Source organism: Saccoglossus kowalevskii, chromosome 21 (assembly GCF_978046115.1).
Source record: "Saccoglossus kowalevskii chromosome 21, keSacKowa6.1, whole genome shotgun sequence".
Taxonomy (NCBI): Eukaryota; Metazoa; Hemichordata; class Enteropneusta; family Harrimaniidae; genus Saccoglossus; species Saccoglossus kowalevskii.
The window spans coordinates 12,701,372-12,845,550 of NC_140661.1; the positions used below are offsets into that span (position 1 = coordinate 12,701,372).

General features: G+C 35.4%; 3 protein-coding genes and 1 long non-coding RNA gene across 4 annotated transcripts; all 4 read right to left on the bottom strand.

The window, feature by feature from the left end:
• Positions 1-4,192: 4,192 nt before the first annotated feature.
• Positions 4,193-54,916, bottom strand: LOC100369529 (uncharacterized). The gene is made up of 31 exons (XM_085495033.1): positions 54,660-54,916; positions 53,001-53,848; positions 52,160-52,738; positions 51,595-51,966; positions 49,123-50,835; positions 47,784-48,278; positions 36,183-40,493; positions 35,802-36,067; positions 35,009-35,132; positions 34,366-34,875; positions 32,427-32,663; positions 31,127-31,619; positions 29,651-29,856; positions 28,493-28,672; positions 26,956-27,182; positions 24,647-24,845; positions 23,685-24,041; positions 22,991-23,167; positions 20,072-20,106; positions 19,066-19,231; positions 16,757-16,870; positions 15,815-15,919; positions 15,179-15,286; positions 14,358-14,398; positions 14,090-14,150; positions 12,768-12,820; positions 11,907-12,047; positions 11,316-11,402; positions 11,075-11,215; positions 7,188-7,227; positions 4,193-6,726 (listed from the first exon to the last, which is right to left on the bottom strand). The coding sequence occupies exons 1-31, from the start codon at positions 54,914-54,916 to the stop codon at positions 6,425-6,427; spliced, it is 12,945 nt and encodes a 4,314-aa protein (XP_085351159.1). The 3' UTR covers positions 4,193-6,424.
• A 4,504-nt stretch (positions 54,917-59,420) lies between these two features.
• On the bottom strand, positions 59,421-76,856 carry LOC146729637 (mucin-2-like). The gene is made up of 10 exons (XM_085495034.1): positions 76,848-76,856; positions 76,527-76,649; positions 75,964-76,150; positions 73,106-73,276; positions 72,023-72,260; positions 71,450-71,640; positions 71,067-71,160; positions 69,501-69,933; positions 64,787-65,177; positions 59,421-60,205 (listed from the first exon to the last, which is right to left on the bottom strand). The coding sequence occupies exons 1-10, from the start codon at positions 76,854-76,856 to the stop codon at positions 60,177-60,179; spliced, it is 1,866 nt and encodes a 621-aa protein (XP_085351160.1). The 3' UTR covers positions 59,421-60,176.
• Positions 76,857-81,017: 4,161 nt separating this feature from the next.
• Positions 81,018-110,382, bottom strand: LOC100313629 (hemolectin). The gene is made up of 15 exons (XM_085495035.1): positions 110,324-110,382; positions 106,967-107,088; positions 102,554-102,852; positions 102,035-102,176; positions 101,226-101,345; positions 98,886-99,062; positions 98,399-98,470; positions 86,713-87,237; positions 86,182-86,294; positions 84,755-84,914; positions 83,836-84,073; positions 83,076-83,122; positions 82,670-82,853; positions 81,381-81,528; positions 81,018-81,086 (listed from the first exon to the last, which is right to left on the bottom strand). Exons 1-15 carry the CDS (start codon positions 110,380-110,382, stop codon positions 81,018-81,020), a joined length of 2,475 nt encoding a protein of 824 aa, XP_085351161.1.
• Positions 91,173-94,732, bottom strand: LOC146729638 (uncharacterized). The gene is made up of 2 exons (XR_014928001.1): positions 94,407-94,732; positions 91,173-91,412 (listed from the first exon to the last, which is right to left on the bottom strand). It is a non-coding gene; the product is annotated as an uncharacterized LOC146729638 (long non-coding RNA).
• Positions 110,383-144,179: the final 33,797 nt, after the last annotated feature.

The window sequence follows — 144,179 nt, forward strand, 5'->3', positions numbered from 1 at the left end:
TCTCACACATCACTGTATCAGTATCTTTCTCAACATCACTGTCTCAGTATCTTTCTCTACATCACTGTTTCAGTATCTATCTCAACATCACTGTCTCAGTATCTTTCTCAACATCACTGTTTCAGCAGCTTTCTCAACATCACTGTCTCAGTATCTATCTCAACATCACTATCAGTATCTTTCTCTACATCACTGTCACAGTATCTTTCTCACACATAACTGTTTCAGTATCTTTCTCAACATCACAATTCAGTATTTTTCTCTACAATACTGTCTCAGTATCTTTCTCAACATCACTGCTTCAGCATCTTTTTCTACATCACTGTTTCAGCGTCGTTCTCAACATCACTGTTTCAGCATCTTTCTCAACATCACTGTTTCAGTATCTATCTCAACATCACTGTCTTAGTATCTTTCTCAACATCACTGTTTCAGTATCTTTCTCAACATCACAATTTCAGTATCTTTCTCTACAATACTGTTTCAGTATCTTTCTCACACATCATTTTCAGTATCTTTCTCAACATCACTGTTTCAGTATCTATCTCAACATCACTGTCTCAGTATCTTTTACAACATCACTGTATCAGTATCTTTCTCAACATCACTGTCTCAGTATCTTTCTCAACATCACTGTTTCAGTATCTTTCTCAACATCACTGTCTCAGTATCTTTTACAACATCACTGTATCAGTATCTTTCTCAACATCACTGTCTCAGTATCTTTCTCAACATCACTGTCTCAGTATCTTTCTCAACATCACTGTTTCAGTATCTTTCTCAACATCACTGTTTCAGTATCTTTCTCAACATCACTGTTTCAGTATCTATCTCAACATCACTGTCTCAGTATCTTTTACAACATCACTGTATAGTATCTTTCTCAACATCACTGTCTCAGTATCTTTCTCAACATCACTGTTTCAGTATCTTTCTCAACATCACTGTTTCAGTATCTTTCTCAACATCACTGTTTCAGTATCTTTCTCTACAATACTGTCTCAGTATCTTTCTCAGCATCACTGTTTCAGTATCTTTCTCAACATCACAATTCAGTATCTTTCTCTACAATACTGTCTCAGTATCTTTCTCAACATCACTGTTTCAGCATCTTTCTCTACATCACTGTTTCAGCGTCGTTCTCAACATCACTGTTTCAGCATCTTTCTCAACATCACTGTTTCAGTATCTATCTCAACATCACTGTCTCAGTATCTTTCTCAACATCACTGTTTCAGTATCTTTCTCAACATCACAATTTCAGTATCTTTCTCTACAATACTGTTTCAGTATCTTTCTCACACATCATTTTCAGTATCTTTCTGAACATCACTGTTTCAGTATCTATCTCAACATCACTGTCTCAGTATCTTTTACAACATCACTGTATCAGTATCTTTCTCAACATCACTGTCTCAGTATCTTTCTCAACATCACTGTTTCAGTATCTTTCTCAACATCACTGTTTCAGTATCTTTCTCAACATCACTGTGTCAGTATCTTTCTCTACAATACTGTCTCAGTATCTATCTCAATATCACTGTCTCAGTATCTTTCGCAACATCACTGTTTCAGTATCTTTCTCAACATCACTGTTTCAGTATCTTTCTCAACATCACAATTTCAGTATCTTTCTCTACAATACTGTCTCAGTATCTTTCTCAACATCACTGTTTCAGCATCTTTCTCTACATCACTGTTTCAGCATCGTTCTCAACATCACTGTTTCAGCATCTTTCTCAACATCACTGTTTCAGTATCTATCTCAACATCACTGTTTCAGTATCTTTCTCTACATCACTGTCTCAGTATCTTTCTCAACATCACTGTTTCAGTATCTTTCTCTACATCACTGTTTCAGTATCTTTCTCAACATCACTGTTTCAGTATCTTTCTCTACAATACTGTCTCAGTATCTTTCTCAACATCACTGTTTCAGTATCTTTCTCTACATCGCTGTCTCAGTATCTTTCTCAACATCACTGTTTCAGTATCTATCTCAACATCACTGTCTCAGTATCTTTCTCAACATCACTGTTTCAGCATCTTTCTCAACATCACTGTTTCAGTATCTTTCTCTACAATACTGTCTCAGTATCTTTCTCAAACATCACTTTCAGTATTTTTCTCTCACATCTTTCTCAAACATCACTTTCAGTATTTTTCTCTCACATCTTTCTCACACATCACTGTCTCAGTATCTTTCTCAACATCAGTCTCAGTATCTTTCTCACACATCACTGTATCAGTATCTTTCTCAACATCACTGTCTCAGTATCTTTCTCTACATCACTGTTTCAGTATCTATCTCAACATCACTGTCTCAGTATCTTTCTCAACATCACTGTTTCAGCAGCTTTCTCAACATCACTGTCTCAGTATCTATCTCAACATCACTATCAGTATCTTTCTCTACATCACTGTCTCAGTATCTTTCTCACACATAACTGTTTCAGTATCTTTCTCAACATCACAATTCAGTATTTTTCTCTACAATACTGTCTCAGTATCTTTCTCAACATCACTGTTTCAGCATCTTTCTCTACATCACTGTTTCAGCGTCGTTCTCAACATCACTGTTTCAGCATCTTTCTCAACATCACTGTTTCAGTATCTATCTCAACATCACTGTCTCAGTATCTTTCTCAACATCACTGTTTCAGTATCTTTCTCAACATCACAATTTCAGTATCTTTCTCTACAATACTGTTTCAGTATCTTTCTCACACATCATTTTCAGTATCTTTCTCAACATCACTGTTTCAGTATCTATCTCAACATCACTGTCTCAGTATCTTTTACAACATCACTGTATCAGTATCTTTCTCAACATCACTGTCTCAGTATCTTTCTCAACATCACTGTTTCAGTATCTTTCTCAACATCACTGTCTCAGTATCTTTTACAACATCACTGTATCAGTATCTTTCTCAACATCACTGTCTCAGTATCTTTCTCAACATCACTGTTTCAGTATCTTTCTCAACATCACTGTCTCAGTATCTTTCTCAACATCACCGTCTCAGTATCTATCTCAACATCACTGTATCAGCAGCTTTCTCAACATCACTGTCTCAGTATCTTTCTCAACATCACTGTTTCAGTATCTTTCTCAACATCACTGTCTCAGTATCTTTCTCACACATCACTGTATCAGTATCTTTCTCACACATCACTGTTTCAGTATCTTTCTCACACATCACTGTTTCAGTATCATTCTCAACATCACTGTCTCAGTATCTTTCTCACACATCACTGTATCAGTATCTTTCTCACACATCACTGTTTCAGTATCTTTCTCAACATCACTGTCTCAGTATCTTTCTCACACATCACTGTTTCAGTATCATTCTCAACATCACTGTATCAGTATCTTTCTCTACATCACTGTCTCAGTATCTTTCTCACACATCACTGTCTCAGTATCTTTCTCACACATCACTGTCTCAGTATCTTTCTCAACATCACCGTCTCAGTATCTATCTCAACATCACTGTCTCAGTATCTTTCTCTACATCACTGTTTCAGTATCTTTCTCACACATCAGTTTCAGTATTTTTCTCTCACATCACTGTTTCAGTATCATTCTCAACATCACTGTCTCAGTATCTTTCTCACACATCACTGTATCAGTATCTTTCTCACACATCACTGTTTCAGTATCTTTCTCAACATCACTGTCTCAGTATCTTTCTCACACATCACTGTTTCAGTATCATTCTCAACATCACTGTATCAGTATCTTTCTCTACATCACTGTCTCAGTATCTTTCTCACACATCACTGTCTCAGTATCTTTCTCACACATCACTGTCTCAGTATCTTTCTCAACATCACCGTCTCAGTATCTATCTCAACATCACTGTCTCAGTATCTTTCTCTACATCACTGTTTCAGTATCTTTCTCACACATCAGTTTCAGTATCTTTCTCAAACATCACTTTCAGTATTTTTCTCTCACATCACTGTTTCAGTATCTTTCTCAAACATCAGTTTCAGTATCTTTCTCTCACAACACTGTTTCAGTATCTTTCTTAACCACCACTGTGTCAGTTTCTTTTGCACACATCGCTGTTTCAGTATCTTCCTCATACATCAATGTTTCACAGTCTGTTTGCATATTAATTAGCACTTTAAGAAACATACACATATAGGTGAAGATGTTCAGTTAACAATGAAAGACAAAAACTACTGGCAGTTGGTCGCTTGTGTTTTATTCACCAACTTCTTGGATACCATATTGTTACATAACAGAGCACAAAATATGTGAAAACATAGCTACATGATTCACATTAATTATAAATGCCACCGACCCTTTCTTACGATAACCTAATCTAAATCCGCAACATTTAATAATTGTATTTAATAGTGCATCTTGTTTAATAAAAGGCAACAGTACAGTAATATAACAGGTACCTGGTCGCTAAGATAATAAAAATGTTATTCCACATGTGTAGAGAAAAATCCAGATAGCATGCACATTTGCATTTTCCATTATTTTATTAAATGGATACTACTGTTTGTTAGAATTTCACGATAAATCAATCTATATTGAATATATTACTGTCAAGATACTCTATCAAATACAATTATTTTATGATATGCGAAAAGATCCATGCATGTGTTGCCTATTTAAAGGGTGCACTTGTCTTAGACCACTAATAATGAGTCATCGCTTTGAAACTTTGTGGTCCTCAGGAATACAAAATAAAACAACACATACTATCAAGCAATTAATCATAAACATAATATTAGTAAAAAAACCAAAAAAAACACATGGAATTGGCTGCAAAACATAGCAAGCTCCAAGTGTTCTACCATAACTTAGATCTGGACAATTTGAAAGTATTCAATTTCAACTTGCCTTTTTTAAATAATTATTTTAGAAAATGACAAGTTAAATCAGAACATATTTCAGATGACCTTCGTCGGGGAGAATAGACCTCAAACAATACAAATGACCATCCAGAACTCAATCAGAGCGGTATAACCATTTGTCATCTTGATGCCTCTTCTCTCAGTTCCAGCAGAGTATAATAATGGAAGAGAATGAAACACTAGTTGACAAACAAGCCATGTGGTTCTCTCACTCTCAACAAGGTATCGTTGGCCATTTCTGTTCAAGGTCTATAGGATATATAATGTAACCTTTCTGGTAAAATTGATTAATGGGATACAGATGAGAAATTTAACTTGGCACATTATAGTTTTTATGACAATATAATGTAGTGCCCAGGGTGTTTGGTTCAGGTAAATAACGGTACATGTAATTTTTTTACAAGAATGTTACTCAGATGAACATACTGTATTAAAAATTATTCACTGGGTTTTAATTTCGCTGACAGGAAAATGTGCTAAATTAAAACCCAGCGAATATGTAAAATTTAGCATAGAGCACATTATCTAAATGATAAATGAATTTAAAACGCACTGAATATGCCTGAAATGGTAAATCAGCGAAATTTAAACCCAGTGAAAATTAGTCATTTTACAGTATAAAAAGTATAAACATTTTACAAATAAACATGACATTGAATATTCTATGCAGCTTATAGGAGCAATATGTGTTACCTTAAGGTTGATCAATACAGTTCAATTTTTGCTTTTTGTATTGTAAAATCTGTATCAGAAGTTGCAACTTCTACTAAAGTGGTACAATGCAACAGAGGGGATGCGGCTTCTATTACAACATGTACACATCTGATATATGTCTAATTTTTGGTTCCCCATTGGGGAATGGGTGCAGCTTCTATTAGGAATATAGATGTGGCTCCTAATACAGATTCACCATACAGTGTGCGCATTTTCCGAATACAATATTTTATAAATTCAAAATGGCAGTTTGTAAATTGATATTGATGAGTTCGTTCATATGGTTATATAACTACATATCCAGCAGACACTACATCATAGTCTTACATGATTGAAGACGTGCTGTGAAGTCAAACACAATTATGTTTTTGAATTTGAATGAAAATGCATTTATGAACTAAGGCACAGGTGTTCACTGTATAAACACCAAAATTTCAAATCTATTTGATGAGGAATATTCGATCATTTCCAAAATTGACTTTGAAATGAAAAGTGTTCTCAACAATTTGTGTGATGAACAACGTTGGGTTCAAGTACGCGTAGTAGTTGTCACACAAGAATACGTCATACGACACATTTATCATATGGACAGCTGCAAAAAAAGTAAATGACCCATTTCTATTTTTTTTTAAATCACGAAACGATGTTTCATTATATTATATATACTCCTCATATCGTGCCCCCTCCCCCAATGATGAAACTGTTTTAATCAACCTTAAATTATTCTGTTCTTCTGGTTTAAGTTGCCAGTTGCATGTTATGTTTAATAGGTAGACCAATGCTTAATGAGTGTCTATGAACATAGTATGTAAATAAGCTAGTTTTTATTGACTCATCCTAAAACAACTCCTTCGAGCGGGTCACATGGCACACAGTCGCATCCTTCAATGTGCTCATACTCGTATTCGACTTGGGTTCCGTTTTGGCACAGTAGGTCAACAACACGCTTATTGGATCGAACGACCTGACAGCATTTACAGTCAAGAATTATTTGGTGGAGAGTGAAAGAGTATTCTACTCGACTGTTGCAGCGACCTTCACAATACCCAACTGGCGTGGGAGAGTTACTTGTACAGCCATCTACAGTGATATTTACATCTTGTGTGTAATTTCGACAATTTGTCTTTTGTAACGCTGTAAAAAGAAAGTACATGACCACAGAAATAAAATTTTGTATCCCAAAATGGACAAATAAAGTTAAGTTACAAATTATGTAACAAATTAACTAATAAATGGAACAACTGGTTCAAATTTATTGATGCAGCTTGTGATATGTATTGGTAAGCAATAATAACCCATCACGGTCTTGCTGCGAGTAAGGAAATCATCAGAGGTTGTTGTCAAATTTTGTTGGAATGACTCAAGGTCAGTAGTTTATAAGTCATCCTCGAAACAACAACGCTTTCTACTCATTTCAAAATAGTATAAATGAAAAATTATTTTTCTTTGATTAAACACAATTAGGTAACCAAGGTAACCAAGGCATTGAAAGAAATATGAACTACTCAACCTGGTTTGTTTCTTGTTTACAGGTGACCTTAACACTAGAATTGAGCCACAAAAAATGAATTTAAAAAAAAACAAAAAAAACTCACCACAATATGGACAGCATTCACCTTCTAGCTGCTTGTAATACTGGAAGAGAAATAACAGAATATATGAATAAAATAAATGTTATCAGAGGTACATTACTTGGGGTTTGTAACTACGGTGACATGATACCAAGATCCTGTCACAATCTCGCTCTCGCATAAGCGTTCCAACTCAGAAAAACGCGAATGCGCATGCCCGAGGTAACTAGGATACTGGGATGTCCAGGTGGATCAAAATAGCTGCCCGCGATATGACAGATTACGAGAACTATATTTTCTGTACATTTTCGATGTATTACATTTTTCACTACGATAGTGGCAAGAAAAGTTTTATTTTTTCATTACAAACCTTGAACATTGATATATGTCATGTCAGAAGGTCGTAGCCTCAGTCTCGCTATCTACGAGAAGAGACTTGAATGGGATCTTGACATGATGTCACCATACAGTACTATGCGAGTTGCAAACCCCAAGTAATGTACCTCGGATGTTATCAAGGTGAACAGTTAGGGTAGGTTACGTAACGTAGGTGTGGTGAACCAACTAACACCAACACAAACTAAAACAAGTCATTGTCAATGACATACAGTAAAATACTTTATTTTCGCTGGAATTAATTTTCGCTGAAAAGGCTTTTTGGGTGTTTTATATGGAATTTATTTTCACTGATTTTTGATGAGTTTAATGTGAAATATAGGAAAAAAAGTATATTCGCTGGATTTTATTTTCACAGAATCATCCCTTCAGCGAAAATAGCAAAAATAAATTTCAAGCGAAAATAAAGTATTCTACAGTAGTGCCCGTCCAGTTTTTAGTTACTGAGTCAATTAAAAACATTAACAGATGTAGATTATAATCAGGGTTTTTTTCTGGAAAAAAAATGCAACAGGGAGCACTGCAATTCAGCAGCGCCACCAAGTGGGGAAGATTGGGTTCTCCCTACCAGGGTGTGAAGTTTTTGATAATTCTAAGTTAAAATGTAGCATTTTGTGGCTTCCTTGAGGCCAAAATTACTATCAGACAGGTCACAGTTGAAGACTGTGGCCACATGTGATCCCTGGTCAATCAGAATTTTAAGGTTGCCAGAGGATCTTCTCCCCAGGGTAAGGGGGCGCATGGCCATGGCATAAGGGCACTGCACCCCTGATCCCTTGTTTAAAAAAATCCGTGTATGTAAACCAAACATGCGTAATTGTAAATGGCTAAGTGGTGATAAAATTAATAAAGAGTTGTATGCTGTGCTGCTGAAACCTGTTTTAAGCGATGAAATTCCAAGACATATCCAGCACTACTGGCATGATATCCTGGATGTTATAATACCATGGGGAGCTGTATGTACACTTCCGTATAAAATCACAACCAATACAAAGCTTAGAAATTTCCAGTACAAGCTTACTATGAAATTTTTGCCTTCTAATCAACTTCTGTATGCATGGAATCTCAAAGATTCTCCACTATGCTCTTTTTGTGAAGAGGTTAGTGAAGATTACTATCACTTATTTTGGGATTGTAGATTTATATATATTTTTTGGAATTCAGTTAGAAAATGGTTATCCTCGTTCACAGAACTCATTTTAACATTAAATGCTCTAAAATGTATTCTGGGAAATATTGATGAGCATGCTAATCCAATGCTTAACTATATCCTACTTATAGGTCGTTATTATATATTTAAGTGCAAGTTACAACACATTATGCCAAACATTGTAGGTTTCAAATCCTGTGTAAAACAAACCATTGATCTGGAAAGTATCATTGCGAAAGCTCAGAACAGAAGAACAAAGTTTCTAAAGAAGTGGGGGCCTTTTATTGAATATTATGATCTGTAAATGTTTTTCTGTTTTCTTTTATTGTTGCTTTGTCTGTAATTTGGAATTTTTGCATTAAAAAAAAAAAAAAAAAAAATCCCTGTAAATGCAAAACCTTACTTTGGAATTCAGGGGGCGCCCATTTAATAAAGGATAAAGTTTATAAAAAGGCTCTAGGATATAAAAACAGTTCATCAGATTTGCCTTTGAATCCATGTCCTATTATGTAGTCTTACAGCTTAGCATGTTCAAGGGACACATGAAAATCAAGTAAAGCTTAGAAAGAACTCCTGTGTACTGAGATATCAACGTAAAGATATCAACGGTAAAGCAGGAAGAAAATTAATTAATTATGCAAATTAGGTAATTAATATGCATGGATATTAACCCAAAACTTATCAGTTCTGTGCATTGCCCTATGACATCCATGTACCAAGCTTCTTTGTAATGTGATAATTAGTACTCGAAATATCAGTGGAGCAGCCGAAAATTGACTACTGGTAATCATTATGCAAATTCGATAAGAAGCAAATGATTGCGGTAGCACAATCTGGCCATGCTGCGTTTCACAATTGTTGAATATAACCTACATTTGTAGTGGCGATTATAATAAAAATAAAAAATAAATTGTTATGAAATGCAAATAAATTTCAACTCAGTTTCATTGTAAGCGAATGATTCCGATTGCATTACATTACGCTTGATACTGTAGAAATTAATATCCGCCATGTTTTGACCTGGGACGGTGTTCTTTAACCTGACAGGTCAAATCTCTAATTAACCAATCAAAATGATTGATGATGCCAACATGTTCAAATTACCATAGCTCATTTAAATCTGTTAATGTTATTAGACACAGTATGGCAAAGATTTGTTGATGTTGTTGCACGATGTTTTGACCGGAATTTTGATGGGAAAGCGGCATGATTTGTTTTTACAGCAAGTCTCAGAAATATTGGGGCAGCCAATTTGCAAACTCACTAGCGAATTGGCTAACTGCTAGATTTTTGACTAAACAGTTGGCTTTCGAATCTCGCTGACGCCGACTCGTGGTCGCGTCCACTCTGGGCGAGCCTATATTGCATTAGGAGACATAGAATGCTTTTATGTATGTAGCCAGGTACATGTTTGGATTCCCCTGAATGATTGCTTTGCAAGGCGTAATAATGTATAAGTAGTTTTCCTGGTAAGTCTGAGAATAGCCACAGTCAGCTGACGTACAGGTAATAATATGATAAGCGATTAATCCACCGATATTTACTATATATATGGGGGTAGCCATCTTGAACACTGATTGAAACTAAAGAAAGAGATTCCTACAAATCAGGGAGAAAACAAACTTTCACATCCAAACGATTCGTTGGGGTAACATTAAGCAAACTGCTAATAAAATTCGACATCACTTTATTACACGAAGAGCACAGAAAACTTTCTCTGGTATATTTGAAAGCAAAATCGCCATCCAACTGTAAGGCCGTCGCTGACTAGCTTCTTAAGTATGACGACCATCCCTACCGGGGTCCCTACTGTTATATAGATTCACCCAAAGTGGGCGTGACCACAAGACGGCGCCAGCGAGATTCGAAAGCCAACCGTTCAGTCAAAACCAAAGCAGTTAGCCAATTCGCTAGCGAGTTTGCAAGTTGGCTGCCCCAATATTTCTGAGACTAGTTGTTTTCAAAAGAAAAACTGAGAGTTTAACATTGTTTACATTGTCAAAACAAAGCTGACCCAATCACGCTAGTTGCAATAAACATCATACTCTTGAATAGGCGTCAATCAATGGCTACGGTGAAACTTGTAGGCATCAGGAAAGATTGAAATAACACCTTAAAAAAACTGCTGAAAAATCACCCGGTACAATGTATGGGATTGTAATTGTCACCAACTGCTGGTATTTAAATATTACCACTTCTTTTAGAGTGGGTTTCCTTTAATATTTCTGAAAATGAATTATAATTTTGAAGCCAACAGACAACATTTAAGTCAATTTTCAATTTTTAATAAAGTAAATTTGGCTATTGGAAAATATATGACCAATCTGGTAATGAGGTGTGGAATTATGCTGCGCTATGAACTTACCGGTGCAGGACAGTCTTCTGGAGTTATAGGTGGACAGGAGACATAATATGAGTCGAGTTTTGGTGTACCATCATCATCCTCTAGACACTGTTTATAATCGCATGGATTATTTGGTTCGAGATCTGTCCAGGTATCATTAATCTGCAATATTTATATAAAGTCATAAAAATACCACAAATTTTAAATAAAGATTCATATTTCAAAGACAAACAAAAAACATTTGGTTCTCGTATATGCTTACCTCATGTCTACCAGTGTCATCAACACACCATCTGACCTTACATGTGCCACAGCAAACTCCTTCTTCAGGTGCAATGTATTCAGAGTCCTGTAAAAGTATATGCCCATAATAATAATATTATGATAACAAATATTATGTGGTATATTGAGGTGGTCAGTGGCGGATCCAGAAGGGGGCCAAACGCATGATGATTCATATCATCTGGATTACGCATAACTTCTCTGCGATTTTCGCTCCGTAATGTTAAGCGAAGCTTGCCCCCCAAATACATTTTGCTGGATTCGCCACTGGAGGTGGTGTCCTGTGCTTGTTCATTTAGCTATTGGTTGCCATGCAACAATGTTTCAACTTTGCTTTATCTAAACAACATAATACTGTAAAATGACTAATTTTCACTGGGTTTAAATTTCACTGATTTACCATTTCATGCACATTCAGTTGGTTTTAAATTCACGGTTTTATCATTTAGATAATGTGTTCTATGCTAAATTTCACATGGGTTTTAATTTAGCACATTTTTCAGTCGGTGAAATAAGCAAAATTAAAACACAGTGAATAATTAACCCCTGTTCAGTATACAAAAAAACTTACCATATTACAGTCAAGGTCACTCATAATTGAGCACTGGATTATTTCACAGTCCAATTTATAGAAATCACTTCCGGGTTCCATACTTTCTAAGCAGTCACATGTTCGACATGGATCTATCCCAACCAAGTCCCTCGTACCAGGCTGGAAAGCAATTATGTTTTATTATAATATGAGGTTATTACGAGAATACCTCAAAGTATGCATGAAGAGAGTACACCAGAAGTAACGACCGATGCAAAGGCGAACTGTCTGAGTGCATACTTTGACGTATCCTCATAATAACCTTATTATTATACATTTTTTCTTTCCAAGGATACATCATGGGAATGCCAAAATCCAAAAAGTTTAGAGCAGAATCAGCGAACTTCTTTGTGTGGAGTCCGGTCAAACCCTGGTGGCAGCCATGTTAGTTTTTATTATTAGAGGACACTTACGCGCATAATCATTCTATATATGGAATTCGCATTTTCTAATATGGTAGAATGAAAATACCCCGTAAAATACAGCAAAATTACGGCACGCTGTAACTTATGGCATTACAATGACATATGTATAATAATATATATTACACACTGCCAACAACAATTAATGAGCAACATATAAAGTACCAGTGTGTGAATAGACTATAGAAATAACCACATTTCAAAAAACAAAATTAAGAATTAATGAACAATATGTAAACATTGGTAAAGTTAGTGTGAGAAAGATATAAAAAATTGGGATGTAGAATTTGAGTAGTCCTCTGAGGAAATGATAAGATATTAATATCATAAATTATATAATATCGCCCATCAGCTCAAGTTACAGTACTACATGTATCTGCCAAATAAAAACTTAAATATCAGGGTAATAACAACCTACCTGGACTTCAAGTACCTCCACAGTATTATTCCATAGACATACCTCCTTTGCAACTGAAAGCACAATTAGTGATAATGCAGTAAGAATAACCATATCCGATTTAGTACCAAAGAATTATGTACCAGGTGTGTATAAATAACATAAATTTTATAAAGTAGAAAATATTTGCAAATGTAACCCGGGCTTAATTTAGGCATTTTTAAAACCATAAATATATAGCATTGTTGCCTACTGTTCGACTTAAATCGCTTAAATATGCACGTATGCAGTTTTGTGATATGGTGCCCTCTTGTGGTATGCTGATGCTACATTGACATGGTTTCCGATAGTTAGTATTTTGTGTGATTTATCGTTCATTTGCATATATTTTGACTTTGTAATTCAATAGTTTTGTAATTCTTTGCGTACTATGTATCATACATGTCAAATTATTTATTCTGGAACATTCTGGAAGCATAGCACTGGAGGAGAGAAACAACAACGGGTCGGATCTCTCTCTTTTTTTTGAGTTCGAGCTGTCAACGTTGCACTGTGCTGTCGAGGGAAGACTGTGTGGCCGCTGAACGAAAAGTGGAAGTGAATCCTGGGATGAGAGAGACGTCGCCGAAGAAAAGCACTTTTGTTGGTGTGCGTCGATGAACTTCTAGTTCAACCCGTGTGAAGATCATTGGGGCCCCAGACAGATTGCAATCGAACATTGAATAATTATCATGTGAACTTTTATTGCATCAAAACTTAATGATTTACATCATTTGTATCTTTTTGGGGGAGCGAGATAATCTTTTCAGTCGTGTATAGCTTTTTTATATGTGGCTGCCAAGATTGCTTCATTTCCACGTAGCACGCTCGGTGAATTTTCCTGTGCGTTCCGTGGGCCACTCTGACCACCATTGGTGGTTGCTATTAAAGGTAATCTTTTACCGTTTGCATATTTAGTGAGAGGCCCATGCCCTGCATTGTTTTGGCTGTTTTTTTTTGGTCAAATTCGTTTTGGTCACTCGTTTGAGAAACCACGATGAATTTTCTCATTTGGTGACGTGTTTGGGTAGTGACGCACTCTCCTTGATAGATTAGTTACGAATGGCCACAGAGTTCTCATTGTGAGCTGGCTTTACAATATTTATTTTCAACCCTCCAATTTGTTTCCAGTCTCTCTCACATTAAGTCCATTAGTGATCAAATGTCAATTGCCATAGATAAACATACATTTCTTTACTTCAGTCTGTATTTTTAGTCAAAATGCTCCCCACATCTGGCAGATAAATTAATAAAGATTCTTCATTGTTTTAAAATTTAAAATAATAAAAATAAGAAATACTTACGACATTTATAATCATCACAGTCACATCTGACATCAACTTCAGCTAGTTGATTTTCATAACCCTACAGTAAATCAACACACATAAAGATGTTATAGAATTGATGCAACATTTGACATGGGCAGGACAAGCAAAACATTCTCCTGCGTACATTTATAAATTTTTTTTTTTCATAATAGCTTTTAATTATTGATAAATTTCATCATAGAATGGCAAACTTTCAATAACAGTGTGTTAATAATATGATATCGAACAAGGGGAGTTTACTTACAAGAGAACAGTTGAGCATCTTAGGTGTTGGACAACTGCACACTATTGTGGAGAAAAACAACATGGTGAGTGTCTATGAAACTGGACTTTGGAACAAATCAATTATTATTAGTCTGGTTTTATATTGTTGTGCAGCACGACAGTTATTGGTATTGAGTTTCACAGTTCTCTTGTTTGACGTTTGTTATGCATAAACTGTAAAAGCTAAATAATGCTGCTGGTGTATACATGAGGCCACAGAAACTGTATTCTGTGTTTGGGACTACATGACACAACTGTATGTCCATCTTTCTATAATGAAAACATACATGTAATGCAATATCTCAGTGTCACAGAGACCCAATCGTACCAAATCTAAATTAACGGGCGTAGTCGCCACGCAGCGCATGAGATATGGGTCGCATATAAACAAACATGGTGATGTTGACTGTAGCGCACACCGACTAGTGCAAACTGAGAGGTTACCAAGCTTAATAAGTATTTTTTTAGAGTTTGGAAGATATCGAAGGAGTCGCCGATGGTAATTAGTGTGAATGGCGCCTAGGACAGAACTCATACTCGTTATTTCATTAGAAAAGTGCATTGGATTGTGGGAAAAGGCAATGTTTATCAACACAAATGTCGTACATGCGAGACGCGACGACTATCGCCCTTTAAGCTTGCCTCAAAGTAACATTCATTAATGTATGAATTATAACCAGTGGCTTTGGCCACTTCACTCATTAAGTATGCGGCACCCTCACCCAGAATGTGAGTCAGTGCCACACCCTTTAATAACTCTTGTTAAATAAATTATGGGACAAGTTGACAAAACCTACTGACCACACTCGTATTCAGCACAGCATGCACCTAGTGATTCTGGAGTTTGTTGTTTTCTATGATATGGAAGACACTCCAATTCATCTGCCGGACAATTGGCTCGGTTGCACACTGTGTATTAAAACAAAGATCCATCAATCATGCACAACTAATCCTTTTCGTGGATGAAAATTTGACATGTAGCAAAAAGATACTTGTGTAGACATAAAAACTAATAGCTGGAGTTCATGGCATACAGAAGATATGTAAAATATTTCCTGGAGATAGAGTACTTCATTGCTGTCCAACGGAGCAGGCTGACTTCTCATAATAAGAAATGGGAAATTGTTTTGAAAAATGTTTCCCAGTTCGCTTCATATGCAGATCAAATGCAATTTGTAATGTACAAACCAGGTAAGTAAGATGTTAATTTCAGTGCAAACTCCAAAAAAAATTTATAAATACAAAAAACCAAAGATCCATCAATCAGTGTTTATCTTGTCATAGTTCATCAAAAGAATACAGGGTTATGTGTTTTAAGTTTATGTTAACTCAGAATTTGCTGTGTGTATCGACATCAAATGTTCAACAAAAACCTCATTTTGTCGGATGTTTGGTTATGGCTCTTTTATACATATGAGCATACATGTATGCACTTACCACAACGAAAACTTTCACAACAATCATCAGCGTTTTCTTTGTATTGTTCTACCATCTCATATGGCTCACATTGTGGTATTATAGGCGTTGGGCATGGTTTGCAGGCTTGAAACAAAAATAAAAGAAAACACTGTCATATTAGGATAATTTAGTTTAAATGCAATTTATTCTCTGAGTGAAAAAGTAAACAAAATAGTTTGCAGTCTGCTTTTTTCACACAGAAAATGGTGATGGAAATTTCCACTTTTCTTGATCAAAAAAATGTCAAATTTTGGTCCAAAATCAGAATTGAATTCAATGGATATTACAGAAATGTGAAGAAATTTTCGCCATTTTGTTCGCGGGAAAATTATTAAACTCAGTCATCTAATTTTATTTTGGCTTTTATGCTTTATTTCTGGATCATGTTTATTTATATCTACCGGTAAATCCATAAATGAAAACAGAATAAAGCAGAACAGCAGCCTCCCGACTGAGATAGCTCTGCTGCTAGCAATGCACTTTTCAATTAGAGAATTGAAGATATCATAATGAAATGAACAGTCTGAGAGAGGCCCACCTGAGCACATTTAGCTGGCGCACGCCAGATAATAAATGAAAGTAATATTTATTCTATAGGGGCCGCTATCTTGAATTCGGCATAAAACTAAAGACACAAGTTGTAAAACACTTTTTCAGATTCCTACAATTAAATCAGGACAAAAATACCGGATGTTTCACAGAAATACGATTCGTTGGGGTAATATTAAGCCAACCGATAACAAAATTCGGTCGAATTTGTGTGGAAAAATTCCTTAAATACAAACACCTAATTACATGAAGAACATAGAACACTTTCCTGGGGTATTTGAAACCTTGTTTGTCTCCCATGACATAGGTTGATTAACCACAAAAAAACTGGTTAAAACAGCATGCATCTATTGAACAAAATAGATGACCTACCACATTCCTCCTTGCTGCAACACTCATTAATAGTTACTGTTTTAATTTCTTGGTCTGTTTTACAGATAGGTGATACAGCATGGGATTCGGCTGGACAAAGAGATTGCTCGCACACTGTAAGAAATTATACAGTTTATCAACATTAGTTATTATCTAATTACCACCTTTTAATTAATCTAAATCATTGTATGATCTACGTCAGATACTTTATCACATTTGTATTTAGCTATTGTGTCGATTAAATTGGCAGTTATGTATACAATTGTATGTAACCCACTCGACCTGGCGGTAATTGGGTATTACGTGCAACAGACCTTGGATGCAACTGGCCATCATGATATCACTGAGAGCAAGCAAGTGACAATATTTGTGTTTGCCTTCATCATCTTGTCAATTCTAACCCTGACACATAACATTTGAAATAGTTGATAAGTGGTAACGAATATAAAAAACATAGTTGAACTCTGGTGACCTTGCCCTTTGTTATATAATATAATTCCCTTTATCATAGTTTGTTTCATTATAAATATGCATTGTCATAATTAATTTTGAATACAAACAAGTTTTGGGGTTGAACCAACAGTGGGGAATCAGTCTACCGAATGTCCTTAAAAGATGTAAATATCTTACAAAGACATTGGTGCCTTATTTGTTTAATTATTTTAAGGAACATAATTTCCAGCTTTATTGAAAGTAATTGAGATATTTTAGAATAAAAACAAATGTCTCATTGCAAAAAAAAAGTGCTGCATTTAGATGTGAATAGATTCATAAAACATGCAAGATAACAGAAAAATTTAGCTGGCTTTAGTTCAAGTATTTTGTACAGGTGTCTGTCAAAAATGAATGATTCACTGAGACAAATATGAACTGCCTCATTGTGTGACTACTGTATTATATGAAAAGTAAAAAAAACACCCTTTATGAATAGCTATCATGTTGCAAGCTCTGCTTTGTATGCAAATCAACTTAAGTAGTTGGTGTCCAGTGGAGGGAGAAGTCAACAGTACTGTTGCTTCCTGAGAAACTACATCTTCAAACACTGCAATCTCTGAAGTGCGTTTTTAAACTAGTATTATAAAAACTCTATCATTCTGTTCTAATAGCTGAAACATATTCCTGTGAGTTTTCATTTGTCGAATGAACTGTTTGTCAAATACAGAATACATAAATTTTAGACTAATTTTCTTTTTAAAATGTGGATGAAATGTTTTGCTTTTAATGTATTTTTTATGTATTGTTTTTGATTTGATAACTTTTGACTAAACAGATTTTCTATTAGCTTCAGATCTTGATCAAAGTTTGGCACCCAGTTCATAGCAGTGCTTATATTGATTTTCTGACATCTTGTTTTCTGTAAAGATTTTATTGGTAGGTTTGCAAATGTGTATCAGACTGTGCAATCTTTCCATGAGTTGGTTTTGAAACCCAGTATGGGATTCTGAGATACTTTACCAAGGATATTATTACAAGATAAATCATTTGCTTCATTGAACACATACAACAATGCATATTTCCACTGAGATCAGTGACCTTTGATGTGTATCACCAGTGATCAGTCAAGTAGAAACAGTCAAAATATTTTATCAGATTTTCTCAATTTTTGCATGATATTTTCATACAGGACATCTGTTGTTCAAACTCAGGGAAGACTTTATACTGATGAACAAGGTGACCAAGTTTGATAAAGTTTGGAATAGAATTAGTAAAGTTATTATGCACACAATAACAATTATTAACAACGACAACAACAACAACAACGACGACGACGACGACGACAACGCCGGACAAAATTTTTCCCTTAATATACCTTTCCCTTCCATCTTTGATGGTACGGGCAAGGTAAAAAGTCTTGTGACTTGCTCGTTTTACAACAAGATTTCGACAGATATTATAATGAAATAACAAAATGTTGTAGATGAATTATTGACACTCTTCTAGCCATTCCACGTGTACAGCCTATATGAGAAAACTGCTAGGACACACATGCAAAGGTGACAGCCCTAATAGTCTCATAACAGCTCAACATCTAGTTAATGGCCGGTGTACCTCAAACATTAACAAATTGGATAGTGTCTTGTTACGTCATGCCATATGTGCATGGTGAATTAATCACACCTAATAGTGTTACAAAAATTAAAATATCGAACATGTACAATTCGAAATACACATAACAAAATGTGAAATAGACTCAAAATAATTACAGGCAAACACAGCATACCCACTTACTGCTGTTGGCGGGTAACTACTGAACCATAACTCACTGACCGCAATTTCTTGTGTTCGATATTATAATACCCAACACTTACCACACTCGTACGTAGAGCAGCATACGCCGGCGTGTCTCGTGAAATTCAGATTCTTATAATCAGCGCAGATTGGTGGCGCTGGACATTCCATTCTTATACATTGAATCAACCCACCATCTGTGCATTTACAGGTTTCGCAATCACTTGGCGACCATGTCTCATTTATCTTGAAATGGAAATTAAAATATTCAATTCACACACCCTTAACGACATGACACATCTATGGCGTAAATAGGTAAACTGAATGCCTTTCACAATTTTGATATTTTTTGGTTTGTGGTCGTCTATCAATGAAAAAAAATTTATTTGTATTCTAATAGTGTAAGAAAAATGACATCCCTAACATTCCCATCATTCGTACATTCATTTTCATCCCACTTATATAAAGCAGTTCAACCCCCTATAGGGCACATTTACAGGACTTTGGTTTCGCCATCACACAATGAAGGTACCTCCCATACAAAGACATTTTAATCATTTATGAGTCTGTATCTCCAAATTTTGACTGAATGACCACACTTTTAATATTGAAGTTTGGTACCACAAAAAGAATCCTTCTGAATGACAGAATGTATCAGGTGTAATCAAAACCAGGTGGAAGATGAAACCCACCTTAGAAAATATCTATTCAGCATTTCACATCCACAATTTCAATAGTAAATCACCAGATTGAGACACAGTTCACTGAATTAATTTCTAGTAAGAACATACTTGTTAACATCATTGTAGCAAAATTTACCAAAACTGGATTAGAAATCAAACAAGTTCAATCCTAGGTGGCTTTGTTCCTAGTTTTGTCTGTGTGAGTGATTGTTTTGGTATTGTGGTTTTTATTTTTTTATTCATTTTGCGTTTTCTATAGTTGTAAGCTTTTCCATCCCCCTAGCAGTTGTGAGAGTGGTATTAAATAAATCACATTTACAAAATGTCAATCAGATGATCACAGTTCATAAAAGTTATGATTTAGGTAATACAAAGCACTAAACAAGTTATATCCAATTCTTACCACACGTCTGGTTCCATCTTCTTCGATGCATCGTTCTGTTGGGGGAAATAAAACATTGTTAGTGAGTCAATACATTTTTGGGAATGTCGAAATCCAAAAAGTTTAGAACAGAAACAGCTAAGTTCTTTGTGTGGAATCCGGTCAAACCCTGATGGCAGCTAGGCAGTTTTTATTATTAGAGGACGCTTACACGCGTAATCATTCCATATTTGGAATTCGCATTTCCTTATATGGTAGGATGAAAATACCCTGTAAAATACCACAAAATTAGGGCACACTGTAACTTATGGCGTTATGGTGACAGATGTATAATAATAATGTATATTCTTAGAATGTTTCCATCTGTACAGCCATTCCAACCAAATCCCTCAAAGGGTAAGGGTTATAGGTACTGACTGCCAATATGAAATTCAAGGTGTAAACCTACATATGTAGCTTGGCATTTCAAATAGGTGAGAAAGAACTCACTCATTCACCTCTGAAATTCTAAAACTTGACATCTAGTCAATTTCTAAGTTCAGAAATGTATGACACTAACAAGTGAGCAAATTACCAATCTACATGTTTTGGATATTCCTAATATACATATAAAACAAACTGTGAAAACAACTGGAGGGATTACTAAATTAATTAGCATATGCAGGGTCAATAGCACCAAGAGCCAAATGATTTCCAAGACTTTTCCAGATCTTTTCCGAACCTTTGTTGAATTTTTCCAAGACAGTTTGACCCTTAATTCAGGCCAACAAATTACCAAAGCTCATCAGTTCTGAGAATTTGGTAGTTCCCTGGAGAAAACAGGCCTTTCTAAAATGAATTAATAGCTATGAAAAATTTTCAAAGATTTTCTATTTTCCATTTAAAGACAACTCAAAGACTTTCCAGACCTCAAAAAATCTAAAAGACTTTCAAAGGATGTTCCCAACGCTATGGACCATGATATGACAAAACCTGTAGCGGATTTCAGATCCACATATAGACAAAAAACCAAATGTAGAGTTTAATACAGAAATAAACACACTGCCAATATTATCTGCCACATGGCCAAGAGTGGTACGAGAGCATGAAAACATCTTTGTGTTGGGCAATCAAAATATAGTACAACATTCAATTTATTTGTTTATATATTGTGCACCATTTACCAGCAGTTGTATACACAAGAAATGGTTTAACAGAATCATTTTGTTCAAATATCGGAGTAAAACAAAGATGCAACCTTAGCCCAAGTCTGTTTAATTTATTTATTAATGACCTGCCTGATATTTTTGATAATGATCATTGTGACCCCACACTGCTACACAACACACCCATTAATTGCCTTCTCTATGCAGATGATATTGTGATTCTTTCAAAATCCAAAAAGGGATTACAAAACTGTTTGGATAAATTATCAGCCTACACATCAAAATGGCAGTTGTCTGTCAACACAGATAAAACAAAAATAATGATATTCAATAAGTGTAACAGACTCCTTAACAAGGAAATATTCTTTTATGAGGGAAAAGAAATCAGTATAGTTAAAGATTTCAATTATCTTGGCTTAACTATGAGTCCAAATGGTAAATTTAAAGTTGCCATGAAAAACCTGAAAAGAAAAGGAATAAAAGCTTTATTCTCATTAAAGACCAAAATTGGATCTGGTAATCTGGACATGTCCATACTACTGTCACTATTTGATAAACTTATCAGACCAGTTATTGTGTATGGGAGTGACATTTGGGGAGAAGAAAGTTCTACAAAATCAATTGTAGAGGATGTCCAGCTTACATACTATCGGTACATTCTTGGTATCTCAAAAAATACACCAATCATGGCAATATATAGTGAATTGGGAAAATTACCTCTTGACTCTTTTATTAAGAAACAAATGATAAAATATGCCAACCGTATTGCAAATTCCACAAATACTCTACTTCAAGAAGCATACTATGTCAATAAAATTATTAAAAGTAAATGGTTTAAAAGACTTGATTTGATATTAAAAAATATAAACCATTCTTATCTTTTAAATGAAACAAATATTATCTCATTATCAAAACTAAAAACAATTGATGAGAAATTAAAAGAAGAGTTTACAACTGAGTGGAAAAATGAAATAAATAATGACAATAGGAAAAAATCAAATTCTAAAAATAAACTAAGAACCTACAAACTTTATAAAACCAAAATTGAACAAGAAAATTACTTAACAATTATGAAAAACAATGAACTTCGCAAATCCTTAACAAAATTTAGACTTGGCAACCACTGTCTGAAAATTGAAACAGGCCGGCAGATAGGTTTGGATTTTAAAGACAGAGTCTGCAATATGTGCGACAATGACCATGTTGAAGATGAACAACATTTTGTCATAAATTGTCCTCATTACAATGAAATAAGATCAAAACTTTACATTGTAGCTAATAAATGTATACCAAATTTTGACAAATTTAGTAATGAAAATAAATTCATATCATTACTAAGTAACGAGAAAATGTCAATTCCTTTAGCGCAATATTTAAAAAACTGTTTTAATACAAGACAGCAGCACCTACATAAACTAAGCCAGTAACACATTCCTCGTATACAAATTTATCTTTCTTTTTTTTTAATGCTTTTTTGTTCCCTTACTTTTTATGTAGTTATTTTTCTTTTACTAATATTTGATTTGTAACCCTTAAATAAAACACATTTCAGACAATTCAATAAAATAATTATTTCATATTGTCGCAGTATGGCATACTGTTGGTAACTATGGAAACTGATAGGACGTACTGCTTGCAGGTGTAACTTTGTACACTCATCACAACACTGGCTGTTATATTGTCAACCTACATGTATATATACCATAAGATTTGGCGTGTTGGTATAGATCAGTTGTGCTGGTATTTTCACATACAACTTAACAAATGTCTATAGTCAGAATGTCATGATACTCACCACATGTTGGTACACAGTTACCAAATTCATCTTCTATAGTGCCATTAGGACAGAAACAACCTTCTAAGCGTTGACCAACACAGTTCGTCTCTTCGTTAAATACGTTCATATTGGCACATGTCATACGACATGGCAAATGACATGCGTAGTAAATCTGATCTCCGGGGCACGTGACAGCTGAAATCAGACCAGGTAACGGTTAAAATGAGAATACAAATTGCATGAACGTTAATTGTATCACCGAACATTATTCAGTTTGCGAAAACTTATTTTCATGAATGTGCACATAAAGATCAATGTTAACTTGAAAAAATGGTGAAATGAGTTTTTGATTAATTAGTTTCAACCAGGTAATTGCTTCTCCAAATGTTGTCTTTGCTAAACATAAGCATTACACATTATACAATGCAATAATGACATCATTGTGAAGATGTGCCCAAACCAGAAATTCTATATATGTCTTTTCTGATCAGGATACATTTTTTTATTACTGTAAAATCTGTATTAGAAACCGTGGCTTTTATTGAAATGGTACAATGCAATTGAGGAGATGCCGCTTCTATTAGAGCATCTACACATATGAGAAATGATGAATTTTTGGATCTCAATTATTCAAAAAGATTTGGTGCGACTTCTATTAGGGATGCGGCTTCTAATACAGATTTTACGGTATGTCCCAATTAAATGCACTTACGACAATTGTGCTCGTCCCTCCAATCGAGACACATGCCTTCTTTCGAACATTCGCTGGCATACGCAAAGAGGGTGTCGCATTGTCCTGTTTTACAAGTCCTATCCATTAAACACGCTCTGTAGTACTTAGCTGGATCAACCAGCACGTTGCATGCGCTGAAAACACCTTCATAAATGGCCTTCTTGCACTCGTCATCGACTTCTGGAGTGATAGGGTATCTTGGCGGTACACTTGAGACATCGCATGTGGTATCGTTGCCAACATTGTATAACCAACTAGCGGCAAACTCATACTCGTCTTCAGTCAAGGTTCCATCTGGCATGGTAAAGTCATCTTCCGGGAATTGATTGCATGGACCTATGATTATATTGTAAGTATGTTAGACAAAGATAAACAATTTCTTTTTGTAAATTTGATTTTTTGACTGAACATACATCTGATACAAGTGATGAGAGATTACGTAACTTTTGGAAATTTCCTCAAAACCTCCATTTTTTGTTCAAAACTTCTTACATTAATCTTGGGAGATTCAGATGATGGGGAAAATGCATGTGGCAACAAATATTCTAAGTTCATAAACAAGAATAAAAAACGATTTCCAAATAACTGCGGAACTTGAAGAGACTTTAAAATGTTTTTTGTTTATTTTTATGTTTTGCAGTGGTGAAAGTGGGATGAAAGTGAGAGTGCTGCCAATGTTTGTTATGTGGTATCACAAATACATACATAGTTACCACTGATCACCATAATTTTGTACATAAGACCAATATTTTCCATGTGTTTCACAAATTTACCCTGTTTGACATTTTGATTAATCTAAATACTGGCAAAACTGTACATTCCATCTATATTACAACCAACAATTCTTGCTTTGACTGTTATGGTCAATCAGATATTGTACTTTATAGTATTGTCCTGATCCCAACTTAAGACAAGCATATTTAAATATTACAACAACTCACCACAGAGACCTTCTGTGTCATTGTACTTTGTACCAGGAAGCATAATGCTGAAGCCATCGTTGTAGTCATAGAAACTGACCTCTACTTTTATTTCTGGAATATTAAGATAGAGAATCCAAGCGCCTCCAGGACGTGATACCTGAATGCCGTCCACTTCCATATAAGAAGGTATTTCAATCTCTTGTCCATCTAAAATAACCTTGAAGTAAAATTTAAATTATTGGTAGCAGTATAATATGAGGTTATTACGAGGATACCGTACAGTATGCACGAAGACAGTACAGTGAGTATCAGGATGCAACAGCCTACTGTTTGAGCACCTACTTTGCAGTATCCTCGTAATAACCTTATTATTATACATCTTTTCCTTCCAAGGATACATCGGGGGAATGTCGAAAACAAAAAGTTTAGAACAGAATCAGCAAACTTCTTTGTGTGGAGTCCGGTCAAACCCTGGTGGCGGTCATGTTTGTTTTTATTATTAGAAGATGCTGCCATATTTGGAATTTGCATTTCCTAATATGGTAGGATGAAAATACCTAGTAAAATACCGCAAAATGGCGGCACGCTGTAACTCATGGCATTACGGTGACAGATATGTGCTCGTCATATTAAAGCGGAGGGGTTGTCGCGAGCGTGTCCTTGAAACTTGAGTTCCAAGTGGCGTATACAACAGATTGTTTATTTACATCAAAACACATGTTCCGTGTAGTAGTAATATGGCCAAAAATAAAAACAGTCGTTATTCGGCCATCTTTGATCTGGTTATGAAACACACTGATATGTATGATGGATGTGCCGAATACGAATGAAAATGGTACATAAATTGTGGAAATATAGTAGTAAAGCCAAAAAGTCAGTTGACTGTCAATCGGCCATCATTGACCAGATTTTGAAACAAATTGTCATGGACATGCATCCTAACATGTATAAAGTATATGTACATGTATGTGCCAAATTTGAATGAAAACTGACAGAGCACGTCCAAGATACCGCATAAAAAAAAAACAAGTTGCCTGCCAGTCGGCCAACTTTGATCCAAATGTGAAATAAATCGTCATGGACATGTATTCTAACATGTATAATCTATGTACCAAGTTTGAATGCAAACTAACAAAGCATGTCCAAAATACAACATTTTCAAAAAACAAGATGGCTGCCAGTCGGCCATTTTGAATGGAATCGCTAAACCACTGCATGTGCATATGTCCCACATAAAGTACTAGACAAAGAATGAACGGAATCGGTCCAAGGGATTCTGAGATATGACTCTGGAAGGACGCACATACGCACGGACGCACAGATGGAGACCGAATTATAAGTCCCCGTTTTCAGACTTCGTTCAAACGGAGACTAATAATTGTAATCAATAAATACTCATAATTGTTCTGCTACACATTGTATGTGCTTGGGAAGTGAGGTTGGCTGTTTTGATTTATGTTAAAAAGTTGTTATAAAACTAAATTTGTTTCATGTTGTACAGGCTTGTGCAGTAAGATCAGTTCTAATTATTGTTACAATGTAATACTGTAGAATACTTTATTTCCGCTTGGAATTTATTTTTGCTATTTTTCCTGAAGGGATGATTCAGTGAGAATAAAATCCAGCGAATGTACTTTTTTTACTATATTTCACTATATTTCACATTCAACTCATCAAAAATCAGTGAAAATAAATTCCATACAAAAACCCCCAAAAGCCTTTTCAGCGAAAATTTATCCCAGCGAAAATAAGTATTTTACAGTACTTATTGTACGAGCTTGTGCAGTGAGGTTGGCTGTTCTAATTAATGTCTGACTAAAGCATGTATTTGCTGACTTCAGTGTAAATAAATAACTGTCGACATTTGTTATTATTATTATTAATATTATTATTATTATTATTATTAACAAAAACATTACTTTGAATTGTTCCAACAACTACATGCACTTAAAAATTTCAAAGGTAAATTAAACGTAAATTAAAGTTATAATAATAAAACTAAATACCCAAATGGTCAATTACATATTGTGAGATCGCTGTTCTAATTAATGTTACAAAGTTGTTATAAAACTAAATAAAATACTCAATTTTTCTGTTACACATTGTACGAGCTTGTGTCGGCTATAATTGTAATTAATGTCTGACTAAACCATGTATTTGCTGACTTCAGTGTAAATATTAAAATAACTGTCGACATTTGTTATTATTATTATTATTATTAATATTATTATTATTATGTATTAACAAAAACAGTAGTTTGAATTGTTCCAACAACTACATGCTTTTAAAAATTTAAAACGTAGATTAAAAATGAAATCGGTTCATACCTGTGGACCCTGCGAAAGAATGACCTCGTGGTTCTTATAGATAACAGTCACATTCATGAAACACATGTTTTGAGGTCTTCGTGAGCATTGAGCATTTCCAAGCAGGATTTCAAACTCTGAATCTGGCTCCTTATTACGTGACAACACATACGTGCAATTTCCTTCGAACGGGAAGTAAGTTCCATCAAAGCTATAATAATGAATACCACCATACCCCATACAATAACCTGCAAGGAAATATCGATTGTCATACATCTAGAAAGTTGTAATAACCTTTCCAAACTTGTATCCTCTTGGAACCAAAAAATTGTGGTAACAGCGATAATTTTATTTGGCTTTATAGTTCCTTCCACTAGGGAACTATTTTTTTACTATTAAAAAAAAAATTTTTTCCCTTTTTTATTTATTTTTTCCCCAGAATTTTGACTAAAACCTGTAACCAATAGAAAATTATGTCCATTTTGTCCAAAATGATCAAAAAAATTACAGAAAATACTTAAAAATAGGCAAAATGTTGCTGGAATATTGGTGAAAAAAAAATTATGGCCTTCAAAAATAAATAACAAGATGTACAATATGTCTTGGCGTATGTTTCAAAGTTTTCTGGCACTGTATGAAATGATCTGAGTCAAGGCAAAGGTTTATATCCACTTTTGGTACAATCTGAGTCAAGGCCAAGGTTTATTTCCACTTTTGGTACGATCTGAGTCAAGGCCAAGGTTCATATTCACTTTTGGTACGATCTGAGTCAAGGCCAAGGTTCATATTCACTTTTGGTACGATCTGAGTCAAGGCCAAGGTTCATATTCACTTTTGGTACAATCCGAGTCAAGGCCAAGGTTCATTTCCACTTTTGGTATGATCTGAATCAAGGCCAAGGTTCATATTCACTTTTGGTACGATCTGAGTCAAGGCCAAGGTTCATATTCACTTTTGGTACAATCCGAGTCAAGGCCAAGGTTCATTTCCACTTTTGGTATGATCTGAATCAAGGCCAATTTTCATATTCACTTTTGGTACGATCTGAGTCAAGGCCAAGGTTCATATTCACTTTTGGTACGATCTGAGTCAAGGCCAAGGTTCATATCCACTTTTGGTACGATCTGAGTCAAGGCCAAGGTTCATATCCACTTTTGGTACAATCTGAGTCAAGGCCAAGGTTCATATCCACTTTTGGTACGATCTGAGTCAAGGCCAAGGTTCATATTCACTTTTGGTACGATCTGAGTCAAGGCCAAGGTTCATATCCACTTTTGGTACGATCTGAGTCAAGGCCAAAGTTCATATCCACTTTTGGTATGATCTGAGTCAAGGCCAAGGTTCATATTCACTTTTGGCACGATCTGAGTCAAGGCCAAGGTTCATATCCACTTTTGGTACGATCTGAGTCAAGGCCAAGTTTCATATTCACCTTGGTACGATCTGAGTCAAGGCCAAGGTTCATATCCACATTTGGCAAAGGTTCATATTATCTTTTGGTAACGTACATGTATCACTGCATGAATGGTAGCAAAGAAAAAAAAAGACAAATACTCACATTCTTTACATTCATCAAACCGGACACATGTGTCACCCTTTCTGACTAGTCCTGGTGGGCATCCACAACCAGGTGTACAGCCTGTATCACATAATTGATAAGGCTTGCCAATACTACTACATGTCCATTCACATGTACTCATACATTCGTACCATTGCATTGGGTGATGGCATACCACAGCTGTAATCAAAAAAAAGGGCATTACCCACATGTGTAATGGCACTAGTCGCATCTCTCAACGCTGTGCATATAGTTCCTCATTTAACCTTTTCACCACCAGTTCCCTCTTTTCATCACAATTTCACAAAATAGTCCTGTTTATAGTCTGCACTTTTTTTCCGACGATTGTGACAAAAAAGCAAAATTTTTTGAGTAAAAACTGAAAATTGATCCAAATTTTGTCTGTTGGCACCAAAATTAGGGTTCATTTTAAGAAATATTGAAGAATATGAGAAAAAAGTGGTGTATCCATGCTGTATTTTCACTCACTTTGCATAGATACACTGCATCACTGAAAATGAATTTAAAACGTTTTTTTATTGAATTTAAATCCAGATTTATGATGCTTTAAATTAAGCTACACAATTTGTTTTTAATTTCCAGATCAATACAAAAATGAATTTGATTTGTTGCTCAATTTCCAAAGAAAAAAAACAGGACAGATTACATCTTTAACAGTGGAACATAACTTTGGCTTTGTCATTGTTTTTAGTTTGAGTTGTACTGTACTGAAAAGTGGCTTATGTGCATAATATACTGTGAAAGTACCAACATTATTAGTACATGGGCATGTGACCAATTTGCATACTTTCATGGCTCTTAATAATCTTGTTTATGCAAAAAATAATTTTGAAGTTTTATCATTCAAATATGCATAAATATAACATTAAATGAAGTGTCAAAATGCACATAGGCAATTCAAACAGGGCATAGACTACCGAGAAAACTCAACTTCAGAAGGGATTATTTTATCCTATTTTCACATTTTTGCATCAATACCAATATTATTGAGCAAGGTTGTATAAACTATGAATACCTCACTACATAGATAATAAGAAAATAGAATGCATACACGCCTTGTATTACTCATACAAACCATTACTACTACAAATTACTATTATCTGTTTCTGAGTTGACATAACATTAAAAATAACTTACGACATAATTCGGGTGTCCTCCAGTCCAGTATGATATGGGCTTCACTGTTAGCACAGTCAGTGGCATACATAGTTAATGCCTTGCATAAGCAGGTATCGACTTCTGTGTCTGTATTGTTCCACAAGGATTTGCAGATACGACTCTCACATAGCTGGATATATTCTGTGACATTCACATGTTCGTGACAAGGGGCAAAACTACTGGAGCTGAGAAGAAAAACATTACATTAATACAAATTATTTTATTCAAAGCAGCTTCTTTTCCCTAAATTTGATTCAAAATGGCTGACTGGTGGCCATTTGGTTTTTAACAAATACTGTTGTTGGAACTGTATTATTCACATAGCTGTTGTAATTCATATGACAGGGTAGTGAGGGGAGGGTGACAATGGTATATATAATTTGAATATTAAAATCATGATTTTTTGAAAGCATAATCAACTAGTTAATAAGGACATGTAAATATATAATTGTAATCAGACATTTAATGCACATTTCTGTTTTTTTAAACAATCAATATATTTTACACTTATATTGGACATGACAACCACTGCCCTGTAATTACAGGGAATTGTTTCAAGCTTAAATGGAAAATTGGAAAAAAAAATGACATGTTTGAAATGACAAAATGACAAAACCATCCAGTAAAATTAGAGAACTGAATGTATTATCACGAAATGAACAAATCAAAGGTCCACTTAAGGTACATGTACATATACATGTATACATATATACCAAGTATCAGAGAATGGGAACTAGCAATTTTCAAGAAAAAGTTGAAAATGTAAGTTAGTGACAACGGTGACTACGACAGTCAATCAGTAATAACAACTCCACTCTGTTGATCTTGTAGGTATACACCCGTATGTATGTATGTATTGAAAATATTTCTAGTACATTGTAATATTTTATTTATCCAGCTATTGCATGTGAAATACATTGTTATAATATGAGGTTATTACAAGAATGCCTCAAAGTATGCACAAAGACAGTACAACAGGAGTATCGACAGATGCGCAGTGGAGATCGATTTGCGGCGTACTGTCTGAGTGCATATTTTGAGGTAATAACCTTATTATTATACATATTTTCCTTCCAAGGATACACCATGGGATTGCCATGCAAAATCTAAAATGTTTAGAACAGAATCAGCAAACTTCTTTGTGTGGAGTCCGGTCAAACCCTGATAGCAGCCATGTTTAATTATTAGAGGATGCTTATGTGCATAATCATTCCATATTTCGAATTCGCATTTCCTAATATTGTAGATTGAAAATACCCTGTAAAATACTGCAAAATTATAGCACGCTGTAACTTATGACATTACCATGACAGATGTACAATAATTCATTTTATTACTGTTAGGGGAGTTTGAAGGCTTTGAGCTGTATGAAATCTTTTTCAGCATGAGAGTTAAAGTGAACCACATGATCATTCAAAACATGCGCAGAACCAAATAAACAATTAGCGTACTAACCTCAAGATTGAACATTTTTCCCTTGCCGTGGCTACAACATGGGGAGGGGCTAAATTCATGCATTCTTCAGGTGGTGGACATGTGTCCTGTGATCCCCAGCTTTCGGCAAATTCAAATACATCATCAGATACTTGACCATCTCGATTAGTGTAATCATCTAATGGGTCGTTATTAGGAACACCACAAAGACCAGCTACTGCATCAAAAAATTGTTCATCAATCGAGATCACGGTCTTGTACGATGACGAACTCCATCGAATAGTTAAGCCGAATGTAGTTCTAATGATGGATTCTTCCCCGACTCTTATAAGCGTGATACCTATTCCAGATTCAAGAAGCTTGCTGGCTGCTGACAGCTGAGCAATCGTCACTTCATTTCCATTTATAATAAAAACTTCACCACTCAGTACAATTGTCGTTTCTTGTATAAGAAAAACTAAATCTTGCGTACAAACACTGCCAGTGTGACCATCATCTTGACAACTACTGCTAACTGAAACAAAAATCATATAATATGTATAGTTAATTAAATCGACCACATAACTTATTGTCATAAAAATATTGCATACTGAAACTTATTGGAATCTAATGATTATTAGTCAGGTGTCAATTTCAGAACACCGATGAAATAATCAATAGATCTTATAGAAGCAAATGACCATTGAGATTTTGTTGGAAGTGAGAGAACCACAAGACTTGATTTTACTCTAAATTGTATACCGTTCTCTTGTGTCATTAACTCCACTGTTCAATAAGTCAGCAGAACAGTGATGATGAAAGAAAAGGAACCCTATTTGAAGGGGCATGAACACGCCGTGTAGTTCTCTTGCTCTCAGGGAGATATCAGTGTCCATTCACATCTAGATCTATATGTAAAAGCCATTAAAATGCACCAAATATTAGTGATATATTTTGTTTTGTACTGGGAAATTTCAGGAAGTGTCATGATGTCTTTTATAATAACGGTTTATTATTAGACAATTGGTCGTCATGCATCATGCATGTTTTAACATGAAATAACAGACTATAAAGCATATTAAATTCAGGAGACAGAGTTAGAAGTTACTGTAAAAGGGTTAATTATTCATTGGGTTTTAATTTTGCTAATTTTGCTGACTGGAAAATGCGCTAAATTAAAACCTGGTGAATATGTAAAATTTAGCATAGAACACATTATCTAAATGATAAAACCGTGAATTTAAAACCCACTGAATATGCCTGAAATGGTAAATCAGCGAAATTTAAACTCAGTGAAAATTAATCATTTTACAGTAAGTGAGAAGATGAAATACATTCGCACCTTTGAGGCTAAAGTCAGGTACATCACTGTTTGTGTTGGTCACTAACACGTGTTCACATATGGGATACTCATATTTTTTGTCATCAAATGTGTTGATTTGGTTTTCAATGACTGTACACGTTTTTTCACATCCTGATGCATCACAATAAATAGCGTTGTCGTTTATACATTCACATTTTTTACAACCATCATAGAACGATTCACCAACTGCATAGAAGTGTCCATCGGGTCTGCATCCTGTAAAAAAAATATCATATATTAAATGGCACTGTTTGAAGACAGGACGATTGAGTGACAGCCGCATGTATCATTCGATCTTCAGTAGAAACACCATTTGTGAGTCATTTATGATGACGTTGGTAAACCAGAGGCATCTGGCATCTAAATTTTTTTGAGGAATCAAGTAATTAGAATTGATATGCAAGTACACACATGAATGCAACGCAATTCTGTGTCAATATATTAGATGGTCAGAAATGGAAATAGCAGCCAACAATAAACAAAAGTGTTGATTTTAATAAAACAGGTAACGAGTGTGATTGTCAAATGATAAGAGTCCTGACTGGGCCAAAGTATAGTAAAGTACATACAATGGCCATTAGTGGGTTCATATTTAAACATATACCGTAAACATTGTCTATAATTTGTATTGTATCTGAGCAACATATGTTAGAGGCTGAGGGGCACTTGGTCTGTGTGGGATTGCCGTGAGGAGATTCTGCCTGAGAAAGCGTGAAAGTAAAACTGAATCTATTTTGTGTGTGTAGTCATTAAGAGAAAAGAAAATCCTGACTAACAATCTGCCATGACAAGTTAATTTTTATATAGAAGTATGAAATATATTCAGAATTATATTATTATTACACCAGCTTATCAATTTCTTAAATATGTCACTGGACCTCTGAAAATGTTACGTCAAAATACATATTGGTGATGAAATACATGCACTATTGGTTTGTAAGAACCAAAGGTTAATAACTAGTCGTACACAATTTATTTATACTTTGTCATTGTATAATGATAGTCTACTAACATTATCAGAACAAAACATGTTCAAACAAATTTTAAGTTCAAATCATGGTTTAATAACCAACAGCCTGGGAAAATTCATCAATGATATTTTAACAGAAAACAAAAATTAAACTTTCAATATTTAACATTTTTTCTAACATTTATTTTATATTTTTACAGTGTTTGTTTATTTGTTTATAAAGTAATGTATATTGGCCATAGATGATGTATTTTCTATGCATTATTTTGTGTCAAATAAAATATACTATAATGAGGTATGTACGACCTAGAAATAGTGCCGTATGCGAGTACCAAGTTGCGAGTCGCAAGTAGCAAAATATGCTATATGCTAGTGGTAAAAACGGCATATGCGAGTGGTAAAATGTATCGTTTGCTAGTAGTAAAAAAGCCCTATATGAGGGGTAATACAAAGGCTTGTAACGTTTGCTTATAATATAACAACGTACGTTCAATTGTGTTTTATCACAATAAAATCAAATATTTAGCATGGTTATGAAATGATGTGTACATGGTTGGTTAAGATTGGCATGATGCTGTATCAAAAAGTTCGTTCAGTCATTTGCATAGAATCAATGTTTGCTCTTCACAAAATTGCACAGGAAACGTGAAAGCACAATAATTTAATAAACGGCCATGACCAGCCAGCACACTCCGCATTAGCCCTGCGTACAGTGCTGTGTGTATGGGGACGCGTTCAGTTGATAGATGTCCCCACCACGTCAACCGAACGCGTCCCCGTACACACAGCACACATATACATATTTAGACACGTTTTGATAAGACCTTTTTTTTCTTTGTTGAAAACATAATATCTGTAAGCGTTGGAAATTTCAACACAACAATGACAACACTTTAATTGAAAAATGCTAATTTGCTAATGCATGATGGGTAGTTTTACACTACTCACCAATTGGTGGCGCTGTAGTTTCTATTGTTGGTAAAGTTGTTGGTATAACACAGGACTCTTCGTCTTCCCCACCAGGACAATCAAGATTACCATCACACTTCTGCGATTCCAAGATACACTGATCTTGGCAGGTTGGTGAAGTACTAGATGTACAATGAAAGAAGCCAGTATCGCATTGACATGGTTGACATCGGCAACACTCTCCATCTGGATGGATCCTCTCTTGTCCAGCCTCACATGGGTCAATATCACAGTATGGTGAGCAACTTATGACATTGCCATCAAAACAGTTACAATGTTCACATCTCTCATTGACGAAAAGTCCAGTGTTGTATATGCGACCTTCGTAGACGCATGGACAATCTACCGAATCCACACAGGACCTACCATCACATAATTGACCAGTAGGGCAGTTATCGGGACAAAGTGTAACATTCGTGACTGCCGAACATGCCGCTACTTCCGGTTGAATTGTAAATAATGTCACATTGAGAGTGGGTTGTGCTGAAACTGAAATCACAAAACATTCTATATATGTATCCCACTGAATATGCATATTTATGAACAATCAATTAGAACAAAATATTGGAAATACTGAGCAGACATACACACAGAAAAATACTAGACAGATGGTGACACTTACCTGTAATAGGTGTCATGGCAGTGGATGTTATCAAACACTCTTCTGTTGTTTTTGTGGTACAGTATATTAACCCATTTGCACAAGTACAAATCTCACAAGCTTCCTTTTCCCATTTTGAGAACGGCTATTAGAGGAAGAAAATGCACTTCATTTACTCTATTTATTATTTCTAAATACACAGAGATGATTATTACATGCATTATATCACAGAATAAATGATAATAGCAAATATGATTTTTGATTTTGTAAATGCATGTAAATATGTAGAGACATTTGTAATAATAAATTCAGCAGGCCATTAACACAACTCCTAAAGGTCACACATCCTGGGGTTTTACAGCCATTTCTGGTAGTATATAATTTTAGCTGTGTTTTAAATTTTTTGAACTACAATGACAACCATTTGTATTGAAGGAGGGGAGACGGGGGAGGGGGGGTGATATCAGGCCTATTAATTTCTGGGTACAGTGGGAATATACATATTTGATATATGTTCTACTTTTTTTTTAATTATTCTTCAATATTTCTGGAAATGAACCCTAATTTTTGAGCCAACAGACAACATTTGAGACAATTTCCAGTTTTTGGCTATTTTTGTCCAAATGTTCTGAAGGAAAGTACAGAATATAAACAGGGCTATTTTGTGAATTTGTGATGAAAAGAGGGAACTGGTGGTGATAACTTTCTAAATATTGGTGTTTACCCCCCCCCCCCCCCCCGAAGGGATCAAACATTCTCCCTGCATAGGTGTGCTATTATAATATGAATCATGAAGGAATCTAATAACACTTACAGCGACCAACTCTTGTGTGTCATCCCTCAAACACAAACACTCACTTTCTGGTATGCATGTAATTTCATTTGTAGACATGACCATTATTAGCTTTCCAATATCACTACAGAAATCTTCTCCAGATCTTAGCTTATCTTCAGGTAAGCATGCGCTGAAACTAACATTGCGATCATATGCACATTGTGGGTTTGATTTCACCAACGCTGGGCATAATCTATCACATGTGTATGCGTTGAGTCGGTAACGCGTACCTGTAGGACATACAACTGTTGCGGAAAAAACAGAAAAAATCAAATCTCAGACAGTTCATTATGAGTAAAATTTCATTCAATTTAATTGATTATCAGCTAAAATATGTGTTTAAACATGATTACAACCTACCTGTTGTTGGTGCAGATACACCTGGTGTACTTGGGGGTGAAGTGATTGTGACATTAATAAGCGATGGCGTTTCCGTGGACACAATTGTTCTGTATTTCTCTGTAACTCGAAGTGTTGTTTCTAATACCGATGTCAAGTATTCAGGCGTTGCTGTCATCGCTGTTGTTTCAATGTATTTTGTCAATTCTTCAGTAGTTGCGATTTCACTTGTCAGTGTGACAATTTCAGTTAAAATCTCTGTTGGTGCAGTTTTAATGGCTTCAGTGACTGTTTTTGAAATAACTTCAGGTGGGGCAGTTGTAATTGCTGTTTCAACCACTTCTGTCACAGTTAATGGTGAGGATGCAGCCAATGATGTCTCAATAATTCTTGTGACCAGCTCACTAGTTCCGGGTTGCGTCGTAGCAATTGATACTAATTCAGGAGTTAGTGATTTGGCAGTGGCTGTTAAAATTGATGTTAGTACCTCCGGGCTGGCTGTCATTGTAGAGGTTTCAACAATCTCAGTTATAACATAAGGTGTCATTGTCTGTGCTATAGTTGTCATAATTTGTGTGGGTGTTACAGAAGTGACAGGTGAAATGGTGATACCTGTTACAACGGCTGCAGTCGTTTCTGTTGGGAAATACTTAGTAATGGCAGTCATAATTTCAGTCAACTCAGCTGGAGATGTGAAATTTGTTATAACTTCTGATATAGTAGTCATTATCTCCGGTGTTGTAGTTGCAGCAGCAGTAACTATTTCTGTCAACATTTCAGTAGTAACATACTCTCTGGTGATGTCTGAGATTGCGGTAACAAGCTCTGGACTAACAGTTGCAGCTGTAGATGTAATTTCTATAATTTTTGTTGTTACAGAAGGTGGGACAGCAGTCGTGATTGCAGACACAGCTGTTGGTAATATTTCAGGACTTATTGCTTCTGAAGTTATTTTGATTAATTCTGTTGTTACCTCTGGTGTGGCTGCTGCGGTGGTCAACTCCACCACCTGCGTAACAAGTTCTGTAGTCATAATAGTAGGCATAATAACACTCGTCAAGATTTCAGGAGTTACAGTAGCTGTTGTTACTTCAACTAGTTTGCTAGTTATCTCTGGTGTAGCACTTGATATTAGTGTTTCAAGAACTCTGCTAATAGCTGTTGGGCTTACTGTCCTTAACGTAGTTTTAATGGCCTCTGTAACAGTTGCAGGTGTTGCTGCTGTAACGGTTTTCTCCACAAGTGTTGTCATGAGCGAAGGTGTTGCAGCAGTAGTTACAAGAGAAATAATTTCAGACACTTTTTCAGGTGTACCAGTCACCAATGGTGTTGTAAACCCAACAATCTCTGTTAATTCTTCTGTTGTCATAACTTCTGTGCTGGCAGTTAATATTTTTGTCACTTCTTCTGTTGTCATTGTTCTAAGTGTACTTCTTACGGTTTCTGTTAGAATTTCGGTAGGCACAGTTGTTGTCAGTGCTTCTGTTATAGTTGCAGGTGTTGGTGATTCAGTGGTAACATGTGTAGCCAACGTTGTTAAAATTTCTGGTGTCACCCTGGCTGCTGATGTCAATATTTCTGTTAGAACAGTTGGTACTGCAGTACTGGTTGCTGTCACGTATGTTGTCAACCTCTCTGGCGTTATTGTCCGCACTGCTGTTTTGATTATTTCTGTTACTGTTTTGGGTGATGATATTGCTGCTGTGGTAATGAGCTCTGTTAAAATTGTTGGTGACGTCTTTGCCAATTCTGTCACCAGCTTTGTAGCCAATTCAGGGGTACTTTTTGTAAGCTCTGAAACAATTGTACTCACAATCTCTGGTTTGACTGACGTGGCTGTTTCTATAACTTGTGTTACAATTTCAATTGTAGGAACTGATGTTGCAGTCACTATCTCAGTAAAAACTGTTGGTGCTTTAGCAGTAGTAGAGATTATTTCCTTGGTTACAGTTGGCATGGTGACAGCTGCGGTACTGATGATTTCTGAAATGATTTTTGGTTTAGTTGTAGCAATGATGGATATAAGGGTTGGTAGAGTCTGGGGACTTATTTTGGTCACTTCAGTTATAATAGTTGACAGCAATTCTGGTTCTATCTCTGTTGTTGCAGATGTTATTTCTGTTAACAGCTTTGGTGTGGCTGCTGTGGTTCTAGTGATGATTTCTGTCAGTAGTGAAGGCGTCTGAGATATCTCTGTGATAATTTTTGATACCACTGAAGGAGTAATCGCAGAAGTAGCTGTAAATAGTTCAGTAAATACTTGAGATGTTGGAGTAACCTGTGGTGTTGCTGCTTTTGAGATTGCTTCAGTGATTGTTGGCATAATAGCAGATGTAATCTCAGGACTCATGGTTGCGGCAGTCGTTATAAGTTCAGCAACTTTTGTCGTAATTAGCATAGGAGTAGCAGTCGTTATCTCAGCTACTGTAGACAGTGTTTCAGGGGTTAATGCTTCACTTGTTTGTTTGATGATTTCTGTTGTCACTTCAGGTGTTGCAACAACAGTTGTGGCTTCTATGATCTGTGTTATAAGTTCTGAAGTTATTTCTGTTGGTACAATCACCTTAGTCAGGATTTCAGGAGTCACAGTAGCTGTTGTTACTTCAACTAGTTTGCTAGTTATCTCTGGTGTAGCACTTGATATTAGTGTTTCAAGCACTCTGCTAATAGCGGTTGGGCTTACTGTCCTTAACGTAGTTTTAATGGCCTCTGTAACAGTTGCAGGTGTTGTTGCTGTAATGGTTTTCTCCACAAGTGTTGTCATGAGCGAAGGTGTTGCAGCAGTAGTTACAACGGAAATAATTTCAGACACTTTTTCAGGTGTACCAGTCACCAATGGTGTTGTAAACCCAACAATCTCTGTTAGTTCTTCTGTTGTCATAAATTCTGTGGTGGCAGTTAATATTTTTGTCACTTCTTCTGTTGTCATTGTTCTAAGTGTACTTCTTACGGTTTCTGTTAGAATTTCGGTAGGCACAGTTGTTGTCAGTGCTTCTGTTATTGTTGCAGGTGTTGGTGATTCAGTGGTAACATGTGTAGCCAACGTTGTTAAAATTTCTGGTGTCACCCTGGCCGCTGATGTCAATATTTCTGTTAGAACAGTTGGTACTGCAGTACTGGTTGCTGTCACGTATGTTGTTAACCTCTCTGGTGTTATTGTCCGCACTGCTGTTTCAACTATTTTACTCACGATTTCAGGGGATGTTACTGTCGCTGTTGACACAATCTCTGTTAATAGTTCAGGGGTAGTTTTTACAGTTTCAGTAAGAAGTGTTTGAACGAATTCTGGGGTTGTTCGACTAACCTCAGTGACTATAGTTGTCATAAGTTCTGGTGAGGATGTTGCGATAACTTCTGTTACAATTTCAAATGTTGTTGCTGGTGCTTCAGTAACAATTGCAGTGATAATTTCTGGGGTTTTTGTAGTAGCTGCAATGATTGCTGTTGTACCTGTGGAAGTAGCTCGGGCTGTGATATTAATTAATGTAGTAAGAAGTTCTGGTGTGACAGATACAACTGTTGATAATATCGACGGCAGCGTAGTTGGAGCTATTTTCGTAACTTCTGATACAATCTCTCTGAAGGTCGTTGGTGACACCTTAGATGTTGCTGTTACAATTTCAGTCAGGACTGTTGGTGTAATCTCAGTAGCCTTTGTAATGATTTCTGTTAGTATTTCTGGTGTTGTACTTATAATTTCAGTCGTTATTTCTGTTAATTTTTCAGGACTTGTTGCTTCTGAAATCAGCTGGGTAAATATTGTTGGAGCTGGGGTTGCAGTAGCAGCTTTACTGGTTGCAGTCGTCATGAGTTCAGTAAAAATAGATGGTGTTGATTTAGATATTTCAGTTACTATTTCTGTTAGTATTTCTGGTGTTTTAGTCGCTGCTTCTGTTAGTATTTTAGTTAATAATTCAGGTGTGGTCACTACTGATGCCGTGATAATCTCTGTTATTCTAGATGGTTCAGTTTTTAGTGTAGTGGAGATGAGTTCGCTAACAAGTGTTGGTGTAGTTTTTGATATTTCTGTCAAGACCTCTGTTACAGTCTGTGGCGTTGCAGTTTTAACTATCGTTGGTGTTTTTGCCGTTGATCCTGTTATTAATCCTGTTATGACCCGTGGTGAGGCGCTAGAGATGAGTGAAGTCAGGATCTCGGTAGTGGCTGCAGTTGTGATGAATTCGGTCGTAGCTTCAGGAGAAGCCATTGTAGTGGTTGACAAGACAATTTCTGTTACAATTTCTGGTGTTGATGCTGTTGCAAGGATTACAGAAGTAGTAGCTTCAGCTGTAGTGGGTGATGTTGGCAACAAACGGGTACTTGACACTCGTTCTGTTGGAAATATAACAAGAATATTCAAATAAATATTTGCTTTCATACACATGTTAGTACACATTTTATTTAGAAATACGGCTTTCATACACATGTTAGTACACATTTTAATTAGAAATATGGCTTCCATTGGTCACTGGTAGCATAGTGGTTGTCGCATCAGACTCACGATCGGTAGACCCAAGTTCAAATCCTACCTTAGGCTGAACATCAAAAGGGTCGACCCCCTACTCTAGGTGAGTGTGCCACATACTCAATGGGAAGGCCAATTCCACTGGCCGAGATTGGTTCACTAAAGAATGCGACTTGGGGGAACCTTCGTTAAGGTCCGCAGGTGCGCATTAAATTGCCATTTGATAGAGAGATGGCCGCAAAAAAAAATATGGCTTTCAAACACATGTTTAATAGTACACATTTTATTTAGAAATACGGCTTTCATACACATGTTAGTACACATTTTATTTAGAAATACGGCTTTCATACACATGTTAGTACACATTTTATTTAGAAATACAGCTTTTATACACATGTTAGTACACATTTTATTTAGAAATACGGCTTTCATACACATGTTAGTACACATTTTATTTAGAAATACGGCTTTCATACACATGTTAGTACACATTTTATTTAGAAATACGGCTTTCATACACATGTTAGTACACATTTTATTTAGAAATACGGCTTTTATACACATGTTAGTACACATTTTATTTAGAAATACGGCTTTCATACGCATGTTAGTACACATTTTATTTAGAAATACGGCTTTCATACGCATGTTAGTACACATTTTATTTAGAAATACAGCTTTCATACACATGTTAGCACACATTTTATTTAGAAATACAGCTTTTATACACATGTTAGTACACATTTTATTTAGAAATACGGCTTTCATACGCATGTTAGTACACATTTTATTTAGAAATACGGCTTTCATACGCATGTTAGTACACATTTTATTTAGAAATACAGCTTTCATACACATGTTAGCACACATTTTATTTAGAAATACGGCTTTCATACACATGTTAGTACACATTTTATTTAGAAATACGGCTTTCATACACATGTTAGTACACATTTTATTTAGAAATACGGCTTTCATACACATGTTAGTACACATTTTATTTAGGAATACGGCTTTCATACACATGTTAGTACACATTTTATTTAGAAATACAGCTTTTATACACATGTTACCGGTAGTACACATTTTATTTAGAAATACGGCTTTCATACGCATGTTAGTACACATTTTATTTAGAAATACGTCTTTCATACACATGTTAGTACACAATGTTATTTTGAAATACAGCTTTCATACACATGTTAGTACACATTTTATTTAGAAAAATGGCTTTCATACACATTTTATTTAGAAATTCAAGTAAGCAATATTCAATTTTGTAATTTTCATGTAATTGTTGATCAAAAGCGACAGGCAGTCATGTGTAATTATAATAATAATAATAACTTTATTGTCTCCTTGTAAATAATTTTAAAAAAAGGTTATAGCAAAAAGTGATATTTTATGAAATATGATAGAATTTATGTAAATAAATGAATAATATTAGTTTAAGAACCTCTTTGTTGTACCGGTATATATTCTACTTGAAATTAAATATTATGTGAATAGATTTTTGACTCCCATGTGCGAAGCACAAAATGGGAGTCTTTGCAGTTAGTGTGTCTGTATGTATGTGTGTGTGTATGTGTGTATGTGTGTATGTGTGTATGTGTGTATGTGTGTATGTGTGTGTATGTGTGTCCGACTGTTCCACTGCTATCTCAAGAACCATACATCGGTTTTTGATGAAACTTGGTGCATAGATGCTCTGGGCCAATGCGCAGATTTGATTAGGTTTTGGTAAAAATCCATGCTCGTTAATTACCTAATTTGCATGATAATTAGCTAATTTTTAGCTGTTCTATGACTGTTCCACTGATATCTAAAGAACCACTCATTGGATTTTGATGAAACTTGGTACATAGATGCTCTGAACATATGCGCAGATTTGATTAATTTTTGGTAAAAATCCGTGCATATTAATTACCTAATTTGCATGATAATTAGCTATTTTTTAGTGGTTCCATGACTGTTCCACTGATATCTAAACAACCACTCATTGGATTTTGATGAAACTTGGTACATAGATGCTCTGAACTAATGCTAGGTTTTGATTAGTTTTTGGTAATAATTTGTGGACACTAATTACCTAATTTGCATAATGATTAGTCAATTTTCGGTTTTTCCACTGATATCTCAAGTACTAATCATCACATTTCAATGAAACTTGGTACATAGATGTCATACGACACTGCACAGACCTGATAGTTTTTATGGTAATATCAGTACATATTAATTACCTAATTTGCATAATTAATTAATTTTCAGCATTTGATATAAGTAGTTAGCATTACATTTCAATGAAACTTGGTACTTACATACTCAAGGACTATGCAGAGATTGATTGTTTTCGATAAATATTTGTGCATATTAATCACCTAATTTGCATAATTAGTTAATTTTCAGCTTTTCCACGGGTATCTCAAGTACTAATCATCGCATTTCAATGAAACTTGGTACATAGATCCTTTAGGACTATGCAGAGACCTGATTAGTTTTAGGGTAAATAATTGTGCATATTAATTACCTAATTTGCATAATTAATTTTCAGCTTTTCTACTGATATCTAAAGTACTAATCATCACATTTCAATGAATCTAGAATTATGAAGACCCAATTAGTTTCCGGTAAATATTTGTGCATATTAATCACCTAATTTGCATAATTAACCAACTTTCACACTGATATCTCAGGTACTATACATCACATATCAATGAATGTACATGGATGCTGTAGGACAATAGACAGACCTGAATAATTGTGGGTTAAAATCTGTACATATTAATTACCTAATTTGCATAATTAACCAATTTTACGCTTTCACACTGATATCTAAAGTACCGTAAAAACTCCAAAATTTCGACCGGTTTTAAATAATTGTGTTAGATATGTGACGTGTTTTTAGAGTCAAAATTAAGGTGCATTTTCGGACGGTCGAATTTTTCAGAATAGAAATCAGCAAATGAAAAAATGGGGATGATAGACAGTGTACTTCATTAGTTTTTAAATAATGCAATGTCCGTCAATTGACGTAAACTTCCTCATGTTTCACGGTAAAAGCAAAGGTCGTGGCCGAGTTGTAACTCGAAATCTAAACAAAGTCATCAATCAGTGAGTATTATGACAAGCAAAACAAAACATCAAGACGCGGAGAAGAGGTCAGCACAAAACTAATAGGTCAAAAGACAAAGCTGTCTCGCACTACCTAGAAAAACTTGCGAATGTTCGAAGTACAGGTACCCATTGGACAAAAGATGCATGGAAGTTTAGCAAACTATCTCCCCGACCCAGTGCAATGTATCCGGTTAGAATCAAAGCTCACGTGTCCCTTATTTGAGGGACCAAATTCTGCCGTAAATTCGCCCTTGGATTAAAAAATAAAATGGGATTTAAGAAAATAAAATGGGACTTTTAAGGTGTATTTTGGCGTCATTTTTCGGACATTTCAATCAATCCTGCCGGCTAAAATAGAGTCTAAGTTTTACCGTAGTCATTGACGTTTGTCTATTCAAGAGTACACGTGTATGATTTTTATCGTGACTAGCGTGAGCGGGTAAGCTTCCTTTCGAGAATGAGCTGTTATCACTGTGAACAATGTTAAATTATTCTTCAGATGACCAGTTTATTTTTTAAAAACAACTAATTTTTTTATTTAAAAAAAATCATGCCGTTTTCGCATCAAAATCCAAGCCAAAACATCGTACTACAACACCAATCTCTTCCGCATTGCGTTCAATAACATTAACATATTTAAATAAGCTATGGTAATTTGAACACGTTGGCATCATCCAGCTTTTTGATTGGTTAATTAGCGATTTGACCTATTTGACCTAAGAGAACATGGCGGATATCCTACAGCATCAAACGTTTATACGAGACCGGAATCATTCGCTTACGATGAAACTAAGTTGACTTTTATTTGTATTTCATAACCATTCAACAAATTTATTTTGTGTACATTATTATAATCACTACTGAGTACAGTAATAATCAACAATTCAGAAACGCAGCATGCCGAGATTTTTGTGTTCGTTTTTATTTCAAACTTCGTTTATTTAGAATATATTTTCGTAGCCCTGAGTACAGTCCTGTAGGTTGGCCTCCTTCCGTTGATCATTCGGCACAATGTGGGGGCCGAATGATCAACGGAAGGAGGCCAACCTACAGGACTGTACTCAGGGCTAATATTTTCGTTACCAATAAAATAAAAATCTCTCAGTCAATCAGAAACCCGGATTCATGCCTTCGAGGAAGGTCCCGTTTGAACGCTCACATCGTGTTTTTTTTCGTTTGTGGGAAAACTAAAACTGGTCGCAATTTTCGAATAAGAATGAGTCGGCAATTTTTAGTGTAATCGAAAATTTGGAGGTAAATAAAACACCGAAACCCGGCAAATAAATAGGCGAACGAATTTTTAGAGGGGTCGAAATTTTGGAGTTTTCACGGTACTAATTATTCCATTTCAATGAAACTTAGTATAAAGATGCTCTAGGACAATGTACAAACCTAATTAGTTTGGGGTAAAAATCTGTTCATATTAATTCCCTAATAAGCATAATAATTCATAATTTTTTGGTTCTAATCACATTTCAATTAAACTTGGAGTCATAGATTTTCTGTTACATTGCGCAGACCTCATTAGTTTTACACTCAAATCTGGTCATATTAATTTTCTGATTTGCATAATTAGTTTTCAGCTAAGTAATTTCGAATTATATTTAATGTGTCTCCAATACTCTCAGCACATGGGAGTTCTTTCTAAGCTTTCTTTGATTACTGTCTTTTACCGGTATCTTTTTTGATTTTATTAAAGAATTATTTTTTGTTCAGTATCATATTTCTGACAAGTCAATAAAAAGTGTTCTTCATCTTCGATTAAATTGTCATTACATCTTTGACATAGTCTTTTACTAGAGTTTTTGGATGTGTGTATCTACCCTTTTCTATTTCGAGATTGCGGTTGCTACTTCTACCCGGTAAATTCTGAATATGGTATATGTATATTCTATAAATAACAGTATCAAGTAAGCCATAGTAAAAAGTATCTCTAGTGTGTACACCAACTACTATTATAATAATAGAAATCTTTATCAGTCCGTAAACGGGAACTTATATTTTGACCTCCGTGCTTCCATTCGTGCGTCGGTGCTTCCGTCCATGCTTCCATCCGTGCGTGCATCCGGACCTGTATCTTAGAAATGCCTGGACCAATCACGATAAAACTTCACACATACATCGTACATGATATTACACATATGCACGTCAATTTGTTTCACGATCTGATTCAAGATGGCCGAATGGCGGCCATTTTTGTTCTAAAAATCATCAAAATCAAGCATTGCTCGGCTGTTTACAGATGGATTTTGTTCAAATTTGGTATATACGTTGGACATTATAGGACCTTGATGCACATCATTTTGTTTTCAGATAAGATTCAAAATGGCCGATTGGTGGCCATTTTGTTTTAATAAATGTGGTTTTAGTGCCATATCTCTGACTTGCTGTGACTGATTATGTTCAAATTTTAAATATTCATTATACATCATGTCAACCTATTGAAAATGGCCGAATGGTGGCCATTTTTGTGCTAAAAAATCATCAAATATCAAGCATTTAATACATGATCGGCAAAATTTAAAGCGGAGGAGTCGTCACCTGCGCATGCGTCAGATGGCTATAGCGTGTCATTGTTTACAAATAAGCATCTACCCCTGAGACTTTGCGTTTTTAGCGTGTGTTGTTATCGTCGCTTGGGACTCAAATCCCGCGCGTGCGCAGGTGACGACCTTCCCGCTTTAAAGAAACGCTCTTGCACATTTCCAAAGATTGGTTGATAATTTAGATTATAATGTAATAAATGTATTGTTTTGATTTACATTGAGATGATAAAAGAATGGTTTGCTATTCCGTTACCTACTGATTAAGTATTTTATTGTATATTTCAACAATTTCTATGAACGATTTCAAAACCATGGTATTGCGCAATACATGTACGTTGCTACTCATTCCCCAATTCACAGCCAGGATCTGTATTCAACAAAAAAAGTTATTAAAAGTCTAAAATCGTCAATTATGTGTATTAAAAAACGGGTAACTATTGACAACAGGGCGAATATACTGATCTGGTCAAATCATTCAAAATATGATATACTTGTTCAAGGTGAAATCAATTGAAAATAACCTATCCGTTGGCAACGAAGCCCCCCCCCCCCCCCCAGACACACGTTCGCTGGGGATTAGGCCGATTGACACCTCTGAACAATAGCGTTGCCAATCTGTTTATTAGTTGTCTGAGGTGAAAATAAAGTATTTTACAGTAAACAAACCATGACATATCATTAAGTCCATGTGAACATTTCCAGAACAGAGTTGTTGATATCCTCTAAGTTATAAAATTTAACATAATGTAAAACCCTTTATTTTCACTGATATTTAACTTCACTATCTTGATGATTTGAGCATATTCACTGTGATTTAATTTCACAAATTTGACAATGTTCAATTGTTATTTTACTTTATTTAATTTAGTAAACTTCACTTATTCGTGAAAATAACGAAATTAAAACGCAATTCTGGTTGCCATGCCATTGAGAACATGGAATATACAAAAGAAGAGTGACTAGTTTATTTTTTATAAGTTTAATGAACTTACTTGGATGTTAATTGAGTTATTGGCTGTCGCACTGCGATGTTATTTGTTTACATTTTCTTAACCATGCAAGCGAATCTATCTGATAACAAATGCCACTTACAAAAATATATGTTGCTCGTAACTCGTAGTTCTGTTAACTGTTGATTAAACATTGTGTGAATGGAAATAGCACGGGCGAGGCGTGCACGAGATGGAAGGTCGCGTGCCTATGAATAGGGGCACACGTTGATGTCATGTGCAGGGGGATTACGACTGGCGTGTGTTGCGTAAGTCATGTGTTAGGGATTAAAACTGAGGCGTTGTTGCCGAGCATTAACGCAGACTATGCTGACGCATAATCATACTATTTTGCAAAAGTGGGCGTGGTTTCTAAAATATAGTCATTTTTGTAACTCAATATTTTTGGAAATTGATAACTGTTCATAACTCGATGTTCATAACTCTCATGTTCATAACTCAAACAATTCTCTCTTTTTATATAAAAATGCAGAGAAATTGGACTTACCACAGTCACAGAAAAATCTCACTTCATAGTCCAGACACTGCTGCTGGTAAGTGTTAAGACATATGAGACCACTTGTGGTACTACATTCCACTAACTGCCCATGATCCTCTGGTGCCTCCTGGCTAATCACATCCCTGCATTCTACATTAGTTATATAATAATCTGGACAGAATTGCACATATTTTCGTAGATTTGGTATGTTGTCATAGTCGCCATTCATCAAACCAGTATATGGATTGTCTACATTGAACCATTTGGTCCATCCGGTTTCTTCACATGCTGGGGCTACGGGTTCTTTTGTCGCTGTCGAGGATTCAGGAGGTGATGCAAATTCAATTCCAGTTGTATAATTTAGTGGTCGGATAAGTCTCTCTGTTGTTGTTGGTACAACTGTAGCAGCTGTAGTAGAAACATGGGTAGTTGGAACTGATGATATTTCAGGGGACACAGCGGTAGTAACTTTTGCGCGTGTTGACATCTCAGGCGTTGTAAATACTATAGAAAAATAAAGAGAAATTAAATACAATTCAGAAAGTAGGTCTATTTGAAAAATCTATAAAATAATTTTGTACATAAATGAGGATAATAATATAATTGTTAAGCACAGTGTTCCACAAAATTTGGACAGACATAGCCATGTGATTCAGATAATTGAAGAACCTACAAGACAATTATGCAAATGAACTCATTACATATTCATATCTGTATCTGTTCAAGATGTCAGTAAATATTTAAATCGAATTTTAGAAATGTCCACTAAATAATAAGCTACACACTCAGTAATATCGACATTACAAAAATTCCAACAGTCTTTACTTATCCTATGTTTTGTTAACTGTTTTGTGGGAATTTGGGATTTGAAAAAATGTTGCAAAATGCAAAATTATATAAATAATATATCTTGCAATGATTCATAGTGTGTACACATTTTACTTATTAATAAGTTTTTAACAATTTTTGGATGTATTATCATGATGCACCCTACAGAAATCATATCAAACAAATTCTAAGGCTTAACATTATTGTGAAGTGTGTTGTAGTTAACCCTTTCACAACAAGATTTTCATGCCCACATTTTTCTGCACTTTTTTCTTATATTCAATATCTCTGGAAATAAAACCTAATTTTGGAGCCATCAGACGAAATTTGGGGCAATTTTCAGTTTTCACAAGAAACATTTGGCTATTTTTGTCCCACTCTTCTGAAGGAAAGTGCAGACTGTAATCAGTACTATTTTGTGAATTTGTGATGAAAAGAGAGAACTGGTGGTGAAAAGGTTAATAGATCCAAGCAGTATAGAAACAGACAGTTATGAACATAACAAAAAACAATGACTCACCACATTCACAGTAGAATCTAATCTCATAATCCAAGCAGGTTGTACCCCTTGGTACTTGTCTGTTATTATCACACATTAAGCCTCTAGGAGTGCAACGAACATTCTGACCAAGTGATGATTGTGGAGGTTGGTGAGTTACACTGTCTCTACACTGTACATCAGTTATCATATCAACTGAACAGAATTGGTACTTTGTTCTGAGAGTTCGAATTATTTCAAAATCTCCGCGTGGATTTGTATCGGGACTGTCTGCATTAAACCAATCTGTCCAACCAGTTTCATTGCATACAATACGCTCCGAAATAGGTTTCAATGTAATCAATTTTCTAGTTGGTTTAATAGATACTTCAGTTGTAATTTCTGGGCGTGTTCCAATTTCAACTTCAGTTGTATAATTGAGTGGTTTGATGGGTTCCTCATATGTTGTTGGGACAATAGATACAGTTTCAAGAACAGTAGCAGTTTCAGACGTGATAGGTACTGACGTAGTTTTTGGTGATACAGTGGTAGTAACTTCTTCAGGTGTTGTTACTTCAGTTGTAATTTCTGGGCGTGTTCCAATTTCAACTTCAGTTGTATAATTGAGTGGTTTGATGGGTTCCTCATATGTTGTTGGGACAATGGATACAGTTTCAAGAACAGTAGCAGTTTCAACAGATGTAACAGACGTGATAGGTACTGACGTAGTTTTTGGTGAGACAGTGGTAGTAACTTCTTCAGGTGTTGTTACTTCAGTTGTAATTTCTGGACGTGTTCCAATTTCAACTTCAGTTGTATAATTGAGTGGTTTGATGGGTTCCTCATATGTTGTTGGGACAATGGATACAGTTTCAAGAACAGTAGCAGTTTCAGACGTGATAGGTACTGACGTAGTTTTTGGTGAGACAGTGGTAGTAACTTCTTCAGGTGTTGTTACTTCAGTTGTAATTTCTGGACGTGTTCCAATTTCAACTTCAGTTGTATAATTGAGTGGTTTGATGGGTTCCTCATATGTTGTTGGGACAATGGATACAGTTTCAAGAACAGTAGCAGTTTCAACAGGTGTAACAGACGTGATAGGTACTGACGTTGTTTTTGGTGAGACAGTGGTAGTAACTTCTTCAGGTGTTGTTACTTCAGTTGTAATTTCTGGACGTGTTCCAATTTCAACTTCAGTTGTATAATTGAGTGGTTTGATGGGTTCCTCATATGTTGTTGGGACAATGGATACAGTTTCAAGAACAGTAGCAGTTTCAGACGTGATAGGTACTGACGTAGTTTTTGGTGAGACAGTGGTAGTAACTTCTTCAGGTGTTGTTACTTCAGTTGTAATTTCTGGACGTGTTCCAATTTCAACTTCAGTTGTATAATTGAGTGGTTTGATGGGTTCCTCATATGTTGTTGGGACAATGGATACAGTTTCAAGAACAGTAGCAGTTTCAACAGGTGTAACAGACGTGATAGGTACTGACGTAGTTTTTGGTGAGACAGTGGTAGTAACTTCTTCAGGTGTTGTTACTTCAGTTGTAATTTCTGGACGTGTTCCAATTTCAACTTCAGTTGTATAATTGAGTGGTTTGATGGGTTCCTCATATGTTGTTGGGACAATGGATACAGTTTCAAGAACAGTAGCAGTTTCAACAGGTGTAACAGACGTGATAGGTACTGACGTAGTTTTTGGTGAGACAGTGGTAGTAACTTCTTCAGGTGTTGTTATTTTGGGCGTTGTTACTTCTATAAAAACAAGCACAAAACATTGTGAAAATTCTATATACAGTTTTGTATAATGTACACACTGTTATTAGTTGTAGTTGTGTCGTGTTTCAGGGATTTGCTTTGGAATTTTTAATGATTTAGATGGTAATTGCTTTCAAGAATGAATTTGTAAAACCTCTAGCACTGTCGTAAAATTTCTACCTTATTTTATAGTTGGATATTTATGCTGATGGGTAGTGTCAAGTAAAAGGTGTCTACCAATGAGAAGGCAGCTTCTGATCTAACTACAACTCAGCGTGACCCTGACGTCTCTGTTCAATAACATTACTGCATATCGTGAAAAATTAATAGCAATGAATATAACTTGTGTTGAATCAAGATTTAAAAGAAAACAAGTCAAATATCAATATTTTTTCCAGAAAATTAAATCAAGAAAGTATTAAATTATTCACAGACTAATATTGGGCAATATCTGTACCACTGAGAACCAAGATGGTGGTCATCTTGTTTTTCAACAATAATACTGTAAAATACTTTATTTTCATTTGGAATTAATTTTCGTTATTTTCGCTGATGGAATGATTCAGTGAAAATAAAATCGAGCAAATATACCTTTTTCCTTATATTTTACATTCAACTCGTCAAAAATTAGCGAAAATAAATTCCATAAGAAACACTCCAAAAGTCTATTCAGCGAAAATTATTCCTGCAAAAATAAAGTATTTTACAGTATATTATATCAACAAGAATACTTCTATATGAATTAAAAATACCTACCACAGATACAGTAAAAACGGATTTCATAGTCAAGGCATAACTGTCCTGATGTCTGAAACTTGTTCATACACATGAATCCACGCTTTGTACAGTGGCCCTCCTGGCCGAGGGATTCAAATGAGGCTTTACTTTCTGTGGATCTACACTCAACACTGGATATCATGGATTCCTCACAGAACTTATATTGTGTTCTTAACCTTGGCATCACTTCAAAGTCACCATCCATTTTTCCAGTACCTGGTTCATCAATATTGAACCAGTCAGTCCAACCTGTCTCAGTACATACAGCAGGCTGTACGACAAATGGTTCAGGGGTGGGCCATGTGGGTTTTTCAGTGCTTGCAAGTGTTCCTGGTTGAACGGTAGTTTTAGCTGTCAAGAAAAGACAAAAAAGAGGTGATTGACTTGACTTTACATGCTCAGATCTGTTTAATTTTCATTGGTGCTACAAATTCACTTAAATATGTCTCAGTAAGATTAAACTCAGATGATTAAATTAAGCATTTATAACTCACATGTCAAGTGGGAGATTAAGGGACAGTTATATGAATAGCTGTTCACTTACCGCAGTCACAATAAAAGCGAATTTCATAATCTAGACATGTATCATTGTTATATTGGTCTTCATTTGAGCATACAAGTCCCACGTTTTGGCTGCAATGAACCACTTGTCCCAGCTCGGTATGCGGTATATGGCTAACAGTGCCACGACACTCAGCATCGTCAAGCTTTGAAAGTTCACAAAATTGATAATGTTTACGAAGCCTTGGAATGACATCAAAATCACCAGCTGAATTGGTGTATGGATTGTCCACATTGAACCAATCAGTCCATCCAGTTTCGCACTTTGGCGGGGCAATGGTAACTACTGTCGAAGGTGATACTGTGGTCGATGAAGGCACTGTCACTGTTTCAAGCTCTGTCGTTTCTGGAGTAGCTGTCGGCGGTGTTGTTCCTTCTGATGTCAGTGTTGTAACTGAAGTAACAGATGACACCTCTGTTTCCACTTCAGTAGTGACTTGGGGGAGAGGAGTACCAGTCGTATAATTCACAGGTGGCATAACCGTACTCTTTAATTTAATTTCTTCAGGTGTTCCCTTTGTCACAGTTGCTTCTGTTATTGTAGTAGGCTGTACTGTTGTTGCTGTTGAACCCAAAATATTATTAAAAATTTGTGAGCATAACTTCAGATATTATGGAATTAATTTTTGCTATTTTCGCTGAAGGAATGATTCAGTGAAAAAGAATCCAGTAAATATACCCTTTTTCCTATATTTTACATTCAACTCAACAAAAATCAGTGAAAATAAATTCCATACAAAACGCCCCAAAAGCCTTTTCAGCGAAAATTAATTCCAGCTAAAATAAAGTATTTTACAGTATAACAAAAGATGAGAAGTACTTACGACAGCCACAGTAGAAGCGTACTTCATAATTGTCACATGTTGCACCACTTTGTTCAAAATTGCTACATATTAGACCCCTGCCTAGGCTACAAGTGACAACCTGTCCAGTAAGCTGAGATGGTACATGTGTCGCTGCGTTTCGGCACTCAATATCAGTAGGGGTTTCGCAAAACGCATGGTAGTGTCTTAGCCTATTTATAGGTTCGAAGTCACCTGGCATTGTACTGTTCCATGGGTGGTCTGTATCGAACCAATCTGTCCAGCCTGTGTCAACACAGGCTGGTGTAACCGATGAAACCTCTGGTGGTGTTGTAATCTCAGACGTGAATGAGGTAATTATTTCAGTGAGCACTTCAGTGGACGGAGAGGACACTTCGATGGACGGAGAGGGCACTTCAGTGGACGGAGAGGGCACTTCAGTGGATGGAGAGGGCACTTTAGTGGATGGAGAGGGTACTTCAGTGGACGGAGAGGGCACTTCAGTCGATGGAGAGGGTACTTCAGTGGATGGAGAGGGCACTTCAGTGGATGGAGAGGACACTTCAGTGAATGGAGAGGGCACTTCAGTGGACGGAGTAAGCACTTCAAGTGTGGTTGTGGGTGGAGGGGTTCCCAATTCCACCTTTGTCGTATAATTCAATGGGCCTAATATTGGGGTTTCTGAGCTAGTTGCTGGGGTTACTGTACCAGTTGTCGCAGTTATGATTGTGGCCATGGTTGTTGCTATGATTCCTTCACTAGTGATTACAGCAGGAGATGACATAAAGGCAGTAGTTGTAGTTAGGAGAGTCGTCATTGCAGTTGTACATGGTTGGCCAAACCAGTGGAGGGTATGATTGAAACAATAACTGCAAAATAAAAAAACGAAAAAACAGCATAAACAAATACGTCATGACTGACTACAAGAACAATTAAAATACATGATTTAAACAAGAAGTTCAATTAATTGGTTTCCTTGGTTACATATATAAATCTTGAGTACTGTATGGTAATATAAGTAATTTTAAATCCGTTTCCAACTTTACAGTATTTAGGTCACGGATATAATTCATGAGATTACGGAGTACACACAAGACTAGCACAGCAATATAATGTCGATCAACTACCATGACTAAGTGTTTGTGTGATCGTTTCTTGATGTGCTTATTTTATGTCTGTCAAATGCTATATTAGTTGTTACTACTGTCAATGTGAACAATGGAATACATTCATTGACAAACTCATGTAAAAGGAGTGAATTAATTTAAGATTTTGTTTACATAAGCAAAAAGAGATAATATGCAAATTAGATACTTAATATGCATGGACATGACCCAGAAACTAATCATGTCTGCACATTCCCCTAGGGTACTTAAGATCAAAATCCTCTAAGAAGTTTTTGAAATTTTGTTTTCACAGGCTGAAATGAGATAATTAAAATGCAAATAAGCTACTTAATATGCAAGGAAAAGACCCAATCACTAATCATGTCTGCACATGGTACCAAATTTGATGAAAATCTGCTCAGACGTTTTTGAGATTGACAGACACACCAGACTTATTATCTCCCTTGTGTGTTTCACATACACAAAGGCTAAAAATTGAAAAAAAAACTAGTAGTGTTGAACAGCACAATATTACCAGAATTTTCAAAAATTAGTGGGTTAACACATAACTTACCATGTTCGACAAGGATCAGAACATTCTGGAATAGTCTGTCCATCATAGTACTCATTGACACCCATCTTGATACAGTAGCAGGATTCCTGCTTGATGCATCTCTGGTGCTCTGGGTCGTACACTTCGTCATCAGGACACAGACATCCCTCCACACAGCTTTCGTCGCAGCGTATTTGGTCGTATCGGTAGTAATTGTCGCAGGTGCGAGGACAAGCTGGTGTACATGGTTGATAGTCACCGCACCCTTCACACTGCATTGCTGAAATCAGTATAAACATTACAATCATGAGTACCCGTAAAAGAATATCAACTTATTTCCTTTCTAAACCTTTTCACTTCCCGTTTATAGTCTACACTTTCCTTCAGAAGACTTTCCTTCAGAAGACTGGAGTATAGCCAAATTTTTTTAGTAAAAGCCGAAATTTGAAATTCTCTGTCGGCTTTAAAGTTAGGGTTCATTTTCAGAAATATTGAATTATATAAGAAAAAAAATGCAGAAAAATTTGAGAAAGTCTTGTGATAAAAAGGTTAATGATAGTCCAGTCACATTGAATATTATTGGTTAAACATTTGTTTACAGGAACCGAAAGTTCCCAATTTGAACTCTTATTGGTCTTTTAAATCATTATTAATCTAATAAGAAGTGAGATGGGGGTGTCTGTCAACCAATAATGTGTGATTAATTTGAATCAAACATAATTAACTATGTATAATGGGCGACAGTAATACTTCGAGTAACATGAGATGATGTCTTGATGTTAGTTTGAGATAATAATCAACCCTATGCGAACCCAGTGAAGTGTAATGAGGTTATTACAAGGATACTGCAAAGTATGCACAAAGACAGTACAGTGGCAGTATCGACCGACACACAACGAAGGTTGATTTGATAGCGTACTGTCTGAGTGCATACATTGCAGTATCCTCGTAATAACCTTATTATTATACATCTTTTTCCCCAGGAATACATCATGGGAATGCCGAAATCCAAAATGCTTAGATCAGATTTAGCAAACTTATTTGTGTGAGGTCCGGTCAGCCATGTTTGTTGCTTTCGCACGTAATCACTCAATATATGGAATTCTCGTTTCCTAATATGGTAGAATGAACATACCCAGTGCAATACTGCAAAATTAAAGTGTAGCAACTTTAGAAATAAAATTATATGTAAATATTGTAAAGCATGTATTTTATTTAATATGTTAATTTCAGCTATTTTAGGTAATCAGTAATTTTACAAATTCAAGATGTAGTTAATTGAAAAGTGTAATCTACCAATGAGGTTTTTAACACTGTAGCTAAATTAGGATTCTGTTAAAATAATGCATTGAGTCAATTTCGTTAAAAATGACACATAGCTATTCCGGAGTAGCTGGAAGTGTCTATGATTGGTTTAATGTTAAGAACAGAATAAATCATTACTACGTGATTGGCTAATATAAAAGTTGATGTCAGCGTCTTTCCAAACATTCCAAGTTAATTTGTCCAGAAACAAAAAGTGAAGATTCAAAGAAAACTGGACCTGCTATGACGGAGAATGTGTTGTGCATAGTTTAAAACTGAAATGAATAGAAGGTTATCCCAGAGAATGAAAAATCTAATATTTATCTCAAAGAATAACCTCTGGAACCTTAAATGATGACGAACAACATAATCATTATAAACGGTACACTCCATTATTTAGAAGTCCTCATCAATATTAAATATACTGACATAGAATGCAATGAACTGAGATTATGGGGTGTGGTTTGCAAATAAACCTTCAGTGGCAATCATATTTCGTGTGTGGCCTTCATGTAGAATCATTGAGTGTGGTAAAATAGAATGGAATGAGGTTATTAACATAGGATGCATTCTTGAAAGTTGAAGATACCAAGCTTCGCATATGTGTGTATACCGGATATAAAGACATAAATACTGAGATGCAACATAAACATTAAGATTTCAATTGCTATATACTGAAAAGAATGTATATTTCTGAAGATGCAATAAACAATTATTATTATTTGTGAGACACGATGTTGTACTTGTAGATAAATCAAAACCATGTGGCAAAAACAAGATCCCTTTTTACTGTATACCATCATACATCTTGCTTGCACCCTACATGTATTTCTATGACAGAACCCCACACCCTTCCCGTGGCTTTCGTTGTGTATGGAAGTTATTTTCACGAGTGATGCGGTGTATCCTGCGGCCGTACTTTCACAAGCGAAGCGAGTGAAAGTACAGCAGAATACATCGCATTTTGTGTACTTCTTAATATTGTTCATTTCTGCCATGTTTCGAAAAACGGTACTCCTGAAGGGACTACTTTGTTTGCTCTCAGACTCATTTGCATATGAGGTGTGGAAATACCGATTTGGATTTCAGGGACGAATCAAAATAAACTGCAGTACATATGTAATAATGGTCAGTGTCACTTTGAGATGAACCTTAATCTTTTCACCACCAGCTCCTTTCTTTCATCACAAATTCACAAAATAGTTCCAGTTATAGTCTGCACTTTCCTTCAGAAGAATGGGACAAAAATAGCGAAATTTTTTGAGTAAAAACTGAAATTTACTCAAATTTTATGTTTACTCCAAAATTAGGATTTATTTCCAGAAATATTGAAGAATATAAAAAAAAGTGCAGACAAATTTAGCCGAGAAAGACTGGTGGTGAAAAGGTGAAAGAAAATGTTTTACTGTTATTTATTACATGGCTTCTGTCATTTTTAAACAAAAGCAACATGTATAACGTACCACAAAAATAATATTATAATATACACTACCAGAGGTACATCACTTGGAGTTTGCAACTACGGTGACATGATAGAAAGATCCTGTATCAATCTTGCTCTCGCATAAGCGTTCCAACTCAGAAAAATGCGAATGGGCATGCCCGAGGTAACTAGGATACTGGGATGTCCAGGTGGATCAAAATAGCTGCTCACGATATGACGGATTACGATAACTATATTTTCTGTACATTTTCGATGTATTAAATTTTTTCACTATGAATGTGGTAATACATGTTTTATTGTTTTATTACAAACCGCCTATTTCATGTCAGAAGGTCCGTAGCATCAGTCTCCTTATCTACGAGATGAGACTTGAATGGAATCTTGGCATGTCACCATACAGTACTATGCGCGTTGCAAACCCCAAGTAATGTACCTCTGACACTACAGGTAAATTTAGTTTGGCATGATATTAAATACAGTCTCTTTGTTTTCAGGAGACTTGTTTTAAAAGGTTCAAAATATGCTATTTCATTGAAATCACTCTCTTTTAGTGACAGAGTGCATTTGTGGTGACATAATGAGGTATCTGGTATATGGGTAAAGGTAATGAAATTAAATGATTAACTGTTGATACTCAAATGTATAGTTTCACAAAAATGATGATGAAATCACTAATAATTGCAAGACACAACATGTAATGATAAATAACTTTTTTATTCCATGCATTTTATAAGTGACAATTTAACAAAAACATAACTTGTCAATTTGAGTGTGTTTATATAAAATACTATCATTTGATTATATCTGCTACATAATTATTTGAATTGCTAATAGAGTGATTTCTAATAATAATATTGTTTATAATATTATAAGTGTAATATATATCTGCATGGTATACTAGTTTTTAATCAGTGTTCTATTCCCATTGGTAATTCAGATAGTTTCCACAAAGGCATCCACTATAAACATGCTTCTGCATCAAATGAAATTATTTTCAAACTACCAAGTCTACAAAAAATTACTGTTTAAGTTCAATTGTTCTCGTCTTAAATCCTGTCAGTAACAACACATAAAACATAACTATATTGAGGTGACCTATTTAATTGAACACTGTTTTCAAAACTGTGCATGTACTTATTCATCTATTCTATTATGGTTTTCCAGTTTTCTGATCTATCTTTACTAAATTCCACGCACGACTGTAATAAGTTCACACAGTTTATTCAAATGGAATAAAACATTGTACACAGACGTAACCAGTATTTTATCACCATAAAAAACTTTAAAGGACGATAGTCGTCGTGCAGCGCATGTTCGAATTTCATGTAAACAAAAAATGTATTGTACACGCATTGTGTATGTCGCTACGACTCCCATATCAAACAGGATGTGGAACGACGACTACCCCTCTTTAGCTTTGACCGTGTACAACACATAGTTTTGACAATGATTTGAATTTATCAGCTGGCCTGTGAATACGTATTAAACAGAGCATGTATGTAGAATAGCTCAAAAAAATTACTGTTATCAATATGGGAATATTCAATGTTAGTGCTTGGTTTTCAGTATTTTTTGGGACAATCACCCAATTCACACATATTAATTTTTGTTCTGGAAAAGGTTTAAATTTTTTTTTAAATAATGAAAAATCATGTAATCACACAAGACTGAAAGTTGTTGATTTATATTACTGAATAACAAATTTGAAATTTTATATATATATATATATATATATATATATATATATATATATATATATATATATATATATATATATATATATATATACCGGTATATATATATATATACCGGTATATATATATATATATATATATATATATATATGGCTGACATCCTACCAGGGACAGCAGTAATTTACATGCCCTTTCGGATGAGCTTCTACATGTACGTATATAAAAAAATTAAACCCATCGGCATTGTAACGAGGAAATGTAAAGAGAGTTGAGAGTCTGTTTCACACCCCCATGCTTGTTGGAAATTGATTATTCATTCAGGAAATCAATTCTCTTGTGTTACCGTGTTATCTTGAGAGAATTTAATAAAATGAGCACCACTTAAAATATTAGAATATATAATTTAAAGTAGATAAAAACATAATGCAGACTGGTTTCAGTTAGCTGATAATAATTAACTATCTAACTGTAGTGCTATAAAAACGTCATTAGGTCAAACTCTAAATATAAATTCGTAAAATACTCGTATATGCATGCATATTTGATGTTGTTTACTCAACAGCATTTTTACCAGTTAGTTGTTTCTTATATAATGTATATGTTATTCAGCTGTTTTTTTTGTTTTGGTAATGTGCGAAATTCACTGTGTCGTTGAAGGTAATAATCAACATAGGTTTCATTTTCATTGGAGCCAACAGACATAAAACTCCAGTAACAGACGACGATTTGCACAGGATTCGTTTTTCTTTAAAATTTGACAACATGGATCGTGTAACAGATGAATTTAAAAGGTACAAATAATGATAAGGTGTGAATTCTGCAAATCTAGGATGCAAATCAAAATCTTTCCTTCATTATACATATCAGTTAATGTTTGTTTTACATTAAACCTTAAATCTGTACACATTACAGAATGTTCACAATCCTCTCACAAAGTCATGTTGTAGACCTCCACACAGACAGACAGACAGACCATTTCGCTGATCAGGTGGTCCCAGGTGGATCCCTGAGCGTCGGCTGTGCGAGCTCTGTATACCACGTGATAGTGTGCTTGCTCAGTCAGCGGCCATCTTGCATTGACTTTATTTACAAGGGTTATCCTACTTGGCATGCGGGGTGATAGTCTTTGGTTGAAATGAACGAGATGGATGAAAAAAAGAAAGAAAAAAATGAAATGCGTTAGTTTATGATAAGAAATTTGAATCATTCTGTCTGTGAGTCTTCTAATTGGTTATTGACCCTACAACACATTTGACTCTAAGTCAAATGGTCTTCAATCAATATTAAATGATTTTCAAACATTTTAGGTAGTTCTCATTCCAAGTTCAAATAACATCCACACTAAACCACTGCTAATTTATAAACAAAAATATAAACAAAAATTACACTTTGACACGTTTTAAATCAAGAGAGGGCACAATTCAATGAGTTCAATGGTTTAAGAATGAAATTAGATTTATAAGATAATGAATGATATGCAACTTTGATATCTATGTATGTTGATATGCAATGAAGATCTCGAGTAAATCAAAGAAAAGGTTGTATTGCTGATATGGGAGAGATTATTGCTGTATTTTGCTGTAAGAATAAAAAATGCTCCCATGTGAAGCAAATTTAATATTTTTGGATGTTTACTGAACAACTAGCATATGACCATAAGGCGTTATAAATTGGTTTCAAACTTATTTAATAAATTAATATGCAAATTAGCTAATTAGCTGTTTTTAGGATATAAACAAAACATGCTCAATATAGTTAATTAGTATACAAATTCAATAATTAATATGCAGATTTGTACAAAATCAGTTATGCATGTACCAAATTTCATCCTAATCTACCCAGCGGTTTTTGAGATGTTAGTGGGAAAAAATGTGACACATCCACACATCCATTCATGCAGACATTGGTAGGACATTAATTAGTCTCTTTTTGTGCTCTGTACCAAATTTGATCAAAATCTGATATATGTTTTTGTCAACGCAGGCTGGAATAAGAGATAACTAATTAGTATGCACAGTCATGACTCCAAAACTAATCACATCTGCACATTAACCTCGAAATCTTCTCATAAGTTTCTGAGATTTTGCTTACACAGACAAACACACCAAATACACACAGGAACTAAAAAGGCAATCCCTCAAATTTTCAAATTCCCGTATTAGCGCTTGAACCATATTCTTAACTTAACCAAATTTCTTAACTTTAATTTATGTGAGATCATCATCACAATATCACATGACACCCAAATTTTATAAATTTGTGATAATTGGTGATCATGCTGAGTTAGAGTTACAAAATGTAGGTGACACGTAATGGATAAAGTGCAGGTAACATGGAGAAGATTCTACAAATTATAGTTCAATTATAGGTCCTTCTTTTGACAAATACAAATTTGTTAATACAAAAATACCACAGGTACACATAAAGACAGTATTGTGATCGTATCAACAGTTGCTTATTAACAGAGTTTAATTGATGTATCCCGCACAGCCTGATTGCATACTTTGCGGTATCCTCGTGATAACCATATCAATTATTTTCCTGCTTGTATAATGATCTATGAGAGATAACAGCCTAAAATGGCAAAGAAAAACAATATTTTTACATTGTTCGAACATTTGAGTTCAGTGACAGGATTGTATTTCTGTCATGTGCTATAGTGATTCTGCGTCTGATGTGAAAAAGAAAATGTGAATGCACATTTTTCAAATAAGGAAAACTTTTGAACATGTCCGTGACACTTATGAATGCATCTGTATGTGGTATTATTTTTTTGGCGTCAGATTAAAATATACATCAGAAAAAGGACAAGAATCAGCAAATGTGCTGCACACATTCGAGTAATTCAATTAAAATTGATAGTTTTAATATAACAGTATTATGAACAGATTAATTTCATTTTTGGGGGCGTCAGATAAAAATATACATCAGAAAAGGAACAAGAATCAGCATATGTGCTGTACAAATTTGAGTAATTCAATTAAAATCAAATAGTTCAACAGTTTTAAAAAGTAAGCTGATATCTATATTGTTACTTTGTTAGTAAAACAGTTAACTATACTACAGTACAGATGTGTTGAGTTGCTTTTTCGTTTACTGTAAAATTCATGATTGGGCTGTTCTGGGAGAACAAAAATTGTCGCTGGATGCTAAATATTACCGATAAATACAACCAATCAGAGACCGGTAGCAGAAAAAAGCTGCATATCAGTTTTAGTGCGCCAACTTTATCACTGTTCGATTACGTTCTTCTTTTGGAGTTTTCACGAGCTCATGAGTGTAGTTTTTGTATTGTTTTAAACTTTATTCAGTTGACAATAAACGGTGTTTGACGAGTTACATACTACGAGATGTTGCATTATCCATAAGTCTACAAATTGAACTTGCTTGGCGACGCCTGATAAAATATAGCTCAGTCGTCAAGCCAAAAAAAATAGCTACCATCAGTTCTACAGTGGCTAAAATAAACACTAGCATTTTGAAAAGAACAGTACCTGGTTGTGTACTTAATGTTAGAGACCATACATAATACATAGAATTCTGTTGTTTATTATGATGTTAGTAATAAAAGTAGTTTTGGTGTGTGACGTATAATATAACAGCAGAGTGAAAACATGTATCTGGTATTTTTCACGATACACATGTTATAAATAAATCATGATTAACTATACCACCACCAGCTCCATATTTTCATCACAAATTCACAAAATAGTCCTGTTTATAGTCTGCACTTTGCTTTAGATTGGAACAAAAATAGCCAATTTTTTTTTTTATGACAAACTGAAAATTGACTCAAATTGTGTCTGTTGGCTCCAAAATTAGGATTCATTTCCAGAAATATTGAAGAATATAACAGAAAAAGTACAGAAAAATTTGGGTGAGAAAGTCTGGTGGTTATAAGAAAACAAATGTTTATAATTATTGTGACTCATAAAATGACCACAGCACATACTTTATTTGTGTTCAATCTCAACACTAGACACATTCAAGAACAATTTAACTCCTAGTTCCATGCATAGTGAACATTCTTTATATTGCTATTTTATAGCTTCGAGAATTGTGCATATTTTTCTTTCTTTTTTTCTGTGTTATTTGATTATCCTCCTACTTTTTTTATTTTACTTGACTATGTTCATCTTCTATGGAAAGAATAATGTCAATAAAGTTATCTTGTCTTATCTTATGAAAAAGCATATGATGTTGCATTACTTGAGTGGCCTGATAGATTGATCAAGTCAGCCATCTTGAGGAGACCACAAATGAAAGCGTCATGTATAATCCTCCAATAATGGTCACTCCTTCCACCACGTTTGAAGAAAAACAAATAACACATGTCCAAAGGCCTAGTTGTGGACATGTCAAAACACCAAAATACATGTTTGCTGAATGTTTCATGATATTCAGATACCTCTACGATGCTACGAATCCTGTTTGTCCTGTATTTATGTTTGATTGCATGCATAACATGGGATCTCAACAAATTTTGTGATGGTCTATTTTACTTTTGTCCGCAAGTGGTCTAACCACAGTAATATGTTAGGCACGTATTTGTTTTCAGGCGATAACATTTAGTGAAACTAGTTGCTGAAATAACGTAATGAAGATGTTCATATAGCTGTCAGTGTTGTTCTATGCTGGTTAAAATATATTTTATATATTTCTGTGTGTTAATTGACCATTTATTGTACACTGCGAGAATCGTGCATTATGCGTGAAATCGAACCTAAAAACAGGACAAACAAAGGTCATAGCGTTGTAGTGGCGTCAAACATCGCGTGGGATTCGACAAACGCGAAAGTATTTTGGGGAATATTTCCATGCTTAATAATGTGCTGTACACATTTGATGATGGTCAATTTTGATTAAGTGAGGGTATTCGAAAGCAATATTCCTCTGTCGAAGATCGGCCGGTCGATATGAGCTACGAATTAAAGAAATTTGAGTTCAAAATCAAATCATTCGATTTTTGCGGCAGACGTTCGACACGCGTCTTTCATGCAATTGCGAGATCTCGCAGTTGAACAGAAAATCTATTGGTAATGTGTAAACACCAATCTACTTTTATGTTGTGCAAACTACTTCAATCAAAGGAGATAGTTCATTTAAATGTATAAAATAGCTGATGAGATCTTGTTGAAACTGACAGCATGTTTTTTCCATCTAAATATAGTTCTCCATTCTCTTCTGTCACTGTGTACACAATTACTATGGTTACATAGATTAGTGGAACTGAAGATGCAATGATGAAAGAAAATGGAACACTACTTGAAAGTTGTTTATAATATGTAAATTAATTATCTTATGATGTTGACTATAAATGTATACAGAAAGAGCAGTGACTGACCCTCATTAATTCCACCATGACAGGGGAAATGGTACTTCATTACCTGAGCACACTGAATCAGTGATTCTGCACCCACACCCACAACCACATCACCAACGACAGTAATCAGTTGATGTTTGGAGAATGAAGGTATTCTCCTTGATTTTATAAAAAACAAATACTGTAAAATCTGTATTAAAAGCCGCGGCTTCTATTAAAATGGTACAATGCAATAGAAGTGATGTAGCTTCTATTAGAGCACCTACACATATGAGAAATGATGATTTTTTGGTTCACAATTGTTCAAAAAGAATGGGTGCAACTTATATTAGAGATGTGGTTTCTAATACAGATTTTACAGTTTAAAAAAAAAAACACTTACGACATAAGTCTTGACTTCGCCACCGGATTGGGACACCGTTCGCATTGCACTCATGGGCATAAGCTGCAATGGCGGTACACAGACACTCGCAATCACCTCCCATATCACAGGCACATGTGTCAAACACACACCGAGAAAAATACATTTCGTAGTCCACCTCAGCATGGCAGGGGGCAAATACCTCAGATCGTAAGGCACTGCACTGTCTAGTTGCCCATGCTCGGCGATGTGGTGCGAAAGAGCATGTATCGTCCGTGTTGTGGGTGGCGTTGCAGTAGTCCTCTAGCTTCCAGCTTTCACTGAATTCGATGGCACTGGCAACTACCATTTGATTTAGCGTGGTGAAGTCGTCACCTTGATTGTCATTGAAATTGCCGCATATTCCTTCCACCTAAGAATAATTACAATAAGATGTTTGACTGATACTAATACATACTTATTGGGATTTGGTCCTATTGTTGTTATTGTTATTTTTGTGGTACTTCTTGTTACAAAGATAATGACCTTATGATAACTTCCCCATCTTCAAAATACTATGGCACCCCCACCCACAGCATTCAGTTGTGTGTGATACTTCAACATTGGCGAAATGATATACCACTGACCATCAAAGACAGCAAGTATTGTGGCTAAATGGTATTATGAAATATGTAATATAATGAAACTCTATTTCATGTTAATTTAATCTTTGGTTCTTAAAGTGTGAAATATGTTGACTATAAGCTCGAAATATACGAACGAGCATTGACAATACTTCACATTTAACAAACATAATACAGCCAAACCTGTGTATAGCGACCATCCAAGATTTTATTTAGGCAGGTACGGTGGACTTGAGAAAATTAAAAATTGTTTTTTAAACAGAATGCAATGGTAATTTTTATTTTGGTTCTTAAACAAAAACAAATCTGCAAAAATATCACTAAAATTGAGGACACATACAACAGGTGGTTTTTATAAACAGGTTGGGACTACCTAAAAGTGGTCACTATAGACAGGTGAGATGGTCTTTATATAGAGATGGTCTCTAACACAGGTTTGACTGTAACCCATATTTCTTTGACAGAGTGCACCTATACAGCATGATATGCAGTGTTGTGTTGGTTTGCTGAGCATATCTATGGTGGTTTGTATTTACTATTACAGTGTATGAAAGGCAAAATGTGTCAAAGGTCATATTAGAAGGGTCTTTACTCATGTTTTGATGTGAAGATTCTTTTCGTATGGTGTGTTCAGCCAGCATTAAACAAATCAGAGATATGGCACGAGAACCACATTCATTAAAACAAAATGGCCGCCAGTCGGCCATTTTGAAGCCTATCTGAAATCAAAATAATGTGCATCAAGGTCCTATAATGTCCAACGTATACAGTACAGTTCTCGCGGAAGCTTTGGCTTCACTTCAGCTTCACCTTCGCTTCAGCATCGCATCATTATGGCATTGTTATGGCTTCAGCATCGCATCAATGTCGCGACATTAAAAAGTTAAGCGGTTATCGCTTCGCTTCATTGTGGCCTCATTATGGCGACAATGTGGCATCAGCATCGCTTCATCAAACAAAGAAGTACAGAACTCATTTCGCCCAACCTCTCGCCCGCTTCCGCTTTTCAATCGCACGCCTTTGCGACCGCTTGTTGAATTTCCGCTTTATTTTCGACTGTGCAAAACTTCGGACTACTAACAATTTTCTGGTTTTCATAGATCACGGTTACTAGTTTAGTAACCGTGCATAGATGTTGAACAACTGTCAAAAGTTCAAATACTTTTTGTTTTAACTATCTATAATTATATCTGACCCTTTGACCTAGATTTGGCTGGGATTGACTATTTTATTTTAAACAATATTCTGACGTGACGCACTGCTACAAAATGTATTTCAACAGAAGTACGACATGGTTGTCCGGGTTTGTTTTCCTGACTGTGTTGAGTTTACGATTTGTATAATTATTGTTATTTCCCCCAAGGAGAACACAAGCCGAAGGACCATGAAGCTAAATAGAAGTACCACGCATGGACTGAGTGAAAGAAAATATTTCTAAGGCTAAAATAAAACCTAATATCTCTTTGTATATTTGTCAATTTTGCATGTATTTGGTGTGACAGTATGTTCGTAAATATCTGGAAAAATCTCGTCTTTCGTTAATAATTTCATTTGTTTGAAATGTCTACCGACCGTGTCCCAATAATTTGTTTGGAATATCGATGCCCGTTGGTTTCTCCAAACGGTCCCGACGTCCATTATTCAACACAATCAGCATTTATTTATCGTAATTCATGGGAATCATGTCCCGTAATTTGCGGGCTGTAAAACCAAATAATTAAACAAGTACTATTTATTATATATATTTTTTTACCTCGTGAAACTACAACACAGCGTAGAGTTTTCGCGGCGAAACAGTCGCCTTGAAATCGATGGAACTTCAATTATCCATTTCTCGCCTTGAAATAAAATTTAAAAAAATCGAAGAGCATCGGGGGATATATTATTACCCAGTCTTACCAATCGCTAGCTTTATTTTATTCAAATCCATAAAATTCACGAGTTTTTCGACATTTGTTGGCAACTTCCGCGCTAAAAATGGTTGAAAATGTGGGTGTGGTTCTCTCGCAAAGTCCCGTTGATAATACGGACAAATATGGTTCTGTGACCCAGGTCGTGCTCCGATCAGGCGACTTTCAGCAAATCAGTGATGTTGTAACAAAGCACATTTGACGCTAATTGAAGGGTCGTCGTACTGTCCAATCTCCGGCGTCGATTCACTGTGCTGTGACAGGCTTCACAATCATTCACTGAAAAACATTGGTATATTTTGACAAACGGCTGGGATTTGGCCACGGTTCAAAAAAAGAAAAAAGAAAAACTGGGCTGAGATACAAATCAGTTTTGCAAGTTGGGAAATAAGGTAAACCAGATTGGGGTCGATGATATTCAGTATCGAAGGACTTCCGTGTGTAAATGAGTTTCAAATTGTTCATCGACTGGTCACCAAATATTTACGGCTACAACTAAATGAACACTTTTTTTCTGAAGCCCAATAAATTATTTCTGCATGTCAAGTGCTATTCGATTTTTTACCAGGCCTGTGGCTCGTTTTTATTCAAAAATATTTTTTTGTGAGAATACTTTTAAAGTATGTATAGATCGAGCTCAGGTCACTGATCGTGACTTAATTTTGAAAATTGGATGTAAAATTTTACCAGACCGACGCCACAACAACCATCCAATCATAGTTGGAAATGTACGCACTTGTTTTGGAACTTTGTATCAAGATGGCAGGCGACGACGCCGACGCACCAGGAGGCGTTCGCGTGTTTGGCATGTATTAGTAGTCCGGGCATGGGATCGGATTCGGCTAAAACTAAACGAAACACAGAAAAATACCACCAAAATGAGGAATCTGAATCTGTTCTCTTACCAGCAAATAAAATTAACGAAAATAAGGTAATTTTATAACAAGAACAGTTTCATTTCGTATAGCAAATTGTGTTGTTTCCGAACGACGATTGCATCGTGTGATTTAAATTTATCACGTTTTTCCTTGCAGTCAATATGACACTCGTCACCTTGCAGATTGCAATGTACTTCACGTAGTTTTTGGTACCCAATACTCGCAACATTAAATAATTAAACAAGATATCTTTTTAAAATGTCATTTTACTCTTGGTCATATTATTTTATTCCCCTTACCGCTTTGAATTTCAAATCGAGTACATATCGAACTTCTGTACATGTGTTTTTCTCTACTGCCTTTCCATGTGAAAATAATGAGGTCATACTCATGTCACAATACTTTGAAGCTGATGCCATGTTGATGCCATGAGACTGCGAAGCTGAGGCCACGATGATGCCACAAAATAAGAGAGGCGAACACAGCTTCAATTTTCAATGACGCGAAGCTGATGCCACAATGATGCGATGCTGAGGCGACAATGAAGCCATGCGTATGCGACAATGAGGCCACAAAAGCCAAAGCTTCCGCGAGAACTGTACTGTATACCAAGTTTGAACAAAATCCATCAGTAAACAGCCGAAAAATGCTTGATATTAATAATTTTTAGAACAGAAATGGCTGCCATTCGGCCATCTTGAATCAGATCGTGAAACAAATTGAAGTGCATATGTATAATATCACGTATGATGTATTTGTGAAGTTTGATTGTGATTGGTACAGGCATTTCTAAGATACAGGTCTGGACGCACGCACAGACGCAGGAACGCACACAGGTCAAAACATAAGTCCCTGTTTTCGGACTGCATCCGAACAGGGACTAATAACTATCACTTGAGTCAGACAAGGCAGCCATCTTGTCATGTACTACGTACTTTTCAAGCAATCACGAATTTCAGAAATATTGAACATCAAAATAAATAAATTTGAAATTTAGAATCCATGATAAAAAACAACTGAAAAAACTAAAATGTGTTACTTTGATTTGTTACTGTGATGTTTCCATTTATTTTTTAAACCCCCCCAAAAAAAACATTAAAGGTGCTGGTTATGACATGTGATTTGTGGAACATAACACATTATTCCTCATCACTTGTATATAATAAGCATATATAACTCAGTGTTTGTCTTCTTAAAAAAAAATAATAGTATACAAAACAGTAAATGATGCTGTTGGTTCATTTTTTGAGACCAACATCCTAGTGATCAAACTTTGATGGAAACAAGAAGATTACTTTTACAATAAAGAGAAAATGAAACTTACAAGTCCCCTATGCTGCGTTTCCAATTTAATATAGACTCTAGTTCCCCTGTCCCATTGTAGTGTCACTCCTCCAGCAGATTTGACGAAGATATACAACCCAGCACGCCACACTTTGAAGACTGATCCAACAGGTACCTCAACTGGAGTGTTCCGTTCGAGTTTGATCGTCTCCCTTTGGCTTCCAGTGCCAACAGAGAATGTAATAGACTTGGCACATGTGACTTTGGAAGCGTATCCGCAGATGACGTTTTCCGTCGTTATGGTGTATTGTATGTGGGGATTGTTGAGGGTACTTCGTGACATGATATACGTGCATTCGCCAAAGTAATCAAACAACTTTCCGTCAAATGTCTTGTGATGTGATTCGCCCCATCCAGTGCAAATACCAGGACACATCTTGTCTTCACACACCCAATGACTGCCATCACACACACTGTAATCATACAATAAATATTATTGAAAGGGTGGTATATGCATTGTACACATCACATGGGACCCATATAGAACACATACATGGCTACCACCCATTACGAGTTTGCCAAGATGCCGAATGAGTTTGCCAAGATGCCGAATGAGTTTGTCTTGATGCCGAATGAGTTTGCCTTGATGCCCAATGAGTTTGCCTTGATGCCCAATGAGTTTGCCTTGGTGCCCAATGAGTTTGCCTTGGTGCCCAATGAGTTTGCCTTGGTGCCCAATGAGTTTGCCTTGGTGCCCAATGAGTTTTCCTTGATGCCCAATGAGTTTGCCTTGATGCCCAATGAGTTTGCCTTGATGCCCAATGAGTTTGCCTTGATGCCCAATGAGTTTGCCTTGGTGACCAATGAGTTTGCCTTGGTGACCAATGAGTTTGCCTTGGTGCCCAATGAGTTTGCCGTGATACCCAATAAGTTTGCCTTGATGTCCAATGAGTTTGCCTTGGTGCCCAATGAGTTTGCCTTGGTGCCCAAGGAGTTTGCCTTGGTCCCCAATGAGTTTGCCTTGGTCCCCAATGAGTTTGCCTTGGTGCCCAATGAGTTTGCCTTGGTGCCCAATGAGTTTGCCCTGATGCCCAATGAATTTGCCTTGATGCCCAATGAGTTTGCCTTGATGCCCAATGAGTTTAACTTGGTGCAAAATGAGTTTCCCTTGATGCCCAGTGAGTTTGCCTTGATGCCCAGTGAGATTGCCTTGATGCCCAGTGAGTTTGCCTTGGTGCCCAATGAGTTTTCCTTGATGCCCAATGAGTTTGCCTTGATGCCCAGTGAGATTGCCTTGGTGCCCAATGAGTTTGCCCTGATGCCCAATGAGTTTGCCTTGATGCCCAATGGATTTGCCTTGATGCCCAATGAGTTTGCCCTGATGCCCAATGAGTTTGCCTTGATGCCCAATTAGTTTGCCATGATGCCCAATGAGTTTGCCCTGATGCCCAATGAGTTTGCCTTGGTGCAAAATGAGTTTGCCTTGATGCCCAATGAGATTGCCTTGATGCCCAATGAGTTTGCCTTGATGCCCAATGAGTTTGCCCTGATGCTTTCCAACAAAATTTTTAATCCTAATTATTGTATATAATTGACAATATTTTACCATTGATTGCACTCGACTTTGATAGTTTCCTTTGAGCGGTAGCTTTTTCCACCATGATGACATGGACAATCCTTTGGTAAAATGCACTCATCACCTACAAAGTAAATACAAAATAATCATTGAATCAAGTACAAAGAAAAAAATCTAAGGTTCAACTGCTTGGCACTATAAATGGTATAAAATAAATAACATTTGGCAGATTTAAATTTGATAATTTTTGGCCCACATTCATTTTCAAGACTATAAACTATATAAAATGTCAATGTAAGTTTTTACTACATTTCATCATGAGTAAATCCCTAACTTTATCCCAAGTGCATTGTTGTCAAACAGTTGTGTGTTTTCAAAAGGCATAGGATGAAGTCAATTTTATTACAACTCACCATTCCATACATAGTTTTCCATACATTGGCAACCAGATTGACAATGGGCTGTCGCACAGCTGGGTGGCGAATGCATATTACTGCACGTTTGTGGACATTCTGTTTTACAAGAAACAAATTCCATATTATCGCCACATTCTGTAGGAGCACATTCAATATCTTCACAATACCAATGTCCACGATCACATGTACTTTAAATATAAAAATGAATAAAATAATTTTTGTTAGTTCAAAGTATTTGTTAAAGAACATGTCATCCCTACTTCAGCACTTGTGCTGAATGATAATATCTTGTCTGTGTAAGTCATAACTGCCATATTTTTATTCTAGTTTGCAAGTAATAGTAATGTAATAGTAATGCCATCAAGTTTTGTAGGAAAACATCAGATTTGAAATGTTTAGTCGCTTGGCAACACATGTTACATGTCAAGCACCAACTGCGATTGAGCCTGAAATTAATAACTAACGTAATCAAGAATATCATGCCCATTTTGCCTATGAAATCCAACAATAGTACATTGAAATGGGATTCAGTTGAACTGTCTATATAATGTACTTCAGTTAACAACCCACCATGGTTTGCATCCTTGTTCGACGACTTGACCAGCTATATAGAATTTACCATGAAATAAGCACGGGCAGTCTTCTTCGCTGATACAGCTTCCACCGTAATCTTCAACCATACCGTAGGGGCAACTACATCCAGGGACACAGTTCTCTTCGCAAGGTCGATTACCAGCAAGAGCAGCACAAGATGTTTTGCATGATGATCCACACTCCTGATAGCCTTTCTCACCAGAACAGCTCACAGCTATAACAATGATAACACTCATCAATCATAGAAAGTTATGATAGAAAATCCTAAATCAATAACCTATAGAAATCATGTGCCGATATACTTGGTACTGGGCAGTAAATATGTTTTCTGTTTATGTTTTTAACCTTTTAACCACCAGTTCCCTTTTATCATCACAAATTCACAAAATAGAACCGTTTATAATCTGCACTTTCCCTCAGAAGATTTAGACAAAAATAGCCAATTTTTTTGAGTAAAAACTGAAAATTGATTCACATTTTCAAAGCATATTTTTTTTTAGAAGAAAGTGAAAATTAAGTATAAACCACTTCAAAAATCAGGTATAGCACAAGATATATGCTTACATGTATATGGGCATATATAAGTGAATTGTGTAATATTGAATAGTATATATGACACATTTTTGGCATTATTATATTTATAATTTAATGTACCCTGGAATTAGTATACAGACACTCTAATACAGACACACTTGTTCAAGCAAATTTGTACAATACTTCGAATTACAAGGTTTAATTGTGTAATTTCTTGCTTGTGACAATGTTGGTATATATAAAATACTAGTAGTCTCAATTAATACAGGCATGATTGTTGTCATACGCCCTATTATGTTTCAATGTTGATTGCATAATTCAGAAAAATTAATTTTATCATGCAAAATAATATTTCTTCGGTGTTTGTTACAAAAATTTGTTTAGTAAATTACTTTTGCTTTACACAAAAAGTATCATTTCTCTTGACTACAAACAATGAAAGCACCTCAATAACTGTAATGTCACAATGAACATGTGCCTTTAAATAGTGTTGCGATTTAGCTTATTAGGTAAAACGTTACTCACGACAACTGTCTATGGAATCTCTCCAGACGACCACAAGACCTCTGTTCGAGCACTCCATCGCATACATGGCTGCTACATCACAGAACACTTGCTGCATATCAGCATTCCCACTGCACAGGTCAAACATACAGTTTGTGTAGTAATTATTCACATCCACATGACTACTGCAATCTGGGTATAAATTAAAACAAAATGTAATTACCTTAAAGGGATTGGTTGCATTAGGCGACGAGTTTTGCAAAATGAAAATTGCTAATACAGGCATTGTTTGCTCAGAAGATGAAACAATATAAGAAATGGGCGAGGGTTAAACGACAGAATGCATAGACTTGGTAATGAGCATTGTAAGAGTTAATCTGTATGTAAAAGTTTTTGCACAGTGAGGTGGCACAATGACATATACCCGTATTAGTCTTCCTATGACACAATGACATATACCCGTAATAGTCTTTCTATGACACAATGACATATACCCGTAATAGTCTTCCTATGACACAATGACATATACCCGTAATAGTCTTCCTATGACACAATGACATATACCCGTAATAGTCTTCCTATGACACAATGACATATACCCGTAATAGTCTTCCTATGACACAATGACATATACCCGTAATAGTCTTCCTATGACACAATGACATATACCCGTAATAGTCTTCCTATGACACAATGACATATACCCATAATAGTCTTCCTATGACACAATGACATATACCCGTAATAGTCTTCCTATGACACAATGACATATACCCGTAATAGTCTTCCTATGACACAATGACATATACCCGTAATAGTCTTCCTATGACACAATGACATATACCCGTAATAGTCTTCCTATGACACAATGACATATACCCGTAATAGTCTTCCTATGACACAATGACATATACCCGTAATAGTCTTCCTATGACACAATGACATATACCCGTAATAGTCTTCCTATGACACAATGACATATACCCGTAATAGTCTTCCTATGACACAATGACATATACCCGTAATAGTCTTCCTATGACACAATGACATATACCTGTAATAGTCTTCCTATGACACAATGACATATACCCGTAATAGTCTTCCTATGACACAATGACATATACCCGTAATAGTCTTCCTATGACACAATGACATATACTGTAAAGGGGGTAATTATTCACTGGGTTTTAATTTAGCTTATTTCGCTGACTGGGAAAATGCGCTAAATTAAAACCCAGTGAATATGTAAAATTTAGCATAGAACACATTATCTAAATGGCGAAACCGTGAATTTAAAACCCACTGAATATGCCTGAAATGGTAAATCAGGGAAATTTAAACCCAGTGAAAATTAGTCATTTTACAGTACCCGTAATAGTCTTCCTATGACACAATGACATATACCCGTAATAGTCTTCCTATGACACAATGACATATACCCGTAATAGTCTTCCTATGACACAATGACATATACCCGTAATAGTCTTCCTATGACACAATGACATATACCCATAATAGTCTTCCTATGACACAATGACATATACCCGTAATAGTCTTCCTATGACACAATGACATATACCCGTAATAGTCTTCCTATGACACAATGACATATACCCGTAATAGTCTTCCTATGACACAATGACATATACCCGTAATAGTCTTCCTATGACACAATGACATATACCCGTAATAGTCTTCCTATGACACAATGACATATACCCGTAATAGTCTTCCTATGACACAATGACATATACCCGTAATAGTCTTCCTATGACACAATGACATATACCCGTAATAGTCTTCCTATGACACAATGACATATACCCGTAATAGTCTTCCTATGACACAATGACATATACCCGTAATAGTCTTCCTATGACACAATGACATATACCCGTAATAGTCTTCCTATGACACAATGACATATACCTGTAATAGTCTTCCTATGACACAATGACATATACCCGTAATAGTCTTCCTATGACACAATGACATATACCCGTAATAGTCTTCCTATGACACAATGACATATACTGTAAAGGGGGTAATTATTCACTGGGTTTTAATTTAGCTTATTTCGCTGACTGGGAAAATGCGCTAAATTAAAACCCAGTGAATATGTAAAATTTAGCATAGAACACATTATCTAAATGGCGAAACCGTGAATTTAAAACCCACTGAATATGCCTGAAATGGTAAATCAGGGAAATTTAAACCCAGTGAAAATTAGTCATTTTACAGTACCCGTAATAGTCTTCCTATGACACAATGACATATACCCGTAATAGTCTTCCTATGACACAATGACATATACCCGTATTAGTCTTCCTATGACACAATGACATATACCCGTAATAGTCTTCCTATGACACAATGACATATACCCATAATAGTCTTCCTATGACACAATGACATATACCCGTAATAGTCTTCCTATGACACAATGACATATACCCGTAATAGTCTTCCTATGACACAATGACATATACCCGTAATAGTCTTCCTATGACACAATGACATATACCCGTAATAGTCTTCCTATGACACAATGACATATACCCGTAATAGTCTTCCTATGACACAATGACATATACCCGTAATAGTCTTCCTATGACACAATGACATATACCCGTAATAGTCTTCCTATGACACAATGACATATACCCGTAATAGTCTTCCTATGACACAATGACATATACCCGTAATAGTCTTCCTATGACACAATGACATATACCCGTAATAGTCTTCCTATGACACAATGACATATACCCGTAATAGTCTTCCTATGACACAATGACATATACCCGTAATAGTCTTCCATTGATGAACTATGAATTTCGCACCACCCCACAACATGAATGCATTTCAACTATCCGTACCTGTAAAAGGTTCTTCTTTCAACTGTTTACAAAAATCATCAGCCTGGGCTCTCCTTTGAGCATACACGTCACACGGGTGGGTCAACGACATCGGCGTGTCAGCTGTACAACTACCTTTCAGTGACCATTTGTTTCCAAACGCTGTAGGAAGCTTCTCAACATCCCTCTCCAGGGTCCAGAAATCATTCTATTAAGAAATCAACAAGTGGTAGCCAGGCCACATGGAACTACTTTTGCTGAAAAGACTTTTTGGGTGTTTTGTATGGAATTTATTTTCACTGATTTTTGACGACTTGAATGTAAAATATAGGAAAAAAATGTATATTCATGGGATTTTATTTTCACTGAATCATTCTTTCATTTATGTATTCGTCCTATTAGATTAAAATTACTGTAAAACACTTTATTTTCGCTTGGAATTAATTTTCGCTATTTTCACTGAAGGAATGATTCAGCGAATCCACACTAATAATATTCATTATATTATGTTGAATAATAAGCACTGAAATGTAGAACATCATACAACACCCTAATAATTATGCTATAATGAGTGAATATTTTACCTGTTGGTTACCGTCAAAGGTACCACACAAACCGCAAGTATTGTTGAAGAAGGAATTTGGTGCTGTCACATATAATCGGCTGTCACCATTCCAGAAAACGTTCAGTCCATTATCCAAAGTAACCTACAGAATGACAGAAACAGTTATATGCAAATGAGATATGATAACTACCATACACTGTTTGTATATTCAAATCAATATTTGCTATGAAAGCTAAAATATTTTTTTTTTAATTCGTCATGTTGTAGGAATAATTAGTTAGAATTAAATGAACAAAATTGATGAGATTGGGGTGTCAGTTTTAAAAATAATTAACATAACATATGACATACTAGACTAACCGTTAATTGTAAGGTGTTTTACTATGCAAGTTAATTTGACAACAGCGCCCTCTATGTTAGTTAGTAACTATGCTATTTTTAGATTATGCAAATAAAGCTGATCTGTACATGGCTGCCATTTTTGGATTGTTGCTATGTTGTCTGCTGGTCAATTCTTTTTAAATACACAGCACGTATTATGTTTTATACAATTTGAGACTTTGAGTGCCAATGTCAACTTTTGTCACAATTCCCAAAATTAAACTGACAAAATTTGTTTTTGCAGTAATTTGGAAGCAAATACATGCAAATTTTTGTGCATCAGAACTCTATTCTATAGCATTTGAAATTCAATTATTAAATCAAATAGAAAGACAAAAATATTGTTAACATTTGGTCGTGTTGGAAAATCATTAACATGAATCACCTGCACATGCGTCAGATGGCCATAGCGTGTTATTGTTTGCAAATAAGCATCTACCCATGAGCCTTTGCGTTTTTAGCGTGTACTGTTTCATCGCTTGGGACTCAATTCCCATGTGTGCGCAGGTGACGACACCCTCGCCTAAAAATACATATTTCACACAATTCAGATAACTAACAAGTCATTGTCAATGACACGTCCCCGTTCCGTTCATATTTGAGTGACATACATTCAAAGCAGATCATGACCGAAATGCACCTGCATATGTACAACACATTGTACTAAATCTGAACAAGTCATGAATGACACTGCCTTCGCTAGTTGTCATTCTAAAGTTGCATGGACATAAATTGGCAAACGTGATTTCTATGGCATTTTCAAGTTTATAGCACTCTCCATCCAGGTCAGCATTATTCTCAGCAAGGGAACCAGATAGCACCAAACCAGTACAACAGGTAAAATGACAAGAAAGTATACAAATCAGATCTGCAAATATGTAGAGTCAGTGTTGTGTCTGTTTGGATAAACTAGTTTGTGGCCCTGGATTAGTTTCAATATCTCTAATAAGGACAAGATTACTTCTCATACGACAATGATACAAATAAAGTGCAAAAATCCAGAAAAATATTATCAAGTTTTTATTATCATACATTAATATTAACAAATCGTGTGAAATTTTATGTACAGAGAAACACATATTTATGCTTTGGTTGACAGAACTTCTCAAAGTAAAAAAAAGAGGACCTGCGAAACTTTATACAATTGTCAGACACGCAGTGAATAGTACCGGTATGTTTTTGTAATACATGCAGTTCCAGTGGTTTTGCTTTCTGAAAAAAAAATCTGGCTCTGCACCTGAAAAAAAAAAAAAGAACATTTAGCCCAAAGTAAGCAGAGGTTGTAGCATATGTGCTCCCATTGGCTGTTAGATTTAATTAAAAAAGATATTTGAGTCTTTTTAGTACGAAAAAATATTACTTAATAAATTTATACCAGCCAGAAAGAAATTGCAGTTCACACTGTACTATTTTAAACATGTTCTACCAAAGTCTAGGATGAACTAATTCAACAGTCTGTTTCCACTCTACAAAGTTGTCAAATAATATTTACGGGATTCTGCAAAAATAAAATATTAAGAATGTGCAAAAAGCCAGAGTACTTATGTTTTCAATGTCATTAAAATCTGACCAGGGATTTGCCGAAAATTTCACTTGAGCTGAACCAAATGGATGCCAAGCTATCAAAAGAAATAAAAAAAAACTATTGAGAAAAATACAAAAAAATACATTTAATATAAAAGCAGATAGAAGTGCATAAAAAACTAATCAGCAGAGGTAGTGATCATGTAGGTAACCTAAGTGTATATCAAATTTCCTTTGAACTGGATTGCATTGTCTCAGATTGGCTGCTAATTTGCATATTAATTTGCATACTAATTAACATATTGTAGGTGTATTAAAATAATATACAAAATAATATCCGGAGTTTTGAAAAAAGAAAATTATGACTATTAAGTCAACATCATTAAAATTGAGGATTACGTGAATTTGACCCCCTCCCTAAAATTGTTTCACATATCCCTTAAAAACATGGCCGCCATTAAATTCATCTCAATCGAGGTCCGTAATTTATTTTCCTGCTCATAATGGAGATAAATTATGGTAGCTAAACATTGAAATTGCCACCCTGACTTCAGTACCGAAATAAATAGCTGATTAGGAAAATGTGTCTCTGTTGACAGAGGTTCGATTTACCACCGATAAACTTCAACACCGCATGGAGCATGGAGGTCCCGGTCACGAGTGTAGTAACGCACTCAGGTATCATATTTACTTCAAAGGTAATTTAAAAGTGATGATAGATTCATTGATATTGAATTACAGTACTTTTCAATTTCATCATTGCTTTCAAGCAGTCACGGTTGGCCGAACTTGACTTGTGTTTTCTCGATAATTCTAGTCTAATATGTCGTCACGTAACCAAGTTTCAATCTGCTAGCAATTGCCAATGAACACCGGAAATAGCAATCGTACATAACAGAATCACGATCAGCGTGTTCTAAACTTTTACGTTTTTATTATTCCAGCATTTTATATGCCAAACGTTATTCCCAAGCCTCCTAAATGACGAGATAAACTTTCGATTTACACGTTTCATAACCAGTTCTTGAACTAATAGCAGGACTGTTTTTCTGGCAAAGTGTGACACTGTGCGATCGCTAGTTTCTCACTAAAGTCAGGACACAAAAGGATAAATCAAAGTTCATAATAAATACCATAAGCACAGTTTCTTACCTTTGAGATAGAATTTAATCTATGTAAGCCTTGTGCAAAGAAAGATACAGTCCCGGAATACAATATCCTCAGCCAAAATCGACGGCGATTTCCTCAGCGGTTAGACTGGCGCATGCGCAATACAGTATGCCAGTTCTCTTGCGAGATGTCGTTAAAACTCGGATTTTTCCGGCAAATTTCGGCACTTGTACTAGTAAAATGTTGAAAATCACAGAAAAACACAATGAAACTTTGGCGAATCAAAAAAATACTTGGCGTGCATATGTATGGCATTGAGAATTACATTTGCACCAACTTGGAAAAAAATTGGACAGAGCATATCAAAGTTATAAGAGGTAAAAGACGGACGGACGGACGGACGGACGGACGGAACCCAATCTATAAGCCTTCGGCAGACTTTGTCTGCGAAGGCTAACAAAATCCATCATGCATGACTGAGATCCGGTTCCGGAATTGTGAAAATACGTGATTTTGATGCATTTTCGGCCTTAAAATGGCCATCATTCAGCTATTGTTAAGCAGATCATGAAACAAATGCACATACATATTTGTGACATGATGTACCTTGTGTGTGTGAAGTTTGAACTTGATCAATCCAGACATGTCTTAGATACGGATCCAGTACTGAATTCTTTAAAACAAAATGGCCGCCAGTCGGCCATTTCAAACTTGATCCGAAAAAAAAAATGACGTGCATCAAGGTCCTATTATGTTTAATGTATGTACCAAATTTGAACGAAATCCGTCCATGCATAACTGAGATCCGGGTCCGGAATGGTGAAAATATGTGATTTCAGTGCATTTTCGGCCTTAAAGCGGCCGCCATTTGGCTATCATTAATGAGATCATGAAACAAATGCACATACATATTTGTAACATGATGTACCTTGTGTGTGTGAAGTTTGAACTTGATCAATCCAAGCATGTCTCAGATACGGATCCAGAACTGAATTCTTTAAAACAAAATGGCCGCCAGTCGGCCATTTCAAACCTGATCCAAAAAACAAAATGACGTGCATCAAGGTCCTATTATGTTTAATGTATGTACCAAATTTGAACAAAATCCGTCCATGCATAACTGAGATCCGGGTCCGGAATGGTAAAAATGTGCCATTTTGATGCATTTTCGGCCTTAAAATGGCCGCTATTCGGCAATCGTTAATCGGATCATAAAAAAAATGAATGTGCATATGTCCCATATAATGTGTGATGTATGAGTGAAGTTTGAACTTAATCGGTCCATGCATGTTCGAGATACAGGTGATCACGGACGCACGGACGCACACAGGGCAAACCATAAGTCCCCGTTTTTGGACTACGTCCGAACGGGGACTAAATATTTCAGATAATAGTCTCAATACACTACGCTGCTATAGAAATGATGAAATGATACAGCTACCTAATTTACTTTGCGTTTAAAGAAAATTTTCTTTCAAACTTGAACAAACAACATTTAGCTAATGTTACCAAACATGATTCCCATGAGTATCATCTGATTTGTAGCTTTGTGAGGTAAAATCCTCTGACAAGAAGCATAATTATGTTCAAGTTTAAAAAGATGGGACAAATAAACTAAAATGTTTGTGTTTGATATTATCAGCAGTAATTTGTTTATCAAATTGAAAATACAGATTTTAGTATTTAAACAAACATTATATTTGTTGGTTAGTAGATAATAACACTTTCAAAATCAATGCATACATATGAAACCATGGTGTGAAGATGTCGTTGAGGCAGAGTTACATTTTGAAAACAATGTTTCCTGATATGCCACCATTGTATTCACATGCAATGATGCCAATTGTTAGAGACAAACCTTTTGAAACTGGTCGGATACTTGTTCTATATAAATAGAGGGTGCTTCAAATGGCAAATCGAGTTCATCTACATCGTCACCGTCCACTATGATTTCATGTCCCGTCTTCAATTTCACAAATGTACCACCAATCGTAATGGTAACTGATCTGTGAAAAGAGTGTATATAAAAAATATACCGTAATCATTCAATACTCATTGTACTGTGACATTATTCGTTTACATTTTTGTCAACCAGCATGTGAAAGTCTGATCAGCAATCAGCTAGCGATCTGCTATGACAACGCTACTTGCTAATCATTTTATCAACATGGACAGGTTTATTTGATAACGAACGTGAACAACTTATTTTATCTTTGAGTACTGGTTCTTTCTAACCAATCACTGTGCATATATGTGCATGCATGCAAATAGTAAATAAAGATGACAGTCTGTCAGTCTAAGTCAGTCTTTTGATACAGTCTTTTTTTTAAATTTATTCAGGCGTTTTTATCAAGGTTTTTTAAGGGTTAGGGTATGCAACTGTTTTTGCACATTTGAGAAAGTGTATTACGTGTTTGCTTTCTGGAAACGGACATTAGATCTCAGACACAAATGGCAGTCAATATCTCACTGAGAATAAAAGAGACAGACTTGTTACATCTACGTATGTAACTACATTATTCAGTACAATAGAAGCTATTACAGCGTTAATAAGTCATTAGTCCAATTAATTTTCAGTGACTTTATTATTTTAAAAACAATTACAATTAAATGTTTAGACTTTGCGAGTATTCAGCATTATAATGTGCTACCCACTAAAGTAAAAACTTTCTTGAAAAAATTTGGTCAATATATGTCTGAGATTGGAAAAACCATCATCATCAAGAAAGGAGATTTACTTTGCATATCATTATACATACTGTAAAATGACTAATTTTCACTGGGTTTAAATTTCGCTGATTTACAGTTTCAGGCATATTCAGTGGGGTTTTAAAATTCACGGTTTTATCATTTAGATAATGTGTTCTATGCTAAATTTCACATATTCACTGGGTTAAAATTTAGTGCATTTTCCAGTCAGCAAAATAAGCAAAATTAAAACCCAGTGGATAATTAACCCTTTTACAGTAGATATCTAAGTTGCATAAAATAATGCAATAACCTATTGATGGTTATAATTGGTTTTAATTTATATGATTTATATTTTTGTGCAATAAACATAATAAAAATAAAATAAAACAAGTATTACAAATTATAAAATATATATACTACGTAATATAGGCATTTTAGACATTTTAAACATCTTACTTTGTACACGTTAAGGGTCCTCCATCAAAGTCCTTTAAGCAATGTGAATTTTCTATGTTAATGCTATAGTCGGCCAACGTCCCATTGCAGCTTGACATGAATACGTAAGTGCATTCACCCATGAAGTCATAATGACGACCATCGAATGTCCGATAGTGAGCATTGCTACCAGTCCAACAGGTTGCTGTAATCAATGTAAAGATATTTTAGAAGAGTTGTGAAGTATTTGTACAATTAATAAAATAAAATTTTTGTAAAGTCGTTGTGAAATCATAATTCTTTGTCAACAAAAATCCACCAAACGCAATATCTCTGCCTCACAAGACCTTTCAGAAAGTCCAGTTCTCAGAACAGAATTTTTTTTTTACACAGAAATCTCAACTACGGTAGAAACACTTATACATACCCCCACATAAGTTTGAAGTACACGACCATTTCCCTGCATCACACGTACTGAAACAGATATCGATGTGCGATTAGCGGTGTGTCAGTTACATCAACTATTATGCATTGATGGTTATTGTACCAAAACAACTTGGGCACATGCGTACTGGATAAATTCATTGTTTCATTCAACATATAATCAGATTTGTGCTACAAGAACCAACTTTTTCATGTCATGATGAATCATGATAGTTCAATTTATTCATCAATATTATATGTTCTCTTCTTTAAACACGTCATACACCGTAAAAGTTGAGTCTAACGTCACATTATAAAGGATGGATCAACAACTACTGTAAATGCATTAATTATTCACTGGGTTTTAATTTTACTATTTTTTGCTAATTTAAATTAAATCTATGTGAACATGTAAAATAACAATAAAACTCATTGTTTCCTTGACAAATTCATGAAACTAAAACACAGTGAATATGCTCAAAATATTAAAATAGTGAATTTAAATGTCAGTGAAAATAAATGCTTTTACAGTTACTGTATTGATGCAATTATCACAACACAGTTTTAAAACATGGTTGATATATTATTATATTTTGCTGATAATTCTACAGTAGAATAACTTTACATAAAAGAAAAAGAAAATAAACCCCAGCAACTATAATAGAAAACATGAATTTTTCTTTTAGATGGGATCAACACACCATCCATTCACCCATGTTAACTGAACTCTCAGCTTTATGATAATTACTAGTAATGAAACTCACCAAGTATTACACTCGTCTGCGGCTGGTATAACTGACCCAATGGAATATTCCCGTCCACCAGATTGACATGGACAATTATCAGGGTTATGACACACGTTTCCATGCTGAAGCATTCCTGACGGGCATTGACAGCCATCCAGACTGATTCCATCGATGCACTGGTACACCGTACCTTTGCAAGTTTGAGGGCACGTGTCGCCTCCCTCCATGTGTACTTGCTCACCAGGGCATTGTATGGCTGAAATCAGAATGCAGCAATAGTTAGTTTTTAGGTTTGAACATTGATAATAAATTTGATTAGTTTTGTAAAATGTATTGTACTGATATAATTGGCTTGATGATATATGATATATTATTTTAATTTCATGGACTACTGAGGCTACCAAGACTTGGATATATTTTTTGAAACAGTGCACAGCATGAAATGATGAATGACATATATTAACGTTGCCCTCTATTCCAAAAATGTGGAGGAATATGAATTAATTAACGGTAATAATAAATTCACAATATACCATCACTGTCACACGGTTTAAAACATTGTCATCATGCGAAATACAATTCTTTCACTTTTTGGCTTAGTCTTTTCCACGAAACGAAACGAAACGAAATGAAATCCAAACCCAAACCCTAACCCTAACTCGCATTTTTGTTTTCATTGGCCCAATAATATCTGAGAAAATTTCACACTGTGAAATACGGACGTGACGATGTTTGAGGTCGTTCAAAATCTAAGGTAAGGGTTAGGGTTTCGTTTCGTTTCGTTTTATTTGGTTTCATTTCGTTTCGTGGAAAAGACTAAGCCTCACTTTTTGTATAACGATCAACTGTCTCTGTGTACTGCTGTAAAATGACTCATCACTGTCACCCATAAAGAAATAAAAGACATTTTGTTTGTATAGCAAATATAAAAACTTACGACATCTGTCAGGTGTTCTCCACTGAAGGCCTGTCACACCACTACGAACACATTCCTTTGCATACGCCGAGAAACTTTGGCATTCACAGTGGTCTTCTGTTGAATTACAGTAACACACATCTTCTAAACACGCCAGATAAAACGGTGTATAATCTACGTCCTATAAAAAAGATATTAAAACTCATTTCCTGTATTGATATGTAACCATCACTATAATATTTATTTACCGGGTATTTACAAAAAACAAGTATTCAGCATTACAGGTAATTTTGGGAATTAAGCAATTACAGATAAATGCTTCCCCACATTTCATTGAACTATACGTTAAAAGATGTCCAATAATACAGGTAATACAGGCAATTTCAAGTTGCAATATTTTCAAAATAATCCCATTACGAAAATGATCTGAAGAATTTTCAAAGAAATTGAATGTAATTTTATAGATGATTTTCTACAGAAATTAAGCAAATTTCCATACAATTTCTATAGAAAAATAATTTTTCTATAGATATTATATTCAATTCTATAAAAAGGGGGGCCAAATGTTACAGAACTTATACAGAATTTTCCATAGAAAAGTTTTGTAAAGGTTTGCTCAGGTTTGCTGCCTACATGCATAGAAAAGAAATACAACACACAATATGAATGAACATTTATTTGAATAAATGACATGTGAAATTTGATACCAAAATATTATAAATTAAGACATTGTATGAAAATTATAATTAAAGGTATTGACATGTGTAGTATATATCAGACTCGCTAAGAAGAGTACTGTAATTGACATCTGTCAAGATCTTGCAAACAACGAGAGAAAATTGTTTTTTTGCCTCTAATAGTGTTCCATTACGGTCTGATATATGACTCGCAATACTAAGGATACATAGGTCATGGATAGACTTGCTTGCAGTCTGTTGCAATTCCGATGAAAAATTCTTGAAAAATAAATATAAATTATGTAAGGGGCGAGCGCTAAATTCATGTGACCACGAAATCCCAACAGACTTGCCATCAGTGTAAGCGCCCTCACATTACCGGCCAGATTCAGGCTTGTAAATTTACATATACGTCATACGGTGGGTGGAGCAGCCGAGCCACGGATCATAACAATAAACCGAACATCCCACGTGCCTGTGTTTACTTGTCTCGTGCTATGTTTTCTTTAAACTCACCACATCGCCTGTAGTCGATACAAGAATTTTTCATCGGAATTGCAACAGACTGCCAGCAAGTCTAAGGTAATGTAGTAAACATGACGAGAGAGAGGATAAAACACTGTTTGAGGCATAAAATCTCTCGATCTCACCAAAATTTCGGTGGCCAATTACATCAATGATCTATTGGCAAAATGCGAAGTTATAATAGGCTTAGATCAGTTATGTACGTTGACATGACAAACGTTTACATAAAAACAAAACAAAACTCACGTGACATTCAGCAAAGTCGTCTCCTTTCAGTGTGTCGCAAACTGAGGTAGCATACTCACTATTACTTGGATATAAGTGGCAATACGAATCCTGGTTTTCATCTGGACAATTATCTGTATATTTAAAGCATATTTAAGAATGTAGTAGACGTTATAATGACACTTTGTACTAATTATTTTCATATAAGAATAGTTTAAATCAAACCAACCTATAAATTTTATGAAAGCCCATAATTAACACTAATCAAATAATTAACACTAATTAAAAATAATCTGGCGCAGTAAATCCCTTACTGAAGATTAAAATGAATACACTGAAATGTGAAATAAAACACAAGAAATTATTAATGTCATGTCTGTGTTTTTACTAAAAATTCTATAATAATAATAATAATTTCAATAAAAGTTCCTTAGATGGTTAGTATACACAGGTTTGACAGTAATATGTATGTCATGAGACATGATAACTTTAGAATATAATTAAGTATGTACTTTCATACTCTTAAATACAACCCTTATGGTATATTCTCACCTTCTTCGTCATTCCTTTTGTAGCCCTCTGCAAATGCCGACACAAGGTCAACAACCTCACCATTTTGATCCGATAAATCATCTGTGTAGTCACCATTGTAAACTCCACATAATCCACAAGTTTTATCAACAAGTTTATTCATGGCTTGAACCGCTAAATGTTCCCCACCATTCCACAGGAGGTTGAACCCAAAAAACGGACTGCTTATGTAAAGATATTGTGATATTACTTTGATATGGAGGTTATCCAGGGTGGTTGGAAGGGTACAGGTCTCTTTGTTCCTAGATGCTACAAAGATGTCATCTGTCTGCTTCAACTCAAATTCTATTTCACCGGCAAAGATTGTAATGGTGCGCTGACACATCGACTGGCGTGCACATGCGCGGTCATTGTGCACATGAATTTTGAAGCTGTGGTCAGTGCAGTCACCAGTTAAGAGGTAGGAGCAGGAACCATGGAAATCATACATGAATCCATCGTAGGTACGATAATGAGACTGGCCCCATGTGAAGCAAAATCCATCAGCTACAGGTTACAAAACAAATAAAAAAATGTTAGCGTTCATTATATAGTATACCTCTGTCAACATTTTTAAAAAGCACAATATTTAAGCCAAAAAAAATCACTTTACCTTTACCTATGGAAGGGAGGGGGGGGACTAAATTACTTGTACTTTATTTAGATCAGTTTTTGTTTTAATTGTATTCATTGTAAACAGCGTCCGGATAACTTTCGGAAATTCCGTCGCGTTTCGGAAAGATTTAATTTTCACAACTTTTGAATATTTATTCATACTTTTAGGCTAGTGAGCAGGTTATAATAATTTTTCATTTCACTTTAACTCTGTTTTTTTCACCCCTCAGACCCCTTTGAAAAGTCACTTCTGGCCATTGTAATGGCCACTATTTTCTTAATGGCCAGAATACCAACCAGAAATTTTTTAATGGTCAAAATATTGACCAGTATTTTCAAACTGGTTGTTATAATGACCACTATTTTTACACTGGTCAGAATAATAGTAATTTTTTATTTAATGATGGAGTGGGTGACAATCTATTTTTTTAATGGGTATTATAATGATCATTTTATTTTTCATTACATGAATAAAATGGTCATTTTTTTTTTCATGTCACAGATATACCTGGTAATGGCACATGGGGATTGACAGCTCTCCTCTTTTTCCTCACTCGCTTCAGTTTGCTTCAATTTTAAGCCAGTACAATTGTAGGTAAACGTAAAATACAAGATTTTGAAAAATTTGAAATATGGAATTATATATCTTGAAAAAATATGACGTTTTGGGTTAATTTGTTTTTAAAATCACAACAAATCATGCACTTGATACTGTTGACTTAATAATATATAGTATAATGCAATAGGTTATTGAACATAGAAGATGACTCGTTTTCAAAATTCGGTCTAGACCCTTATCACGGGTGCTAATGAAGTGTGTGCAAACATTGAGCCCAGGCTAGTCACCCAAAATACCATTGTACTTGATGTCCATTTGAAAATTTAACTATTATATTCATAACTATTCTTATTCATAACTATACTAAACTTGACAATCAATACAAGCACATTCTGTGACATTATTCTTGAGATAAAAATGGACTGACAATGAGACTGTACTACATCCTGTTCTTATAAAGGCAATGTCCAGCATTTTAATACCTTGAACAAACAAACAAGACATTCACTACTGAACCTTCGAAAAGGGTGCAACCCCAAAAATACTCAGCAACTGACTTTCCACCAAAAAAAGTCACATAAACAGCTGGTTACTCCAAAAAGTCACAGGGAGTTACTCCAAAAAGTCACATTAACAGCGAGTTATTAATCCGAAAATGAGCCTGTCTTTATGAGTGGGGTTAAGCTCAAACATAAACAAAATTCCCATTTTAATAATGACAAAAAACTAAAGTTTAGTCTTCAAATACACCCAAACTATAACATTTTAAATTGAAATACTTAACCAGTAACTTTTCATAACATGTGTTATAAACTGTAGAAGTTTATGTTGAAGGGTTGATGGAAGGTGATTTTAAAGTGGCTAAGACACAGTCAACTAAAAAATACCCATGATGCTCTGCTTTATTTTTATATTTTGCTATTTTCTCTATTATGAATGGTTTAATGTGATATGAAAATTATCTGTGAAAATATTCCACGACTACTGCATGTGTACAAAACGGTGTTGGGTGGTTCAGTAAGTTATATGGGGGGGGGGGGTCCTAGCATAGAGCTCCATGTGTGTAGCTAGCTGACTTAGCAGTGAATGGCATGTTTGTTTGTTCACGGTATTATAATGCTGTACAATAATAGTGTTCATGCTACATGAAGTACTGGCTAAGATTTTAGCTGATGTTTTGACTAGACCCAATTGCATCCATGCATTGGGAGGGCCAGTCCTTAGCACGGGCTAAGGGGCGCTGTTTACGAACGCAAAATTTCTGCTGCTGACATGTTTCATTCTAATTTATGAAGCGAAGTGCACTGAAACACGAGCGTAGACAGACCGATTTATTTGGATGCACAGGAACAGTATATAACGGCGTTACAGAATGCAGAGTTTTATTAGTGCATGTTGTAGACAGCGAACCAAATTGGAGTTGTTGTATGCTCTACTACAGCGACCCAATCAGTGTGGAAGCGTGTACGGAGTAATTAATGACTGGTGGGATACTAGTTGACGACTTCCCCAGAAGTCGAAGATATGGTGTTTCGCATGCGCACGCATGCCGTTTTGGAGTGTAACGTAAATTGCACATGTGATATTGCTTTTGAGTGTACAAATCAACATCACAAAACAGTGTAGTTATAGAACTGTACCATTGCTGTTTAATTGTTTGTTCATAATTGCTGCCTCCCTTGGGAAACAAGTTTGGGTGTTGTTAGCCAGTGCACAGACCCTCAACACTGTGGCCTGTGCTATAACTGTTGGGCCCTCCTGTGAGTGAACACAATTGGGTATAGCTGATATGCAAACATTTGGGATTAGCTTATATCTTAGCCTGTACTTGGTCAAAGTCCCTCTTATGACTATGACTTGGTGTAGCCTGAAACCAGACTACTGTGGATTAGTGATGTTTTGTAATGGATTACCTCCCTGATGAGTACATTTAAATAACAATGGAAACTAGCATATCACTGGCAACACATATAAGGATTTTGGCAAATTTTCACCGTTTTGTATGAAACTATTTTCACAACAACATTAATGTTTTACAATAAATTATATCAAACATATGTATAATTTAGTAGTATTAAAACTTTTTAAGTTTTTTTGAATTAAGAATGCACCAATCTTACTAGGAATCTATTCAAATCTAACCTAATGTGTGCTATTAATAATGGCTCATCAAAGGTATTGAATTACTGAACACACATCTTTGCATAGTTTCCAAAACTAAAATATTATTTCATGCTCTGCCCCCTCTCATGTAACAGTTTGTTAAGAATACGTACATTATTTAAAATCATTTTAAAAATGTGACTGGAATGTCCAGGCCCAAACTTCTGCTGCTGCAACATCCGACCATTCCTGCATGTACATGCAATTGTTTCTCTGAGATTCTGCATGCAACCAGTTTATTTTTTGAACTGAATAACAGATTCCTAGAAGTTTATTTTGACATTTTCAAATAACACTATATATAATTTAACAATTTCAGGAATAGATTAGATTGCTTGCTATTCCATTAGAAACTCTTACTTCCAAGTGTGATTTTCAACAAGCGTTCATATGTTTAGCTAACCAAAGGGAAACAAAAGCATAGTGACAGGAAGTCAACACAGCAGAAAGTATGACAAAGGTTTACACTTAAGTAAATAATTTATAACCAAAGACCATCTATGCATAAACAACTAAAGATCTGGGAGGTACAGCTTTGCAAAGTAAAAATGTCATATGGGGGGGGGGGGGGGTTAAAACATTGCTTCAAACACAGTCCCTCTATCACTGTGCTTCAAAACATCATCTTAATTATTCAGCTCAGTGTACAAACACATAAAGTACAGAAATTGGATAATTAATGAAAACATTAGACAAAACAAGAATATGTAAGCAATATTTTGTTTTGTTTTTTAAAAATCATGATGTAGTGCACAGCCATACAGACTGTTTTAGTGGATAATAATATTTTAGGTTTGCAATGTCATACTCCTCCAGATATTCATCAAGTTTTCTTGAGAGGCGATTAGCTTAAGGAGGGGGCTGTGCAAAATGTTTTTTCTCCTCTTTGTTTTTGTGCTATTCTTTTTCTAGTGTAAAATATTTTTTCTCAAAGATGTAGGCGTGTAAAATTTGTTCATGTTTTTGATCTCTACAGGATTTTTTCAATAATATTTTCCTGTTAATTATTATTAAGAAGATGAAAGATTGTGGAGTGAGTGTGGGTGTGTACAAAAGGGTCAGCAAGAAGAACTATATAAGATAGCTGAAAATCATGAAATACCAGTTGAAAGATGTCACTTTTATTTGAGGGAAAACATAAAAAAAGGAATGTACAGTAACTCTACACACTTGGAACTTTCAAAATCTGTGTGCAAATGTAAAACTGATAAACATGCAAATGCTAAACCATTGCATCCATCAATACTGGTTAAACTTTTTTTTTCCCTTAACGTCCATAAATTCTGGTTCTTCAACTTCTTACGTTCCATTTATATAGTATTTCCTTTTTTTAAATTGTCATTATCTGCAAAAAATAATTCAGATTGCTATTAGCTTACAATGACCAGTTTTTAATTAAGACACTTTGTAATCAATTTTGGAAACAAAAATTTGTGGTGTCTGTGTATTTTGGCATATTTCTGTCCTCACTAATAACAATGTGGATAAAATAACATCTTGTGATATGTCAATTTTTTCCCTATGCGCAACTCAGATATACTTCCAAAAAGATGATACCCGGTACATTCTGATTGAAAAAATATAAATATCAAATAAAACAGAATAACATCAAATTGTTTCCTAACCGAACATATTAGGGGTTGTGCCATATATACACACAGTTCATCTCTTGAGAGACTAGGACAGTACACAGTCCCTCTGTGGACAGTACATTGCTGTACTTGGGAACCTAATTTCTGAGAACAATAGGGGGATTTAACTTCCTACAAGAGACAAAAGAAAGTTATGTAACAATGCAGCTGCATGATTTTGTCTTTCAAAGTAGGAAGCTGTGTACATACAAAATTATAGAGTCCCTCCACAATGGGAATGCCACCATGCATGTACAACTTCATCGATCCCCAGGTACTTTCACAAAATAAATAATTGTATTATAATTATGATCCAATACAATACCATATTTGCTCTAAAATACATTTGTGGATACTAAATCATGAAAATATTACATATTTCGACCATTGAAGATCCCTGTAATTTACCTAAGTGCATGTGCTGCTAATAGAGTAATTATGTTAAGTGTAATATTGTTTCTATATTTTTTTTTCAAAATCAAAAAAATGATATTAATAAAATATAAAAACAGTTTAGTTTGAAAAGTGAAATAATGGTATTCAGATGGTTATGATTTAAGCATGACCTTAGAAAACAGGGTCATGCAACTTCTGTCTGAGACAATGTGCAATGTGGGTTATAACCTCCTGTATAATCTTATTAATATATATACATGTACCTAGAAGATTTATACATCTGAAACAGTTTTTACTAGTATTCCCATTAGTCAGTGTATAACAAGTACACTATGCTATATCTGTTCTAAATATGATGAAAAATCCACTTGTTATAATGACACAAATGTTCACAGGTCATTGTTTACTTTTAGGCAGTTTTGTTTCCTTGCAGAGAAAACTTACCATTTTTGTTTACCTTTCCTGATTTCATAGTGGAATAAAAATTGTTAATTTTTAGTTTCACTCGCATCAATAGAATGGACTTGGCTATTCAAGTTTTGATCAAATTTAATTTTTCTGATTATATTCCAACCACAAAATTGTCTCATTTTGTGTAGCTACACCCTGGCAGCCATGTTTGGCTTATGAAACAGGAGAGGATGTAACAGTGGTGTTGACATAGATTTATTATCAGTTTCTCTAAGGTGTTAATTTGGGTAGGGGGATTATAACTAAGGTTACATGAAAGGGGTAGCCACAGTAGCATGTCCCTGTTCTCTAAGGTCTATGATTTAAGTACCATTATATGGACTAAATATTTTTTTGTCCAAGTTGAGCAAGAGTACCCATGATCAATTTGGCTGACCCAGAAATGCCTAGGACATTTACTGACTGCATATTACACCTTCATTATATTTTGTTTAAGTCTCGCCCATTTGCCCCCTGTATCTTCAAAAGTAGTGTTCATGCTACACAAAGTACGGGCTAAGATTTAAGCTAATCTCATATGTTTGAGTTCATGCACAGAAGGAAACAATGGTTAGCACGGGGTAAGGAACGCCCAAACTTATTAAGAATAGGCAAAATCTTCAGAAATTTTAACTATGAGTGCTCAGTAAGAGTAAGTAGGAAGGTTAGTTCTACAGCTATAAAACAATACCAAAGCAAATTCAGAAAGTGCAAATTGCAGAATAACAGAAAGTAGCACAGTATCTCATCATCGGTACATTTTTTCTTGAGTCAATCTCTCTATATGTGTTAGCGTTGATTGTCATGCAGGAAATGGCACACCAAAATAAAAAGTTATGAATATAGTAGTAAATCTCCTAAATGAACATTAAATACAATGGGTTTTTTAGCCGAGCTAAGCGTTCATGCTTGTTTTGTTTTGCCTGTGCTAAGGCTTTGGACTGACCAGATTTACTCTGTACCTAGTATTTCTTAGCCTGTATTCATGCACATTTTTTTAGCACAGGTTAAGGTATTGGACCTCTTAGCCTTTGCTAAAGAGCTCTACGTGAATCTACGAATAAGTGTCTTCTGTTTATTTCTACCTTAGGTGCATACATTAAGATTCACTTCCCCTTTATATTGATCTCTACAACTCATTCAAATCAAATCAAAGATGAGCAAAGAATATTAGATTCAATTGAAATTTAGTTTAAATCCATGCTAAATTAAAAGTTATTTTGAGTATGAGTTTTACTTTTTTCTTTTGTGCGCAAAGTAAAATGAACTGTTGCACACTGTAGGCATATATCATCTATACTAGTTTACAGGAAAAAGGGATTCTGGATGGTATTTGATGTTATGGGCATAATATATACATGTATAGTTAATACATGATTACTAAATTAGATTTCCCAGTGTACAGTACACTATTGCTGGTATTGTCTGAAGAGAAAAAAAAAACAATATACATAGTCTTCAAAAATTTAAAAAAAACAAACATTTTGCAGTCAGTTAAATTATTTTATTAAAATAATTTGAAAACATTGCCATGAATGGAAACAAATTTACGTTGATGTTTTTTTGCAGATTTCAGGAGTTGGAAATAAATTTTGTTTATACTTTTCTTGTATTAACAAACATAGGAGCTAATCCTCATTAACACCTACTTGAGCTTGTTGTTTGACAATTATGAATAATAATGAAGTATTACTTACACAGTGTGCCATGACTGAACAAAAACGAAAGCCCCAAAAGACTATCCTGCTACCATGGAACTATAAATGGGTTTATAGTTCCATGCTGCTACATAAACAACAACAAAAGTATCTAATATTGTATTGAAGTCATTGTAAAATGGTAAAATAATTACAAATTCATACCTTGATGTGCCAGTTGCAGTACTGCAATCGTCCTATGATTCAACACCATCTAAATACTCCGCAGGTTATGCAGTCCACCAGCAGTCACTGGCATCAGCGTTACTATGAAATTTCACTGGGGATCGAGGCAATATTCGCGAAATTTCATTTAAGTGTACTTGGAAGCGCCAGTGAAACTTGGGAAAAATAAATTCCCACACGTATATTGAGGCTGTTTTCTGGGCCATTATATTTAGAGACATGAACAAAAATACTGGTCATTTTATGTATGTAATGAAAAATAAAATGACCATTATACTGCCCATCAAAAAAAAATGTTCATCAACTCCATCATTTAAAAAGCAATTGTAATTATTCTGACCAGTATAAAAAACATGGGTCATTAAAACCACCATTTTAAAAACACTGGTAAATATTTTGGCCACTTAAAATATTCTGGTCAATACTCTGGCCATTAAGAAAATAGTGGCCATTATAATGGCCAGAAGTGACTTTTTAAAGGGGTCTGAGGGGTGTAAAAACAGTGTTAAAGTGAAATGAAGAATTATTATAACCTTCTCACTAACCTAAAAGCACAAATAAATATTCAAAAGTTTTGAAAATTAAAACTTTCCGAAACGCGACGGAATTTCCGAAAGTAATCCGGACGCTGTTTGTAGTAATTGTTTTTTAACATTTTTTAACTTTATTTTATTCTTATTTTCTATTATTGTATTGTATTTAGAATTGTCCTAGTCTTGTAATACTTTTTATTTACCATACTGAACCCGCTGATGGTTCGATAGTGTAATAAAGTTATTATTATTATTAATATTATTATTGCGACCATAACGTAGTTTAAAAAATTTAACTAAAATAGAAAAGTCACTCAGAATGTCACCCTTTGTAACACTCTTTTTATTTCAACATGATTTTGGTATTCTGTGGAGCTTCTAACAAGTAATGCAGGTATGTATTAACACATGACAAATTTATACAAGTATGTGTATGTGTATGTCTACACTAGGAACTCTAAATGTTTTGGACTCAAAGACAATATCTAATGTCTATGTTGTCATAATGTAAAACAAAATGGCTGACAGTCTGCCATCTTAGAACCAATTGTAACACAGATCAACTTTTATTGATGTGCTAGAACCCAGTTAAGAAAAAATCAACCAGATGTTACGAATATTCTAAGTTTGAACAAAATTGGCTAGGGCAACATTCAGATAATCTCTACATGTATAAAATGTAGGTTAGACTATTGTGGTGTCAAATATGGCAAGTATGTGTATGTGTACCAGTTCTACACTAGGAACTCTAAATTATATGGACTCAAAGACAATATCTAATGTCTATATTGTCATAATGTAAAACAAAATGGCTGACAGTCTGCCATCTTAGAACCGATTGTAACACAGATCAACTTTTATTGATGTGCTAGAACCCAGTTAAGAAAAAGTCAACCAGGTGGTACAAATATTCTAAGTTTGAACAAAATTGGCTAGGGCAACATTCAGATAATCTCTACATGTATAAAATGTACGTTAGGCTATTGTGGTGTCAAATATGGCCACCAGTCAGCCATTTTGAATGGAATCATTCAAATGAAAAGCTAGAGCCTCATATAATGAAATACATACCGAGTTTAGAAAAAAATCAACCAGTAACGTTCAAGAAAATGCAATGGACAGACAGAACCTAATCTATACATGACTTTGACAATTTGGGACCAATATGTTATTTTGGGGCTTTATGAAAAAGCAGGAAAACAAGAAATAAACTTTTACATTTCCTGAATCGCAATAACAACAAATGAATACAAAAAGGTATAATCAGAAAGATTGGATTTGCATGATAATTTCTTTTTTTTGGAATTCATTATTAATAGCTTGGTTTAATAAATTATGATATAACAAAACAACTGATACGAATAAGGGACGACGTCAAAAGATCGATGTCGGATAAAAAACTTAATTCCTTTAGTTTTTTTCCAAACCCCCCACTGAAACTTAATTGATAAGTATTGGTCATGGCGTCAGACTACATTCACAATTAAATACAATTTGATAATTGGACAGTAGTATTGCATAGCAGTTGGTTGTCGGGTGGGTGTAAAAAGATTTTACAAATGCACCTCATTTGACGCACAGATTTACACTCGAACCAAACCATTTTTCTGTTTTTTTCCCTTTTTGGTTATTTCTGTCCATGATTGGATAGAAAAAAACGAACTACAAATACTCCAAGATTTTTTTGACTTCATTAAAAAATAAAATCGTTTTTGTGGGATGGAAACTTTATGAGGTCAAAACCCCACACCCCCAAACTAAAGGAAATAAGTTTTTTATCCGACATCGATCTTTTGACGTCGTCCTTAATATAATTAATAACACATCTAAGAACACTTTGCTGATGTACATTGACTTTCATTAAAAGAAGTAATAGTTTAATAGTTAAATAGTTAAATAATACAAATTTCCCAAATGATCTGAAAAAATTCAAGCTATCTTTTGCTGTATTTGTTTCCATAGAAACTAATCTAAGCTAAGCTGTTTAACATTTGTGATTGTTTTTTGCCCAAATATGTTTGGATCACGCAGGTTCAGAAAGAAAACACAGTAAAACTAGTTCGGGTCAATCCAGTCTAGATTTGTGATTTACACATATCCACATGTCGGTATATTCACAGTTTACTTTGCAGAGTGTAAATCACATAACACATGCAAATGACTGTAAACACAGAGAAAGCTCTGTCAAAGCAGGCTTGTTTTATTGGGCTGTGTGTCATCAATCGTTACGAGTAGGGCCTCATTTGAAATTATAAAAAGTTGAAATATTTAGGGAAAATGATCTAAACAAGTATAAATTCCATAATTGTGGTGAAATCATTGATGGTGTTTAATTTTGTACATGTTTTGATAAAACTGTTGTTTAATAAAAAACATTTTCATAAACAATTTTTATACAAGATTCATAAATATAAATCTATTTGAATACATTCTCACTACAAATTACACAATATTTATTTTCTAATGGCGTTTCTTCACACCACAAACTATTGGAATCCTGCACACGTGTGAGTAGTTCGGTGACACATTTTATAGCTACGCCCAAAATAGTCCATCATTTATTGCGCAACTGTGACCAAACGACATCATTCTGTTAACATCCACACATTTTCATAAAATCTCCATGCACTTTTTGACCTTTCATAAGTAAAATACACTACAATTTACTCCAGAAAAACAATTTTCTTGGTACATTCCTACATTCTTGCATACTAATGAGGGGTTCAGACACATTCCAAGCTGAACAATTTTCTTGGACTACCGGTAATAACAAAGCTGGTCAATCCTTTCCCAGCAAATATAGAACAGGAACTTGTTGAAGCCACTTATCAATAAATGTTAAATATCCCCCTTCAGCATGTAAACATGAAATTGTGCCTGTAATTTATGTTTTTTATAGGATTTTTATCAATCTATTCTGCTTCATTTGCCTGTGTCAAAACTACAAGGTCTGAAACAATGGTGTTCTCCTTAACATTTGTTGAATTATTTGTTGAGTGGCGTTCATGTTAGAGATCTGGGCGAGTCGGCATGTGCCAAATTGTGCACAGCATAGCCAAAATTTCATACTGGATTATCAAGTCATTGTTAATGAAATGTCCCTGTTGCAGTTACGGGAAATGTTATTCATGCCAAAAAAGTTACGGAACAAAAACATAGTTAGTAATTGAGAGTAAGTAAATGGCTGGTCTAGTATCAACAGCAAGATGTATTAAAAAAATTACTCTTCCAAAATCGAAATATATGATCAGAAATTAAACAGGATATGATATGCATTTTTTGTATCCAAACTGAATTTCTTTTGTCTGGGTTCATGTTCAGAGATATAGTAGTATGGTCAAAAAGCAAGATTGCAGGCAGTCAACCATCTTTGACCCGATTGTGAAACTAATTGTCATGGACATGTATCATAACATATGGGTAATTATTTCAGTTTACCTTCTCCTACGATGTACGTTGATGTAACTGACCCTGCAGACTGGCTAGCTCCAACAGTGGGCGGTGTAACACCTAAGAACATAATACAAATACAGAATAATCAAAGGATATAGTGGTATCCCAAGTGTTATATTCTACCCATCTCAACTCTCAAATCTTTGCTATAAAGAAACTCATACTTTTATTATAAGTACCAAAAAAGTGATTCAGCATTTTGCAAATGCGTTATGGCATTAAAATCATTTCAGTTGAAAAAAAATAACATTATAGGCCAAAGAAACATTTTGACAGTCTAACTTTTGCAGTGTATGGCTATTTTAACTACTGAATTACTTTGATTCTGAAGTCTTTTTCGATATGTTCCTTTTGATAGGTTGATCACTCCTTGTCTACCATTATATAGCAGGAGTATTGAAATTTAAGTGATAATTATGATTATAATAATTGTTTTCTATTCTGTGAAGAGTGTTTCCCCACTTGAACTTACCTATGCATTCAACAGTGGGTAATGGAGGGGTCCATGTATTTGTATTTGCATCACATTGGTAGGAGTCTGCAAGCGATACAGATGATTGGAAACCTTGATTGCATGATATTGAGCAGGCGTTGTTTTGATCACAGCTCGAAGATCCGTTGTTTGGTGCAGGTGGAACTTCACAGAAATCTAAAACAGTAAGAGAAAACTTCCGAGTTAGGAATAGATCATCAACTTTATTGGGTTTAATACAGACAAAAAATAATGTTCAATTTGTTGTCAATAGTGTGTCACAGTGAGAAAGTAACATTTGTTTTGGCTGCAATGAGTTATGATCGAGTTACTTCGCAGGTGTGAGTAATTTAATTACTAAAAGATTTTTATTTGAAGGTTGAAATATGAATTATATCTGTTAAGTCAATTAGGTTGTGTGATAAAAAGGTCTACACACAATTTCTGTGACACATTATCGACGCAGCTACTCTACACTCTAGTGGATATTTAATTGATTGAATTATTAAAGAGCTGAATGACAATTAAAATATTCATCAGTTCAAAATGGGAAAGAATGGACAAATCACCGAAGACAGCAGTTTGAATTCAATTGATGAATCGACCAGAGAAATGCTGTACAACTAAATGTCATCTGAATATAGAAGTCAAAATTATTGAAAAATGTAATCCTCGAAGGCGGAGCTACGTCACAGACGTTCCACGTTGCTAAGACACACACCACTGTACATGCATTTTTATGGGCTCTGTGCGTGCTGCTGTAGAACGCCGGTCGAGCCAGTGAAAATTTGAGAAAACAAACACAAGCTCAACTTTGAAGTAATCCCAAACAACCAAATTTATATATGTTACACACGTAGGGCTAATCTTGTTACACTCTTCAGGGGAGTCCCAACAACCATCCCAAAGTACCGTTTTCTGTGAGTTTTTAGCCTTTGCCAAGCTGTGAAAATGCCCGGATGTCCGCCCGAGGATACATGTTCAAAATACCTGACAACTGGTGTGGGTTGCGACATGTGACTTCTATATATAAAAGCAAACTAAATCATAAATATCAGGTAATCTGCTAGAGGTTTGTGATTGATTGATGTTTATAGAACAAAAGTCATACAAATTCAACAAGTTTGAGTATAGTGTGGCTGCAGTGACAACAAAAAAAAGATGTTCTGGGTATATCCTAGTCGACAGGCAGGTACAGAATAATTTGTGACATAACGAAAACAACAAGCCATGCATGGCACAGTCCCCGTTAGTAATCAAATTTAAGATATATAGTTATATATAGTTTTGTTTATAGTAATATAGCTGGAATATAACCATGTCAAAAAAGTACTTGTCCATATTGAGAGATATTGCTCTGGAACAGCATTCAAAATCAGCCATTTTGAATACATGTATATATATAACATGATGTATAATGAATATATAAAATTTGAATATAATCAGTCAAAGCATTTAAGAGATATGGCTCTAGAAGCCCAATCATTAAAACAAAATGGCCGCCAGACAGCCATTTTGAATCCGATCAGGAACCTGTAATGTCTAACATATGTACCAAGTTTCAACGAAATCCATCCATAAATGCTTGACCATTCGGCCATTTTGAATAGGATCGTCAAACCAATATATCTGTCTATGACATGATGTATAATGAATATTTAAAATTTGAACATAATCAGTGAAAGCAAGTCAGAGATATGGCACGAGAACCACATTCATTAAAACAAAATGGCCGCCAGTCGGCCATTTTAAATCTTATCTGAAAAACAAAATTATTTGCATCAAGGTCCCATAATGTCTAATGTATATACCAAGTTTGAACAAAATCCATCTGTAAACAGCCGAGAAATGCTTGATTTTGATGACTTTTTAGCACAAAAATGGAAACAAATTGACATGCATATTTATACTATCATGTATGATGTATGTGTGAAGTTGATTGTGATTGGTCCAGGCATATCTAAGATACAGGTCCGGACGCACGCACAGACGCACGCACGGACACACAGAGGTCAAAACATAAGTCCCCGTTTTCGGACTGCGTTCGAACGGGGACTAAAAATAATAAACCTTTCTTATAACTCAAGCCCTCTATTGCGAAGCTCATCTATGATGGGTGACATGAAGACTGTTCAAAATCATCAATATCATTTTGATGTGCATCAATGAAGCTGTTTTGAAATATTTTAATGTACTATAGATGACAGACGACCACACAAACGATTTGAATGACACTGCCTTCACCCCTTTATATGTTATTTTGATGAGAGGGCCTGATTTATAGGAACAATGTATTCTCTCTGGTTAGATAATGAAAACTCTGTTAATCGTAATACTAACCTCGTTCACAATATTCGCCGGTGTATCCATGATCACACAAACACTCAAAAACATGCTGCAGAGGATAACTTACGCAAGTGCCGCCATTTTGACAATCCACGCCTACACAATAGTTTGGTTCTGAAATTATTAGACAACAAATAGAAGTTGAGATTTTCTATACCTATCTCACCTGAAATACTGTGGAATGCTTTATTTTCACTTGGAAGTAATTTTCGCTATTTTCGCTAAAGGAATGATTCAGTGAAAATAAAATCCAGCGAATATACCTGTTTTCCTATCTTTTACATTCAACTCGCCAAAAATCAGAGAAAATAAATTCCATATAACACACCTAAAAAGTCTTTTCAGCGAAAATAAATTCCAGTGAAAATAAAGTATTTTACAGTAGACAATGTTCCATTCACTGCAAGATCTCGCGTTATCCACAAAATTGAATGTAATATCGACAAACAAACAAAATAGCATAGTGGCATCAAAACATTCCATGCTAAATTATGTGCTATACACATTTGATGATGGTCCATTTTAATAAAGTAAGATTAACTCAACCCCATATTCCTCTCAGATAGATTGACATGTCAACATTGAAATGAAATACAAGTTCAAAATCAAATTTTTCACTTTTCATACAGTACACAAAATCTCTCAGTGAATACAAAATCACCAAATAGTTTTCAGTTTTACCTTTATTGTACAATACCCATAATATCCACACATTATAAGCCAAGTACGTAACACAAATAAAGCACATTAAAATACATTCAGTACATTTACAGTACCATTTTTCGTCAATAAAAATCACTCACCATATTTGCAGCCCAAGATTTCAACTCGCATACTGATATGCCCTGAAAATGATAAAGGATGAATGCGAACATAGCGAGCGACTACTGGAGATGATATGTCATTTTTAACTTCAGTACTTCTGTCTGTATTTCCCTGGAATATCTAAACATAATAAACAATACATTATGACTAGTGATTATTAAAGGTAGCGACAAGGATAAAAGGAAACAGTGCTAAGTAGAGCCCCATCTTGGTTATTGACATCAGCTGACGTACAGAGGAATTTCAAGAAACTGAATATTTTCGCTCTCATCCCTCCAATTAAGTCACGTCAACGGTTTTCGTGGGTTGAGAATTGATTTTATTTTTATATTTTCAAGAATAAACTTTTATAGGCTGTTAAAAATTTAATGAATCTGACCCTGTGCTCGTGCTTGCTATTTGGGGCCTGCATGGTAACAAGCTCCTTTGTAAAAAGTGCAGGTCAGTGTTTGAAAACTGCTATGTTGATGTTGAGTGTACATGCTAATTCAACCTACCAGTATATCGTCTTGTGATGTTTTGAACGATTCATAATTTTCACCATCGGGACTGTACTCTAATGTATAGGCTGTCACCCACTCATCTGCATTACTGCGGCCTTGTGAAACCATGGCAGTTATGTGCATGGTTTCGCCAAGATCCACCGACAACCATTGATCATCAGTATTGTCAGCAGCGCTCCAGGCGCCATTGGAATGTAGTCTGCTGTGATAAGGCGGGAAACCGTCAATGAAACTCGAAGCGTTGAATTGCTCGTCGTTGCTAACATAATTTTCTAATAGGGGGATACTACAGACTGCAAACAGAACATGAAGTCATGTGATTATTACATCCTGACTGTATGATTTCATGCGACCATATTGACATCAGTTTCTAGGTGCCCAATCATGTATCACATTGATTTCAAAGTACCCAATCATATTATTTTCACATCAGTTTCCAAGTACCTAATCATATATCACATCAGTTTCTAAGTACCCAATAATACATTTTGTATATCACATTGGTTTCTAAGTACCCAATAATATATCTCATCGGTTTCTAAGTACCTAATCTCACATCACACTGGTTTATTAATACTCAATCATGTATCACATTGGTTTCTAAGTACCCAATCATGTATCACATCTGTTTCCAAGTACCCAATCATGTATCACATTGGTTTCGAAGTACCCAATCATATATCACATTGGTTTCCAAGTACCCAATCACGTATCACATTGGTTTCCAAGTACCCAATCATGTATCACATTGGTTTCTAAGTACCCAATCATGTATCACATCGGTTTCTAAGTACCCAATCATGTATCACATCGGTTTCTAAGTACCCAATCATGTATCACATCGGTTTCTAAGTACCCAATCATGAATCATATTATTTTCTAAGTAACCAATCAACATATTCAAATTATCACAACAATTCCAAAGAACACCAGTGAATGACAGCAAATTTCTACAGTGGCCCATAACAACAATCTCTGCAACTTATTCTGACATATAAGCAAGTTCCTGTCGCCTTAACAACTTCCAGGATATGTGAACAAGGTACACGCCAACACCTCTTAGTAATTAACTTCTTAGTAATTAACTGTCGAATTAACAGCTTTCGCTATCATCGCCTACGATAACTAACACCAGTAGTAATCATGCGCTTTCTTAAGCTCTATCATTGATATGTGAGGGCATTCTTCTTTTTTATCACGTTATACTGTGTTTGCATTTAATGAATATTCATAATTACATCTTGCGAATACTTAATATATAATATTGGTAAGTGAATTACACATGTTATTCTTTAACACAATGAAAACTTTCATTAATGTGTTGATGGTTTATTGAAATAGAGAAGCCACATTGCAATGCATGTGACCCGCAAAGTCTACTGTCACACTAGTCTGTCTTTATTTTTTTTGAACTACATGATATCATGTTATTATATTTAGTTGGATATGAATTGATCTGTATATTTCTTTGTAATGACAATAGGTTGAACTTTGTATAAACAATTTTTTGTTGTTTATAAAAGAACCCTTTTGTTTATCGTCTAGTCTGAATGCATAAGCCTTATATGCCAGGGCAACAATCAATAACACAAATCAGTGGTACAACTTCTTTCCATTAAAATCATATCTTTTTTCAAAATTGATTTAATGATTGTGGCACAGTTAGCATGATGTTAATCTTCCAAGAGACTAAATCATCTTATGTGTAGCCAACAGACTCTGGCCTCCCCAAGCATTGGACTTTGTAGGGATACATGTAGTACACACAGATAACACACAATCCTCACACTGCTTCCCTTGGATTGATAACATGAAGCCCTTGATTATCATTGTCTTATCCAGTAAGAAAATTAACAGCCCACCCCCTCACCTGTTTTAACCTTTTTGCCACCAGAATTTGTCGAAACTTTTCTTCAATTTGTTTAATATTTCCGGAAATGAACCCTAATTTTTGTGCCAACAGGCAAAATTAAAGTCAATTTTCAGTTTTCATTCAAAAATGGCTATTTTGGTTTCAATCTTCTGAAGGGAAGTGCAGACTATAAACAGGACTACTTTGTGAATTTGTGATGAAAAGAGGAAACTGGTGGTGAAAAGAGGAAGTGTGAAAAGTATGAATATGTGTACAACCATGGAACTATAAACCCCAGGAAGAACAACGGAACTAAGAGGATTAAAAAAACCTTTGTCTTAGTTTATCTTACAGTGCTTTCGCTTTTGTTTCCACAACATTAGTCATACTCCATGTTAGTTGCCGCCGATACGCCCTTATCAACTGCTTTGCTGGAAACGGAAAACTTGAAAAAAAAATTTCATATCTGCGCAGTAAAATATTTCGTTCACTACGCATGCGCAAACAAGCCGGTCTGCAGGGTGACCTTCAGTGTACTGGAAATCATGCAACGGGTCGGAGTTTTAGCGAGTTTTCATAATTTTCAATGTCGTTTTTAGATTACTTCTTGTTTTTTTCAACCCTCGAAAAACTAAGGTTGCGAAAGTTTGCGAAACATGGGGTTTCGTATGCTGTTTGTTGTCGAGATATCCCGACTTATTCCGTGTTTCCCTTTGATCGCCAGAAGTGGCAATGTGTTTTTTTTTCCCGTTGAATGTCACTCATTTATCAGTGTTTTTGTCTTGGCGCCATTGTTTTTTTATGCTATAACCGAAACAACTCGATCACGTGATCCCCGAAGTCGCCTGATTGACTCCGAAAATGACCGATAGTCGGAGATAAACGTTCATTTGCGTAAATCGGCTTATTTTTTAATGCGACGAAATAAACAGTCAAAATAAACATTCGTCATCGTGGCAACTATCATAGTTCAAAGGAAACAAAGTGGTTGTTCTTCCTGGGGGTTATAGTATCAAAGCAATGGGTTTTTAACAAGAAGTCGAAAATATCATTTTTTACCAAAAATGACAAAAATATTCACCAAAATTAGAGAATTGAAGATATCATTACAAAATGAACAAATCTGAGAGAAGTCCACATGTAGTACCTATATATGTAATATCAAAGCAATTGGACTTGCGGTTTTTAACAAGAACTCGAAAATGTCACTTTTTACAAAAAATTACAAAAATATTCACCAAAATTAGAGAATTAAAGATATCATTACAAAATGAACAAATCGGAGAGAGGTCCACATGTAGTACCTATATATGTAATATCAAAGCAATTGGACTTGCTGTTTTTAACAAGAAGTCGAAAATATCACTTTTTACCAAAAATGACAAAAATATTCACCAAAATTAGAGAATTAAAGATATCATTACAAAATGAACAAATCTGAGAGAGGTTCACATGTAGTACCTATATATGTAATATCAAAGCAATTGGACTTGCGATTTTTAACAAGAAGTCGAAAATATCACTTTTTACCAAAAATGACAAAAATATTCACCAAAATTAGAGAACTGAAGATATCATTACAAAATGAACATTTAGCTAAGAGAGGTCTACCCAAGGTACATATACACCAAGTATCAAAGTAGTAAAAAAAGTCTGGCCTTATTATAAATTTGGCATACTAGTAGTCAGTACTATGATATTCATAGTAAATTGTAAATTGCCGAAAAATTAACAGGTGTTCGATCTCCTAATAGTGAAAGATGCAGGTTTACTGAATCTTGTCAGATGTGTTGTCTTTATGCTGATTAAATACATTATGCTCGCCTTTTTATTGGTCCATTATATACCGGTAGTCAGAATTTGGGTTTAAAGTTGCCTGGTATTTGCCATAGTTTGCCACAAAAATTTTCGATTACATCCCAGCTTGGCTTGACTGCGTACTGTCCGGGCGGGAAAATGATTACTCACACTCGCTTGTAAAGTCGAATTTACCTTAATGTTACAAGCGACTGTGATCTGTCCAAGACGAAAACACTTGACCATAAGTTTGATAAAACATAGACAGAATATACTGTCCATGTTTAAAAGCAACCCTACCTTCCCGTGTTCTTGTGAAGAGATATACTAGTTGTTGTCAGAAAACCTTAGGCCTCCATGCCTTTTCGACTATACCATTTTCTGTGTGGGGGTTGCTGCTTTGATTGTACCACAGTCCCGTGATTGAGGGACTGTGCACGTATGTACATAAAGTTTGTGAGGAGCCTGCCGGTGTGGCAGTTGTCTACATATCATGGAAAACGCTAAGTCGGCAAGAAATTTGTTTACAAATCGCGGAAGTTGCTTTGGACGAGAAACTTGCTTTACATACCGTGGTGGTTGGGTCGTGGAAGTGTAAAGTTGCTAAATCTGCGAAGTCGGCGCGAAAAGTTGCTGCCGCAGAAGTTGGCTGCGAAAATTTCAATCATCGACCACAGGGCATCGACGCAAATAAGTTAGAGATTGCAATTTTCACCAACAGAGGGCGTTTCCTTATAACTCTGAGTACGAGTACTTACCAACACAGCCGGGAACACTGTGTGAGGGCGCCCATCTATAACTGGTATGTTCACAGATAAACTCCGTGTCGTCGTATTCCTCTGGTACTATATAACCAGGGTTGCAATATGGTATACATACTCTGTAAACAAAACAATCATGAATAATATTTCAGTGATTTTGTAAATCACGCGTTTTATTGACATTTCAAAACTTTGTTGTAATTCATGATAATAATTAATTTTACACTATAAATACCCCCCCCCAAAAAAACATACGTTTGACCGGTCTAACAAGATATTTGCCATATTACTAATGCCACTACAATTTATTCCATCAAGAACAAAAAATTAGACAAGACAACAACAGCCGGCTGACATGGCTCCACTTTATAGTAGATATTTGGAGTTATCTTCACGAAATGATATCTTCTCAAATCTGGAAGAGATCCACCAAGGCACATATATACCAAGTATCAAAGCATGCGGACTTGCCGTTTTCAAGAAGAAGTCGAAAATGTAATGTTGACGCCAACGGACGACGACGGACAATCCGTAATATGAACAACTCCGCTTTGTCAACTTAAAAAGCCGCTAGACTTAAAAAAAAGTATCATATGGCCAAATAATATATTGTATATATTTTTGCACAAATAATACAGAATAATAAATGGAATATCCATTCCGTCACGTGATACAAACCGATAAAAGAAAAACTTACGTTCGCTGTGCTTCATCATTACATGTCACATTTCCGTTGCTTGGCAACCCTAGAGCTGGACATTCTGAGAGTGAACCTGTTTATTAGGAAATCGGAGATGAAGATAAAAAGAAAATTTTAGTCGAACGTCCAGCAACACCACCCTTTCTTCCAATAAATGTTTGATGAGAGTACAAAAAGACGCCGTAAAATGAATTTTAGCAAATGGAATCTTTTTAAAATGTCAACAATATTAACCCAAATCAAATTGGATTGTTTTGTTAAATTATTGGACTGGATTTTTTTTTATTGGAAAGCAGCATTTTAAAAGACGGAATTATCGCTGATTTATCTAATTGACGTGATTATACAATTTGTGTTATATTCGATCAAAATTTGCATTTCTGCACTGGTTTCTATGGTGAAAATATTCTTTCATATTTCAATATTCAGCTTGGTAAAATGGATGAAATTTCATTCATATTATCGACAGGAATCCTAATATTGTTGAAAGACTAAACACATGGCATTTAATTTAGCGAGTTTCCGGTGTAATAATAGTTTTCCCAATATATGCAATAGGAAGCTCTTTTACATAATGCTCAATGGTACACAATTTAAAATAATGTAAGATTTAATTATTTTGGTGACGTGCAAGTCTCTGCTCATCTATAATAAAACGTTACCAATACTATTATGTTTTGGGTACAGCAAGTATCAATATCAATGTCATGATTTGCAGGATTTTTTAGTTGTTGTTCGCATATGAAGAACCTTGAGATAAAAGTTGTTTTTGACTAATTTGGTAACAATCAAGTTGTAAACTGAGAACAGATTTCTCAAGGTAAGTGAACTAAGTGAGTATTGGTCACCAAACCGGGGAGGAGAATAACGAACTGGAGAGGAGCACTATTGCTCAACTGCTAGGCCTGAGTCTAAATACTCACGAGATGTTCCATGACAATGTATCAATATCATTATGCAAACAACTAAACTAAACGTCATAGCTTCAAATCATTACACAAATACAATGTATTTATCTCTTTATCTAAACTCAATGAAAATACATATGAATCGTTGTCAAAAGCACATCGCTATTTAGGCTCGATTATATCTACCACACGCGTCCTTGTGGGAACGAACGTAGCCTTTCGTATACGAGATTTAATTACCTTTTATCCAAATACGTCTTTAGAAAAGTATACATCCGTACATTATTTGCTGAACCTCTGAATACCCGGGCAATTAATTAACTAACCCGCATCAATTGAACGACTCGAAATAGCAGAACATCTGGATTTTTGTACACAATTTATGTGTTCAATTGCTAAGTTAATGAGATGTATATTTGGTTGAGCCTGCTTGCTTCCCCTCTACCTTTCCCCGTGTACATTAACTACATCGTATAATGCTTTTCTGTCCTGACCTATTATCAACGTTGTTTGAACAAGTGTTAGCCATTTCATAACAGCCTTTCAAAGAATGATACGCAGTACCGAATAGATCTGTTATCGGTGTAACCGCACTGGCATCAACCTAAACAAACAGTCTGCATTCCTGTGTTTTCAAGTTGAAAACAATGCCTTGGGATTCATGTAAACTTTTATAGGCTGCAATATCGCGACTGGCATTCCCATCAATCCGCTTAATTATATCACTCAATACGACAATGTACAACCAAGCTTTTGGACCACGTTTTCGTTGAACAGCTGCTGTGCACTATTTTTCAATTGAATTTCCTGTGAAGCAACACGTTCAACTAAATGTAACCACCCGTATTTATCGTGGCTACATCTCGTGAAATCAGCAAATGATCGATATGCTCCCATTAACTTCTTGTGAGATTAGCTAATTATAGAAGCGCACCTATCTACATCTCGTGAGATCTACATTTACATCTCGTGAGATCGGCTAATAGTCGAGGAGCGTTCATTTATCAACAGGACATGTACAGAAGTCAAAATTGTTAATTTATTCTAAACTGGAACTAAATATTACGCATCTCTCTTGAATCTATAGCTCTAGGAAAAACTGGAATATTTTCGGGGTTGACTGGGACTTATGTAAAGTCTTTGTCAGTAAAATGTTATTGAATATGCTCTTCTCACGCATGTTATGTGCTTTATTTTCTTTATTTTTAAAATTAATGTCATGAGAATGGAAAAAAAATGTTAAAATACTTAAGTGAAGTTTTAACATTCAATCATCAATATGTTTCTGTTATTCCCTAACGTAACAACTAACAACAGTTAACAATTTACTGACAAACAGTGAAATCAGTGACTCACAATGAGTTGAGATGCCATCTTCAAATTACGAATTGGTGAAATCGTAACTTAAATAATTGCTACTCACTAGAAAAATACAAAATAAATAAGCTCTGTGATTTAGTGTGGGACATGTCCACACATGAAGATATAGTGAATTTCACGAAGGCATAATTTTAAAACATATACCCTGGAAGACCCATTTAGTAACGTCCATTACACATGAGTATTTGCGGGCTTGCTCCAATCTATGGCAGATTTACTGTCATGCATCCGTTAACGCGTTGTGATCGGTCAAGTTGTTTTTAACCGCCATTTTAAATTTCTGAATCATTGAAAATTTATTTTATAAATAAAAAAAAAAAAAAAAAAACTTCCATGCCTTCATGAAATTCATTGTAATACAATTACCGATCTTCACAGTGCGTGTTAACGCACAGAAGCGCCATCATATCAGAGAATGTGGTCATAGTACAAGGTTATTTTCAGACCACAACTAATTGAGAAGTGATCGGCGTAGATTCATCCTTGGAATAATACGACCTCGATTTTTTTTTTCAAAATAATTAAAACCGAAATGGAGGAATCCCGCGTATTAACTTCAAAAGTATGCAATAGCCCATGAACTCAATGAAACGAGAAACAGGATTTTTTTTCCTAGCCTAACCTCGTTTGAATGGAAAGGAGGGGAGAAGTTAGAATGACCTACTTCATCGGATCTCATATTCACATGTGGAATCAATTTTAAAAAAATTTAGCACCAATTGTCAAAATGACGATTCAGAAAAAAATATACGAGTCTTTTTTCACAATGACTGGCATGTGCACGCTGTAATGATGCGAACGAAACGTAATCGACTAATAACTTTGAAGGGAAAATCACGTAAAATATGCATTAATCAGACGGCCATGTGCTCAGGCCTACTTTGTTCACGTTCCGTTTATATTAATAGTACTGAATCGCAGCAACTAGGTTAATAACGACTGTCAAGTGTGGACAGGGGAAAAGTATAACTCGTGATACCATGGTTGCATAGATCTAGGGAGCAGTGGACTCGGGGTTTGAACTGCATACATGAATTGGGTTGTAGATCTGATTGATTTTTTTTTTTTTTTTTGGAAATAGAAAGTTGTTTTAGAGTAAGAGGTTTAGACGCCTGTTGCATACAGATGGGATGATGGTTAATCAAATACGGAATGAGGCCTGGGTAATGTTAAGTTTATTCAACAAATAATAATTGCGACACACTTTTTAGCAAACATAACAAACTACATTATGCGTTACGTATTGCGTCACCATGAATGATCCAGGACAGTGTGTGCACAATTATCAATATATAACCAATATTTCGTAACAGTCAGCTTAAATACTAGTGTACGAGGGACATACCTTAACATATGATTAAATAAGTCTGTAAGGAACATTCCTTAAAACGCTATTTAACAAATATATCATGTGTGTTCCCTAGCACAGATTTCGACAAGTCTGTCAGTTACATTCCTTATAATTAATTATCATAATTTTGGAGAAAATTTGTCATATGATCAATGAGCTATTGCTCCATAGCACAATAAAGTAGCATTCTTTTGTGCGTTACGATGACGTTTTTTTTTTTTTTTTGAAAACTCGTCTTAATATTTTTCAAAAATCGCCATATTTTGGACAACCCCATAGAATACAATGTTGAAGAAAAATTGTTCGAAACGTTTGTGGGATATGGAAATTATTTTCAAGGGCGATGCTTTGTATCCTGTGACCGTAGTTGCAGCATGCATGGACACACCGCATCAGTGAAAATGACCTCCATCTCCAAGAAAGTCGTAACTACTTATTTTGTTACATGATAATTTGCATAGTTATTTCATTTCTCTTGATAATCTTGTTTGTACAAAAATGTGATTTCGGAATTTTTATTATTTGAACTCACATAACCATAGTTCGAAACATTATAAATGATGTATCAAAATATAACGCTGAACTCAACTTTAGAAACTATTTTACCTCATTTTCATATTTTCGCCATATATATATACTGTAAAACATGTTGAAAAAGCGACATGCAATTTTAGCGAATTGTGGTAAGATGGCGTAAAAGCGATTTGTCGATTTAGCGAATCTCTCTTGTCAATGTAGATTTTCCTGTTTTCACAATTCTTGTCTATCGCCTTAAAAAACAAATGCGCAGTTATCACCTCCATAAAAAAACAAAGAAAAACTGCCAAGTGTAATAAGGAAGCGCCCCAGATTTTTATGTTTCGGATTACTGTATACAAATCCCCAAGCCTTGGCCATTTTGAATTTATAATAAAGTCATTAGCAACATCTTGAATTTCGCTAAATTCGCGAAAAAGACATGCTCGCGAAAAAAGACGTGTTTTATATATATACCAATATTATTCAAGCTTATGCCTCTATCGATACCACATCACATGCATTTTAATAGGAACATTCCTTAATACTAGTATATGGGGTAACCGTACGCAAGCTTAGTCACTTGGGGGCTGAAAATGAATTAATACTATTTTTTTTAAAGTCATCCGCTATACGCATATAAAGTTATGAAACATGGCACCTAGTGAAATCGACATTATGTTTCATAACTTGTTCATTTATATGCGTATAGCGAATGACCTTTTTTTTTAATAATATTTATTCATTTTCAGCCCCAAGTTACTGTGTACGCAAAATCACAGAAATTCGCAATTCCAGACACAGGGTTCAACCATAGACCTGTTTTCTAAGGTCTATGGTTCAACAAAATAATCTTCTTATGTAAGCGGTTATCATCACCAAAACTGACAAACTGCCTCGAATATCACAGGGCGATATGTAGGTTAAGCTTCAGTCAGGGTGGACTATGTTTATGGGGATATCAATCAAACAACAAGTCATATCGTTTTACGCTCGGGCACGATCCATTAACAAAACTACCGATTACATAATAATCTAATCAATAAAGCAATGCTACATATGAATTGTAAAGCTGAATGGTGTGAACAGGATAGTCGCATCTCGTATTTTATACTTTTCTTTTTCATGGCATTTTATGATTGTGTGAACGTCTTTTAATTTTGCAGAGATGAGAGAACTCGATAGTTTCATACACAGATTTGCATATTGCTAATATATTCACGTTCTCTGAAAGTAGGAAAGTTGGTATCGTCCAGAAATTGTAAAAAGATTTGTTTATAAATATTTTTTGTTCATCGAAACAGTCCTATTTCAAATTCAAAATGTCTTTAATGATTCTTTAATTATTTATGCGGTTTTGTGTAAGTAAGCTTACATATTGGACGAAGGAAAAATCAAATTCTAAACAAAGGGTTTCATATCATATAGAAATAACGCTGTTTCAACCAATAATTTAAAGCGGAGGGGTCGTCACCTGCGCACGCGCGGGTATTGAGTTCCAAGCGATATAGGCAACACACGCTAAGAACGCAAAGGCTCATGGGTAGACGCTTGTTTGTAAACAATGACATCGTTGACGCTGCAGGTCGGCTTCCTTTCTACACCGATCTGTGCTGGGGCAGCGCTTCCTGTGACGACACAACGCAATGACATGCTATGGCCACCTGATGCATGCGCAGGTGACGATACCTCCGCTTTAAAAAATACTTCTATGGTCAAACTACAAGCTAATTATTCAATTGTTAATATAATTGACGCTGTAGAAGGTAAAAAGCAACAATTCTTATTGGCTAAGACAGTTGACGCAGCACGTGGACAGGTCATCTGTGTATTATGAGATTATTGTCGTCTGTCCGTCGTTCATGTCGTCCGTGTATGATAATTTGTTGATTCAACCTATAAATCCATAATGGAACTATGAAGAACACGAATCGTTGAAAGTTCGCTGAATTCAAGAAGCTACACAAAAAATAATGAATAGAATATTAACCACATGTTTATTAGTAAAGTAGATTGTTAGTTTTTCAATCTGATGACACAACTGTCAAAACATAAAAGAATGCCCCCTCCCCTCGTGATGCTACCGTCAATTTCCGTTGTTGACTTTATTGACCTGAGTTGGCGTAATTTATTTTTGAAGAAAAATGAAAGAAGTGTACGTCTTTAAAGCGTGGTGGTCGTCGCGCGGCGCGTGTTAGAATTTCATGTAAATAAACAATGTATTTTACACGTATTGTATACGTCGCTATGAATCCCATATCGAACAGGTCGCAGCGCGACGACTGCCGCCCTTTAAAAATAGTAACAGTGGTACATTGTGTTTGAATTCCGGAGAATTTGAGATATCGCCTTCCATTCCATGCGACCCCCCAGAACATCGCAATAAACATTATTCGTCAACTAGGAAGATGAGGTGAGATATGCGAGCTTAATTGCAGTCGTCATATTATAAAAACAACGTTGTAAACCCCACTGAACTATGGTACATTTGATTCTTTTGTAAAGTCTGTATCCACTTATTTATCATTGAATTTAGTGTCGTTTAATTTTATTTCGCGTGTCTGCATTTTATTACGGTCAGTTTCTTTGATGTCTGTGTTATGCGGCAGCACGGAAAGGCCTCGAAAAATGATTAACTATATCATTCTATTTTACGGAAACATGTTGGTTGTGAATTTTGTGCATGTTATGTAAGTTTCTATAATATTTCCCCATTGGCTTATGTTTTCTATAATTTTTACGCATGCGCACTGCGTGCATCACGTGAATGTGTAAACTCACTTAATATCCACTAAGAAAAAACGCCTAGACAACATAACTTTTTTTTAGACTCGTCAAATTCCTAACTTTTAAGAATATAACAGGCATGAGGCGGGTATCATGTTGTCCTCGTGCGTGGGAAAGACGGTACAAGGCTATGTAGACAGTCACGACCTGCGTCATCATTCATCATAGTAACGACTTCAGTCCTCGAGACGGGCAACTCCATCCTAGTCATCAAAATGTCCAAATGGCTAATAAATTCAACGTGACGTGTTACGCATTAAATGTGCCATTACCTTTTATTATTTTACGCCTTCCTTAGCAATCATCTTTTACTGTGTCTTACTACAAACTCGAGAGTTTTCAGAGATGAATTAGCCTCTTTCTCTGTCGCTTGTGTTTTTCGGTCAATCATTCATGTGCACCCGCGCGCATTTGATAGTTAAATGTGCACTTTGCCACATACGTTATTTGCACCAAGATACGACATTTCTCGGTTGTTTAAAGTCGTGGACCTTGTCCTAAATCGTTGTCTCAAAGTTATTTATATAAGGGTTCAACATTGGCATTTCGTATCAATCAATTCGCTACAGTTGTACACAAGCGCTGGAATTTGAAGAAAAAATTAGTACTTACCTTCTTCCGGAAAATTGGCTGTAATGAAAATAAAAAAATACGTTACACACCGGCAATTTAAACCATTACAGTCGCCTTACAGCGTTGTGTTGGACGTAATATTGTTTGTTTACAGGAAATTCGAATGCTAGCTAGTGGCGCAGCGACGATAAGGGGTAGTTCATTTTGTATATAATTGGTTTGGCTAAGCGTGAACGAAAAATGTCAGTATTGAACCAATATCATTAAAAGTCGTAAAGCGAAACACTATTTCGCCCGAAACTCGAACCACGACACTTTCAATGTAAAGAGTAGGCCACCCCTCATAATTCCATTTATGATGATGTATACAATCATTCTATTAATTCTACCTTCACATCAAAATGATAATTATTGATTGTGCCCAGCAAAAACCTTATTTGCAAATGGCCGTCGAGAGTCTCGTTGAAATCGAGAGCCACGAGACTTGTTTTTACCCCCTAAATAGTGTTCCCTTCTCACACGTCCTCACATGCACTATCGGGGGAGAATGGAACACTCTTTGAGAGGTTAAAAACAAGCCTCGTTAACTCTCGCACTCAGCGAGATATCGACGGCCATTTGCGTCCAGGGTATATTGGTGAGAGCAGCGGGAATCGCTTATCTTCCGGAATAAATGGAATAATTCCTAAATACTTACGGAGTGTCTCCTCACTTCGCTTCTTCCGCACCCGGAATTCGTCTTTTATACTGCAAGAGGAAAAGAAAAGATTGGTATAATTTTGTAATACTACATCAATACACATATCAAATTGCAGTATAAAATAATACAGCGTTTTCAGAACTGGGTCAGATTTTACATCGGCTGGGTGAGGTGTTTCATCGCGCCAATAATTATGTCTCTTTTTCCTTTTTCTCTCTCACTTTGCACAAAATACTCACGAAGCAATTGTCAATAAGGACAACTATTTGTGTTCTGGATAACAAATTTGAACAGCGCCACAGGCGACAGATCTTGAAACATATCCACTACCAACTTCACAAAACGAATGTTACACATTTCAAAAGACTGTATTTAACAAAAGATTGGTATATGGAACATAGATCTCTACCTCGCCTGTGTTATGTTGTTTCCTCGTGACGTCACATTTATGTCATATCAGTGTGTACCTGAATTTTTCCAACGTTCTACCTGCATTCGAGACCTTTGTCTTGGATTCACGCCAATAATATGTCAATGAGACATGATATGCGGCAGTATTTATTAAATGACTACCTTGTTACACGTGTTTTCATTGTCTTATTGAAGAGAAAACTAGGATTTTGCAGCGTATTTTGTTCCCAGTCAATCTAAAATTATATTATACAGTGTGTTTCTTTGAAAATTGTGGTGACATAAGCCTAAAATCAAACCGTACAACTCAATTCGTTCAATCATTATGTGCTATATGTAAAGGGTGACGTTGATATATTTTTGTCAGTTGAACCTGTTGTAATTATATATGTAGATAAAAGCCATTGAAGTCTATCACTGGTTTGAACTCTACAAATCATTTAAATGTGTGTAATGCAGTCAGCTCTGCGATAGTGCTTTCAGGGGGTGTAATATACGATTGAGCGGCGCAAGATTTCTTATGCATAATAACATCAAAACAACAGAAGATATCCATGGGCGAAATATGGTGCAATGTGAACTAAAGCGAAAGCACTACAGGCAAGTGAACAAATGACATTTGTACTCGAAGTGGTGATGTGTGCCTCTAAACCAGCATTTCATTAACCCTCACCCCTCTCTGCCCAAATATTCGTCGATTTTCTTCATTATCATGAAATTCAGTCTTAATAACAATTCCAGCTCTGTACTACTCTAGGGGTAGGGGCCAAAATTGGAACGTCTTTATTAGTCAAAAGATAGTGGACTTTGTGATATGACTTCTTGGTTGTTATGCCTCTCAGTTGCGTAATTGTGAAATGCTGATTGCATCTAAATAAATCTAACAAAGTACTTTTGTTATACTACGGTAGTTTCTGTGATTCTACGGTCAATTTAAGTACATCCGGTATATAGGACACTATGTAAATAGTTTACAATGTTATTCAGTGGGACAAGATTTGGCAATTATATGCTGGCAATTGTGTCAAATGTCAACAAACAATCCAGAATATTAAGGGGCGAACATATGGGGAACATTTTCAGCAACTTATCTTTGAAAAACAGTGTCATGTGCGCATTTTCTCCACCACTGTGTATACTAAGGGAAGGTGTCGTCCCCTGCGCATGCGTCAGATGGCCATAACGTGTCATTGTTTACAAACAAGCGTCTACCCCATGAGCCTTTGCGTTTTTAGAGTGTGTTGTTATTGTCGCTTGGGAGTCAATTTCAGCGCGTGCGCAGGTGACGACCTTCCCGCTTTAAAGAAACGCTCTTGCACATTTCCAAAGATTGGTTGATAATTTAGATTATAATGTAATAAATGTATTGTTTTGATTTACATTGAGATGATAAAAGAATGGTTTGCTATTCCGTTACCTACTGATTAAGTATTTTATTGTATATTTCAACAATTTCTATGAACGATTTCAAAACCATGGTATTGCGCAATACATGTACGTTGCTACTCATTCCCCAATTCACAGCCAGGATCTGTATTCAACAAAAAAAGTTATTAAAAGTCTAAAATCGTCAATTATGTGTATTAAAAAACGGGTAACTATTGACAACAGGGCGAATATACTGATCTGGTCAAATCATTCAAAATATGATATACTTGTTCAAGGTGAAATCAATTGAAAATAACCTATCCGTTGGTTGTCGCTGCTAGCAAAGATGTAATAGTAAGAATTATATTGGTAAAATATGTTATTTGTAATTGCGATAGAAAGCATGTTTCGTTGTTTCTTTAGGATGGTTCTTTGTTGTTCTGTTTCTTAGTTAAATGAAACCCATTAAATGCCCAATTGAGCGAGGAGCATAAGCATACAAACGCTCACCACATTCCAACCGGGAATTCTCTCTTAGCACTACAAATGCACATCATAAAAACAAACTCGTATGGTACGTGATGAACTTGACTCCAAATATGTTAAAGACATCAAACACGCGTGTCCCTGCACTTTAAACTGATTACAAGTACACATTAGACTGTAGTGACCATGACCCGTTAAAGATGACTTTCTCAGAAAACAAAATTACAAGGTCGACAACCTTAACCCAACCCACGCCCACCGTCACCACTATCATCTACCACATACAAACGGTTGCAGAGAACAGGATCGCAAAATTTTATTTGTTTTTGGCAAAAGTATAAATAAGGCGAGGACGTTAAACTAGTTCCATGTCCTTAGGGCGAACTTTTATCTGGGCGTGGCAACTGTATAGTAGACCATGAGAATGTTGCTTTTCGCGGGAAAATCTGCCATTGCTTCAACCAATTTTGTTTGGAACGAAACTGTTAGTTGGCGGGTAGATATGTTCTGTTTTTAGCATAATAACTCAGTTCTGAATCCTTAGGGAGAATACTTATCGATATTGTGGTTGGCTTATTGTAACTACCGTAAAACATGATACTATTGCTCGCACAGGGAAATATATTATTGAATTCGTCCCACCACTCTCACTATGTATATTGTCTCAATCTACTGAAAATGTTCACATGTGTGTACACGAAACGGTTTTGTAAACTATTCTCTGATTTGGTAATATTAGAAACGCCCATAATACTAATAATAAGCTACAAAGTGAGCAGGCGCAGTCAACGCAGACGATAACAGATCAGCAGAGTGTACACATTTCAAAAAAAAGACATTCACATTGTTTTAGGGATCTCCGACTAAATGTGCGAACGAAAAATACAACATCCTATGCATTTTAATTAGTGTATATACATAACTCAATTAGTAAGTGAACTGAAATACTAAATCATAAATTCTAACTCAGTCAAATAACTTGAAATATACCCCACCGTCCCACAGCTCTCAACGTTTTAAAGTCGGAGTATAGTAAATATATACATGTATATATATATAGACAACACAATAAACATCAGTGTTGGATATTGTTTTAAAAAATAGACAACATACAACTGAATGCCTGTCAAAACAGCTCCGTTGATTTACGTAATTCAGAACTGAATAGCACCATCTGATAAACCGAACGAAGAAAGTCAACCTAATGCAGCTACATATACTCTCTAAAATTGAAAAAAATAACATAGTCGCCAAATGTACATTGAAATCTAAAGAAATACAACCAAGGTACATACATATTGCGTTCCTAATCAATCAGGGAATGATAATTTTTAGAAGCAATTAATTTGAAAGCCTATTTAACCGAAAAATACAAAAATATTCACTAAATTTATCATCATCAAATTAGAGAATCTGATAATATCAAAGTATGTGATATTAGTTGCCATGAAGAAGTTTAAAATAACAGAATGAAGTCATCTCTACATATCCAATATGGAAGAAATTTTAATAGTAGTTTTCAAGAAGAAGTGTAAGTGTAATTTATGCATATTTATGCCGGACAACATATCTTAAGCTAGTCAAGATTGTCCAGCTTTTAGCTTTATAATACTATGAACAAACAAACATATCATTGACTACTTCCCACTAATTAACACACAATATTTTACACAAGCAAGCGCAGCGTGATATGTTCATAGATATGTACCAGCAGAATAGGTTACATAGAACAGTAAGTTACTCAAAAAACAGAGTAAACTGTCAAATTTGTGTCTCACTGTCTATCCTTGGGTATGGGGGGTTAAGCTCAAATATAAACAACATTCTCATTTTAATAGTGACAGAAAACTAATATCCAGTCTTCAAACACACTCAAACTATATAATTTTGCATTGGAATACTTAATCAGAATTGTGAATGAAGGTAAGTAGTTTGCATTATGAGTGTTATAAATTGTAAAATGTTATGGTGAATGGTCGATGAAAGACGATTTTAAAATGGATTAGCCACTTGTCATTTTGGAGTTTGTGCATAGTTATAGAAGGAGTGCCCATGATGTTCTGCTTAATTTCATAGTATGCTATTTTCTCTATTATAAACGCACAGTCAGCTGGCGCACAAGTGATAATAAAATAAATGCGATATTTACTATATGGGAGCCGCCATCTTGAATGCAGCATAAAACTAGATAAATATAGACAAGTTGTGAAACGTGTTTTTCAGATTCCTACAAACCAGGAAAAAATACAAATCTTTCACATCATAACGAACCATTGGGATAATATTAAGCCAACAGCTAACAAAATTCGGCCGAATTCGTCGTTTTTATGTGGAAAAATTCCTTGCATACGAACCCCTAATTACACGAAAAGCATAGAACACTTTCCCGGGGTATTTGAAACTTAAATCTAACTGTAAGGCCGTCGCTGATTGGTCACAGAGTTGGACTGACAATTTTTACGGTGTTAGTTGGTCAAGTATGTTATGATGGGAGGTTATGTGGCTCCACGTGTAACATAAGTATTGGCTATTCCACTACGTCTTTTAATATCACCGATTTGAACCTTACAAATATGTCCATGAAGTGGATGAGATGACTGCAATTGTACATGGTTTATCGTTCACCATTGACCTTGATGTCAATTTGTCAACGCCATGTTATTAGATACGATAGAGCATGCTATATATAGCCGTTACTAAACGAGTTTATCAGTACCACCGTCTGGCAAGAAGCTTAGTATGTCACTGAGATCGCGGAGTCGTTCGACGTGGTTGCTCTGCTTTTCTCGTCATGTGTAATGGATATGATATCCAACGAACTTTGTGCATGGATAATACAAGATTCAACTCGTAAATAAATATATTTATAGTAATTTAGTTCCAGGTTTCATATTCAGCACGGAACAGAATAGAATAAATATGTATTTGCAAAATTGCAAAGGCTCTGTCCCTCGGTAGTGAATAAAGATATAGTCCTAGAAGTTGTGCATATAGCTTTAATATGAGCAGACGTGAAGATGATGGGAGCAAAGACACATGTTTTCTTTAGAGTTTCTGCTCAAAGTGTTCGATTTATCTTCTTTGAAGTGTGAATGGTGAATATATGATAATAATAATAATCATCTTTATTGTTATCTTATCCTCTATGGGACTTTGATTGAAGAATACAATAAAGGTATAGCAATGAAAAAAAATTAAATGAGATTAAAAGAGTATAAAACAAAGGTATTAATAAAATATAATAAATGAAAGTAAATGTTTTTATTCATTTTGAGGCAGCTGGTAGTACTTTTTTCAGGTTGTTCTCCCTGATTTTAAAACAATCATCTATGTACTTAGCAATTTGAGGAGCTAATTTTTTACTTCCATTGTTTAGTATTGCAACTATTTTTTTCTTTGTCAGGAAGTTTTGGAGGTAGCATCAAATTTTTGAGAAGCTCATTTCTTTCTTTTTTATAGAGACCGCATTTAAGAAGGAAGTGCAACATATGATATATGTAGCGGTAGTAATGAGATATGTATTCTACTTTTGAAATACAAGGCGTAGTACGAATCTATGTATGTATGCGATTCATTCAACAGACCGTTTCTGACTTCGATTACATCACATCTTGTTGCAGACTTGTTCGACGGAGATTTGTTCAGTCACACGATCGTGCACCAAACGACTACTACATTTTTTTAAAAGATTTACGTGGTATGTTAAATCGATTATATACCTATCAAATTTAATGCGCCGTGATAATTCGTCTTTGGGGGGACAATTTCAAAGATTAAATCACCTACGAACCATGATGAACAAAATGGCGGAATTGGTGACCAGTCGGACAAAGTTTCACGTGACAATGATTCCCATTTACAGCCATTTTTAGGGAATGAGGGGCGACTCACTTTCCAGTATTTACTGAAAACCGGTATGACATAATTGATAGAGAGAGTATGTATTTGTGTTCTCTAGTAGCGTTTGTATTTATCGTTTCCTTTGGGAGACAAGAAAAGGGGGTTGAGGTTTATAGCAGGTCATGGAAAAAAGTATATTGACCCCCACCAGAGCCGGCAACTGAGCAAACATCAGTCTGTCCTACTTATATTCGGAATTAATATCTTAAATTTTAAAAGTAATGTCCTGCTCAGAGTTAAAGAGTCATTTATACTATAGTCTCATGAACACGTAAAGTATTGTATACTCAGATGATGACGTGTATCTGTAGTTCAATGTATTTGTGGGGCACTATTCAGAACTAAATACAAAACATCGATGACACGATTTTTTTAAAGAATTTGTGACCGATAGTAATGGCGTTGTCGGGGAAAAACGCGTCAATTTTAAGTTCAACATAACATCTGTAGGGTATACATATTTTGATTGGATACAATAAAATTTGTAATAAAAATGTAACTTTTTTATTATCACCACATGCTGTGTGAAGTTATAGTCTTGAAGCAAATAATAAAGACAGAGCAAAGTCATTCAACTTCTAGTATGCTGTTCACATGTCCTCCATTATATCAATTCGAAGAATGTCACTCAGTGCTAGTGATTCTTAAGTGATTGCAATTTTGCGGAATAAGTGTTTGTTTGGTCAAGGGATTAGCAAGACTAAACGCGCTAATCATGGGGGTGATAGAGATATGTCGTATATTTTGCAGTGTACTTTGATTCGCTCATTTCGCTCAGTACTTCTGAGTATTACCACACTCATCGCAAGTAATTTAATTTCTCCTAAATTAAGCTTTCCTTGTTCGAGTAGACACAGTTTTCTAGTGATAGTGTTGTCTCCGAACTTGTTACCCAAATTATATTTTCTAGTTAATGTACCGAATTGACTGCTCCGAGTCGTCTTAAGCAAGATTAAAGGGCGGCAGTCGTCGTGCCGCGTCCTGTTCGATATGGGACTCATAGCTACGTATACAACGCGTGTAAAATACATTGTTTATTTACATGAAATTCGAACACGCGCTGCGCGACGACCACCGCGCTTTAATAAGCAGAATTATTTTGGATTTGTAAATGTTAGCGGCAAATTTTAATAATTCTTTTATTTAAAGTAAATATTAATTTGTTGCTATCGATGTCTTAAAGTGAATAGCGTTTGTTTTAATGACTACTGTTTGTATCTGTTCATTTGTTTATTCTTGAGTGTTGTTGTATGTGTCTATTTCAATACAGTGCATGTAAATGGGGATGATGTCCCTTGGATCACCTGAATAAATTAATGAATAAATATGGTTTGCTCGGAATATGAAGACCGTTTAGTTACAATGGTTAAAATTCACCTCTTCAATTTTAAACAATATTTGAAAAAAACGCGCTATTTTGCATGATATGTGACCGGAAATTTCACGGTGGATTAAACGAGTTTTCAACAGATTTCAAAACTTGTGTCCAATGAATGTCTATGTCTGCCACCCTGAATGCTTCATCCCAAACTGACAATTTTTAATCAGTTTTTGCTGACACTAATAATTGTATATTATAGCTAAATATCCAGGTTTGGAGTGTTGTACAGGCTACATGTCGGGAAAGATATTCACACAAATGAACACATCAGAAAAAGTGTAATCCTGAAGCAACATATATGAAACCAATTCGGATAGTTTTCAAGAAGAAAAGTTGTATTTTTGTCGAATGTTTGCATCCAGTCTCTCTCTGCCCGTAGTGCGCGAAAGCATTTCACTAGCCATCAAATGTATGGTTGCTATGTAAACATTCGTCTTGGGTGAGCACACACATGCGCAATTCTGGTGAAAGTTTCGTCCAACACAATCGCCAAATACACACGTCATATTATTAGCTATATGAATGAATAATAACACTCGGTTTCCGTGAATAAGTCGTGTATCATTATACCAGAGATATATAGAGAGCTGTACCATTCGAAGCTGACAAGTCACCAGTGAATGCACGAAGAAACCAAAACCCGGGCTAGCAGCTGGTTAGTACTCCGAAACTCACGTGGATTTTGACGAGCCAGATCGGACAACGAACAAATAAACGCCACGCAAATAAATAAACCGTGTAACTAACTTCAAAATCAAAAACATAAAAATGCTGTCTGGATAGGATCATATAATCTTATAAAAGCTGAAACGACTTTTTTTTAGTCTCGCGCTCAGAAAATCTAGTCATTTTATGTACAACAACTGCGCATGAGTTAAACACGTACACAAGCTGATGTACTGCCACGGGTGAATAAAAGTTACGTTATTACGCGATATGCGTCACGATTACGCATGAAAGGAAAGAATACAGAAAACGCGTTGGAGATAAATGTCTTTGTCGAATAAAGGATATTAGAAAAGAAATTTAAAAATATATTTCGATGTTTCTAGATTGTGGTTATAACCAGACGACGAGCGTTGGTGACAGACATTTGAGCACAATCAGTAAAAGCTAAACTAATGACACGTGACATACACGTTCGAACCTCAGTCGGATACGCGGGATGTTGTACCGCGGTACTAGTCGCTTGACCGGGTCGATGTGACCCAGAAAATCTAACCCTGCTAAATACTTTACAGTCTTATATGACGATGGCAAATTTGGTTAAAGTTTGGAGAAATGCCAAACTGACACAAGTAAATTTTATTGGAACACTCTTTGCGAAGACAAATCACACTAGCAGGTGTTCACGCGAGAGTTTCACGAATTCTTCTCTGTATCCTTAAAGTATCACGTCCCGCAGTGTTTTTTCAGTGTTTGCCACTTGTACCAGCCGTGGTATTATCAATCAATCTAACTGAATTATTGACTAACAGATTAGAAAACATCGTGGATTTAGAAGGTTACATGTGATTATAGATTTGTACTAGACCCATTAATCAATTTGGGCAACGAGTAACGATTACTAACGTGTCCGTATCGTGTGGGTTATACGACTGAACATTAATAGGCAGGCTAATTATTCACCACGGTTGGATAGTATCAGGAGATATATGGTCCCACGGTCCATAGCTTTCCCTCAAATTGGCGGATTCTTTTTTTCAAATCCGCACGCTTTACGTCGAGTGGTCTGAACAAGCGAAACCACAGATGTGAAACGAACAGATAAGAAACGGACGTTTGTGGTGCACGTGGTATATCCAGATGTGAGGTCCTCGTGTCTGTATTGTCTATTAAATGTTACACCCACATACCGACAGACGAGACGAGTCTGCAGCATCTCGTTTAGTAGTTCATTCACATTGCAAATCGCCGTTAAAGTGAGGAAGAAACATTTGTACAGAAAAAAGATATGATGCGTCGTTTCCATTAAGTTGAGATGTAAACGGCACGCATTTTTTTCATAGGGCTATGAAGCAAACACCGTTTCAAGAGAAATTAACTATTTAAGTAAGTACAGAATGATAACGAGATCGACAAGACACACTACAAAACATTCTTCTGTTACTGCGCCGGCCGGTCTTCATCATCTATGGGTACGATAAGAGACAACAGTTCAAAAGTTGATGACATCAGTATAGACTAATGCCATCTATCAAACTGTGTCACCACACGAAGCTCTACCGCCCAAAATGTATATTGCTCGTTTTTTTTTTATTATACATCGACGTTTACTGATCGACCGAGAATGATCCGCTTAATCGCATCGAAAACCGTTATTTCGTGATTTGCTTTTCAAATTTAACGCATAATAATATTCAATACTGCCTTCTTTCAATCTTGTGACATTTATAACCACGTATTGGCTATTGCAAGTACGCCGGGGAGTTGGGGGTGACTGACGGGCCACGAGAGAGGTGCGACAGTTATTATTACAAGTGTTGAACCTGAGCTGAGCAACATAACATTGGGACCATATTCGACATGGCCTCGGTTAGTTAGTATATTTGTTATATCAAATCGTCAGTAAAACATATCTAAACATAAGTATTGTTTCGAGAAATGACTTTTAAGAAGAAAGTTCTAAGCCAAATTTCATTAAATGAACAGAAACGGAGTTTGAAATCTGAACAAACTTAAAGGAAGAGCTGTTAACAACTAATATTCAAACTTACGATGGAGAATCGGCAAGTTCTTCATGTCTGTGAACAATATGAGCACACAATACGAAATCCAGAAGCAAGAAGATCGCCAATAAATAATAACTTGGACGGCACATCTTCGTCACACACAAGACACCAGTTAAAGATGTCTCGCTGTCCGTACACTCTATCGAGTAGCTGTTTGAAGTCACCTAACCGCCGAGAATCAAAAGATAGCAACCGAAGCTACGCTAATGACAGATTACTCGATTCGCATCAACGTTTTATACCCCCACGACATCTAAGTGTCACTGCTCTAACGGTACCGCCCATTGTGTTGGAAACAGATACAAGTAACATCAAATCATTCATAACCTCGCAGAAACTCCGAAACACGACTGAGACGGCGAAGCTGATTGGTGTATATGACGACGTTGGGTGCGTGTCACTTTACGCTTCCATAGTATACGCAAGCTGTCAACGCTGTGCTGCTGGTTGGACGTGTTTAGTGACACGAACTATGTAAACGCCCTATGTAGCGGTGCCCTGGGAAAATTTACGCATAGCCCATGTATGAATCATTTCGCGGAAACCAATCCTAGTAAATTGCTTTCTTATTAACTGTCATTGCCAATGTTATATATCTCAGATACCATCTTCTTGGAACATTTTGGTCGAAACAGTGTTCACTATTTCACAGTGTAACTTGTTTGCTTCGTTCGCAGAGAGGCGGATTTTATGAGATCACGAGGATCGGAATTCGAATGTCCTTTAATTGATATAGTTGGCTGGACTTATATTTAAACAATTAGAAAGTAGAAAACCAGCACAGATCAAGACACATTTCCAAAACACGCAAATAAACTTCACCCATCCTTTTCACCCCGCCAAAAAAATGTGGATAAACCAACTAAAGCAAATGAACAGAACTTCCCAGTTTGATCACTTTTTTAAAGAAAAAAACAAGCAAATTCGATTGCATTTTTCGTCACGTTGAACCGCAATTGGAAAACTCGAGATACTAACCAGGTGTGCATGTTGTCAGGGTACCTTCTTAGTAGGAAAATGAAAGTGGTTAGTTTCAAGTTGTAAGAAACCCGTTCATATATTGGACCCACTCCAAGAAAATGACTTTGATGTGAGAACATATTAGTAAATAAAACAACATAAAATAACGATCACATGAAAAGATACACATCATATGTATATTTTGAAGCCTACGTACAACCATGGAGGTACAGCATATATTCATTCCACTTAGACAGCTATCATATTGACATTGATCTTTCGACACAGCGTCACTATAACTGCGCATGCGCCTGTGATGAGTCCCTCATGAACGTTTACATAGCAACTAATTTGGAGTGATCAAGTAACGGTGCCGTATTGACCAAGAAGTTGAATAAAGACAATGGAAAAAGCAGCATTATCGACATGTGTGTAATGCATGTGGCTATGTTACGTAATCAGTTGAACCATTGGTAGATTCATTGGCCAGTTTAATTGCTATCCTCGGGGGCGGACATCCGGGCATTTTCACCGCCTGGCAACCCGCGGCGGTGAAAACAAAGGCCCAAAACTCGCAAAAAACGGTACTTTGGGATGATTGTTGAGACTCCTCTAAACAGTGTAACAAGATTAGCCCTACGTGTGTAACATATATAAATTTGGTTGTTTGGAATTACTTCAAAGATGAGTTTGTGTTGTTTTCTCGAATTTTCACCGGCTCGACCAGCGTTCCACAGCAGCGCGCACAGAGCCCATAGAAATGCTTGTACAGTGGTGCGCGTCTTAGCAACGTGGAACGTCTGTGACGTAGTTCCGCCCCGAGGATATGCTTAGAATGTCTTTTATTAGCACGATGTCACAATCTCCAGATTTTCAATTAATACCCAATGAAATATAGCGAACCATAGTTGCGTTCACTTGACATCGATGCTCGGCGCACCGTATAGGACTCAGACATCAGAACGCGCAAATGTGCTTATTACATATTTTGTAATCAATCACACGACATATGTCGTATTTCACTAAATTACCTATCATCTTGACAACCATAGTATCAGTGATTTTACACTACTTCAATGATAGTTATCGTATTACATTGTACCTGTCGCATTTAGTAATGATACAACAATCACGCGATATTTATCGTATTTCACTTTACATTACGTATCAGTGTGGAGGTGAACGTTACTTCCATTGTATCAGTAATCTTACAACGCATTAACGACAGGTATAATATTACATTGCACACTGCGTACCAAGTAATTAATGGTGTAACAAGTAACCGATACAGTAATCACGTTACAATTATCGTATTACACTGTACATGGCATATATACATAGTGTAATTCAACGACGATTTTAGTTATCGCAATACATTGCACGTAATGTATCAGTATTCCTACAATACTTCAACGGTGATCATAGTATTATTTTGTGCACTACGTATGTAGTAATCCTACAGTCATCACATAAAAATGTTCGTATTACATTGCACTAGTGTATCAGTAATCCTACAATACTTCAACGGTGATCATAGTATTATTTTGTGCACTACGTATGTAGTAATCCTACAGTCATCACATAAAAATGTTCGTATTACACTGCACGTATTGTATCAGTAATCCTACAATACTTCAACGGTGATCATAGTATTATTTTGTGCACTACGTATGTAGTAATCCTACAGTCATCACATAAAAATGTTCGTATTACACTGCACGTATTGTATCAGTAATCCTACAATACTTCAACGGTGATCATAGTATTATTTTGTGCACTACGTATGTAGTAATCCTACAGTCATCACATAACAATGTTCGTATTACACTGCACGTATTGTATTAGTAATCCTACAATACTTCAATGGTGATCATAGTATTATTTTGTGCACTACGTATGTAGTAATCCTACAGTCATCACATAAAAATGTTCATATTACATTGCACGTAGTGTATCAGTAATCCTACAATACTTCAACGGTGATCATAGTATTATTTTGTGCACTACGTATGTAGTAATCCTACAGTCATCACATAAAAATGTTCGTATTACATTGCACGTAGTGTATCAGTAATCCTACAATACTTCAACGGTGATCATAGTATTATTTTGTGCACTACGTATGTAGTAATGATACAGTCATCACATAAAAATGTTCGTATTACACTGCACGTAGTGTATCAGTAATCCTACAACACTTCAACGGTGATCATAGTATTATTTTGTGCACTACGTATGTAGTAATCCTACAGTCATCACATAAAAATGTTCGTATTACACTGCACGTATTGTATCAGTAATCCTACAATACTTCAACGGTGATCATAGTATTATTTTGTGCACTACGTATGTAGTAATCCTACAGTCATCACATAAAAATGTTCGTATTACACTGCACGTATTGTATCAGTAATCCTACAATACTTCAACGGTGATCATAGTATTATTTTGTGCACTACGTATGTAGTAATTCTACAGTCATCACATAAAAATGTTCGTATTACATTGCACGTAGTGTATCAGTAATCCTACAATACTTCAACGGTGATCATAGTATTATTTTGTGCACTACGTATGTAGTAATGCTACAGTCATCACATAAAAATGTTCGTATTACATTGCACGTATTGTATCAGTAATCCTACAATACTTCAACGGTGATCATAGTATTATTTTGTGCACTACGTATTTAGAAATGATACAGTCATCACATAAAAATGTTCGTATTACACTGCACGTAGTGTATCAGTAATCCTACAACACTTCAACGGTGATCATAGTATTATATTGTGCATTACGTATGTAGTAATCCTACAGTCATCACATAAAAATGTTCGTATTACACTGCACGTATTGTATCAGTAATCCTACAATACTTCAACGGTGATCATAGTATTATTTTGTGCACTACGTATGTAGTAATCCTACAGTCATCACATAAAAATGTTCGTATTACACTGCACGTATTGTATCAGTAATCCTACAATACTTCAACGGTGATCATAGTATTATTTTGTGCACTACGTATGTAGTAATCCTACAGTCATCACTTAAAAATGTTCGTATTACATTGCACGTAGTGTATCAGTAATCCTACAATACTTCAACGGTGATCATAGTATTATTTTGTGCACTACGTATGTAGTAATGCTACAGTCATCACATAAAAATTTTCGTATTACATTGCACGTATTGTATCAGTAATCCTACAATACTTCAACGGTGATCATAGTATTATTTTGTGCACTACGTATTTAGAAATGATACAGTCATTACATAAAAATGTTCGTATTACACTGCGCGTAGTGTATCAGTAATCCTACAAAACTTCAACGGTGATCATAGTATTATATTGTGTATTACGTATGTAGTAATCCTACAGTCATCACATAAAAATGTTCGTATTACACTGCACGTATTGTATCAGTAATCCTACAATACTTCAACGGTGATCATAGTATTATTTTGTGCACTACGTATGTAGTAATCCTACAGTCATCACATAAAAATGTTCGTATTACACTGCACGTATTGTATCAGTAATCCTACAATACTTCAACGGTGATCATAGTATTATTTTGTGCACTACGTATGTAGTAATCCTACAGTCATCACATAAATATGTTCGTATTACATTGCACGTAGTGTATCAGTAATCCTACAATACTTCAACGGTGATCATAGTATTATTTTGTGCACTACGTATGTAGTAATGCTACAGTCATCACATAAAAATGTTCGTATTACATTGCACGTATTGTATCAGTAATCCTACAATACTTCAACGGTGATCATAGTATTATTTTGTGCACTACGTATTTAGAAATGATACAGTCATCACATAAAAATGTTCGTATTACACTGCACGTAGTGTATCAGTAATCCTACAACACTTCAACGGTGATCATAGTATTATATTGTGCATTACGTATGTAGTAATCCTACAGTCATCACATAAACATGTTCGTATTACACTGCACGTATTGTATCAGTAATCCTACAATACTTCAACGGTGATCATAGTATTATATTGTGCATTACGTATGTAGTAATGGTACAAACATCGTATTACATTGTGTGTAGTCTATCAATGCGCATAGTGTAATTCAACGATTATCGTATTACATTATGCACTGCTTATGTAGTAATAATACAGTAATCGCGCGACAGTTATATCATATACATTACGTATAACTAGCTATACGGTAATTAATGACTCGAAATCACGATATACAATTTAAAATATATGCTCACATGACCCGGGGTAAACGGGTGCTCAACACAGTTATCTTGGTAACTAAATTAAATTACACTAAACAGAGACGCGGTCAGACCGAATTTATTTTACGGATGTTATTTATGACGCCTTTTGACCGTGTACGTATACTGTACGAAGTATGCGGCGTTGGTGCACGTCTTGTGGTAGGTGATATTGCCTGCCTGCCGAAGAGACAACCCTTACTAAATAGCATACTATATTCACAGCCGGAACGTTAATGACGAAAGTCAAAAAGTCGAAGTCATTAAAGATGAATCCGATGAAAATCGAGATCTTAAAATATCCCAAAATTCGTTTTACGGCGGTCAAATATATTTACTGTATATGTATCATTTTATGTATATTTGTTTGTCTCAACAAACTGTTTTTGACAACTCAGTTAAAAACTCGATTTAGGTTACAATATATATCTGTAACTCTCTTGCGACAATATATGCAATATATATTAATTAAGCCCTATATTCAAAAAAGTGTATTACAGCTCTAAAATTCTAAGATTACAATCAGCCGAATTTACTGCGATATTGTTTTCCACTGATTCAGAAGCAGAAATTGAGATTAATCCATCCGTATAGTATATTCCGCCTTTTTTGCTTATTTGTATCATATTTTTTTAACTATTTTTTGGCCGTATTATTATGATGAGAGACTATATACAAATTTGAATCATATTTTAATATTACTTAGTCGTAAATGGCCGACGAGATCTCGCTATGAGCGAGAGAATCACGAAACTTTTGCGCTCCAAAAAGCGTTCTATTTTTCATGGGAACAATGGACGCAATTACAGGAGAGGATGAAACCATTTTGAGGGGGTAAACAGGTCTGGTGACTTTTCTTCTCAACGGGGTTTCGGCGGCCATTTGCAAATAAGGGCAATTGAAACAGATCAGAAAAGTATTAGAAGACAAAGTTTCCATCATATCTCAAAACTTTTCTCATTATTTGTTGTCAATCTGAATTTTAATATTGATGACAATCTTGAAAAGCAAATGACATTTAATTTAGCGAGTTTCCAATGTCATATTGTTTCTATGTTGCGTGGAAATCGTTCATACATTATGCATTACACGCATGCGCCGTCACATGCTCAGTAGTGTACATTTTGAATTCGGCACGAGCTCCTTTCCATCTCCTCACTGTAATAACTGGCCATCTGTAAGAAATACCGACACCATCCTAGGCTTAATGTCATGTATATTGATGTTGGTTAAATCACGTGTATTTACATGGTTTCAACTTGGCTGACGTTAACAATCGATTAAGTGTGATCTCATGTTTCGCCATCAACTTTTAACTGCCATTTCAGACTTGTATACACTCGTAACCATATAAGGCCGTATGTGACATACCACACTATGCTACTTCAAAATAAAACAAACAATAGCTGTATTAACAACAATTTTTAAAACACGTCATCTTTGATAAACCATAGTTAAACATCATTGTCAGGACATATATTGATAATAAATAACGCCCGGGTGGTGATGTATTACCGGTATATGTCCCATTTTCATTCCACTCACCAGAATCAACCTACATTCGATTCTCAGTTTATCACGGAGCGTACATGCGCTCAACTCGTGACCACACACTATTGTGAATTTAATTTAGCTATTTTGACGATGGGATAATTGTTCCCAGGTTATTAACAGATTTAAATTCTAAAAATATGTTGTACAATAAGGAAAACCATATTTTACGTAATTGAAAACAGATCTTTGCAGACATCTCAATCATATGGTACTCAATTCAAACAAGTATTTAGAAAGCATACAGGAAATCTTCTTTTATGTTGTCTAAGCTCAACACATTTCACGGTACTAGGTGATATTGACTTGTTTCGATCAACAGTGGAAACGATAGCGTATCGGCAATAGTGACTCGAATGTTGAAGCGGGCCATATCAAGTAATTAAGGGTCCATAAGGCGTAGATGATTCGCGATGTTGCCCCGTAAGTCAAATTTTGCTTTTCAGCTTTTAAAAGTAAGTCTATGACACAAGTTCAAATTTAGATTCGGAATTAATTGTCAGTGAATAGGTTGTGTCACAGATAACCAAAATACTATAATACTTTTTTAAAGTTGTGAACAAACTACTAGTAAATTTATGTGTGTGTATGGCAGTTGATAATAAGTTCTTCTTCTCCACTTGTATACAAATTACTGTTTTTTTTCTGCCATAGTTATGTGTGACAGACGGTTGATGAATGGCTTCGCGGTCACGGTGGTCTCGATACAGATGATAGTGAGCCTCGTAAGCGTGTTGTGTATAATGGTCATCTTCGGCAATCCGACACATGAGAGATCAGAGAGCATTTGTCCGAAGAATTGAGTGATGTAAGCGTTACAATTATGTAAACACGGTGATATCAGATACAAGACCAAAAATCTATAGTTAATAATGTTAAGTTTCTACTTAATTTAAGATTTCTTAGCGAATAAAGCAGTTGGTAGTTGACAGTCATAGTGAAAACAACCGTACATCTTGTCTCTACTCGGCCACACCAAGGGACATCATGTTTCCTAGTCTTCAAACGGTGCATACTACTGAAATGAACAATTTGTGGTTTTCAGTGTTTCGTGGCGTCATCATACTCCTTCGTAGCTAGTCTTGCTATAATATCTAAATTGTCCTCCAAATCAGTTATTTATCACACCACGACTTGATGGACAAATATATTTAATTTGAAGTACTTCGAAAATCCTGATCCAATACTACTGTCCCATTCTCTGCCATCATCGCCTTCACTGTTACCATGGTTAGGGGAGCGATGACGCCTCAAGGCTTTCTCTCTCTCCCTCAATGAGATCTCGGCGGCGACGATTTGCGAATAGAAAAGGTATAATTTCGCGTAAGAAGGAGCCGGTAACTATATACGTCGACAACCAATTTCAGGTTGATGATGTATTTAATTCCACTGAAACCATCATGTATTCAAACTTCGGAATTGATAGTTTTCAAAAACGTATAGTCTAGATAGTGTTGTGTCTAACAAACTATTACTCAGTAAAAAACCTGTACTGTCTTGACATGCGGTGCGATGCGGTTTTATGTCAAGTAACGAATTAGAAACAATGGTGTACATACATTTGACAATTAGTCCTATTTAGCGGTATTTTCACAAATTTTATAATTTCTGTCGATGTACCATTGTCGAGCTAAGTTAGTGCTTCATGCACGTTTCTTTATGGTTCATCATCATCCAAACTTCATTTATATGGACTTAGCGGTATAAGTATTCGTTATACTTGTACTTTTTACGCAAACCGGAGGGGAAGGGGGTCGACTAATTTATGATTACATTGCATATAAGTGGAATAACTATTACTCACCAGAAACGTGTGATTTGGGCTACAACATACTAATGCCGACTACCAAATTAATGAACGTGGGGTTGTGCTAGTCTAGGTGGAATAACTCGCATCAGTAGCTGACAAAATGAAACAAGCAGCCTATCGGCTGAGATAGCTCCGCTGTTAGAAATGCACATTTCAATTAAAGAACTGAAGACATCATCAGAAAATGAACAATATGTATAGTATCAAAGCAATCGGACTTACAGTTTTTAACAAGAAGTCAAAAATATCACTTTCTACCAAAAATGACTAAAATATTCACCAAAATTAGAGAATTGAAGATATCATCACGAAATGAACAAATCTGAGAAAGGTCTACATGTAGTATCTATATATGTAATATCAAAGCAATTGAACTTTTGGTTTTTAACAAGAAGTCGAAAATATCACTTTTTACCAAATATGACAAAAATATTTACCAAAATTATAGAATCCAAGATATCATCACGAAATGAACAAATCTGAGAAAGATCTACATGTAGTATCAAAATATGTAATATCAAAGCAATTGAACAATTGGTTTTTAACAAGAAGTCGAAAATATCACTTTTTACCAAAAATTACAAAAATATTCACAAAAATTAGAGAATTGAAGACATCATCACAAAATGAACAAATCTGAGAGAGGTCCACATGTAGTACCTATATATAAATTATCAAAGCAATCGGACTTGTGGTTTTTAACAAGAAGTCGAAAATATCACTTTTTACCAAATATGACAAAAATATTCACCAAAATTATAGAATCCAAGATATCATCACGAAAATGAACAAATCTGAGAAAGGTCTACATGTAGTATCTATATATGTAATATCAAAGCAATTGAACAATTGGTTTTTAACAAGAAGTCGAAAATATCACTTTTTACCAAAAATTACAAAAATATTCACGAAAATTAGAGAATTGAAGACATCATCACAAAATGAACAAATCTGAGAGAGGTCCACATGTAGTACCTATATATGTAATATCAAAGCAATCGGACTTGTGGTTTTTAACAAGAAGTCGAAAATATCACTTTTTACCAAAAATTACAAAAATATTCACCAAAATTAGAGAATTGAAGATATCATCACAAAATGAACAAATCTGAGAGAGGTCCACATGTAGTACCTATATATGTAGTATCAAAGCAATTGGACTTGCGGTTTTCAACAAGAAGTCGAAAATATCACTTTTTACCAAAAATGATAAAAATATTCCCCAAAATTAGAGAATTAAAGATATCATTACAAAATGAACAATTCTGAGAGAGGTCCACATGTAGTACCTATATATGTAATATCAAAGCAATTGCACTTGCGGTTTTTAACAAGAAGTCGAAAATATCACTTAATTAAAGATATCATTACAAAATGAACAAATCTGAGAGAGGTCCACATGTAGTACCTATATATGTAATATCAAAGCAATTGCACTTGCGGTTTTTAACAAGAAGTAGAAAATATCACTTTTTACCAAAAATGACAAAAATATTCACCAAAATTAGAGAATTAAAGATATCATTGCAAAATGAACAAATCTGATAGAGGTCCACATGTAGTACCTATATATGTAATATCAAAGCAATCGGACTTGTGGTTTTTAACAAGAAGTCGAAAATATCACTTTTTACCAAAAATTACAAAAATATTCACCAAAATTAGAGAATTGAAAATATCATCACAAAATGAACAAATCTGAGAGAGGTCCACATGTAGTACCTATATATGTAGTATCCAAGCAATTGGACTTGCGGTTTTCAACAAGAAGTCGAAAATATCACTTTTTACCAAAAATGATAAAAATATTCCCCAAAATTAGAGAATTAAAGATATCATTACAAAATGAACAATTCTGAGAGAGGTCCACATGTAGTACCTATATATGTAATATCAAAGCAATTGGACTTGCGGTTTTTAACAAGAAGTCGAAAATATCACTTTTTACCAAAAATGACAAAAATATTCACCAAAATTAGAGAATTGAAGATATCAACATGAAATGAACAAACCTAAGAGAGGTCTACCCAAGGTACATATACACCAAGTATCAAAGCATTCAGGCTTGTAGTTTTCAAGAAGAAGTCGAAAAAGTAAAACATTGACACGGACGACGGACGACGACGACGGACGACGACGGACGACGACGGACAATCACTCATATGATAAGCTCCGCTCGACAAAGTCGACAGCGGAGCTAAAAAAAAATGCTATGTTTCTAATTTTTTTTTTACTTGTCATTTTTTCACACATTTCCTTCTCCTCCAGGCATCAGTCAAGTTAATGAGAATAGCTTAACGCGTGTTTTAATGATCAAACGTTGTGAGTGGATGTCAAATCCTGTAAAGCTGCAATCTTACATCCACAGATTATGCGGTGTCCTGACCTATGCTCTACATATTGCTTTGAAGGTAGAGTTACACTAAACTTAACTTAACAATTCCCATGCATATACAGATTTTTTTTTAAATTGTACAAACTCTTTTTTAATTTGAGTCAGTTATAGCTACTCGCACCATAGCACTGATATTTATATAATTACATCCTTCTTTGCCTCAGTTGTGTGACCTGTGTAGCAGTCTGGGTTGTCAGCGAATGTTGATCCATGGAGGTATAGCTGATCACACTTTTAAGTATTTTTCAAATCTGCCTCACGTATGACATACAGTGGCGACTTCATTTACCGTGTCGTACATAGTATTGAATGGCGTTTTAATTGATTCTCCCACAATTCAATGCGCACTTCTACTGGAAATCACGGATACGAGTTTTGACCTTAGCGGCACTTGCACTAATTACCGTCGATCACTCGTTCGATACCTTTCAAATCACTAGAGAAATCACCTAGTTAAAGGTTGGTAGCGTCTCAGTTTGTGATCGCTGGTCTATGTAACAGTCAAAGTCGCCATCTTTATTCAGTATGAGACCCATATTTCGCACATGCGTCGCGCGACGACCACAGCCATTTAACATATATAGTAAATTGAGTCGAATCAGTAGACAATCCCGTTATGCAACGCGGTTTCGAATCATACTTCAAAACATGCTCGACAAAACTATCCTGCAAGGTACGAACAGTTCTCTGTTCGAAGTTTGCTTTGACGCAGTAGAAACAAATGTCATATAATTTTAGAAGGAGGAACCCAACATGCGCAGATACTGAAAAACGACTACTCATCACAAATAGTGTTATGGGAAGTGCATCAAATTTTCGGTGATTAACGATGACACCCCGAGACGCTCAACACAAAGAAACCCACGGAAATGCTCGGAAATGTTCGGAAATGTTCGACTATTTGGAAACAAGCTTCCAGCACTCGGACATCTTCCGAGTAATCATTGCAGGTGGCTACATTTCAGGTTTTAAAAACGCTCTGCCAAGAACTTCACGTCATTATCACCCCCAAAAGCAGCATTTATTTCAGATCTTTTGAGGTTATTTGATTGTAATACGTTTAACACAACTTGTAAGTGAATTATTTTCATGGTTTTCTTGTTACGTCCAGTGTGTACGTGTGTCGCAATGAATTCACTCTAAACATTCCAAGTACAGACTAATTTATCAAGTAATCATACTATAAAAAAAATGCATGGTTTCTTTCGGTTTATCATTTCAAATTCCAGTGAAATATCCGTGGGGATACTCACGTGCACAGACACATAGAGACACGTGCCGAGCCAAGCACAGAATCAAAAGCGACAGAACATTTAGAATAAGATAACAAAGACAAATCGTCCTATTCATCATACCGCATATGTACTTTGTACTGTACTTGTGAATAACTTATTAACGTTCTATCTTCTATCACTTCATTTCACCGTTTAACGGTTACTGGAATCATACGATTTGTCTAAGCTCATTAATTGGCAATTGAATACAGGGCAATGAGAAATGTAAACTATAGGTTATCAGACTTATGTCAGCACCATTGAAACAAAACGCAATGCCAATCTAGTAACAGGTGTCTCATACAGTTCATATATCGGACAAGTCACAGTGGAACTATAACATCTTCGCTGTTTATAATGTAACGGCCTGATCCCTGAGTGGTGATGAACATGCCTGCTATAAAGAACTATATTTTGTCGCCACGAAAAAGAAGAAATATCTTTACGCCTATTCTCTTTTGTAAGCTTTTTTTACTTGCCTGTATTCACAATTAACCCACCATAAATGGTATATCACGCATCAGTTCATTTAATGAAACCTAATACAATCGCAACTGATGGAGGGAAGTACACCGCAAAATTAGCAAGTCAATTTCAACCTGTTTGAAACTTGACTAAAATATAAGACCTCAAAAATAAAACTTTCTTGATGTTACCGAACCGAATTATGATAGAGCAGGCTTAATGCAATCGTTACTCATCTACTGTTGACGCAAATTGAATTTCTTTAAGGATGCGAAGCCATAGTTAATATAGAAGAGTAGCTAGTTTATAAACATTTCGTTTTTCGGATGGATGAAATAATGCACTGAAATATACAATGCATGCCCAATACAATACATATGCTTAAAATATGCAAAAACACTCATACATCAATTCCATATAAGAAAGTATGCACGTACGACGGTGACGTAGTCGTATTCCAAGCTTAGTTCAAAGATTGACATAATGTTTATTTTAACAAAAATAACAGACAAAATAACAGCTTCACCAACCCAATCTGTCATCACTACAGACTACTAGGCAGTGTCAGTATTGGTGTGTTGAATATTTTCACATGTATTTGTAGGATAACGTTTGTATATCAAGCGCAGTTTTGAACATGCTTCATTAATTTTGTTTGATAATCTATTAACTAATAAAAAAAGCAAAACAACAGAGAACCAAATGTAACAACTTTAGAACCTAGACATGTAACGAGCACGTATCCTATTTTATTGATTCATATTAATGAAGACTACAAAACAAATCATTTAATCCACGCAATTGGAGTTCGATTACTTTGAACTTTAATGAGTAATTTCGCCCACGTTCTCTGAGATAATATGGAGCAATGTGCTGAAAGGGCATAAATATATTTTCTTACATATTTGATTGAACACATTTCACAATATGTGTGCCGTATATCAGGTTATATACATGAAAATATCATCGTTCAAGTCATCCGCACTCAATATATAACTTCACATGGTGAGAAATCTAAAAAGACACAACAATTAATGTTTATTTTGATATAATTGTTAAAACAACAAAACATTCCTGTTTTTTGAAAACCTGTGTACTGTTTTGAATTTTTAGAATTTGACAAATAAACACAATCTGTGTCATTTGCACAAATCCCATCATAATATTAACTGCCAAGATATCTTGTCTAAATACGAGTGAAAGTCCAATTCATTAGATAAAAGCAAGAAAGCAGCTCACTGGCACGAATTGATTGATTACATACATTTGTGACCGGGCGTTGTGATAAATACAAGTCTGTTATTTCTCAAGAAAGTTGGGCGTTTTCTAGATCAATCATCGCTCATAGAAAAAAAACAGGGGTGAACAGTGTTTAACATTATGTAACATGATTGCTGTACCATAATGCAATCTATGTCGTATCCTGGAAAATAAAATATCAATAAATCTATTGATTTGTACAAGTTTTTACCGCTTTCAACTTCAAAACGCATTTCTGTTGGGTATAATTTCGCATACCGAAAGCGTAAGTTTATTTTGGGTAAAAATACAATGTCTGTCATGTCTATGTTGCTTCAATATTTGAAATATTTGAAACAATGTTATTCGAATTGTCAGTAAAGTGGGGAAAAAGTGAATTCAAAGTGAACGAACCATTAATTATATACATAATGGAGAAAGGTTATTCTGTATAAAGTATGTTTGAGAAATGAGAAATTGTTTGATTGATTTTTGATTTGTTGTTGTCATTATATCAAGTCATTACATATCATGTATTGTATTAAGCGTGGCCTTTTTTGTTGCACAGAGACGATCATTACATTCAAAAAGAGCTGGTATGTACACTATAAAATAGAAAATGGCCACCAATCGACCATATTTCGTCAAATCACAAAGCAAGCGCCCTAACGGTCGAAATAGCCCCGCTGTTTAGTAGAGTGTCTTCCTCAAAACAAATTTGATAATGTTCTGTATAATGAGATATTAACTATTTGCCATGGTTATTATTAGTATTCCATTAGTTATTAGTGACCATGATAGTTTATTTGGTTGTTGCCATAGCAATTTATTTTATTATATTGTTACAAACAACACGAAGGTCAAGCAATGGTACCTACCCAGCAAGTATCAAAGCAATTGAGCTGCAGTTTTTAAGTCAAAAATAACATTTTTTTTACAAAAAATGACAAAAATATTCGCTAAAATGTGATATTTGAAGATATCGTCATGAAATGAGCAAATCCGACAAAGGTCTAAGCAAGGCACCTACATACCAAGTATAAATGTAATTGACCTGGTAGTTTTCAAGTAAAAAATATTATAGTAATTGTTGAAGGACAACGGCAGTAAAATCACCTATATAAACACCTCAGCTCTGCCATGTTCGATGACACAGCGGTGCTGAAAAGAGATGTGCACCTGTAACCCAATGTATGATCATTATAGCAACTTCGATCCAAATTGCCAAGTCATCTCTTGGAAACAGCTCAGGACACTAAATCAGTCAGTAGGCCATTATAAAACAATCAAGACAAAATGTTTTTGTATGTATCTCTCGATATTCTGTGTATAAGATTAAACAGAAATATTATTTTTATTAGAGAGAAACTGACATGGAAGTCATAAATAGTCGGCAATATTTGTTCAAATCACAATTTCTTTAATTTATGTACCAAATCTAAATGAAATAAGTCCATACACATGCAAACTCTCGTTCAAGAAGTGAGGAAATTGTTTATGATAAATATTTAGAAGTATTCGTAACGCCACTTTTAAAAGATCGGTCATGATTTTTTTATACGTGCTGCTGTTGTCAATTTTATCGCATCCGCTGGCTTCACGGTCAAGGGAAAGTGATTCTACAGACCATAGATTTAAAGAACAGATTCGTAATTGATTGTTCATCGGACTAAGCGGAACCATTGATCTAGAAGTATACTAGCGGAAATGGTTGTAAACATTGTTTTTTAACAGAATTGTGAACATTTTATTATCACGATTCATCTATAATTTGGCTTTGTTAATGCCGAAGTAAATATAGCAAATTAGATGGGCGGAAAACTATAAAAAGTGAGTTACGAGTTTCAGTGAGTAACAGATAAAGTAACAATAAAAATATGTGTATATTTGTAGTATACGAGAAAAAAATGACACATTTTAGTTTTTATAAATGAACACTAATTGTTCTAACAGTCCGCTAACCTTTGATGGCGCCTGTGGGTTTCGTTCAGCATTTATTAGGAAAGTACATTTTCCTTGTTCTCGACAATGCCCGTTTACCTTCTTAGTTTCAAATAGTTTACTAGTTTTGTTGTTTTTAACAATACTAATTTATTAAGGAAGGATTATTTTTCAGAACGATCTTGTTCCCACATGATTCAAATGGAGAGTACAACTTTAACCTCATAATTTGAAAATGGGAACGTTTGTCGTGAATCAAAAATCAAACACTTTCCAGATCGACGTGCTGTGTGGATGGATGGTCACTGTAATAAATGAGTTAAGTACGTGTTTGTGCTACATTTCATTCGCTATGATACACACATGAATCAGGTGCGATTTCTACGGGTCAACAAACCACTGTTCTTCTATACGAAAGAAGTTATACGACACACATTTACGATTTGACAATACTGAAAACCTTAACTATCCGTAAAAGCTGTCGATTCCATGGACACGAGATAAACCAGTGAACATCCAAAGAAATTATATAATGACACGCGAAATGACGTTCGAGCTTCAAAACCTAAACATGTTAAACTGTGACTTATTTTACAACAGTATGAATCTTGCAACAGTTCAGTTAAATATCAAGATATTTAGATTTCATCAAAATCATATTTCATCCGTCTTGGATGTGTCGGGTGAGGGATTCTTGTCACTGTATGTACACACCTAGACTGGCAAAGTCGAGACTTCTTCATTGTTTTACAAAATTATATATAATTAATTGTCAATTTAGCCTTTGTAACGTGATCGCGAAAACTAGCGTGACTGCGAAAGAAATCCCGACTGGACGCATCTTTAGGCGACCCCCTGCGTTGGAGTGAAAACCGGAGCGGAATCACTCAGGTGATTATGCTAATTAAAAATTGTTGACTAGCACTGACAACGAATCAGAGTCAAGCTATATACGTCATATCTTATCTATGTCACTTATCACTTTTGAGGTCCCGGCGATTTTGAAAGACTATACATTGGACATTTAAATCGACATGTTTTCAGTAAACATGGATGAAAATATTGTTTTCGCACTTAGAAAGTTAAAGTATCCATCTCTGCGATCGAATCGAATCAACCTTTATAAGGTTATGTTTACTTTCACACACCCACTCATGAATAATCAATGACATCATGAATAATTAATAGCATTCAAATGCCCGCAGATGTGCCCAGTTCTTTAGCGGTCATTTTAGTTTTCACGATAACGCTAAAGGACTACACGAACAATTAATTATTTCTTGTTGTCTAGTACACACCCTGTCAAGGTAAGAACGAAGCAAATGCAATACCAGATGCTGTTTTACAAAAAAAATCATTTACATAATTAGAGAAAATATTCGTGTTTACGGTTTACGGAGAGAAACAATCCCATTTCACTATAAAACAGATGACATAGTGTACAAATGACTTTGATGTTGAAGAATAACCAACATCATATGCACACGATGTTGAAAACAATATCCTTGCCGTTTTTGTTTTTACTTTTCGACCACATCGAAATAAGATTCATCGTAAAACCACTCTCTGACATACTGAGCTACGCGTGGTGCTGTGTTCAGTGTATATTAAAACCATTAGTAACACAGCAAATGTCAGTGGTTTTAATCATCCACCGTTTAAGTAAACAACACGACGCCGTTGTTCTTCTAAGTACACAATAATAAACGTGTACCTCATAATCTGTTACCAGTGGGCCAGTATTAACACGGATGGAACAGCTAAGTAACCCCCCCTGATACTACAAAGTGACGGAAAGTTGAAGAATGATGTAATATGCTAGAATATCTAAATAAATTAAACAGGACGTCATATAAATACCCTCTAAGTTTAAAAATTAGGAGACGATGAACCGACATTCCACGGTGAGTATTGCATTTGGCACGTGACCTTTGTTGACATGGATGTTGCACGTTGAAGACATCATCATAAACTATGGGCGTGTTATTACAAATGCGCGTTCGCAATAAACACATTCGTTGTAAATACCGTGGAAACCTTGAAGCGGTACGCAGGGCTACTGGAAATGTTTGAAATATATAGCCCCGCTCATAGTAAGTACCCTGACAATGTTTTTACACAG

What these genes read in the sequence shown, in the direction of transcription:
- LOC100313629 (XM_085495035.1), bottom strand. Translation starts at nt 110,382, where the DNA reads ATGACCACATTCTCTGATATGATGGCGCTTCTGTGCGTTAACACGCAC. An exon ending in AACACGCACTGTGAAGATCG is followed by an intron (nt 107,089 to 110,323) that starts GTAATTGTATTA and finishes TTTTGTTTACAG; the next exon opens with AGTATGTATACCATATTGCA. An exon ending in CAGTGTTCCCGGCTGTGTTG is followed by an intron (nt 102,853 to 106,966) that starts GTAAGTACTCGT and finishes TTCTGTTTGCAG; the next exon opens with TCTGTAGTATCCCCCTATTA.
- LOC100369529 (XM_085495033.1), bottom strand. Translation starts at nt 54,916, where the DNA reads ATGCAGTGTGAAGGGTGCGGTGACTATCAACCATGTACACCAGCTTGT. An exon ending in AACTACAGCGCCACCAATTG is followed by an intron (nt 32,664 to 34,365) that starts GTGAGTAGTGTA and finishes TTTTTTTTACAG; the next exon opens with GATGCAGACCCGATGGACAC. An exon ending in CTGTGATGATTATAAATGTC is followed by an intron (nt 12,821 to 14,089) that starts GTAAGTATTTCT and finishes TTGTGCTTTCAG; the next exon opens with TTGCAAAGGAGGTATGTCTA.
- LOC146729637 (XM_085495034.1), bottom strand. An exon ending in GAACAAGGATGCAAACCATG is followed by an intron (nt 71,641 to 72,022) that starts GTGGGTTGTTAA and finishes TTATATTTAAAG; the next exon opens with TACATGTGATCGTGGACATT. An exon ending in AAAGTCGAGTGCAATCAATG is followed by an intron (nt 69,934 to 71,066) that starts GTAAAATATTGT and finishes GTATGATTACAG; the next exon opens with TGTGTGTGATGGCAGTCATT.